The sequence below is a fragment of the Monomorium pharaonis genome, chromosome 6 (genome assembly GCF_013373865.1).
Source record: "Monomorium pharaonis isolate MP-MQ-018 chromosome 6, ASM1337386v2, whole genome shotgun sequence".
NCBI classification, from domain to species: Eukaryota; Metazoa; Arthropoda; class Insecta; order Hymenoptera; family Formicidae; genus Monomorium; species Monomorium pharaonis.
The window spans coordinates 21,321,626-21,465,804 of NC_050472.1; the positions used below are offsets into that span (position 1 = coordinate 21,321,626).

Genomic DNA, 144,179 nt, shown 5'->3' on the forward strand with positions numbered 1-144,179 from the left:
GCTATTATACTCTTGCACTTTGATTGATGTTGTTTCTCGTTCCTGCATTTATATGTCACTTATAATTTTTCCCAAAATTAATATATTATTTCTGTGCACAGACTATATGTGGCTACACATTCGTGCGGTCGGTGAGTGGACCAACACTTTGTATTCGTATTTTGAGAAAGAGCAAATAAAACTTCACAGTGATATTTTACCTGCCGAGAACTGTGACGCCGCTTTTGTCCCTCGAAGAAAATCGTAAGATTCTGCTCCAATTAAAAATTTATGCAAAGTGTTCAGTTCATACTGGACACACAAGAGATATTGGGAGTTTATTTCATTTACAAATCAAAAACATATATATACTTTTGATGTAAATGCATCAGTGACAATAGTTTTCACTCTTTTAATCGAATTTTCCCGAAATTATAATATTTTACAAATTTGTAACATAAAATAAACTTTCATGTTATAATTAGTTCTGTAACTGTAGTCTTTACTATATCTCTTACTATGTAGTTTCCTCAGTCCCAAAAGGACACCAGTTATCACGACGCAGAAAGCCTTGATGGAATCCATACCTCATACTCACAACCTGGACAATCCTTCATTCGTGTCTGATTTATCGAACACCGTGCCACCTTTGCATACATCAACTAATAACGAGTCTACATATTTAAGAACTCCCATAGAACGTAAGATTTATTTTAGAAAGAATATATAATCCTTGTAAGAGAGTTGAAAGATCAACAAATCCAAGTTTGCATTAATCATAAAATTAATCATAAATATTTCTGTAATAAATTTGTATAAACGAGTATATTTTCAAAGTTATAACATAAACAATGTTTATATTGTAAAAATTTATTTAACAGATACACCCGAGTCAAATAAGGAATGGAGAGATATGTCTGCGAGGCAAGACAGAAGACTTCATCAGTTATTCCTTGGTAAAATGCCACTTGAGAAATCATACTCGATGCCCGATATGCAGATAAGAAGCAAGAAGAAAGAGCGGCTCAGGGTGTAAGTAAATTAATATAATAATGCATATTTATTTTTAAAAAATTAATCTTTTTTTCTTGCGTATATTTGACTCGATTAATCTTCAAACATTTTATTAATAATATGTTAATGTTGCTGTAAATAATTAAAACAATATAATCTAATATAAATGTCTGTAAATATATGTAATTTGTGTTAACATATTGTATACATGTACATATAAGTATAATGAGCGATATTTTCGTAGACTTCGGGATTACATGAGATCTGAATCGGAGAGGAATTTCGATGAATGCCAGATGAAGTGCGCGCGGTTCAAGTCATTAGGTTTAGCTTACTTGAGCCCGCAGAATAAATCGTTGGCTCAGAGTTTCCGATATATGCGAATGAAACCGACCATTATCGCTTTCAAAACACCTAGTTTCGAAACGGGCGATAATGAGATCGACGCATCGTTAAACGTTGGTAAGTTATGGAACAGATGACAGATAAAAATGTATTACTTGGCTTAGAGAAAGAGGTTTTTTAAAATGTAATAGTTATACAACAATATTTATAATTATATACAATTATTTGTATATTAATTAATTTGTATATAAATAATTATATACAAATTATAATTATACAATAGTGTCGTAATTATGTCTGTAAAAAAATATTTAAGTTACTTGATTGCATTTATAAATAGTGCAAAAAATGATAAAATTAAAAAATGCAAATTTATTTGACATAACATTTTTATTTATTATGCATATGTTTGCAGCATCAAATGCAAATGCGGAGGGAAATGAAATAATGCCAGTTACACCGATATCGATACAAATTGCGGCGGAAGAAGGAAGACTGAGACAAGGATTTAGTGAAGCAATGGATAGTTCAGACAGTTTAGATGTAAAATCTAATAGTTCTTCTCAGCCACCTATAAATTACCCTGTAGGAAAACCTTTGGAGGTAAATCTTGCAACAGTTTTTATATTATTTTTCCTCAATTTTTTTTAACTTGTCACTACATTGTGTCGAGTAAATAACGTGTCGTTATCATAGATCTTTTTAGACGGTCCCTATGGAGCACCGTCAAGTCACATTTTTCGAGCGCAGCACGCTGTTCTGATTGCCACAGGAATCGGAGTTACACCCTTTGCCTCTATATTACAATCAATTATGCATCGATATTGGAAAGCGAGACACACCTGTCCAAAATGTTCATACTCTTGGGCCAGTGAAATTCCTCCTACTGTAATGAATTTACGAAAGGTGAATATAGATTTGCAATTTTCTAACTCTCATGCATCTCTTTTTTTCACTCTCTGATTTTATAAATTTTTGGTTAAAATTTATATAAATTATTGATGCTCAATATTTTCACTAATACTGTAAGTGTGAATCTTATAATAGCAGAAAATATTAATTTATAATGCAATATTAATATACACAAAATACATTTTTATTTAAATAAGTTTTATAATTTGATATACTAAAATATACCGTGGGAAATATTTGCTATGCTATATTTATTGTATTTAGATTTAATAAAGAATATTTTATAGGTGGACTTCTTCTGGATTAATCGCAACCAACGGTCGTTTGAGTGGTTTGTAAACTTACTATCTCAGCTTGAGATAGAACAGGCTGAATTAGGTACTACCATGGAACATTTCCTGGAGATGCATATGTACATCACAAGTGCATTGCAAAAGAGCGACATGAAGGCAGTTGGCTTGCAGTTAGCATTGGATCTTCTGCACGAAAAGGTCAGAAATAAATTCTTTTACAGTTATATATAATTATTTAAGTATCATCAATTATTATGCGATTAGTTTCCAAGTCTAGTAAAATCTTCTGTGCTAATAAAATTTAAATAAAAAATTTGACATCGTTAATTTTGTTTGTCGTTGTTACGTTAATCAGGAAAAACGAGATCTCATCACAGGTTTGAAAACCAGAACGAATGCAGGTCGCCCCAATTGGGATAAAATATTCAAGCAACTCCAGGATAAGAAAAAAGGAAAAATTACAGTTTTCTTTTGCGGGCCGCCACAACTCGCCAAGATTCTTCGATACAAATGCGATCAATTCGGATTTTGTTTTAGAAAAGAAACCTTCTAATATTTTAAAAAGAAATAAATTTAATAATTATTATGTTGAAAATCATATTGCGTATAAAAATATTAACATAGTAATTCATAATTTATCGTACATACATTTTTGTATTATTTCTACGAATTATAGATGTATATAATAATTGTTCTTGAATAAATTATTTATCGTAGTAATTTTAATATATACTCACGAATAATTTTTCTTTTTTTAGATATAAAATTTTAATACACATTTTATGCAATTAAACTTTCCGTAATAATTTATTTCACATTAAAAAATTTTTTAGTATATTTTAATCAATGTCTTTCATTATTCTAGCCATCTCGTGCAAAACCCAAACAGTTGTCAAGATCAATAAGAAATACATTTGACGTTCTGTCATAATTTAATAAAATTAATTTTCTGTTTCCTCTTTTTTCGAAAAGTAATTACTAAAATTTTTGTTCACATTATTTCTTCCTATTATTATAAAATAATTACAAATTCGGATTTTGACAGAAATTTTGCAACAAATAAGTTTCTAAATCATTTGAAATTAGGTACTAATAAATTGGATTTTATATCAAGAACAAAAAAAAATTTATATTGCTCTACTTATCGACTTTTCATGCGTATGTAACCAACGCTGCGTTCCATTTCACGCGTGCGCATAATGCATTGTTCATCTTTGTTTAACGTCAGACAAACAACAAAGATGCATTATGCGTGAAACGGAACGCAGCTCAAAATTTTCGTAGCACAATTTCGTCTCAATTAGCTAGACATCAATATTAGGCATGCAATAAGCAAATTGTTAGAGAAAGAAGAATTTCGTAAACATAATATTTTATTCACGTTTTATTTTATTTTATTTATATATTTCTATTATAAATATATAAGCATCAATAAATAGAATTATGAAACAGATTTCATAAAAGATATATAAAGAATATTTTTTTGTGAAATAACATTGACTAGAGTTTTTCATCTTTCCTTCTTACATCCTTTTTAATATTTTATATATCCAATTTGCCGTTATCAAGTAATTAAGTTAACAGATTTAGCAAATATTAGCTGGCATCCACATAGTAATATATAAATAAATGCAGTTGTGCAAATTCTCATAAGTTCACGCGACATACATTTAACAGTTGCTACTCATCAACATAGAAGCCTGATTACAGTATGTTACGTTGAATTCGCACGGATGTTGATACCAGGGCTCACCATCAACTTGCATAGCGCATGACCGCGATAATTTTATCTAAACAATAATGAAAAATATATGTATACGGTATCGTAGATATAAAAAAGATTTTCAAATAGATACCTTTACAGTATTAGCTTGGCCAATCCGATGTGGTTTCGAGAGACCTATTTGAAGCTGAGCCATGTGGAATGAAGAATAAAGTGCTACAACTTCCAACTTGCCATCGTTAATACTTTGGACTCCTGAATTTTTGTCGTCTGTCAAGCACAAGATGTATAACCGAGATTATTAAATTTAAATTGATTACACAACTCAACAAAGAAGTTTTTATTTAATAACTGAATAAGACCAATTATTTCCTATAATTTCTGGATGCTGATAGAAATCCGATTTTTAATTGTTCCATTACGTCATAAAAAATTTAAAAAATTTCCAAATTTGCGCGCGCATCAGCGTCCAAAAAAAAAAACAGAAAATAATTAATCCGGTGTTTTCTTTTATTGAACTGTTATTATTAAGAATTAACCTTCCATCCCCATTTTCCATAGGTCGACGCCGGCGGCCCAAGATGGAATGTTAAGTATCACTACGCTCTCAATAGAAGGTAGTTCTATCTTCTTGTCGTCTAAATAAACTTCTAAACTTTTATCGAGATCCTTACACTCCCTTTCCACAACTTGTTGCGTGCCAAAGCACAGGTACAACAGCTACCAACAAATACAGAGTGCTTGCAAACAGCTGTACTCATATCTTATAAATTTGTTTACGTGACGAAGGCATACCTTGTTAAATATTCTATGACTAAAGAGATAAAATCGACTCTCTCTTGTGCGATGAAAGTTCAAAGTCACTTGCGCGTCCACACCCACGCTTACATAATTGTACATAAATAAGTTGCGATACGATCCTCTGAATCCCAATCCGCCATGTGGTTTTATCATCACAGACCACCTAATCTCATAAACTATATATGTGTAGATCTGATCAATCGGTAATTTCAAAACCGAAATTAAACATTTCAGCGTCCAAAACAAAAAATGCACCTCTTAGTAACAAGACATATATTAATTTGATAGGGATACATTTATATCACTAGTACATTTACATATTACAAAGGAAACATTTGGCCTGTTCTCTTTTGCTGCACTACTGCACTGGTGTTAGAAGTTGCAACAAGTTAGAATAAGAAAAAATATGTTTGTCTCACTTTAATTTGTTGCATCAGTGCACCAATGCAGCTAAAAAGAATAGGCCTATTTTTAATAAAATCACAATATTACATTTATATATTAAAAGTTAAATCTTATAAAAATTCACAGAAAATGTATTTTTTTACATTTAAAGTAATATATAGATAGTCATAAAATTACTAGTTGTCATTATTTTTTCAAAATTTATATTCTTATATATTTTATTTTTAATTGAACGAATTCTCATATTTGATAACTTTTTTGACTTGGTGATAATCTTAAATAACTTTTCATTAACTTTAGTTTACTAAAACTTCTGCCATGTTAATTATCAAAGTAGGCAAAACTATTTTTAATACCACCTCTTTTTCAAATAAGATTTAGAGGTTATAGAATAATTATGAGTTAGTTTTAAAATATTTAAAATAATAACTGACTTTATATTAGAAAATATTAAAACTGTTTAAAACTAAAACTTTCAGAAGAAATTTCAATTGCATTTAGGCCATTTATATATTTACATTTTAAATTTATTGTTATTTTTAGCTCTTTTAAGTTTTTTTTACAAAAAACAGATGTCTTGTTCGCCATAATTTAGTTTCAGCTTTGAATAATTTAAAGATATACCACTTTTTAAATGTATACCTATCAAGTTTCACTTTCTCCGCTGCTTGAACTTGCCGCAGCAGTTCCATGGGGTCCAAATGCGAATCGTGTTCCTTTCCCCATCCTAATATTCTAGATAGATCGTTGCCTGTCCCCAAAGGAATGATTGCTACAGATGGAATAGGCTGTACCATATAAAAACATTTTGTTTGTACTCGAGCTTATGTGCATCTGAAAGTTCCGTATCAAAAAGAATTCACCTCCAGCTCGAGCTTGTTAATGGTATTTAATAACCAAGCGACGGTTCCATCGCCGCCGGCTACGAGTATGGTGGATGGGATTTTCTCTTTTCCCAACAAACGGCACCATTCGAGAGCAGCGACCGGATCACGTTCAGCTAAATCTACAATTTGCGCAGGATTCAATAACCTTCTAAACAAAGACAAAATCTGGCCTCCATCATTGTTTCCTGATTTCCTATTTCCTGGGCAAGGTGTGAGAATAATCAAAAAAAGATTTATCCAGTACCATAACTGTCTGATGTATTTTGAATAACTACATACTTATTGTTCCTTTCTATTCTCTTACCTACAACAATAATCGGATTCCAGTTAGGCCAGTTTGGTGGTATAACAGAACGAAGATGCAGTCTACGTCTCACTGTACTTCGTCGATTTATTACTTCTAAGCTTCCTGGTGGAATGATCATTAATTTGAACTTTCCAAAATCACATATCTGAAAAAAAAAGTTTATTTTTTACAGCTTGTTTTACTTTTTCGAAAAAATCGCGACATGAAATAAAAAGCATTGTATAACATAACAGTACTGCACTCTAAGGAATGCTTTTTTTCTTTTCTATTTAAAGTTACAATATGTAATTTTATATATTAAGACTAAGAAACTACTAAATTTATTATTAAATGACTATTATTTATATATCAAGTAAACATTTTTGGTATGACATTACGATAAGATCTCTCTTTAATTAAAAAAATTATTTAGAAAATAAAAAAAAATATATTAAAAAAGCAAAAAATTGGTAATAATTACTTCAGAGAGAGAAGATTTACATGTTTCATGAACACATCTCTGACACCAACAACACCACCAGTCTGTGAGACCAGGTTCAATGTCACATTCTTCTTCACAGATGTAACACATAGCAACAAGTGGCAAATTACCTTTAAACAAAAGTGTTTAAAGAATGTGACACATTTGAAATAATTCATGTATAATAATTACAGAGTGATAATACACCTTTAATCCAATGATGCTTCATCTGTTGATCATTATTAAGAGTTATAGCTTTGCATTTTAGCTGTTTATCAGCAAGCTTTACGCAACTTCGATCTGCGCACACACCACAAGAATCACAGAAAAGTGCATCAAGATTCAATAGTAAAGTCTCGCAAATACTGCAATAATACGCCTGTAAAACAATTTTGTATATTTAATAAATTTAATTCAATATTGCTTTTGTTTTTTGTAATCCACATTTTTTTCGTAAACTGTTATTATTTTTACTGTTATTCTTGTTTTTAATACTTGATACTAATAAATTCAATCCACATAACATAGAATTATACATTAGTACAATTAACTTTCATAATTTCATTGACATTAAAATAATTATTTTATATTTGAATTTATAAAGATAAGCGCCATATTTTTAAAAAGATACTCATTGTTAGAAAATAATAAATATTTTTATTTTATCACAAATAAGAAACATTACAAGTTTTATAAATTCTTAAAAGTACCTTGGTTGTTCCATTAATTGCCCTCCAATTATGTTCTTTTGTAACATCTCTAATCTGAATATGAGGACTACCTATGAGATATCGAAAGAAATTTATGGTAAATAAAAAAAAAATCATTGTAGACAATGTTGGTAGAACAATAGTATTCAGATCTTCGTTCCACATAACGTTGAATAATTTGTCAACAGGATTCCAGAAATTCTTGATCTTCTGAAATTAATATAATATTAAGCATAAGTATTATCATATTATTATAAAGAAACAGTACGAGACTGATGTAATTTTTAAATTTATTTGTAACCGAGAGAGAGAGAGAGAGAGAGAGAGACGAGAGAGCGGCGTAATTAATTTGCATACATGTGTAAAATGAGAACATCACGTGACAGTAGTTTAAAATTTTAAAATTAACAATTCATGATTTTTGAAATAACTAATTCTATTGTTAAAATGAAATGTAATGATACATTAACAGACAGAAAATAAATTTAATGATTTAATTAATACTTACGTTATGTGACGAACGCGAAACTACTTTTTACTTTTCAAGTCGTTTGTACATTGTATTCATGCATGTATATTGTATACATGCATTTTTTTAATGTCATCTAACCTTTACAACTGTTTTCGTCAAGATTGCTGATCATCAGGAACAGTCGACAGACAGGTTAATGTTTAATCACTGAACTCTCGAGACTCCAGATGGCGTCGTGACGGATTCAATGTTCCCCAAACCAACTGCAAAAAATATTGTAAATAAAAAAATACATTTATATAAAAAAAAAACCCATATTTTGTTGTTATTTTATATAAATTTAATATATAGATAAAATAATTAATCTAATAATATAATATTTAATGATATTATCGTTTTCATGATATATCGAATCAATTATCGATCAATGTGAGAGATCGATTTGACTCATATTTTAATTTTCACATACTTTCTATTTTTATTAGTAAAAGTAATTAGAATTTGTGAAACATAATTTAAACATAAATTAATAATAATTAGCCGTATTAGTGCAAAAAACGCAAAGTTCAAAACAGTATATATCGTAGAGGCACTCATCTTGACGTGTGAAGTTAGCGCTAGAGATGATCATCTCTGCCTCGAGCCAACTTCATAGAGTTCTCTATTATAGGGGTTCACTTTCTTTCCGGAACGGAACGGGACGCAGGACGGATCAGCTCCCGATCGAGTTTTCTTTGTCAATCATCTAATCGGTAACTATGACGCATATTTACCTTGTACTATGTTTGTTCGAACGCGTATTCCTCGTAGCGTAAATCGCGACGCGTGGAGCGGTCGCATGATTGTAACATGCGACAATAATTCCGTGCAAAAGTCGATCGCGCGGGAAAGGTACCTCCATTGCCACAGCGTTCTCTCTTTATTTCATTCGCGGAATCCGTGACAATCAATGGCAATCCCGAGGCGTATCGGCTCCGCGACGTGTAATTGATATTAAATGATGCTTACATTACGCCATATCGTAATATTTTAACGGTCGGAAAAGTATTTCGTCTATTTCTCTCCGAAAAGTAACGGACGCCGGGACAGGTCAGCTCTCGATCGAGTGACATTGCATCACTAATAATCGCTTCATCGATAATTAATCTTGCATTGTCCGAAGTGTATTCCTCATTTGACGTAGCTCGCGATGCGTAGAGCGGTCGCATGCAACCGTAACGTCTGTATATCCGTGCGAAGTTGATTACGCGGGAAAAGTATCTCCCTTTGTCATCTTAATTAACAGCGTTCTCTTTTTACTTGCAGAATCCGTAATAATTATCCTGAGACGCATTGGTCCTGGGGGCGGATATCGTTGCGACATTCGATTGGTAAGTGAAATTTACATTTAATTCGACATTGTAATAAGTAATTAAACGGTCGAATAAGTCTCACCGCGCTCCACGTCTCGACACATTTTATTTCACATTTCGGTATTTCTCGGATAATTATTCTCGCGAGCGATCGGAGCGATTGACGTGATAATCGCATTTTAACAATTGTTACAAAAAAGTGTTGTTCAAAAAAATTACGTCGGTCGATATATATATGGAAAATTCGTGTCCGCGCATAGAGTTGTATCAGGCGATAAAGAATTATTTTAATCATTTTAAATTACATTTACCTGTCATTTTCAGAACGCAACGAATGTGGTACGACCCGCCACGGATAGAACAAGTGCTATCGCAAAGTATTTAATCGGTAAGTCTTATTACGTTAAATTTGTGTCGTAATTCGCTCGAACGCGTATCTATACATCCATACTCGTTCGAACGCAAATCGCGATACGTTAATCGTGGCCCACAAAGTTGACTGTGGGCAGGAAAGAAACTTCTATCGCCATTCTTAATTTTTTTCTAATTTTTTTCTCATTTTCAGAACGCGATGAATGTGTAAAACAACCCGGCGCTATATAGAACGGCATCGCAATTCATCATAAGTGGTAAGTGTAACGTACACATCCCAGTAAGCAAGAAATCATTTAAGATTTTATAAATCATAAACTAATATTAAGATTTTATTTAATTATAACTCTATCAAAGTTTATTATAATATTAAAATAATATTAATATGTATTAAATTTGTTAATTCTTTTTATGAATTGTGATAATGATTTATTTGATGTTTTTAACATTTTTTTAATATTATACATATAGCATTTAAATGGAAAACAACTAAATTTATCCAGTAAACTAAATTTCTTTACATCTTCTGTTAAATGAATAAGATGATGAACATTATGATTTATAAATTCTTATCCATATAAATTACCAAATTCTTTTACAAAATATTATAATAATTTATTTGTTTTAATATATTTTGTTATTAAATCGTCACATGTTAGTATTCGAATAGCGCAATGTAAAGATAGAAAATGCAGATAATAATGCATTTTAAAATATGATTTTATTATCTATGGACCATAATGTAACAAAAAGTTTAAATTTAACCGCTTTTTATTAGTCATATTCTGTTATTAGTCTAAATTATCTTGCAAATTTATGACAAGTTGATTTATATATTAATTTCAGTTTTTCATTAATTGCATCGATATTTTTTTTATTAGACGAGTTTCATGAATGTCTTTAATCCACAAAATTAACAAACATTTTATAATTTCTAATATAAAATTATAGTTAAGACAATTCTAGAGAAAATTCTCGGTAGTTCTCGTATAGTTCCGTGCTTTGATATCGTTTTTAAACAGAGTTCTATTGTTTAAAATTGTGTACATAATTTTAAATGCGCGAAATCAGCACGACACTCGAATAAATGTATCGTGCTGATTAGTTATGACAATTCTGGCGACAGTTCTCGATAGATCTCGTATAGTTATGTGCTTTAACATTATTTTTAAACAGAGTTTTATCGTTTAAAATTGTGCACATAATTTTAAATGTGCGAAATCAGCACGACACTCGAAAAAATGGGTCGTGTTGAATAGTTACGACAATTCTGACGACAAATCTCGGTAGTTCTCGTATAGCTCTGTTTTGATATCGTTTTTAAACAGAGTTCTATCGTTTAAAATTGTGCACATAATTTTAAATGCGCAAAATCAGCACGACACACGAAAAAATGGGTCGTGCTGGACAGTTATGACAATTCTGGCGACAAGTAGTTTTCGTATAGTTCTGTGCTTTGATAACGTTTTTAAACAGAGTTCTGTCGTTTAAAATTGTGCACATATTTTTAAATGCCCGAAATTAGCACGACGCTCAAAAAAATATGCCGTTCACAACAGCGATTTTGTATTTAAACGTTTGCCAATAATATTTTGTGCCCGAAACCATTGTGCCTCAAACCACTTTCATATAGATTGTGCATAACATCTATACATTGATTTTCATAAACATGATAATAATCCAAATCATTGAAAATACAATTTTTTTTGTTCCGAAACGTTTGTTTTGTATATAAACATATTTATTTTTTAACCTTAGCATATTTTATTGTTCTGTAGTTAGTTTTATGTGATATATTTCTGCTAAGTAAAATCTCTAAAAATATTTTGAAGAAAACTTTGGACTAATCCAGGTATTTTAGTGCACTTCTAAATTATCATCTACTACAAAGCACAATGCAAAATAAATATGTTTTTTGTCAATTTGTATAAATAAACCATTTTTTTCCAGAATTTTTAATTCATTAATTACATGTTTTAAAACACTAATATTTCCATAGCAATATCTGTCAAAACTATAAAATAATGTAAATATAAATATATTTTCTACGCGACTGCCATATTGCGGTGAAATTTTAGCAATACTATAATATAAGCAAGCAATTTTATAATAACTAGCATGATTCCCAAGTTGATTACCAACTTAAAATTTATTTAAATATCCATAGAATTACTGATAATTACTAAATTATTTTATTTGAAGTTGTCCAACTTCCATTACGCAATATTGTATTTTATTTTTATAAGATTCTGATTAATTTCTAAATCTGTTTGATAATTTAAAATTTATTTTAAAATATTGGGAAGATTTAAAAATATCTGTAATTGTTTTTTATATAATTGGAATATAACAAGTTTTATCTTTTATCGTAAGTAATACATTATTTTGTTGTCTGGTTTTTTCAGTTGAAGTACATATAATAATCTGTGATAATAAAACATTAGGTATTTTCAAAAAAAGGTTCTTTTTTATATTTTGTATTAAACATTTAAATATTTTGAAATTACTTTAAAAGGATCAACTATTTCATTCAAACCACAATTAAAAATAATTTGTTTAAGTCCACGTAATAATTGCAAAAAAAGATTCTTAAGAGTTTCTAAAATTTTTTGTATATCACATTTGTTTAAAGATAAATTATCATATAATTGAACAATTAAATTGTTGGGTTGTTATGGCAAGTTCTTTAAGAAACGATGAAATGTTTTTATCTTCCAATGTCTTATTGTTTGACGAAAGGCACATAATATTTCCTATCGTATCCTTGTGTGAATGGATGCAGTCGTAGAGTAAAATTTTGTGTTTTGGTTAGAATCGGATATACTTATCTTTATTGTGTGTATAGTTGAAACATTTACTAATTTTTTAAAATATTTATCAAGCTCATGAGTAAAAATGTTTTTTATAAAACTACCTTTTCTGTGAAAGGTTCGAAATCATTTATTAATATAACAAATAAAATATTTTGTTTATGAATATACTTTAAATGACATATATATTTATGAATGTTTTTAAATATCATATTATCAGAATAAGGACAATTTGTTGTTAAAAATTAATAATTTGGCTGTTTATATACATCATATACATTATCATACTGTTTGTAGTGATACCTAAATAAATGTCTCGTTATAATTCACATTAATTTGTATCAAATTGATTATTCTATACACTATTTTAATTTAAATTTTATGTTTGTGTGTTACAGTATTATCGTTGCTAACTAACGATCCGCAGTTCTGAGAGGAGGAGGAAGTCTAGGAGAAGCATCAGGCTTCGGCACAACATTTGGGTAGATATAATTTCTTTTATATTTGATAAATATGTTTAATTATATTTTTAATAAATAATGTTTAAGAGCCTCATTTACTGTCAATAAAAAAGTTATTCTTTCGTGTGCGTGTTACATCCACGTTTGGCCAAAAAAATGTACATGTGTATAATTTAATTGCGTTCTGAGCTATGCACATGAAATGTTAATAACAGAATTATTTGTTTTGTATTATATGTATGTGCTATTGAAGGCAAATCATCTCGTTTACTCTTATGTAGCACGGACACGCACCAAAAAAGACTTTTTTATTAACAGTGTCGATAAATGGGTGAGGTCACGTGTAGCTTTACATCCACGTTTGGCGCTGATGCTAGCCAAATATTAGTCGCACGAAAAAAGCCGTGGCTGCCGTTCTCAGGTTTCTCTCTGATTATTAACCTCGATATGGTTCTCTTTATTTAAAATTTGACATCACTAAATGTTATTAAAATTTACTAGATTTATGTTATAATTTAACAAGCATTTGTTATTTAAAGAAATATAAAACTATAATTTTTGTTTTTGAATTTTACAACATGGCAAAATCATATTTGGTTCTGTTTTATTCTTTTCAAAGACTTGGAGACTTTTTTGTTGAATGTCTTTACTGTATAATTATTTTTACATAATTAAATTATATAATCACATATAACAAGTTTCATTGTGCATTTATTGTGCATCTGTTAATTAATTATTAGATAGAAAATTGTTTTAAGTCAAAATATATATAAAAATATAGTAATAATTTAACGCTAATTATATTCCATTAGAAGTTTTATTATAATATAATTATAATATAATTAAACTAAATTTAAAAAAGTAATTTTATATTTCATATTAAATGCTGCAATAATTAAAATAAAAAATTAAGTAGTTATAATAGGTTGAATTCCTAATATAAACGAAATATTTTTTTAGAATCGATTATATGAAGTTTATACTAATTAAACAAAACCCCATACAAGCTCCTGCTCGCTAACGCTCTCTCAGTAAGCATTGCAACTAAAGCAAATTAAAAGCTCTAAGAAAACTTGAACAAATAATAATAAGAAAATATGCTAGTTAATTATCTAATAAATTGTCTTGTTATCCCGTAATTGCATTAATAATTACAATACTAAAATAAAATATTTTTGTGCATTTATATTATTATAATATTATGTCAAATGTGTTTTTAAAAGATATGAAATTTTGGAATAATATATACTTCCTAAAATAATTAAATTATTTGCAACAGAACGTTTCTTTCTCGCGTATCGAATTCCTTGCGATCTCGTCGGTGTTTTTTATCATAGCGAGATGGCGCTCCAACGACCGCCAGAAAATTCAACTGATGAGACCGAGTCATCATCATCATGACCAGGATCACTTCCTGTGTTTGCGGTCTCGTCCGCCTCTCGTTACTGTTGACCTCCCGACCGATCTGAGGCTACTGACTTGGCTGAAAGGAAGACACGCGCTTACCGCTGCTGCCGAGAAACAACGGCTGCCGTTTGTAAATTGGTCACGGTCGTGTACCGCGGCCCGTCGGTGACTCTTTCCTAAAGTCGTCAGCCAGCCCGACGTCGGCAAACACGATCGTGAGGTCGCGAAGCGGGTGAACGAGTTGACGTGACGCGCATCCGAGCGTGCGAGACTCGCAAGATTGATCTATCATTGTCTTGTCTGGCCGCCGTCTGGACGGTTGATTGCCATCGGGGCAAATATTATTATCTTCCCAGAATTCCCGCGGCCGATTACCGATTTCGCGTTGTCTCGCGCTACATTGCACTCGTGCTGCTTTGTACGAGAACAGGGGAAATCCAAACAACTCCGTCCGATCCCCCTTAGCGTAGGAAATTACGCACGAGTTATCCGCTTATCTCGTATTACGAGGATTAATTATTGATGAAAAAAAATTAATTTTCAAACGGTTTAAAATTAATTTTAAAAATGCTGGAAGCTTTTACATTTTATTTTTTAAATACGGAAAATACAAAAAATTTAAGAAAAATAGAAAGATGTCTTTAAACAGTTTTCAGTTACATTAAAACAGTTTTTAATTGTCGCTGTTAAAAAAAAAAAGATGAGTAGAAAGTAATTCAGAAGTTTTCCTATAATATCGCTTAGTTACGTAATTAATAAAACTCACAACTTGAATTTACAATAAAGTGACGTTTTGTCAGTTTTGCAACTCGCTATAATATTTTTAGATTTTTGACGAAGTTGGAAAATGCGATCATTAAATTTGCATTTTTATTTTATTGTGATGCATTAACATTAAAACAACCGGCATTAATAAACGTACACCTATTTCTATTTTTTGTTTTTATTTTTAACTTCTTTACATATTTGTCATTATTTTTAATTTCTTTAATATTTAAATAATTAATCTGAAACTAAAAACCATCTTAATAGTTTTTGTAATTTAATCTAGAAATTTGAAACTCGTCATTTTGACAGGTTCGATTGTCTCGTGCCAACGTGTAAAATAAATAATTGTAGTTGTACTTATTTATTCCGATAATCCATCACTATTCCCCGGCCAAAAGAAAAATTGATAGGGGGAGAAGTTTAATTTACCTTCTAGCCAACTTGCAACAAAGTTTCCACTCTCTTTGTCAAACGTGGAAGGGCAAAGATCTGAAGCGCATCGCGAGGCAGAAGAGGACAGAGAAAAATGGGTGGAGAGTAGTCGAAAAATTGAAGTTCGCCCACGCGCACGAGGGAAGATTAGAAAGGGTTTGTGGCGGAAAGGGAGAGCGCGGAGGAGCGAGAGGCGGGGAAATGAAGAAAGAGAGGAGAGCGAAGTTCGCGGTGCGCGCGGCTTGATCGAATGCGGATGTGCGTGCAGCCGGTGGCCGGTGGTCGACAGCCCACGAATCGGGGGAAAATTATGGGTAGGTCCTCTTTCGTACATGTCGGTGGTTCGATGTTATCTGCCTTCACCTTCCGGGAATTTCGCGTTATAAATAGGAGGGCCGGCGATAGGTCGTGCGTGCTTGCGCGTGTGTATGTGTGCGTGCGCGTGTGTGTGTGTGCGTGCGTGTATGTGTGTGTGTATATGTCCCGGGTACTACTGCACCCGGAGTTGCAGCGAGTTTCCCTCTCTGATGAAGAGAAACCGTGAAAGCGGGGCGAGGGATATTACCCGAATATTCGGCAGCCGCGCGATTTATGCACCCCCACGCCTTTTTGTTTTTTTGGCGCCGTCGCCTGCGCCGCGCCCGCCGTCCTGCAGGACTGCAAAATGGAATTCCAGCCGGCGCGCACGAAACCCGACCGCCGAAAGGGCCGCTGGCTGTTTTTAATTGCCAGCAACGCGGCGATTCGTACGGTACCGCCCCGTGCGGAACCTCCGCTCGTTTCACTCGTCCTCCCCCTCCCCCCCTCCACCCTACATTCAGCCCCTGTAGCTCTCACCATGTCTCACGATTGTGCGATCTCTAGACCCCGCACTCTGAAATTACGGGATAATTATGTAGCGTCGTTATCCGATCGTGGTTTATTCACTAGACCCGGAATCTTTACGCGATAATAAATCCCGCTGTGGCTGTAGCGAGTGTGCACGAGTACATACGTTTGACAGCTCACGGACTCTGAAATTATCAGTACATACACTACGTAGTATCATGACTTTTAGTCCAAATAAAAGCATGCATTTATCGAGAAGATAAAACGCATAAGTATCGCACGAGGCGAACTTTTACAAGATCTGTCTGTCTACAACGTTTGTTTGTACTAACGTCGCGTACACAAATGATACGACTATCATTGTAGACTGTGATTTGAGATTCAATATGAAATGTTTAATTTACATAGTTTTAATGCACGTAAGGTAGTCCTTTGATTAAAAAAATATTGTACGTTAAACAAAAGGATTTTCAACGGAAAATTGATATTTGGCATTCCTGAAATTGTTGCTTGTTTCTTTACCAAATCTAATATTATAATATCTTCTCTAAAACATATAGAAAATAATGCAGATTAACTTTAGAGATTCTATATAAAAAATAACATTTACTGTTACTCTCGTTTGAATTATCTCTTTGTGAATATCATTGTCAATATCGTTTCTAGAAGAAATTTTGTTCTGTAAACTTAATATTATGTTGTAATAACAAAATAATCGGGTTAATATGTATTGAGCAGAACTATTTAGTTGGCATAAACAAATATTTCTTTTCATTTACATAAACAACTGCACCTTTTTTGTTATACAAAACAAAATATTTGACTGCTATTAAAAAGTGTCTCGTACATAATAGTTTTGCTGAAGGTGCTAAATTTGTTTTCCAGTCCATGTTCACGTTTATCGTAATAAATTAGATTCAACATGTCCGACACATTAAGGAAGTAATCGAATTCCTTGTAGCGAAGGAAGCGAGAAGCCATCCACCCCTCCCGGTATCGGTGGCGCTTAATAAATTGGCACACAAACGTGAGATACCGCCATCCCTCTCGCCAACCCTTTAATCCCGATGTACACGATGACGTACGCCGGTGGAGAAGAGAGGAGGCGCAGCGGTTGGCTACTTTATACACGGAGGCTCTATCTGCCTGCCTTACCTTGCCTTGCCTTGCTCGGCTACCCACCTGCCTGCGTGAAAGGGGAGGTATTACGGGGTTACTAAAGTATTGTATGGCCTCCCCAAGCCCCATAAGGATAGCCCTCAGGCACGCACCCCCGTTATCGTATGCGTATGCATTTTTTTCGCTGGTGCGTGCGCGGGGGCTGGTGCTCGCAGCCCTTATATGTGCACTGAAGGTGAAGGGGGCATCGGGTAACACGGGCAGGCAGGCAGCCACCCAAACGACCGAAACCTGAATGCTCACCCGAGGACACCGGCTTGTTCACGTAAGCGTGTCTTCTTCTCTTTCCTCATTTGCGTGCATTCCTCTCGTGCCACCCTTTCACTATTTCTCTTCTCCCCCTCCCTCTGCTTCCTTTATTCTACTCGATCACCCAAGAACACACCTGTATTTACGATCGATAAGGGCCAACGCTCGGAAACAGGTGATTCCGATATCGCGTAAATGAGGCGCCGCGGTCCTCTTACATCATCGACGGCGCGGAGACAGTTTCCCTTATCTTCCGCGGTTATCGCCCGTATTCTCGAGAGATTCAATTGCGATTGCGCGGACATATTCTCGACCGATCTCGGCGATCTCAATTCGCGAATGCGAATGCTATTTATTACTGTTCCACGAAAATCGACAAATTGCACACAAACAGTTGAATATCAGTCGGATTGATCGACTCGATCGATGAGAGAGAGACGCATCCCCCCCCGCTGTGTCGTTGGAAGTCGCAATAGCGCTATGGATCCACGAAGAGAAAGGAGTCGCGCGCGGGGTCTTCTGCCAGCATATAACATACCGCGAGTGTTCCGGAGCTAAACCTAGAGTGCTAGAAATACACTCTAAGTTAATTCAAGTGCATCGCCTTCGCGCTGTCGCTACGTACATTCCCCTCCACCCGTTCTTGTTCCCGCGAACTTTTTCCCACCACAAAGACATCTCATTTCGAGATCTCGCTCTTAAAAACTCGTCCGTCATCCGCCCGCCGCTGTAACAACAATTTATAATCGCGAGTATCCAACGTAAATAGCGCAGGCATTCGGAAAATATTGACTCTGGTGGATTTTACACCGGGAAGACGCACCGACGTGCGCTCGCCCGCGTCCCCGCGTATTTTCCGAATAAAAGTAGATTTTTTCTAAACGTGACGTACGTGAGCAGTTGTTAGCTAGATGCACCGTAGCATGCACTACACTTGACGAGAAGAAGTAGCATTCAACCCTCGCCGATTCGAACTCAACTTCCTCTTTGGATATCTTCATCGTTTCGACCCTTCCGATGAAAGACAGCCAGCAGGTTCCGCGTCCCCCAAGTGAAAGGAGGACCACTTCATCCGCGCTCTCTCGAAGTAGGCAGATGCTGTGGCAGGTACTGTGTATGCCATTATTCCGATCGTCATCACTTTCCTTATCCGTACTAATCACTTCGAGTTACGGGCGTGCGCCAAGCCGACGAAACGCAGCGCGAGAATTTCATTTCAGCACAGCGCCGCTAAATAAACTTCATAACCTCCTTCGATCCGTCGATAGATTTAAAGAGACACCATTCGTTTCGATAAAGTTATACGGAAAGAACGCTTTTGTTAAAGTATCTAGAAAATTTGTGTATAGATTTAAAAATAATAATTTTTAGTCAAGATAATCATGTGGAACGTTCAAACTGATTGCCGAAATATTAAAACTTTTGCATAATTGTTTGAATGCTTCTTTATAATTATTTTAACGGTCTAACAAAATTATTTTCAGACCTCTATTTAGCTACATTTTTAGGTATTTCAGTATAAAATCTTTCTGTGCATTCTTCTCCATAAGCTATTGCGTTTAGGAAATAAAATTATTTAATTTAATATACAATTAAATATTTAAATGTCGATAAAATGAAGAAATACAATGAAGTTGATAAATGTAGTCAAGTTAATGATTTTATTTTCTAGATGTAATAACAATTGCATCTCAAATGGCCCACTCAAATTTTTGTACTAATTTAATACAAGCTGAATATATTAGAAAGTAACATAAATATTAAGACAAAAAGCGTAAGACTTAACACAATTTGGAAATTGCAATAAGAATAAAAATTAAATATGAATAAGAATTACATATTCCTAAAAATTCTCGTGAAACCGTAACGGGAAATAGCGGAAAGGACATGAAATAAATGCGCTCACGGGCGGGTCAATAAGATACGGTGTTAATTAATGTTACGGTGGGCATTAGCGTTACACGACACCCGGCCAATGGTGGTTGACGAAGAAATTACACTATCGGAAAGAATATGAATGCATAAGCAGCATGTACGCGCGCCGTCTCCCTCGGGTTCTCTTTACCTCTGGCCCTCTTTCTCCGTTCCATCGTAGTTCGCCTCTGCCCGTTCACTCGTAAAATGCAAATCCGAGTAACGGCCATAAGCCGGATCGTTGAATGGATCATAAAACGCAGCTAAAGACTACCAACGGCACCACGCTATGACAATTATGTCAAAGAGCCCATGCTTCGAATAATATTATTGTTTCCTACCCCTATATCGCACCCCCAAGGTGATTCCCGTTTAACGGCCGTGTGTAAGAAACGCGCCCTAATGTCGGCCTACATCCGCTTTTCACTCCTACGAAATGGCGAAAGCTCGCTCGTTCGCGGGACGAAACACTTCTTGTTCCGGCAAGTGGATTCCTCGTCGATTATTAAAGCCATGTTGCACAGCGAGTCATTGAGCTTTGAGTAAACCCGCAGTTATTCGATACGATTGCATGTAAGAACTGATAAGAATTTATCGTCCAAAGCTATGACTTCGTAAACTTTTAAAATTAGGAATTTATTTTTGAATCGCGATAAGCTAACTCTATGATATATATATATTTATCGTAATGTTTGTTAGACACTGATTAAATATATTTCCGATAAAACCTCAATTTCGCGTGGCCGGACGATGTTGTCACAAGAATTGGAAATGAGAAGAGGAATTATTGCTTAAACGCACACTATTATACTGCTTTCCTTATAAAAATAATATTGAGCAGTTTTAAATTGACTAGTACTTAATACTTATTTTAAATAACTAAAAGTATTGCTATTAGTATTTTTAATATTTAAAATAAGTAATAATTATTGACCAATTTAATAATGCCCAGTATTACATTTTTATACAAGTTTCATCATAATAAACTTTATTTTTTAGTCATTTTTCTTGTTTCTAATACTTTTATATTGTTTTATAATACCAAATTATTTCTTTACTCAAAGTTTATTCATAATGATTGCTCTTATTCCGATTATCTCATCTGTCGATCGATCTGCGTGTATATTAAGTATAAGCCAACATATGTGAGAGATATATGAGAGATTTCACTTTGCCATTTTTTAATACAACATTTTGCATTGACAGATCTGTCGCGAGCCTGGTTTCTTGCGTTTTTTAAGTGGAAGGAGGAAAGTTAGGCGAGAGTGTTTCAAACTACCAATTTAAATGCCGATCCGATGAGCCGACCAATACGCCTCGCAGAGTGCAAGGTTATTAAGGCATAGTCTGGTCGGCGAGTTTAGGTAGATTGGCCCATGGGGGCCAGTGCATTCGAGAGGCTCGTTGCCCATCGACGGCAGGCAAAGCTTGACCTCGGATTACTCAATGATTTCTTCTCGTAATGGAAACACGACCTGCTCTCATTACAGAAGTGACTTCGCACTTCGATTGTGGAGAACAAACTCTCTGTAGCTCACCTGTTTGTACAGAGAGAAAGAGAGAGAGAGAGAGAGAGAGAGAGAGAAAAAGAAAGATATCATGTGTGCGACAAGATGTAATATATATCACGAATACAAATCTTTGCGGGAAGTGTCAAGAAAGATTAAGAAAATTATTTGTCGATATGATAAAAATAATTTTGTCGTATAAAATTTTGTAAAAAAGAAATATGTATGTGACACAATCAGGATAAAGGTGTTATAAATATTTAATACAAGATCTTTTTTGTATTATTAGTTTATTGTAACTAATATATTACTAATTATTTTACTCATTACTGTATTATTATATCACTATTAAAGTTGATATATTTTTTAACTAAATTAAATTAAAAATAATGACTAATAAAATCAATTTACAGTTATGTTAAATGTTACATAAACCAAAAACTAACTCAGTTAAAAGTCGCGTTAAGATCAAAAAGCTTGTGTTTTAAATATAACTAATTAAAATTTAAAATAATTAATTTTTATGAAATTGCTAAGTTAATAATTAAAGTTATTCATTTTTAACTTTATTATTCAACTTTTAACTTTTTAATTAATTACTACATAACTCTGCTAATTATTTATATTATTTATACACTATTATTACATTATTAATTATGTATGTACATGTATTCTTCAATACACATGATTTGACATATTTTTATACGTGCCATTTTCGTATATTGTATTCAAAATTTTACTAATAACTAACGCACAACATTAAAGTTTTGTGCCAATCATCTTCTCTTGAAAAAATTTTGATTGAATATTCACACTTGCTTACAATAAAATTTAGAATAAAAACCCCCGTCTTGCCCAATCTGGTGACTTTTAATTTCCGTAAAAATCACCTTTGTGCCTTTTATTTAATTTTGTCTTGATATTCTTGGCATTCTTAATATTCTTGGCATGTGTGTGCCACGTCGACTATTTCTGTCTCAATAAATTCTCCGCGGTGTTTTCGGGTTAATGTCGATTTTGGCATTTCTGTTTCGGCGAAAGGGGAGCACTAACCCGACTGTCGGCAAGGACGAGTGCTCGAGGCGCCGAAGAAAAACAATAAAACGAGAATTGGCACGTCTGGCGAAACGGTTGACTGCCGTCAATTCAACTGGCCGACTTGCCAGGACGTGCATCTGACTATCGCATTATATGCGCAAATTATCGCCGCATGTCTCTGGACTCTCTGGGCAGCGGAGCAGTCGTGGGGTAGCGCTGAGAGAACTATCATGTGGAACAAGGGATTCCGAGTTCGAATCCATCCAGCGCTTTTTTAATTTTTCAGTCGCTTTTAACTTCAGAAGCATGGATCATGTCACTGACATATACCGTGCCGCCGAAAATGTTTAAAGTAACAATACATATAAAAAATAATTTTTTTTAATACGCCTCTAGTTCAAAAATTTGAAAACTACACCACTTCGTTAAATTAACTCGTGTAGAATTATTAATGATTATTTTTAAAAGAATATATTGTATTTTTAACTATAGCTAAAAATTTAATTAATTAAAACAAATTTAATTAAATACTTTTAGTTATTAAATTAATACGCTCAAATTTCTCTTGATGTAGTGCAGATGTTAGAATGCGGTTTTTTTTTCAAATATGCGAAAACTTTCGGAAACAAATAAGCTTCACGCGTATTCATCGCGGAAGCGGAATGTTTCGTTAAGAGTTTCATAGCGAATTTATTATTTACTTGCATTCTCGATAAAACATATCCTACTAACTGAAGCAACGGCGTCATTAAATAAAATTTTCCTTGGCATCCTTTCGACCCAGCTGGCGACAAATAAGATAACCCTTTCTTCAGTTCCATGCTACAATTGTTTCGGTTATCGCAATCGACATTAAAGCCGTGACACAGTTATAATGACCTATACAAGAACGAACTACGTAAAAAAAAGTATCGATATATAAAACAAATTTTATACGCTGCGATTATTTGGTATTATGAGACATTATGGTATTATGAGACATTGATAAATATATCCATGAATATATTTTCGGTAAACATGTTTTTAAAATGCGCACTTTACTTTATTGTCAATAGTAAAACTGCAGACGCAATATTTTTATGCTAAACGGTGCATTATATAAACAAGCACAAATTAGTATGTGTTTAATAAAATCTAAATAATATGTAGCTAAGATAAATATCATATTAGCGTATGCGACGAAAATTTAACAAGCATCCTGTTAAAAAGTCTATCGAATCGATCTTATCGTGTCGACGCACGTAACAAATGATTAATATCCATTTCTACAAACGCAGTAAATTAAATTTAATCTCAATTTAATCAATTTTTATCTTTCTTTAGTTCTAAGAATTTTAAAAAGATGAAGAATAAATTAAACCAAGATTAAAGTTAATCTATTACATTAATGGAAATGGACACATTTGATTTACAACTTACATAGACTGTGATATCAATATTGACAATGTTGAACAAATCTATAAATGGCAGACTATGTATACACTTTAATCTGGTACAAACGATAAGAGTGCATATATGACAAATTCTATTTTCACTAATGTATTTGTCGATCATTAATCATTAACGATAAGTAAATGATAATTATATTTACAGATCCGCTCTGGTTCATAACATGGACGGCGTGAAATTTTAGTCAAAATTTTTGGCATTATCAGCGACATGCTGTGTCTGCATGCACTCTAGATATATTTTAAATATTGCATATTCATGTTACTCGCATAATAATTATTATTATTCACTACCTTTTTTATCTTTATTATCTCTATCACTCTCTTTCATCTTTCACTTTTACTAAGTAATGTTTATTATATTTTTCCAGTAAAGAGTTCTATCTATAGAAATCTATTTTTAAAAATTACTAAATTTTAATACAATTTACTTTTATCTTTGCTGTATTCCTCATCTTTGTCTCACGAATATGTTACAAATTGTATAAGAAAACATTCTGTAAATTACTGATAATCATACTTACCTCTTTTTTTCAAATATTTAGAAGAATGTGTTATCTTGCGATAGAGAAAGCGTATATTTTCTTCATCTTTTCCATCATTTATATAGTGGCAGTATTATTATTATATATTCTAATTGCGCGCAAATTATTCTAAAATTACATCAAAGATATTATATTATATTATAATAAAAAAAAATACCGTAATAAAAATTTGGTAATACGAACTTTGCTAAGACATGTAATGTATTAAAATATTTGCCTTTACAACTTATTTTTAACATACATCTATTTATTTATTTATAGAAAAAGTAATTAAATTTTAAAGTCATTTCTATAGATAATTATACGAAATATAAAAACTTTCGAAGTAAATATTTAGAGAATCAATATTTAAAGTATTTGAAATGTAATACATAAAAAAATGTTTTTTACATTTAAATAGCAAAGACTTTCCAGGTAGAAAAATAATTTAAAGAATATTATTCAAGATCTTCTGGTTAATATCCATTAATGAAGATACAGATGAATTTTGCGGTAAGATTATTAGATTGACAAAGTTCTTTGAGGGTAGGAACTTTGCACCTTCGATTCGGAAAAGTAATATGATATGATTAATAGCGCGTGTATTGCGAAAAATATTTTTCTTTACCCTCGGAGTACCAGAAATCGACGAAAACATGATCGGTTTTTAATTGGCAGGCGAAAAGTAATCGCAAAACAATAATCTGCCCCGAAAGTTTATCGTCGCCGGTCACCATAAATCTCTCTCTCTCTCTCTCTCTCTCTCTCCCCCTCTTTCTCTCTCTTCTTCTCTTTTAAATTGATTAAGAAGAAAGAGTCAAATTCCCAACATGATTTAATAAAATCCTGCAAGATTGATTACTGCGAGAAAGTATATGATATTGCCAAATTTATCACAAAACAGACTTTAAAAATAAATTTGACGTACGATGTGTAACATATGCAGTTTCTTTTTTTACATACGTATCATATATTTGTAGAATAAAAAATCAAATAACGATTAAAGTAATTAAATTTATCGAAATAAGTTTACAAATTGTGGCAAAGTAGCTTGATTTGATAGACTTTATGTAGCCGACATTAAACTTTTTGTCGTTAATTGGAGGAGAGAGTAAGAACCTGGTGTATCTCTTATTCTATTTTTTAAATAAAAAATATATAACCAGTGCAATATTAATCGCACTATTAAAATTATTTTATTATTTATTTAAATTATTTGATGGTAAAGGAGGAAAAATGAAATGTTATTCCGTGCTCATCGAAAAACCATTTATTTTATGGAATAAATATTTTTCTATCTATGCGGTGTGCCTACCTAGGAGAGAAGTACACATTATATATATAAGTATGCATTTTTTTGCCGTCCTCGTTAGCTATTTGGGGAGCGGGGAAGGAGGAGGATAAGCAAATCCGTTATCTTTTTAATTATTAATACACTGAGACAAACAAACGGAAAATGGGAAGTGTAATAGATATAAAAGAAAAAAAAGTACAATTGAAAGATGAAATAGAAAGACAAGGACAGCTTGGTGGGAGGAGGAGGGGAGAGATGAATTATAAAAGAATCGATTTTTCAAGGAGCTTTCTCTTACGTTCTAAATGATTGCTTTATAAAAATCGCAAAGTTTTCTTTATAAATTCGTGTGTGTGTGTGTGCGCGCGCGCGCGCGCGTGTGCGTGTGTATGTGTATTATGTGTGTGACGTTTTTTCCTTTACAATCACATGAAGTTCAGGGACGGTGCACGCAAGTCCATCGTATACTATTTTACAAAATGTAGCTACACAGTGCACTTGACTCGAAGCCGAGGGGAAAACGTGGAGTTAAGTGTTAGCTCTGATAGCATGAGAAGTTTCAAGTATGTTCCCGGATTTTGAAGATCGCTATACAACGGGGGATTGAAACCGGTAGAATCTCGACGAGTTCGATTCTCGATGTCACATGGGGCTTTCAGGGAAATCGTATCTCATTTTGTTAAACGTGTTTTTTTTTTCACCGATTGACTTCTATCTGAATTCATCGAAATTGTATTGGTTTCAATCGCTACACATAATTGGAATTGTTCAAGCGTCAGGGGGGGGGGGAGATACGTCTATACATAATTGCGGCACTGATCCTCTCTGTCACCGTAATAATTAATAGGGATTATACCCGGAGGATCAGGGACGGATCCTAATAAGTCCTAATAAAAACTAATAAGAGCGCTTGTCGAGGTACCCCTAGAAAAATTTTGCCTAAAAAAAAAACCGCATGCCAATCTCTCTTTTAGATTGCGCAACGCGTGGAATAAGAAGGGACACATTCCAAAAAAAAGGTCGTCCCTTCTTGGACGAATGCGCGTCATACCCGATGCGCTAAAATGCAGCTATTAATACCGTAGGTTACGAAGAAAGCTACGAAAATCAGGCGCGCGTCGCGCACGATTTAATTGTTCATTTTAATCTAGAAATAAACGCTCGACACTCGTTCTGCAACCAACGTGACGAATGACGCGGGAACGTCGATATGAAATTGCTAATTTTCTTTGCCGCGATATATAAAAAGTTTCCGAGCGCGATTAGCCGGACATTGGCGCCGCGTATAATTACAACTTAGAGCCGTACTCGCGTTTAAAAAAAAAAAAAAAGAGCTAAGAGGGCTGAGGTTCTCCGCCAGTTTACATCCGAGTGTAACATCCTCGGTCGGATCCTCCCAGGACGTGGGAGCGTCAGCGAGTACCCACATTTTTGCCTGCTTACGATTTATTTACATAATTCGACACGCTCTCTCGCACACGCACTCTCACAATTCGCTAAAAAAAAAAAAAAAAAAACGATCATAGTGACAGAAACGTTTCTATATATATATAATAAAATTGTAGAAAGACGAGGGAGAAAGGAAAAAAAACCATTAGAAAAAAAACAACGATTTTTTACTGTACACCGAGATCTGTTGGCCAACACGTTTCCACCGATCGTCGACGACCTCTGTTTTAGCGGCAACGCACTTTATACTTGTACAACACGAGGAAATCGCAGGGGGGGGGGGCCGCAAGAATTACGCATATCCCGTGAACACGATTAGGCACACCACCTGTGTTAGGCCGCGCGCTGTTACCCTTCGCAATTTGTCTAAGTCCCGCGGCGCAGTAAAATGAAAATTTCAACAAAGTTTCGCGCCGTTTCCCGATGACGGAAACCACCGTTAGAGCTCTGCGAATACAACGCTTGCGCAATAACTCTGCAAGCGTTATAAATATCTCACTCTGTACTTGGCTTACAAGAAATTCGCGCGTCGGGGAAGGAGGTGAGGGGGATAGGGAGAGGGGATAGGGGGAGGGGGGAGTGAATTCCGCGGAGCGCCGTAATCAGGATCGTGGATCAAGTGCAAACGTATCGGCGTCTTAAAAATAATACCGTGACTCTAGGAACTATCCGCCTTGCCATGGACCGTGGACCACCGTCTCTCGAGGCGTGCCTGCCGCTGACACGGCGCGAGTCCCTCTTTGGACTTCCCTTGGTATCCAGCACAGTCTTCGAGGGTGAGGGGAGGGGGGTAGAGGGTGGGAGACTCTCTTGCGAATCACCAATACACCGCCCGCACCCGCGCACTTTGTATCTCTTCCTCCAAAGAGATCCGCATCACGCAATCACTCTCTCCGAACAAGGCACTTTCAGTCTATCGGATGAGGAGTCGCCGAGAACACACGACGACGATAGTCGACGACGATTGACAATTGAGGACGATGACGATGATCATCGAGATCGATCAGCGGGAGAGCAACGCGGTATCCGTGCGGAATCCTCGGCGTCGCTCATGTCACTTTCGCCCTGCCGGAAGCGAAGGTGGACTATGAGCACCCGCATTTCTCGACGACCATGCCCGGCAACCGCGAGAACACGATCTGGTACTCGTTGTCAAAATACAACATTGTGATTTCGGACAGCTTCCTAGGTGCGCAGCACGGCCCGGTGTTGTTCGGCGGCTCCGCCAGGCTGACGATATGCGTGTTCGGATAGGCCGGAAGGAAAGCCATCGGACAGTCGCCCGAGCAGTAATTGGCATCGTATCTGCGACAAAGATCCAGGAGACCGATTGTTAAATGGCGTTGACGATGATCCTTCCATCATCAATTAATACTGATCCATCAAATTAAAATTTATCTCGCTATTAATCTTCCAAATCTTTTATACTAATTTTAAAAGATAAACATATATAATTGAAAATTCATAAAAATTTAAGTGACTAACGTTTGTGAAATATATTCCTTGTTTTGAAAGAATGCGGTAACGTAGATATCAATTATAATTGAAAATTTTAAAATGTATCTCATTCGCTTGCGTTACTTTAAATCTCGTATAAAGATTTGCGATTGAACTTCGTCATGCATCGTATTCAATAAGTCGTTAAATACTGCCATGGCAAATTAAAATGCACACACTGATACTGCACACAACGAAAAGTATTTATAGACCGAACGTGCGCAAATAACAGTTTAGTGCTTGTGCAGAACTGTTCTACGTGCCAACAAGAAAGCCGCAGTTTCTTCATTGAAACCCATTTTGGTTCAAAATGTTTTCCTTCGCCGGATAAATCTTTACGAGTACGTGCTTAACTGGCGACGCTTAAATCATTCCGCGCGAGTTGCAAATACATTCTCACCAAAGTAAACACGTTTGTAGTATTTTGTTAAATAGACGTGAAATATATTGCGCTAATGATTCGCACAAACAAAGAGAATTCTACTGTCAATTTTAACGGGTGAGAAGTATTTTCTCACAATTATTAAGATATCTTAAGTTTAAAATGTTTTGCTCCTGATCTACGTGATTTTTTTAACATTTTCAAAGATTTATAATATTATAATACCGAATAGAATTTAAAATAACGTCATTTCCAATTGGCAAACGCAAACCTGCTTTTCACGATTATAAAAGAAAAAAAAAAAGAAAGAAATGTAAGACTCATGCACTCACTTTTTGGGTGCGATTATCCAATCCCAGCCGAACTTTTCAAAGTCCACCGTCAGCTTGTACCGGCAACACCTGGTCTCCTGGCTGGCCTCGTCGCAATTGAGTCCCACGTTCCTCTTGATCCTGGAGCCCCTTCGCGAGTCGAGCTCCTGCATCTGCACCTCGAGATAAGGGGCGTATTCCGCGCCGGGATTGGTCTCGACCAGTCGGACGGAGTTCCTGCGATGATTGCCGCCCGGTCCGGTGATCTTCAGGGCGACCCCCAGATTGTCCCTCGGATGCTTGAACCACTCCGCCACCATTCGTCTGAGCTCGATCGTAATCCAGCCACCCCGCCTGCCGTACGGTCGAGGGTGTTTCGTGGTCAGAGGTGGACCCAGCAAGGGCCCGCCCGTCTCGGTCGCGCCCCGTAGGATCCTCTGCAACGTGATCGTCACCGGACCGGTGTCCTGACCGTCCAGATTGAGCGGCTCGCCGAGCTCCGCCGCTTCCTGATTCACGCCCCATACCCACAGGGACAGTTCTGCCCTGGTGACGCGATGCTGTACGACCTTATCGGAGAATTTGAAGTACAACACGTCCAAGCTGCCCTTCGAGTGCCTTAGCCTCTGATCTGTAAGCATCGAGTTTACCCTAACATCAGTCGCGACATAAGACTTGAACAAATCTTTAAGACGAATAAAAGAAACGTTGTGTGATTTTGGGAATGTTTTCTAAAAAGATCTTAAGTATCTCCTTCAGAATACTGATGTGCGCAATGCGATCGACGCAATTCGATCTTCATTTTTAATTTCGTTACTTCTAAATACAGTTGCAACGATCATTTAGTGTTGCGCAGTAATAAATGCACTGGGATACACGATGCGCGTCAACAATGTCGGAAAATTCCAAACAGGAGAGATATAGTCACGTCAATAGTCTCGTCGGCGAGCTAAACATGCAGCGAGAACGGCGATAATGTCTCTTCCTTAATAGTCAGCGGCAGCAGCAGCAGCAGCACGTAAACGCGAATTTTTCGAAAAGCGGGGTCCGACGCGGATCGCTTCGCCATTGCGTCATTCATCATCCATGAATGAAAAGATTCTCGCTGGTCGATACTACACGATATGCTGCACGATGCTGCACGAATGAAGTATCGCTGCTTGTCGTTTAATTGCCACTGTGCTATCTACGTATAAATATTGGATAGCGAACGAAGAAAAAAGTAAGGCAGAATTAATCGAAAATATATTTGTTACAGGCGCGTTATTTGTTTGCCACGAGCAACGATTGCGCTCTTGATATTACTTGTATACAAATTTCTGTTTACGCGTGTATTCTCGCGAGATATTTGACCGTTCCCTCACGAACGCGCGTCAAATTCCAGGAATGTTGCGCGAGACGACGGGGAAAAAAAAAAAGAAATTTCGAAACGCGCGAATAATACACACGCCTGAGGCGCGAGCGAAATCAAAAGACTTTTGCGCTATAAACGTTACACGAGCACCCGCGGCGGCCTTCGTGAAGCCCCCGGCAAGATAAAGACGTAAAAAAGTGCGTGCGCGCTCGCGAAAGCATTAGGTATAATTGACGAGAGAAATGCGCTGGAAGTAGTGTAACAGTTTCGCATTAAGTCCGTGCGAGGTTATCGGGATGGAAAATGAGCGCGATAATAATTTACGTATCGTGCTATTTGGAGCAATGTGGATACAAAGTTTGAATTACTTGAAAACCGCGGCTTATCTTCCCACTAATCGCGCCAATTAACGCAATTACTGTTGCAAGTCGCGCCGGTCCGATCGCATCGGCGGATCATCCGTTGAGGCTGCGCACCATGCGTACGTGTCCCGTCGAATAATTATTTCTAATCGACCGATAGCGGAATGGACGACGACGACGACGATAGGGCGCGATCGCGTTAGAGAAACGCCGTTTCGAAATTGCGGATGCAAGCGCCGACTTTCTATCTTATACATCGATGCCATGTAACGGCACGGAGCATCGTTATCCTTTCCCGCGCGATTTGCTCCTTTTTTTTTGTTCTTCCTTGCGAATGAGTTAGCCGCGGCTTCTTAAAATAAGTTTATCGGGGAGCAGCTTTTGCGACACTTCCTCCCCGGCCGGCGCGACGTCTCGCGTAAGCCTCTTTGGTTTATCGGCGGCGATTTAATACGCGCGCGCTGCTTTGAAAATTGTAATTTTCGTTAACGACATGAAATTTCCGCGTGCCGCGGTCGCGCTTATCGGCGATAGCGTTAAGCTCGCGCGCGATTATCCACGCCCCGCGTTCGTTTCTTTTTTTTGCTCCGCGAAGACACACAGCTCGTGTCCGGTGTAGAGAGAGAGAAAGAGAGAGAGAGAGAGAGAGAGAGAAAGCCGGTTCTCATCACCCCGCGGTATCGGCGCGTATAATCGTTGACAGGAGGGAGTCAAAGAGTTAAGTCTTTCGGGTCTCCGGGTCGCTTTCTCCGATGATTGCAAATATACATGCGCTCGCAGATAAAACGGCGGCGGCGGCGGCGTAAGACGGGGGCAGCGGCGCTTTTAGGTATCGCGATTTAATCGACAAAAACGTCAATCCTCTCGCGGCTTCCTCAGGCTCGTTCGACTTCGTACTTGGACGATAGGTCGATCTGCCGGACTTCGCGAGCCGCCACCGCTTCTCGGTATATTAATTATCGATATATCGTTTTGCTCGTTTCTCGCTCATTACGGCGGATCCTGAGGATCGCGCGGAACCGCCGGCAAAACCACGAAGACGCGCGCGACGTGGCCGGTTTTCAAAATAAGAAGATCCACCGCGGACTTAGAAGAAAATCCTCCTCGCTGCGACGGGGAGTCCGAGAGTCGCTGCGCCCGCAAAAACGCTTCACAAACGCCCGCGCAGGGCTTCCTCGCGGCTGCTCTCGCGATCGGGGGAGAAGGAGGGATAAGGGGGAGGAGGGGGGGGGAGGAGGATCGGCAATAAATCAAGAGGAGAACTCCGCGCGGAGATGCGTGCTCGGATTTCTTGCCGATCGAACGCAGCGCTCACGCACGTGCGTCCGACATTTACCCTGATGACCGACGTTCAAACACGACCCCGGCCTGATCGCGGACGGATCGATCGATCGATCGCTCGATCATCGAGGACGGGGACAAATGCGCGCGCGCGCAAGAGAGAGAGAGAGAGAGAGAGAAAGAGGAAAAAAGGGCGGCAAGAAAGAGGAGCAGCAGGAGGCAGAGATTTATATACACGACAGGGGCCAGGAGACTCTATTCAGGCCATCGTCGCTCGGCAAGAGCAAGACCGCTCTTCCACGAAGGGTAAAGCCACCTCAAATCGTACCGTTATACGTACGCGAGCAGCGTTTTTCACCCGACCGATTCCCCGATCAATCGGCCGGCGACTCTCACCGCGCATCGGATATTGACGCGCCGCGACGGACGTTTGTGCGTATCTTCTAAGCCTGCGGGCTGCGCCCGTCCTGGTATTCGACTGGTTCCCCCGGCGCGGCGTGTCGTAGCACCGTAAGAAGTTTTCCGTGAAGCTTATGAATCTCAGACGGCAGGCGTTTCCCGAGCGCGCCTGCCTCGGCTGAAAGGCACCCGTGGTTTCCATCGACGCCGAGGATTATTTTAGATGACCGTATCGAGAAAATTAATCGCTTCGGAGGAAATCAACTTTTTATATAATTGATGATCACTTGACGATTAATTAATATTACGATATTAATTAATTTCCCACGATAGTTTTTCTAGTAGTCGCAATAAACGTCAGTTACTCGATTATCGTAAACCTTGAAATTAATTCGTTAATAATAGTAATTACAAATTTGTGTGTGTGCGTGTGTTAATGAGTAAGTGGCCATTTGCTGCAAATTTGCCATCGATGGGTTCGCGTTTATTCACCTTGTATTTATTGTATCACTTGCATCTAATTAATCGATGAAATCAACGAAACAGTCGCATTGGCCGAGATGTACTGATGCAAAAAAAAAGAATAAAACGGAACATAAACGGATGTTCCTCATGAAATGTTTACTTATTTACAATTGTAGCAGCAAAATCTCTCGGTTGGAACATCGTACAATGTGCCATTCGGCCAACCCTAACTGGACAAATGTATTTCTTCTACAATCAGTTATACGTAAATATTCTATATCATTTTTTAATTTAACGTCGTTCAACAACGCACATCTATAGTGAGACAAAATTCTCCCCGATCACCCGCAAATTATAGTTTTTTAGTTATTCATATCATCATATATTAAATCCCAATTGCAGATTTTGGCCAAGAGGTACAAAGTATTATATAAAATTTAAAAAATGAAATTTATTACGCGTACATACATGATGAAAAACGTATGTAACATAAACAATCGTAAAACTAAATAATATTCGTACACAGCCGCTTTTATCCAGCTGGATTGGGCAAATGACACATTGTGCGTCGTCGATGTCTCTCGCGATGCGCGAGGCGACGTGGGGTGGTGGGAGGGGGAGGTCTACGCGCGGCTACGACTTTCCTCAATTTTGCATGGAAATTCGACGAGATTTGCGTGACGCCACCCGGGACGTGTGGTGGTTTATTTTCGTTAACGTTTTATGATTAATCTTGCCGAACGTGCGCACAGGCTCTCCGTTTTCGAGCACTCGAATAATTCGATTATCATCCCCCACCCGTCCTGCCACCATCCCTCCCCAACCCCTCTTCTACCCTCCCGCCGCGTTCTACCCTCGTCTCGCTTTTATTCACCGTCACTGTCACTGTCACCCGTCAGCTGTCCCGTCCTCCGCAACGATCGTCTGACGCGCGCGCGGACTCGCATCTACCATGTACCCATAGACATCTACTCGCGATGCTACCGTCTACCCGTCACGCCCGTCTACTCGATTCACTCCCCCCCTACCGCCCCCTCCTCCCCGAGGGAGTAATTATTATTAATCACGTCAACTTTACGATTACGGACGCGCCCGTCCCACCGCGCCTTTCCCGCGGCTTTTGAAGCGACTGAAAGTTCAGCGAGAGAAAGTTTGACAGCCGAAACCTTCTATCACACGCCGACTGCGTGGACGATCCACAAATGGGAATCGAGGGGGAGGAGGAAGGGGATGCGAATGTAAATTGACGAATTGTTTTAGCTGGCCAAAAAGTAAAAGCTGAAGCGCGCGGTAATTCACGTAATAGGTAATGATGAATTCTCCATTTTTCTGAGCTAATAATAGATAACTAACTTATTGAAGACGTCATATAATAATTAACAAACAAGGCTCCATGGAATTGAAAAATAAATATTTTATATAAAAAATTGTTAACAAGAAAATTTACAAACGCAAACGTTTAGACTTACTGCAGCAGTGGTTTCCAAAATCGCTTATTTTGCATCGTTATTATCGTTGTAACATTATTTCTTTAAAAATTTCGTGTATTTTATGGACAAGAGAACGTACGAGTGATATAGTTAGAGAAGCAGCCGCGGGTAAATTATTCGCAAATAGGGTTGATCTCGCCGAAACTCGGGCTGATCGTTCAAAGTGCACCCGGGCGAACACGCGGCCGATGTCGCGACGATGGACGATTTGCCGTGCGATATTTTTAAACGTCGTCGCCGCCCTCACGTACCGCTGCAGCTCGGAGTAAGAGAGGAAGAGAGAGAGAGAGAGAGAGAGAGAGAAGCGGCGATAACGGCGAAAAGTGCATCAGGGATGCGTCCAGGGATGGAGAGGGGATCATGGTGCGGTTGGCGTGCGAGAGGTCGTTCCATATCACAATTATTACTTCGCTTTATTTATAGGCAGGGCCACGACACCACGGTATCATCGTTGTTTTCCATGATTTCCATTCCACCCGTTTGAGCGGGCTCTCCTGTCTTATTTTCCCGCTTATTACGACGCGCTTCTACGACGCGACCAGCCTTCCGTCGACAAAGCACGATCGCGGTTCCGCATTTAGCGACCATTACGTGGAAAGAGAGGAAGAGGGGAAGAGAGAAAGAGAGAAAGAGACATCTCTCTCTCTCTCTCTCTCTGCGATACACTGATAGACACTAAACGAGTGATGAGTCGTATTTGGCGAAAATTCGATTAGACATCTCCTATTCTTTCAAACGATTTAATAAAACTATAGATGTCGAATGAAATAGAAATAAATATTGTAGAGGAAAAACATTAACCCTTAAGACTCAATTATGGACATTCCGTATTCAACCGAGTGTTATCCATGGAAGCTTCTCGAAATTTTAATTAACGTATACTACATCTTTTTCCAAGAAATACAGACGTTTTTAGAAACTTCAAACTTACGTTCATAAATTTTTATAGATTTTTGGATCACATTAAACAGATAAAAAAATAGCTAAACGCGAAATATCTACGCTGAGGAAAAGATACTTAAACAAATGTATATTTGTGGAGTAATAAATTTATTTTTCACTAAAATAAATATTTATTTAAATAAGAAAAAATTAAAATTTAATGTCTAATAGATAAATCAATTAATATGAAGAATGACATGTATTTCATAGAAAAGTATACTTTATTATCGTAATCATTTTTTTTGCAACCAATAAATATTATAAAAAATGTTCCAACATTAACTTTACTAATATTTTGACTTTTTTTCCAACACAAGATTGGGTCAATAAATTTTTTTACATTACAGCGAAATGCTGTGACTGATCACATGAACAGTCACAGCAACACATAAACTGATCACCGAGAAAAAAATGTTATTAACTTGATTAAATTTCTTCAGTTCAAGTATTTATGCATTTAATTTAAATACATAAAATACTTGAACTTTAATTATTAATATATTTGACTGAAATACAAAAAATAGTTGAATTAAAGAAATTTAATCAAATTGAAAAAAGTCAAACTAACAATTTTTTTTTCTCAATGAAGATATACCAATATTTTTGATATCAAATCAGCAGTACCGTCAAAAGTATCTTGCAATTTTATTCTACTTTACATTACGCATTAACTTCTCTCGCTAATGGCGCACGAGTCACCCCAGTCGCAGTGGAGCAACCAACTTGGACTTTATTCGTCCCACGAATTTCGAGGTGTATATCACGCGGGCGAGAAAGTCTTTCTACGTTTGTTCCGCCATGCGTGCAATGTGAGTGTGTGACCTCCGTTCGCTAAAATCTATATTTATCTCAAGCGCTGAAGCACGATGTACTTAATGCTTTGGCTTTATTGTCTTCACCGCGCGCCCTTCCTTCTTTTTGTCGTTTACCTTTCCCACCCCTTGTCTACTGCCCGCGCCGCCAACAGTCACATTCACGACGTGCATTTATTTGTGTCTGCCGCGTGACACCGTGCACCGGCCTGAAAATCCGCGTCGCGTTTCGTCACGTGCAGCGAGTTTCGAACGCGTATGCTCTCTCTCTCTCTCTCTCTCTCTCTCTCTCTCTCTCTCTCTCTCTCTCTCTCTCTCTCTCTCTCTCTCGAAAGAGAGAGGAGTGACGATTAACCAGAGTCATCAGACCCCGCGAGAGATTTTATCGAACGTCAAGTCGTGAAAAGTAGAAGAAATTAAAGAAGTCACAGTTAATAAACGAAACGTCTACACCCTTCGACCCTTCGTTTGTTTCTCCAAGCGAAACGATTGGTCCATTAGAAAGATCGTTGGTTTGCCGATTCGATCGCACTACTTCGCTCTCGTTTTTTTTGCGCTCGAAAAGAAAAAAAAAAGAAGGTCTCCCCCGCGTCAACTGGAGCGCCAAAGCTGTATGACATTACGGCGAAGACGCGCGTCATCTCCTCGCGACTTTTTGGCGGCGAGCGCTTCTTTTTTTCCTCTGTGCCCGCGACTTTAAATATAGTCCGAAATCTCTCGCGCCAGACGGTCTGTAGCCTCGTCTGGACGAAAATAAGCCACCATCTTTCCCGTCCTAACGGTCTTTCTTTCCGTTTTTTCCGGCCGATGCCGGCGTAGTGGCACGTTACGGTGCCTCCCCTTGTCCGACCTTCAAGCACGAAGACGAGCAACAGGAAGGAACGGAGAGGGATCGGTGGAAAGCGGCGGCGGCGGCGGCAGCGGCATCGCGAGGATGGATGCAAGAGTGGTGTGTGGCTTCGGCCTTGAGACGAAACCGAAAAATATGATCGAGAGGATCCGAATTTTTGCGCGCAAAACACGAGTCTCTCGAATTATAATAATCCTCTCGCTCGCGGAGACACTGGGGATGCTGCCTGGCGCGGCAAGAGCTGCGTGTCCGAAGGAAAAAAAAAGGGGGGGGGGAATGCACGTGTTAGGCGTAAGAGTGCTAAATCTCGCTAATTCATCACGCGACTCGGCGCACTTTTCCGCCCTCCAATTGATTTAATCTCGCGACGGGATCGCGTTTGTGTGCGCCCGAGGCGTTGAAAGGAGAGCGCGGGTTTTCGCAAACGAGAAACGTCGGCCTAAGCAGCCGAGGGCAGCGCCGAGAGGAGAGAGACAGAAAGAGAGAGAGAGAGAGAGAGAGAGAGAGAGAGAGAGAGAGAGAGAGAGAGAGAGGGGGCTCTTGCGTGTGTCTGTACACGAAAACGTCTGTGTACGCACACTCATTCGCCCGGGCCAGGAGCGTTGAACCCCGAAATTAATGTTGTAACGCAATGTCGTATCCACGTCCCGTCTCATCCCACCCCCGTAATGCCGTCTCGTTGCGCCTAAAGCCTCGCTCGATAACGTGCCCTCTAACTTCGACTTGGGAATACCTAATTGCACTAATGATCCTGCGAGCCCCGTAGGGCGCGGGGGTGAACGACCCCTCGCGGATTTGTCGCGTGGAGAACGCATTCGCGTTCGATAGAGAGACGCAACGTGTGCAGAAGTGACTCGGGGGGGATGGGGGGAGGTCTCCTAAAAGCGCGGATATCGGGGAGCTTTGTCACAGTGTTTGACAGGGACGTAACGGATAGTTAACTGCATCGCCGAGATCCGTGAGATCCGAATGTGACAGTGAGTGACAGCTGACCCGCTGTATCCGTACTTTGCGCGTGGAAGAAGAATTATCCGTGTGATTCCGCTTGATGCTGAAGCGCAAGTATGACAAAACTTATTGAAACATTAAAATTCAAACTCAAAGTCAAATGTGTGACTCTAACGCGTCTTTGTTTTAATTAGCATTCTCTAAAACGATGCAATATTTCGAGAGATCAGGTATCTAATTGAGTTCGAACTCTGTCAAAATATGTAAAGCAGGTGGTCACCCTTTGCATCAATTTGATTTTGATCTGATTATCCCCTTAAAAATCCCTTTTTTTTATATAACAGAGGAAGATGCCACGTAAGAATCGCTCGACTTCCGTCGTCTCAAAATTATTACCGGAGAGACTCGAATCCTCGATAATAATTCTAATTTCCCCGTGCACGCGTGAGGGGTTGGGGGAGGGGGAGGGGAAAGGGTGGAATCGGCGCCGCGCGCTACCTATCTACAAGAGGCACTTATCGTTTCTTTCCGGTGGCGCGCTCGCAAACGCGTTCGTTTCGCCCGCCCGCTCGCCCAACACACCCCGTAAAACACGCCTCACCGTAGGATCACCTTCCGGGGCCCGCCGGCCGGGCGAAACCGGACGTAAAAACTGCCGTCTCCGAGTAATCTGCATCGCGTGACGCAGGCGGCCCGCAATTGCGACTGCACTTCGACAGTATAACAGCGTAACTCGATAAAATTCGCATTTGGGTCACGCGTACTCGTTCCCTCTCCCCCTCCCTCACCCCGGCTCGTTCTCTCGTACGTCCCCTCCCCCTCCTCCCTCCCCCCCTGTCCGATTCCCCGCTACTTCTTTCGCTCGCTTTTATTTCTCCCCCTCGAAAGGGCCTGCCTTATGCGCTTTACGGCATCGCGTGCGTTTATGCGCCCGCGCCCCTTCTCACGGGTGGCGAGGGGGGTCTAGGGGGGCTGCTAGCGCGCCGGGAGGCGAAAAAAAGTTTTGAAATGCCTCTTCTTCTTGCACCCTGAAATTGTCTTCTTGCTCGAGGTGAAATCTGTCGAATAATGGATACCAAGTTCCCAGAGAAAATCGCACGTAAGAGTCCGCGAGCTGTTGTCGAAAATTTTAATCAGGCTCATCTAGACTTGCCGACCATCCTCTGATAGGATTTTTCAAGGGTACCCTGGATATCTAACGCGGTCTCAATTGATATTAAAATGTAATTCTTTTACTGATTCATGATACAATGGCCAAGGAAAAGCCGGTAAGCAATGCACTATCTTTTTATTCATATAAATTCTTTAAGCGGAGGAGGGGGATATGAGTAGCACTCCAGGCGTTAACTTCAATGCAAAGAATAAAAATACTTAATCTTCGATATTAACGTTTAATGCCGGATCACGTTGCATGACTCATAACACTAGATCCTAATCCGTATCTATGTTTCCAATATATTTCCTGGTGATCTAATTCAATCCGATATTATATACGAGCGACACATATCGGGCTTTATGTAACAGTAGCAGCCCTTAAATGCTCTCGCCGTGAGATATTTGGACTTTTAATACTCTTGCACATAGTCTGGAACACGACAAACTGGTTTTCTCCGCGAGAGTTACTCATAGATCACTCCTAGCGCTTCTCCACGCGAGTTTAACGGCGCTGACAAATCTATTAAACTCTCAGTCACAAAATCAGTTTAATTCCCAACTATATATAAACTGATTATGAAATTTTGCAAAACCGATGAAGTGCAGAAGCGTCGCGGAAAAGGATCGACCGGCAGAAAAAGACCAGCATAATTTCTCTGAATACAACTTTGCGAATACAATGTTGCTGTAGATAAAAAAGAAAGAGATAAAACCTTGCTCCAATTGTCCTGACAGCATAAAGATCATCTTCGCGCATCATCCCCGTAACATCGGGATACAAAATCATCGAAATTATACACCAGTCACTAACTAACCGGAGTCGAGGATCTCTAGTTCCGAGAAATCGGGATCCGTGCGATCGATATCGGCCGAAAGAGGCCGAGGCGCGAATGAGAACCGTCCACGGCACGGCGCCTGTCTGGGAGTAGGCCGACCGCAGTAGCATTATCTGGACTATCATTATTCACCGGATATATATCTATTACAAATTTGCTAATTTCGTTGGAACAGGTTTGAGCGCAATGCAGAACGACAGCCGGGGGGCGGAGAACGGCGGAGGGTTGCGCGGGGATTGATATGATTTGTGAAGTGAGAAAGAAGAATGGACGACCGGGATTAATTGCAGCGAAAACTATGATCGCGTAAAAGATAGCCTGCGTAAACGAGGCTTGCATGCCAACAACATTAGAAATACAGTTCTCCGTCTATTGTAAGATTCCTTTGGATTTGCTCCCGTTTTTATGGAGGTCTACCACAATTAATTAAAGAAAATCCGAATAATTTCATTTCCGTCACATATACGTCAAATACTTGTAGCAGAAACCGCAGGGTCATACGTTCTTTTTATTCCCGAGTGTATTAAAAAACAGAAACAGATGAGAACTTGCAGATAAAGTTAATTAAGAAGATTATAATTTATCGACTATATTTTTTTCGCTTTGGGCCATGATATTAGTTTGGACTGTTTACTGAAAACAAATAAAAAGTCGGCCATAAGAAGATACAAAATAAAATATTGTACACCGAAAGGGAGATTGCATTGCACCGACATATCGATATAACGTCAACAGTTGTCAATACAATTCACGGAAATGTTCCGCGATAGCGGATATGCCTCGTAAACGCATACGAAGGAAAAAGAGCCTTTTTTTTTTTAAAGTTTTAATTATCGCTTGCAACGATATATTTAGTAATTCTTAATTACGTTAAGGTCATACCCCCGATTAATTATCGAATTACGAGTTGTTATATACTTAAATATTTAAGTAACAATAAGAATAGAAAATACAATAACATCGATAAACCCGGCTTATATAAGCGTTCTGTCACATACATATCTCTATATTTCTCTATGTGATAATTACAATAAAAAGCTGCAAGTATTCGACTTTTGAATCCACGTGGAGAATTGGTGGAAAGATCCGGCAATCACGCCGAAATATAATTAATTAGATATGTATTATCTTTTTTTTTTTTTGGTAATTAAATTCGGTACACGTGTATGATCGAATCTCTTTTTATAAAAGATACTATTACGCCTAAATTAATTCCCACTATCGCGTCGTTCCGCGACAAATTGATTTCTTTAGAAAATAATATGTCGACAATAAACATTATTAAGCATTAAGAAATCATTAATTTGCTTGATGGAAATAATATACGAAGAAAATATTTCTTCATGGGCGGCTCAATAAAATCTAATTCTGTAATCTTCCTCCCTTGCAGCGATCGTTCGCGACGTCTCTACCTCGGTGTGAATTTCGTGCTGCCCGGCCGCTTTCAACAATCGTCGCTCCAGCTGGCTAGAGCAAATTGCCTAGAGTAGCTCCGGGCGCTAAGTCATGGACTAGGCTCCTAACGTAATGTGGTCCTAACCGCCGCCGGCCACCTACAGACAGTTTTAACGCGATAATGGGCGATGGGCCTGACCTAGGCTGTGCACCGGCCGTGACCTTCGTTGCGGATGGAGGCCGGTTCGTCGTTCGCACACGTATGCATTTGCGAGTCTTGGTGATCCAGTCGCGTCTAGGTATTCGGCAGGCCTATACTTAATGCCGATACTTAATTCTAAGGAGCACTAGACGGAGACTGACGGGTCTCCGTCTCGCGAAATTGCGAAGCCTACCGATCCGCGTTTTCTCTTTCCTCCTCTCCTCATCACTCCTCGAGAATAATATTTGATTTAAAACACTGTAAGATAATAATCTTTTCAATTGGAGCGTTGAAAAAGATTTCCGATTCTTTATAAAAAAAAATAATAATTAAGTTTGGTCCTTCGTGTACGCAGATTCACGCGTAATTGCGGTATTTTTATTGTATTGGCTCATTTCGGCTCTTTACGGTTAAATTGCGACGACGCTAATACGTTTAACGTGTGATTTAAAATATTTCTCACCTTTCCGAGCCACAATATACGGAATGTAATGCCATTTCGATTCGAAGTTTTACAGTAAACCCTTTTTCTAAAAATAGTCCCGGAAAGAATTTGTTCGATACTAATTATGACATTAAAGCCTATCAATTTCATTTGCACAGGACGACGTATTCGTCATTGAACATTTTTATGCACTTAATTGGTCCCCTATCTGTATTGAGTGAATATGCGCCAGCGATACATGCGAGAAAAACATTTAAAAGGCAGTTAATCAATCGCGTCTGCAGCGACTATCGGACCGACGTGCGCGCTATATTTCCTGCAGGAGTAATTTTGGTCGGTGTCATCGGAGTTACGCGGCGGTGACTACAAAGAGACGCCGCGAGTCTTTATCATAATGAATTTTTAATACCCGCTATGTGATCTGTCATTTGAAGCTTTAATGTCGAAGATTATTAATCAGGTGTAATAGATTTTGACAAACCTACGCGCTATGCGATTTAAAAGCCTTTAGCTTATTTTTTCCATCACAGATTTTCAATTTAAAGTTGACGTTTTCGACCATAGTTTTTTTTTTATTTAATTATATTTTAATTTTTTAATTTAATAATTGATGTAAATCGAATACAATTGGACCCTAAATTAAAATTTCTTTAAGTTAAGCTCGATCAAAATTGCAAAACGGAAAATAATATTATAAATTAGAAGTAATTGCCTGTATAATAAATGATAATTTTTTTCTTAGAAGAGATCTTAGGAGAAACTTCTCAAACTATTACGAACTTCTTACATTGTCTGATTCACTTTGGCCATCGGCGGGCAACTTATCATGCTTCATGTGCTACATTTATAAAGATACATATGCTTATAAGCTGATCATGCAACAAGAGGCAATCGAGAGATCGGGCGACATGTCGAGGACATCGGATAAAAAATCACTGGGCGTTTCGCCAAAGAAGATATATATCAAGATACCGAAAGAGAAACGACACGTAAAAAAATTAAAGAAAAGTTTCAATAAAAGAGATATTTTGACCGAAAAGTGTAAAAAGAAGAATTTAGAGCGATTGAGGATAAATTAAAAATGATATAAAAATTAAAGAGGGCGATAGAATAACTTCGGTATTTAATTACGCCGATATTATTTAATATATTAAAATTAATGTTTTAATGTTTTTATAGTAATAAATTGTATAAAGTTTCTATTAGTATAGTCCATCTTTAAACATAGTAAACAGTATTTGATAAATTAAGTTTTCGTTAGGTGTGGCGTATGTACCAGAGTTATCCTAATCGAAAATATAAAAGGAAGTTCATATATTGTTCGATACATAAAAAAAGTCACATTGCATGGCAGACAAGAAAATAAACAGCTATTGGAGAAAAATATACCACGGATAAGAAACGTTCGAAAAGTAAAATAAGAAAAGAAAAAGATTAAGCAGAAAAGAGAAAATTGAATAAAGCAATGATAGGCGAGTGCAACGAATGCAATGCACACGCATAATAACCGATATGCAAGTGCATTTGTGTGCAAACATGAAAACAGTAAGATATAACATCACAAATGTAACAAAAAATCGAAGATTAAAATGCTAAAAATAAGATAAAATACATACGCATACGAACGATAAGCAAGGTGTAAATTAGATATAAACGACCATATAAAAAAATGTCAACTATATGTAGATTTTTATCTACCAGAGAGATCCTATCTATCAGTTTTCAAGAACAAATAATATTTTTTAAATAAAATGTTTCCTAACTTTCTCCAAATTACTGTCACATATTTGATTTATTATATATTGTTATAATTAATATCAATTTTTTCGGCAGAAGGAATCTTAAAAGATGCTTCTGAGCATCGGTCAACATTTATCAGTCGAATAATTAACTTACTATTATTGTAATATTAATCAAATATTATTCGGTATTTATAAATTAAATGATATAATAAAATTGTAATTTCGAACTTACAGATTTATTTGGACATAAAGAAAAGAGATAAAAGGTAGACAAAAAAAGAAATAAAAATTGATAAAAAATTAAAAAAGGGAGAAAACAAATAAAAGAAGATACAAAAAATAAATTTAAAAGAATTTTACAAATCAGTTCCTGTATCGACTACGAATCAGACGAAGTTTTTTTTGCAACGAAAACGAAAGGCTAGAATACACGCGCAAGAAAATTCGCACGTACGGATTTTCAAAAATTGTTCCCCGCAGCGGGGACTGAGATGATCGGACGAAGAGACAAAAGGTCGTCCCCGATAACCCATCGTGAATGCGATACCAGTTAGACATTCTTTCTTTCGGTTCACTTTCGACGCTATTTTCTATTCCAAATTCTATTGCAAGTAGCAAGTGACAGCGACAGCGATTATAATCAACGGAGGCGCTTTTGAGTGCAGGTCGCGTATTTTACGCACTCGCTGCGTACTCACTGTACGTTACAAAAAAAAATGCCGCATAATATCTCAGCTATATACATACGTACACGTATTTTTTTTCGCCTTTTTCCCCCCTTTTTTTTTTATTAAATCGTTCCGGCTATTAATCTCACCGATATTGCGCGGACAGTGGGCGTAACTTTTGAACTCTCGTTCGCGCTTCGTTATCTGCGCGATGCTAAATATATGCACACTTATTTTCGAGTGCTGCAAGACCACGGCAAGATCAGTTTAGGAAGCAAATCGCACGACGTCGATTGCCACGCTTTAACGTGTACAGTAGAAGGATGCGGTGACTTGTGAAAGAGCTTGGAACGTTTAGACCAGCTCGTAGAAGCTAGTTACAAATGAATGCGATCTATAAATAGTACAGCACGGTCACATTTTTTGAGACGGGCAACTTAAGTCATATATATCTTCCCCTTTTTGTCTCTTTAATAAAATAATCTCATTAAAGTATTCTGTTAAAGTATTCTACACGGTCGTAACAAAATTTCTTGCGTATTACAAGGTGTTAATATTTTCACGCCTCGTAACGCGATTATTTATGCGCTGGTAAAAGAAGCGGGAATAACGGTGATGCAAGAAAAGGCTTTCACCGCCATTTCAATCTATATTAATAACAAATCGCCCGGCACTTATTCGCTCGTCTGCGGTTTATCTTTCGCGCGAAGAAACGCGCGAGTAATGCCTCATCATCGTTACAAGCTAACACGCCTTCGACACTCGTAATTAGTAATCCGCGCGACGTGACGTACAATATTAACGTGAATCCGCTGCAGGAATTTCGATCTCGCGTATCCCGATTGCGCCGCTGGAAAATGAAGCTATCGACGCGATACAGATAATAATAAGTTAACGCTTTATCAGAATGCTGAAGTGTCTCTCTCTCTCTCTCTCTCTCTCTCTCTCTCTCTCTCTCTCTCTCTCTCTCTCTCTCTCTCTCTCTCTCTCTCTCTATATATATATATATATATATATATATATATATATATATATATATATATATATATGTGTGTGTGTGTGTGTAAAATTTTTCGATAATTACCCACAATGCGGCCGCTGCCGCACCGCGTTTCTCTGGTGAACTCGCCGTGTTCAGGGCATATTGCGCTTATAAAAAAATTTAGATTCACCCAGAAAGAAAGCACGCCAGTCTCGCGGTTAGCGAGATCACGATCGGGGTCTCCCTCGCCGATCTGAGTTCCTAAGCAGGTCGTTGATCTTATTTTGTTTCTTCCCCTTTCTCTTTTTTCCTTTTTTCGTTTCTCTCTCTCTCTCTCTCTCTCTCTCTCTCTCTCTGTGTGTGTGTCCCTCCCTCGCTCTTTTTTTTTCGCGAACACGGGGGCCTTAATAACAGGTTGCGGTTCTACCGCCACTATTACGTGCTTAGCGGCAAGTGGCTCGAAGACAGTTTCGCCCGAGGAACTCGTGCGGCGGCGGACCGTTTGGAGCTCCTTCTGCTCCTTAACAAGTGTATATTATGCACGGACCGCATACAGGGTGTCCCCGAAAACACACGATATCCTTGACCTCCTCCTCCTCCTCCTTCTTGGTCTTCGATTGCCGTCGCGATATTTCTAATTTTTTATGGTAGAAATCGATAATGAATTACGTAATCTGTCAATTACATTGCACCCTATATCATCGGATTATTCACTCGTTTATTCTTCCTATGCCGGCAACGATAGCCCTTATAAAAATGTGGTACCAAACAGTATTAAATTGACCAGTAATTAATTAATACTTATTTCAAGTATTAAAAACACTATTATCAGTATTTTTAATACCTAAGAATAAGTAATAATTACTGGCCAATTTAATACTGTCCAATATTGCATTTTTATGAGAGAGGTGGCTGTGGGCATATATACATTTTTGCAACTTACGCGGACGCAATGCTGGGATTAATTATCGAAATATTTGTCGTAAAATCTGAGAAGAACTTTCAAAAGATTCGGAAACTGCGAGTTCTAGAACCTCTCTAGTATTTTTTTAAATAGATCCTAAAGTTTCAAAAATTGTACTCTATTCATCATACGGTTGAAAAGGGGAGGAAGTGCAAACCTTTTTTTAGAATTTTGTTTTCTTATCGTTCCATTCTTCAATGCACGGATTAAGCAGTTTTAAATTTAAAAGAACACGAATACAGAGAGATATGCGTACAGCAGGCGAGTTATACGGTACACGTCGGTCAAATCGTAGAGTTAACAGCAACGGATGTCGGATGTGAGAGCCAGTTATATAATTGTTACTTCGACTCTATTAAGTTACAAGATGCTCATCAGCGGCGATGATACGATGCAATTCAGTGTATATACAATGTTGCATGCGTGTATATACGCGAGTTACGCCGGACGGATCGCTGAGTCGCTGAGGTTAATTTACTTGACGTTGCCAAGGAAAACATGATCGGTGTCGTGTATGAAATATTACCACTCGCGGTAATTAATTCTGAGCGAGCCGTGGCGCCTGGCTGGCATGATCTTTGGGATAACGCTACCTTTTGCTGAGATATGCACAGCGAGTTTTTGCAATCGTGCATCTGACTAAACGTCTCGCCGAAAAAAAAAAAAAGAAATCGCAACACACGGCAATCACACGTTGCGTTTGATTAATTTTAAATTATTGCGAAAGATTCTCATAATGCGCTCTGCATTGCGAGAGCGCAATTAATTAAACCGTGCAGAATGATACTTCTCATTTCAAAACTTAAGCCTTCCGATATTTAGTTTTAGAACATTTTTGTTTTAGTTATTTGCCGTAAAAATTCAAACTATATAAATTAGAATTTTATAAACAAATAATTTTTTAATATTTTACAGTTAATAGACCAATATTGGAAATAAAGTCAAAATTTCTAATAAAAAATTGTTTGAAGTATTGTTTAAAATACTGTGAAGTCGATTTTAAAAAGTTTAAATCATCAAACTTTCATCGAACTTATAAAAAAATCAATTAGAAAAAGTCGAATCAATACTAATATAATTTTTCACAGCAATAAATAAGAATTGATTTCTGATCAGTATGACAAACTATAAAAATATGCACGATTTCTATAAAACTATTAAACTTAACAATACGGAGTGTTCCACGGACAAATTATATCTCAGAAATAACATCGTAGGAAAATGTTTTCTTTACGAGACGAAATTAAATAACACGGTGAATTTTGTTTCTTCTCTCCACCCCGTGAAACACTCTGTATGTAGAAGAAAGGCAACGGAAGGAAAACTTACGAGGCTGTGCCAAGGCAAAGACACTTTCCGTCTTTGCGGCGTATTCGTCGACCTCCTCGTGATGTGTGATACCAGGCTCGAGAGGCTGCGGCTGGTCGGACTGCATCCCGTACATGTCCATCAGCTTTGAGATCGGCGGGATCCTCGGCAGAGCCCGGCCCGTCATATTCGGCGCCTGCTTCAGGCCGAGTTTGTTTAGAATCTGCTCCTTGATGGCTTCCAAACTAAGCGCGCGGAGCTCCTCGTGCATCCTGCATGCGTTGCAGGCGTTACCGGCCATCGCCAAGTGCCGGACGTGGGTTCTCTCGATGCCGGGCGCGTCGAAGGCACCGAGGAGGACCAGCGAGAGTAGTAGCAGCGCCCTCGTGACCATCTTGCTCAAGGTCGCCCTTGGTTGAATCAAGCTCTACGATCGGCCTTCGTTGCGAGAGGAACGATCAGATGATCAATGGCATCGTCGTTCCCGCCAAGTTCTTGTCTTTCCTCGAGATAAGACTTTAGAATTTCCCTTAATTTCCTTCTATAACGAAATTCGTTGCTCGTTTGACAACTGTCTACACTATAGTATTCTTTCCTTTCCGTTCCTATTACTTCTCCCCTCTACGTTGGACGGTCTTCCTCGCAGTGTTGCAAAAAGTCTTCTTCTTTCTTCTACTCACTATTCTCCGATGCGCTTCACTTCTACTTCTTTTCGTGCAGCTCCGATTTTATCCGCGAAAAGAGTCTCTTTCTTCGTCGTTTATCTCGCAGCGCCGGCTTCTTCCTGAACTTACGCAACCATACGTTCTCCACTTCCAATAGTCGCGTAGTGGTCCCCTTATCGTGTCCTGAAGTCGGTACTCCGCCGGAACTAGGCGACCGGCCTCGATCACGATCGCAATCTGCACGATCCAGTTTCGCTTTCTTCCTTCTTATGTCACGAATTTATTAACTCCATGAAGAGTTCCCGAGCCTCGAAGATACGAAGATTAAATCGAGAAAAAAAAGAGGAGAGAAAAAGAGAGAGGGGGGGAGGGGGAGAAAGGAAGAAAGAGAGAATATTTCCCGAGCGGTCCGCTCCACTTTATGGGGTTCACCAAAACCGTTCTCACGCACACCAATCACTGCGAGAGAAAGAGAGAGAGAGAGAGAGAGAGAGAATCACAAGGCACTTCAGTGTCTCGGCGGGGCTTGAGGCGAAGTGTCCTGGACAATCATGCGGCCGTCTGCATCCTCGAGATCTTCGGTCTTTAGCGCCAGTTCGAGACGCGCTACTGTACTTTACTCAGTGATAAATCCTGTTCCCCATCAAACGCGCTCCAGACGTCATGGCGCGAAATCCGAATTGGTTACCTCGACCTTCGCGGGCAGGATCGACCCGGTCCTTCCTTCTTTCGGCTCGTACCGCGTGATTCCTCCTCCGTCCTTCCTGTCCACTTCCGGTACTCTCCGACTCGGCCGGCACCACCGGGTTATTACTACTGCGGGGGGTACCAGTCTCTCGCGCCAAACGACTTCGTCCTCGCTCGAGGACGCCGATCATGAAAATTCGGCGGGTTCTCGTGGAGAACAATTGTGGAGGACGACGTGCAGGATGTCGTGTGGGCAGCGACGGTTTCCAGATGACGGACTGGTAGAACCCCGATGGATCTTAAAAGCTTGCCGGCCTGTCAAGCACTGAGACAGGAGGCGCGAATTCTCACCGCATATATGTCCGAGGTGGAGGCCTCCTCCTCTCTTCTTCTTCTTCTTTCTTCTTCTCTTTTCCCCCCCCCTCTCTCTCTCTCTCTCTCTTTCTCTCTCTCTCTCTCCCTCTATCCTCTCCTCTGCCTCGCTGTCTCCCTCCTTCGAGCGAACGCCGCGACGACGTCTTTCTCCGTCTCGGTGTTCTCTCCCGTAGTATCTTACGCACTCGCGTCGTAGGGGCCGAACGTATACCTATACCCGCCGCCAACGAATGCCCCCCTGCGCGCTCCTCCTCCCTCGCTATCCCCCGCTCCCAACCCTTTCTGCCACCGCCGTCGCCGTCGCCGTCGCCGCCGCCGCCGCTGCCACCGCCGCCGCCGTCACCGCGAGTGCCGCCCCCCTCTGCCGCCCTCTCACGAACCCGCACTCCCGACCGTCGCACCCGACCGGCGGCGCGACCCACCATACCCCTCCGTTCCTCATGTACGAACTCTTCCTCTCCCCCTGGTCGCTCGCCTCCGCGATTCCCTCGCGTAGAGAGTGATGACGCTTAGCTTTGTTCTCCTCTACGCGCCGGTTTGCAAATCGCCGGCCGGCCGGCCGGCCGGCGCGCGGCGCGGCGCGGCGAGTTCGTCAAAGCACCGGCTTTACATCAGTCGAAAGGGTCCGGGCACCAGGCGGCCGGCCAGCCTACCGTCGATCGCTTCTGCGTCGATGTGTAGCGACGGCGGCGGTGTCAGCGGGTTAAATCGGCACGATGAGGAATATCGCGATCACGTTACGCCCGTTCGGCACTCCCCAATTAGCGCAAGGCTGAAGAAGGTCACGCGCTACTCGTCGAGAAAAAAAAAAAAAGAATACCCGGGGACACTCTAGTTCACAGTTCACCCCCCTCAACCCCTCTGATTGCTTCCCAAGATGGAGGAATGCCATGCAGACGGAATCAGCAAATCAATTTGATTAATATCTTATACTGATGGAAAAATATTATTAAAGCCATTGTTCTACCGCGTAACGCAATTGCTACAGTTGCACTCTTCTCAACGTCGATTTAAGGTCCTCACGAAGCATCGAGCTCGCTATAGCAAAGGATCATGAAAGTGAAAAAAGTTGCGAAAGTGCGTTCCCTGTCGGTCGCTGGCCGACAGAAATGTTTTATGTATTGCTCCCGTGTCACGCCGTTAAACGAGAAACGATCACCCTCTGTTATGTGCAATACGCAATGTAATATTTTAAAGTGTTGAGAAGCTAAGAACGCTGTCTCCTGATCAAGCTTTATTCAGACGATACAAACAAGCAAGATTACAATATTACACTGACAATGAGCCAAAAGTGTTCATCGTGAGTACTGATAAGAACCTAAGCTACAAGCTCAAGGTTTTCGTTTAAATACATTTGAAAAAAGAGAGCTTAGTATAATAACAATAATAATCAGTAGATAAAATCAAAATGTCTGATTAATATAATTAAATATCTAATTGAAATTATTTCATCGAGGCTTGATTATTATTAGCAAATTCTTTTGTCGATATTAGAAGAGTCTTTGTTAGAATAATCATAACACCAAATAGAGCGATCTAGATTGCCTGAAAAAAAAAGGAATAATAATTGAATAAGAGGCAGTAATTAAAAAAAAGAACGGGATTAGATAAGAATAAGTTCTAATTCGACGCAGCAACCAAGAGACTCCTTTGATACTGGGCATCAATCACTAATTGGAATCTTCTCGAAGAAGTCTCACGAATATTAGTAATCTCGAAATTCCACGACGGCAGAGTTGTGCGCGACGCGTGACATCGAAATCTTTTCTTTATTTTTTTTTTTTAAGCCACGCGCCCGCGACCGAACGGCAAAAGATATCGCTCGGTACTCTCTCGTCGCTCTTATCTCTCTCTCTCTCTCTTTCTCTTTCTCCCTCTCTCGTGCTGTATAAAACTTTCAAATCGCCGCGCCGATCTGGTTGCACGGTCGCGTACGATCACGTGCAATTTGTGCACGAATCTTGACCGTGCAGATCGATCGATCGGATCTTTTTTATGCCTATCCCGAAATCGAGGGCACGGTGAGACGCGGGAGCTCACCGACCGACCGACCGACCGACCGACCGTTCGGCAGGGCTCACGTCGTCGATGCACGATAGCGCAATATGACAGCGGCTGGGGGAGAAGGAGGAGGGGGATACCGGGCGAGGGGGAGGGAGGGGAGAAGATCGGGTCCGGTGAATACGAGATAGCCGCGCGAGAGCGACCGAGGCCCGTGGCCCACCACGGCATTTGAAATCCAAATGGGATCTCGAAAAAGAAAAAAAAGAAGAAAGGATTCAAATCTCAAATGCGCGCAAATCGAAGATGCACCGCGCGCGGCCCGCGTCCTGTATTCTAAACGCTCTTTTCGAATCCTTTCGCATTCCGCATACATCTCTCCGTCGCGAGCGAAACCGAAGCGAGATATTTCGGATAGGCGCGGCCGATTGCATCTTCGGGGGCACGGAGCGTCGCGTTATACCGGAGTAAGGTACTTTTATACCGCGAAGACGGAGGGCGACGAGAGACATATTTCGAGCAGCTCGATAGAGTCGAGATAGATATCGAGATTTCTTCTTCTCTTTCCGAGAAGAAGAACTCCCGAGGAGCTCTTCTGTTTTTCGAGACGGGGAGCGCGTATCCAAAAATATCCCGGAGGACGTGAGTTCGTCGTCGGCGATAACGATTGTTTGAGAAATGGCTGGTCCATTTTGTCCGGCCGATCAGACGTTTGGGGAAGGAAGGGTACGAAGGGAGGCTGACAGGGTGCATCTTCTAACGGTAACATGATTTATCGCGGTTAAAACTGACATCGATGGGAGATTTGTCCGCGGACGCGGACCGCCGGAAGGTGAAAAGCGAAGAGCACTCGGCTCATCGAAATCTCCGCGATATCTGTGCCCGTGTCCGCTAACGCATCGAAGTAATGAGTACCTTGATCGGCAACGGACTCTTTCATCATATCCGGTTAAAGTTGAACGACGGATCGCCCTTTACATTGTAACTGCACTACTGGAGGTGCATTATGTCGTTCAATAAAATTTTATAGGCGCCTGATCACACACCAATCTCCATATCTCTCCTACTTTTTTCCCCATCGTTTCTTCTTTGGAATCAATTATAATAATTTGCATCCTCGCGGAGATCGGGAACGGAATTGCTTATAGCTTCGGCGAAGATATCTCACTTTGATCTTTGCGATCGCGCGATCCTCCTTTTTTGATGAGATTCCATCCGATCGCCGTTATAGATACGCGCCATCCGCGTGTTTTCTCCCTCTTTGGTTTCTTACTCTGCGAAAGGAACCAAGTAAACTAACATACGTTCCCTTTCTATAAAAACTAAAACGTATGTATAGGGTACAAAGTAGAAAAATAAAAAATAATACACTTGTATTCTGGCAGAAAAATTGTGCTATAAATTAACATGAATAAAACAATATGATTACTACGTAGGGGAAAAAAATAATAAATCAACATTATTGCTAATAATATTGTAATATTGATCAATCAAAACGGAAGCTCGGCTACCGAGATTGATTAGCAGGAAATTGCTTTAATCACAATGTTGACGACAAGGAGTGTTAAAAATAAATTATGAACGCACGTGAATTAATAATATTCAGATTTACGATCAACAAGTATACGTAAGTATCCTACACAACAAATTACACAATTATAGAAACTTCGTCTTACTTGTGCAAAATAACTTGTTCTTTTTCGCATATAAAATTACAAATTAAACTGCAAGAGATCTTAATTATTATACAAACAAGACTATTATTATGATTCAGTGTGATTCAGCACGATGATGTCGAGTTACGTAAGAAACTGTTGCTTCTCAACACAAGTTCGCATTGAGAAGTAAAAGTACAGTAAACTTATGAATAACTAATTTAAAGTTCAATTGTCACAATATTCTTTATATTAGAAATTAAAAATTTCCAAGAAATAATTATCTTCTGTATAATATTCAATAAAGAAAAATTGATTCTTTATTTAGCATATCAAGGCTCAAAGTATGTTTGCTAGATTTAAAACATTCGATATGCAAAAATAAAAATATAAGGGCAAAGATGTCATCCGCATTATTTGAAGAAACTTATTATTTGCGTTACAGTGTTCGCCAAGCATTGAAGTCTTCCTCAGGCGCGGCGTTAGTTTATAATCGCTCTTTTTAACTGACGATAAGAAGTGGTGTATTTAAAGTAGTGACGACATTTACATAGTAAATCTAAATTAGGACATTTATTGTTATTCTCACAAATAATTGGACTTATTGTTTAGAATGAATAAAATTGATATATGTTATCTGAAATAAAATCTTCTTATCAAATCAATAATGATGCAGGAAGGAGGAGCTTAATAATTACTTAATTTATCTGGAAGATTGATTTATTGGAAATTCCCAGTTACGCATGCATAATTTTTTTAAAAATAACTTAACATTAAACATTAATTAAAAAGTTAAACATTAATTAAAAAACATTTTTTGTTACAACTGGCTCTTGTAAAATTTTTTAGCTGAATTTTTAATCGAATATGTGCTGTGATTTACAATTGTATTATTTAAATATTTTATTAAATTAATATATTCAGCATTTCTTCTGAACGTTAAATCACACAATTTATGAGTAAATAAATAACATAAAAATAATGTAGTTTTGAAACATAAAATGAAAGAATGCAATATAAGGATCTTTCTCTCACTATATTGTAAATGTTAATTATATTAAAGAGATATGCTTCCGTAATTTGTTCCTACATTGTACCAATGTTATATTTTCTTTATGTTAACTTTTTTCCCTACTTTCTGACACATTCATTTTGTGTTAAATTAATACAAAAAGTTAGGTGGATCGTTCAACACACGTAAAATGTGTTAATACATTTAACGTAAAGTTTTCTATTATGTATATAGTGAGGAGCAATATATCGACGTTGTATTTCTTGAACAATAATATATTACCAATTCATGTCACAATAATTCTAAAAAAAAATTACAAGCGTAGTTCCACATTTGTATACATGGTACATTGATTTTTCCTCATGCTTACAGATCGATAATTGACATAGCACAGTCGCAACAAAGGCTTTTCGCTTCTCATGTCAAACTTGTCAATTATTACTCTACATTCAGGCGACAAAAGGCGAATTTATGTGAACGATTTCCATTTTATTCGCGCAGTAGAATTGGAACAGTTCGCCAGAAATACTTGGGACTAAATACTGGAATCGCTACGATGAAACATCTTTTACTATCGGTACTGTAGATAACAATCGTTATTAATATTTAGTTCAAACAACACTCTTGAATCCATATTTTTTATTCACAAGTGTCATTTCGATCGTGACGATCGATTAATGATCGTTACAGATGATACTTCCGTACGTCGCGGCGGAAATGTGCATCGGACTCCTGCGGAACAGGGCGGAAACCAGGAAAATACGGAGGAGACCGGGACACATTTCGCTTTGGAACGCGATCACGGGGGAATTCGAGCAGCTCGAGGCGTTAAAATCGAACAACACCGCTTTCTGTAGTGTAAACGCGGTGAACGACTTGCGCGGGAAGACCCTCGTCGTAGCCACGGATTCCGTGAGTACTGGTTCCTTTCGGAAATACGCGATTCCGTAAGATCGGATCAATTGTCCGCCGGGGGGGACGCATAACGACGCAAGGGCCGGTTCATCTTTCAGATGCATCCGTACGTCATCATAAACGGGAACGAAGTCACGGGAATCATAGGGGACATTTGGACGATCTTGGAGGAAACGTTAAAATTCAAGTCAGTATTCACCCGAGTATGCAAATCGATAAGGAAAGTACGATTGTCTCAGGTATTCATAATTTCCCTCGGAAGCTCGAACGGTAACATTTTGCTCCCCCGGTTTAATTAAAGGAAAGCCTTGCTTTAAATATCTATTTCGCACGGTGACAGCGGAGTGAAATAGATTTTCCCCGCGTTCCGCTATGTAGAATGATTTATGTGCCGGTGTGAGTAACCTTGGCAGCGGATTCGCCAAGTATTTCGGCGAGCTACCCGTGTAAATATAGATTTCTGATAGCCATTGAGATACTCAGGTACCCACGTCGATGCGCGGGCACCACTTCGCGCGCGAAATTATCTCTAAAAGCCACTGCCTCCCTCTCGTCAACCGGCCCGTGTCGTGCGGCCAAAGCGACCGACCGTAATACGACGTCCTGGCGGCGAATTTATACGTACAATTTTCATGGCGACGCTTCTTCAAAGGGGTATGTGTGACGAAGCCGTACGTAGAACCTGCCCAATTTTCCACGTACCACCCACACCCACGCCGCCGGTGTGGGTCAAAATACTCGCATGATTCATTCGTCTAGACAGGTATAAGTATAGTATCAGGATGGGTAGATGGGCAGCGGGTAGGGGGAGGGACAAGGGATACGTTGCGGCGGCGGCGGCGGCGGCGACGGTGGTGGCGAGAGGGCATGGGGGTGTGTTGGACGATTGCGAGTTGTACGGCACCCGTAATAAAGGCGTCTCTTCGACGAAAATGCAGGACGATTTACCGAAGAGCGAGACGTACGATCGTCGCAACGCTGATGAATGGAGATACTCACGCACTGCTGATCGCCACGGCGATGTACATATACCCCTCGAGCCATTACGCCTACAGCGTGCCGTTCACGACCAACTCGTAAGTCGAACTCGTTATTACCTTTTGGCATCCCCCATCCTTCATCCCTCCCGGGGGGCCTCCCCCTCCCCCCTTTTATCGCGAGCTTTCGCCCCTTCTCCCTCGCGAGTGCGAAAGCTTTTTCGATGAAAGCCTTTTCTTTCAGCTGGTAAGTTTTAACGCCGGTCATTAACCCGTTCCGGTTAGGCACCGGGCCTATACGCCTCCCGCGCGATCGTATCTCACGGCTAATAACTTTCTGATTTCGTTTTCGCAATTTCTCCAGCCGTGCCGGCTGCTCCGCGGCCCTCGCGCGGGGGAGGAAAGAAGTGGAAGGGGGAGGGCGAAGATAAGTCTTCCGATCGATCGTTATCGGGAGGAAACTTCTTTATCACGCACGCGGCAGGGCATATACGATAGGTACATACATACATACGATTGCGACCGAGGTAACTATCGCCAAGCGCAACGCGATCTCGTTCCATTTAAATGTGAGGAAGTCTCATTCATATCCGTCTCGGATTAATTCTCGAGAGCCAGAAATCTCCATTTACAAATTTTTGTTCAGATAACGCGATAACGATCGATCAAGTTGCCTTCATTCGAGATATATCATTGCAAGTTGTATTTTTCCCCCCCGACTCTAGATACGCCCTATTTGTTCAATCTGACGGTGCGATCGACACAAAGTGGTGGTACGTTAATATCTTCAGCCGCGGCTTATGGCTGGCGTTTTTCGCATCCATTATATGTATCGCATGCAGCATCGTGGGAATATACCGTATAAAGAAATTCGTGTATGCTGACTACGGGGAGTGCGACGACGAGCTCTCCTCGCTGTCTTTCAATCTTCTTTACGTTCTGGGTGGTCAAGGTAACGCGCGCATAGATAAGATAAGATAAGAAAAACAGATAAGATAATAATTTTTAATGAAAATAAAAGTTAAAAATAACATGTAAGATAATAATGTACACAATGTGCCCCCCTTTCGGCGAAACTTATTTTACGTACACTTATCGTATTCATGCAAGTGATTTTAATTTGAATTTATGGGTGTATTCAAGAGGAGAGTTAAACTCCCCAAAAATTTATTTCTTTTTAATTATAACTTTGATCGTCAATAAATTTTTTGTTAGCATATTTTTATATAATAACCGAAGATGTGTTAAATCGCTTTGAAAGGAATTCTTTGACAAAGATTCTTTAATATTGTAAATTTTATTAAATAATCTTTGCCTTATTCATCATTCTAAAGTTTCTTTTTATTTAATTTTAATTTAATATCACATTTTTGATAATACTTAACAATGTTTCTCTCTGCGGAAAGCTTTTTCACTGGTGTTCTTGTTCTTTTTTGAAAAAAAAAAAAAAATTTTTTTTACCTAAGAAAATGATACGAATATTTTGTATGTAATAATAACAACATTACTAGAAAACTAAACATTTTGTTTTTAATTATTATAATTTATAAACAAAATCTAATATTTTTTTATTAAAAATCAAAAATAAGATTCTGAACAACATTCTAAACTTTAAAATATTCAAAAGAAGCAATTTATTAATATAAAAAAATACTGTTCATGTACAAACAGAATTGATATTCCTTCCTCTAAAAAAAAAAAAAAAAACCGAGTTGGATACGTTCAAGTGTATGTACATTGTATAGAAAGAGAAAGTCTTCCTTCGAAAGAAGAATTTAAATAACGCTAAATATTTATTACCTAGGATTTCAGAAAGTGCCGAAAAGCTTCTCCCTCCGATTAATAATTTTGTCTTCTTTGGTAATGGGAATGTTGGTATCATGCGGATTCAGCAGCACTCTTACTTCTTGCCTGGCAAATAAAGGAAACTCCGTTTCCCTGACTAATCTCAACGACGTGGTGCTGAAAAGGACACACTCGCTTTGTATTAGGAACGACAGCACCGCATATGTCCACTTTACAGTGGTAAAAATAGAAACAAAGAAAATGTATAAATACAACGCAAACTGCTGCGTTCTCACAGTTTCTGCATTTAGGAAATGTGTTCTCTCCAGGAAAATACGCTTTCTCATATTGAAACTAGAACAAAAGTAATGCTTCTTCAAATAATCTTACAAATCTATTTTAATAAGAGATTATCTGTGCAACACAAAAGGATGTGCAGAATAACAATCTTAAATTTTAGAAAATCTAGAATAATTGGCAAAATTAGTTTGTAAAATAGTTCGAGAACACATACGAATATCCGAATATCTGTCGTTCTTGTTTCTTTTATTCGAACGGCCTGCAGTTTCAAGGATTATTACAATGCGACCTTTGCATCAATCGCATGGTTTAATATTCCATTACTAATAAATAAAATATCATGTGTCAAAAGAATTAATTAAAATATTAATGAATTAAAATAATATTTAATAGGATGGTTTGCCGGAGGGCGACCTTCAGGATGATTGGAAAGAATTGCTGAACCATGACTGTCCCGACATGAGGGACAGCGAGGCTGTCGCTGCAAAATTATGCAGTCCGGGTTTCGCCTACTTCGAGGCACCGGCCGTATTTCTACCGGTCTATCGTAAAGTTGAGCACGAGTGTGACATCGTACAGTTGCCTGACAATTATTGGAGCGTCAGATTGGCGTTTCTTCACGCCAGAGCGTCGCAACACCGTAAACTCATTGACAATTAGTAAGTATTATTTTTTTGATCATTTCAAACGCGAGACACATAGTTAATTGCAAATTGACTTACATGTTAAAATAAAAAATTTATTTGCGTAAAGAGGTGATACTTCGAAAATATCTGAAAAATATCTAAAAAATTATTAATCATTATATTAAATTAATTTAATTAATGCTTACCATTAATTTGTTATTTATTATCTAATAATTTGACAGCTTGCGTAATAATCGGAACAAAAGAATATGCAAACTGCATGACTCAATGTAGCCTAATCTATTAATTATATAATTCCTTAGTTTCATTTTTAATTTAATTAGAAGATATTTGCAACTTTTGTACAGCTTAATGCGTATGCGTTCGGCTGGAATATTGAGTTATCTTGAAAAGAAGTGGATCTCACAGCAAACTTATAGCCAGTCCAGTTATCTTCAATCAAACAGCTTCCAGCCGGTAGAATACATGCATGTTCGCTTAACTACCGGGTTATTCTACATAATGGTGACCATTAGTATATTCATTTGCATTTTGGAAAACATATGGTACAAACATGCGCAAAAACTCAAGAGGAATTCTAATTCCATATTACTGGGAACGCGTGATAATAGTGTAATGAAGGCGCGTTATAAAATAAGATCACGGCTCGAACGACGTCGGAGGCTCAGCTTGATATTCCTATCTGAAAGTATAAAGAATCCAGAATTTCTTCAGAACGTCAAAGTACGAATTAACTGATGGTAAATATAACGCAATGCAAATAATATAAATTTGAGAGAATAATGTCAGTAACGAAGAGACCTTGCTCCGTTTCTTTAATTTTGATTTAATAGTAATAATAATAATAATATGTATATAAGCATAGTACATAATATACAATACAGAAAAATAATCATGGCGAACATCGTTATTGACCGATACACTTTCTGCGTTACGCAAAACCGCACGCGAGGTCGTATTTTCGAATACAACGCGCAACAATTATAATCGCAGAAACGATGTTCCTCTCATTGTTACAAGACGTTATTCACAATTATAAACAACGGACATTTACAAATGCATTATGCATCGGCGTCATATATTTAAGGCCTATATGGATCTTACATTATAATTAAAGAAACTTTGGCTTCTTTTTACGTGGTACTTCGCCAACTATGACTCTCAAAAAAGGGAATGCGAGAGAGCGAGAGAGCGAGAACGGCAGTCCCGGCGAGAAATCGTAGATTTAAATGCACCGCGACACTTCTCAGAGTTTTCCTGCTTCCGCATTATCGTCGATTTCTTAAATCTGACGAGCTTAACGCTAATATCCTAAAGATTTAATCCTAGATATCCAACGGACCTTAGTATTTCTTTATCTTGCGGGATACCACACTCTTCTGAGCATAAAAATGTTATATATTAATGTATTTGATTAGTTTCTGTCTTAAGATGCATTTCTTAGAGAGTCCAACAAATCAAATTTCATGTTTCTTTGTTAAATAGGACATTAAAAAGAAATGTATGACGATTGTGATTTCAGTACGTAATGATTGTATGGGATTGTGTACAGGATTCTCTAGGATTAACATTATAACATTTCAACAAAAATAATGCATTTCATTCAATGTTTAACGGCGCAACTTAAAACGAAGTTAAGCGTAATCATGTTAGTGACTGATATCTTCTTTCCATCTCTGTCGCAGCTCATACGAACGTCGTGGTAATTACCGGGCTCGTAAAACTTTAAATAAATTACGTGCCTGGATAATAAGTGTATCTTATTCAATATATAATGAAAGATTTGGCTATTTATAATACTTTGTTCTTCATACGCGCTGCATGAATTCATATACATATTTATTTTCATTCCAAGAAGATGTGAGATTTTGATTGGCATCTCTTTTGAAACATGCAAAACTCACTCGAGCTGCAATAATCAGAATTTTTAACACAATGACTGCGAGAATATTAACAAGAATAAAATAAATTATTATAGATACGCATTTTGTGTAAAAGAGTAGTGATCGTTATGTAAATCATTAACAAAATATCGTATTTTCCTTGACTTTTTTTGAAACTTATTTCTTATAATTTTTTTTTTAATACACCAAGGATAATCAATTTTAATAATATACTAAGGATAAAGAATAAAATTGCATATCGTCCGCAAATTGTAAATCGGAGATAGGAGAAAATTTATTTCTGCAAAATTAAATAAAATTTAAATAATTTGTAACTTCGTAAAACAAATTTTTACCAATTTTTCAACACATGAATTTTGCAGTGATATTTTTAAGTCCATTTTGCATTAAAAGATATAGTATACACAATTTTTTCATTTCAACGGTCTTTTTTCCACATGAGAAATCTAAATTTATAGTTCCCATATTGTTTACATTAATATCCGCTATTGATTTTGTTTTCATCCAGCAATGCAACTTTAGTTGATTCCATTGCGGCCGGTTATTAAACTGAAATTTTCATTTCCTATTAATTACAACTGTAAAATTAACGCTAACAAGTAAAGATTTAACTTGTGACATAAGCTTCTCGATCTAGAAAACACATTATTTACAAATACGCTGTTCAATCTTCATCAACAAAACGTTGTAAACCCCTGCTGCATACACAATTATACAATATTTTACTAATATAATATAATACAACTCGTAACAAAGTACGTAGAATTATACCGTGTCAATCCTGTAGGCGTGAGATCAAACAACGTCTCGCAACATATTTATGCTATCACTGCCGATAACATAATATCTTATAAGAATATATAATACTCAAATTAAAATGAAGACTATTAGTTTCCATAAAATAAAATATTCAATCTGTGTAATCAGAAACCACATGTACGATGTATTTTAATTTCTTCAATGTGGACAAGAATTGTAAAGAAAGAGAAAGAAAAAGAATTTCGATTTTAAAATTTAAGAATACACAGAGAATGGGATTTAAAAAATCTTGTTAAATTTAAAGAAAAACATTTCTTTCTGCATATTCGTTGCTATGTGAAATTTTTAATTCTTTTTTCTTTTTAACCAAGTCATTTTTTCTGAAGGTATTTTTCCATCAAATGAAAAAATCTCTGATTCTCTAGGATAACATGGGAGAAAAATATTTAGCACACTCTCTTAAGCATATTTAAAAATATTTTTCTTGACGTCAAGAATATCGCGTCGCGCATTACCGTGATCGAATTCCATCTAACTAGTAAAGTAAGTAATTTTTTTAAAATAAACTTCTAAGTCTAAAACACGCTAGTGTATTCTATCTGTGAAACTTATAACATTAGAAATCCGTATGATATTTCTCATAATCTAAGTAACTCGTGTAAGTTTTGACTTGCTGACAGAGAATTCAATGCAAATTGTTAATTCCAAAGTTTAGAAAAGAAAATAATAAACAAGACTCGAAAAGTAATCATTGTTAATAAGAAAAAGAATCGATATAAAATTAGCCAATAATCAATGATCCCGCGTAGCTGAAAGAAGGTGCATGCCAACTATTTATTTCCCTGACTATTTTCGATACCGTACATTTAAAAGCTATGACAAAATCATACGCCGACAGAAAGACCCGCTAAAATTTGAAGTAGCTATCCTCACGGTAAGTGGTGATATGTGGAAGGAATTAAGAAGTGCACAGTCCGATGTCCGGAGTAAGTCCCATATTCCATGACGCGCGTCGCCCGTTACGCACGTGGAAGCCTCGACGATATCACCGTGACGACGTCGAAAATAAAGTTAAACCGAACTGTTTCCGGAATAAACAGGAGACGTTACCACACTTCGCACTTATGTGCCGGGTTCATTTTTGAGTCCTTAGGGCAGGTAAATTCCGCCGAAAATTCTGGCAAATTCGAAAGTGGTCCTATCACCCTGTACTTTGGCGGACTGTGAGTATCCTTCTCGACTTGGAGAATCACCGACTCGGACGTTATGGAGGAGCACCAAATCTATGGACATTTTTCTCGTGTAATTAAAACAATCATCACCAAATTAACGCGCTTACCTTCGTAAAAATATTTTAAAAATATCATTAATATTATTAAATTAAATATAAAAAAGTTTTAAAAAACAGGTGGAGATGGGGAGAGACGGGGAGAGACCGGGAAAGACGGGGAGAGACCGGGAGAGACGCAGAGAAACGGGGAGAGACCCGGAGAGACGGGGAGAGACTGGGAAAGACGGGGAGAGACTGGGAAAGACGGGAAGAGACCGGGAGAGACGGGGAGAGACGGGGAGAAACCGGGAGAGACGGGGAGAGACCAGGAGAGATGGGGAAAGACCGGGAGAGACGGGGAGAGACGGGTAGAGACCGGGAGAGACGGGAAGAGACCGGGAGAGACCGGGAAAGACGGGGAGAGACGGGAGAGACCGGGAGAGACCGGGAGAGACGCAGAGAAACGGGGAGAGACCCGGAGAGACGGGGAGAGACTGGGAAAGACGGGGAAAGACCGAGAGAGACGGGGAGAAACCGGGAGAGACGGGGAGAGACCAGGAGAGATGGGGAGAGACCGGGAGAGACCGGGAGAGACGGGTAGAGACCGGGAGAGACGGGGAGAGACGGGGAGAGACCGGGAAAGACGGGGAGAGACGGGAGAGACCGGGAGAGGCAAAGAATGTTTCTATTGTGTTTAAATTAAGGTAATAAGAAAAATAAAGATGACTGTTATTTTATTGAAGAAAAGGAACTTATTTAAAACAGTCTTTTGAATGGATTTCTAAATCCATGGCAGCTTTTAGAAAAAAAAGTTAGAAGTACATGAATGAATGAATATTAGATTTATTAAAGATAGATAAATGCTTATTCAAAAATAAAATAAAAAGAGCAACAGTAAAGCAAGGCTCTTGAAAGTTAAACAACGAAAGCAAAGAAAATTTGAAAAAAACGTAGCATAAGAATAGAGAGCCACAGCAACGCGTGGCAGGGCATAGCTAGTTAAATATAAAAAAGTTTCTCCGGCAATTTAATGTACAATTATTTTTTTATAATAACCTGTGCAAAATTCAGGAAAAATAGTTGACGATGCGTCAGATTGAGACCGGGTAGCGACAGTTGATCCTTGGGGCTTTTAGGCATCGAAAGATAAGCGTGATATGCTGCCTTGAGGCCCCCGTTGTCGGCGATATTCTCCCCTGTATATTAACAATCGATCGGTCTAAATTCTGATACTACCATTATCGGTAAACAATTATTTGTAATCAATAAAATTACCCAGCGTCTGTCGGCCATTTATATTTCGACCTTGTACTTGGTACTGGTTATATTGTTCCACGAAGCATTCGGTCCTATTTTTAAATCGCTCTATCGTAGCGTCGTTCCACCAGTGGTGCAGATTTCCATGCAAGTCATACTCGCGACCTACCCGATATTAAGTAAATACGTAATTAGCGTAAAAATCAAAATTAGATAAAACAGATATATACGGAGTGCAAAGAGAAAATCAATAAAAAATTAAGATACATATAAATTTTTATATACGTATAATTTTTGTAATATTTTACCACACAAGCGTAAAAATCTTTTTACATAACATATAAATATAAAATATTCAAAGAACTCTGTTCAGATGGTAATACATCTAGACAGGTCAAAACGAGACATAACTTGTCAATTTTTTGTGGAAAAAAATAGAGAAGTTACGTTTATTCCATTGTAAAAATACTTTTCATGTCATTTTATATTATCTAAATATTTACTAAGATTGTAAAGAATGTAGCGTTCAATTTTATCTTTAAAGTCATACCTTGATCATCGAAGGCGTGTGTTAATTCGTGTCCCATGACAACGCCTATGCCGCCGAGATTCAAACTATTGGGATTCTTCATGTCGTAGAACGGACTCTGAAGGATACCAGCGGGGAAGACCATCTGATTTTTGGTAGGTGTGTAATAAGCATTCACGGCCGGCGGTGTCATTATCCAAGTGGTCTTATTTACCACTTGATTAAGCTTCTCGAGATTTTTACGGAAATTATATTTGTTCACGCGCAAAGTATTCTGGAAATATTCGTACTGTTTGATCAGCAAGTCCCTGTAACGCTCGTCGAGTTCGCTGGGCTGCAAAATAAAGTCCGGGAAACCGATCATGTCGGTGATTGCGTTTGCTTTCTCCTCCGCAGCTTTCCTCGTCTCCGCGTCCATCCAGTCTAAATTTTTCAAGTTCTTCGTGAACGCCTTGCGAATTTGATTGATCATCTCCTCCGCCTAAAAGCAACGATCAAAATGAATCAAAATATTATTTTACAAATTAAAATGAAAAATTTTAAAAGTGAAATTATTAATTTCTATTTTATTTTGAAAGTTGGTGACTTCTCTGTAGTTTATTTAAAAAATAGCAAAATAAGAAGTAATTATTGAAAGTTATTTCTTTTTTATATCGAGACAATGCGAGCTAACCATGGGTTTACTCTTGCCATGAAAAACTTCTCTGACGAACATTGCGCCAATGGCGAAACCCATGGCATTATTAACATCGCTGACGCAATAACGCCACTGCTCCTCGTGGCCTTCTGAGCCGAACAGAGCTTTCCGCAAGCCTTTGTAAGCATCGCGAAACGGCTTCGAGAGAAACGCCGTCAAGGACCTCACGGTCTGCCAAACCAGATAATTATTCAGTGTTCTGCGGAAAGAAAAAAAAACAGAGGAAAAAGTTGATACTTTTTTCAACGGGATCGATTCAGAAATCGCGCACTTTGTCTCGAAATCGTCAAAACGCTGATTCTTAAAACTTCGACATTTTATGTCTATAAGAATTATAGACATTTGTAACAATTTAATAGTTTAAACAGCTTATTCTAATTTTAAAAGTTTAATCATTTAAAAATTATTTTAGTCAATTAGATTATTATAAATAAAAAAGATTATTATACAAGTCAGTTTGGTTTCTCCAACATCCGTTCGAAACAAGTGCGCCAAGTCAAATGCATCTTGCTGGTATACATACATCTTTCCGGTAGTAGTTTTGTTATATTCCTGCACGATATTTGTCAATTTTACAAAATACTCTGGTGCAAAATTTACGATCGTCATTTTACTGTTGATCTTCATGTTTACGACACGCGTGGCGTTTTGGAAGAATTCTATCCACGACATCTAAACACATAAGGAAATTGCGTCCATTATATTTTATCGACATTATTTGCTTAAAAGTTATATCACTTGAGTAACCGTTTTTGGAAAATCAATGCACAAATGTTTTATGTTAATCAAGAAGATATGATGTAGGATTTAATAAAAATATAATTGAACATGACGTGATATGGTAGAAAATAGGACATGATGATAGGGCGTAATAAAATATGAGGATTTGATTGAGATGGATAACTATCATATATCACATCAAAACGTGATATTATTATATTCTGGAATCACGATATCACGATACTAAATAATATATCATTAAAGGAAACGTTGCAACAACGGAAAATTATAGGTTGCAATAATTAAATATATCGCAATTGTAATATTACACGAAAAGAACGGTTTTGCTGAAGTGTCCAAAAATGTGTCCAACTAATAGATACAGATTCAAAGATAATTTTGTTAAATTAAAATAATTATGTAGGGCACTCAACAAAACCGTTCTTTTCATGTGCACAATCAAAACGTATGATGATAAATAGAATAAAGGATGGCGAACATACGAAAGGTGCTTTACGTTGCAATTCATTTAACGACATTGAATTGTAAATCTTCTCCTCATCCCTGCGATCTTCGGGCGGTATAGTAATCTCCGCGAGTCTCGTCTCGAACTCGATTACGTCCTGCATCTGCTTTTTCGTGGAATTCTCATCGCCACCTAAGAGTACGCCGATCTGAAAACGTGCACGAGTACCTGTACTCTACTCGCCCTAAAGAAAATAATTTATACCGCGAAGTAAAATGTGTGTAAATACTATTATTTTGGTACCTTCGTCATGTAGTCCAAATAGGCGGTTAGGACTTTGCCATGCTCGGTTACGTTGAGATAATTGTCCGCAGTTGGTAATGTTAAACCCCCTTGATCGATCTTAAAAACAACAAAGGTAATGTATTACATATAATATGTATATAATGATAAACATATGTATATATAAATGTATGTTAATCTCGGCATTATGATACCAAAAAATCTTATCAAACAAAATAATTGTTCTGTTATATAATTTTATTTTTCTTAGGTAAAATAAATTAATTTTTATGATAACTCAATTTTTATGAAAAAATATAATTTTATTATAAAATATAAAAAGAATATTAAAATTTATTATAAATTTAATATAAGAAACTACAATTTTTATAAAAATCTGTTATATAAGTGTGAAAAATAAGATACGACGATATATTTTCTTTGAGAGATTTCACATTAACTTAATTCGCACCATTCAGTTCTAATTACAGTCACTACTACAACGATAATAGCAGGAGCAAAAATTGTGGTTATCACTATCATTATAATTAAAATCAATTTTGCACAGGTAGAATGCAATAATAATCAAATATTTATCTAATACTTATTTAGACGATCTATAATCCGTATCATAATTTAAAAGAGAATTATGCGCTTTAATATTTCTTTTACACACACAGACATCATTAGTTTAATGTAATCTGCTTATACCTGAATTATGTATCTAGTACTGTTTCGATCGTCCTCATTCACGCCCCAGGAGAATAAACCACCCATATTATAAACATTTTGCATAATGTGCATGCTGTTTTGCAGGGACCACGCGCTGATATTGAATTTGCCCGAGATGTTCCAGCCACCGATCTTTTCCAACAATTCCAACATCGGCTTCGCTCCTAGCGCCTCGATCGTCTCATTCGCATCCATACAGGACAGATAATAATACTTGGCCTTCTTCTCAGCCTTTGATTTCATCTCGCTGAGCGGTTTCTCTGCGCGGGAAATGAAAGGACAACTTACATAACGTACATAAAGATTCATTTAGGCTTGACAGTTACGCGCATTTACGAATGATTACCGAGAACATTCTTGACGACTAGTTGATTATCCTGCTCGAGCTTGCCGAACGTGCCCCAAACGCTCTTCCCATCCGGAATGGGATTTTTCTTTCTCCAGCCGCCGCACGCGTATTCATAGAAATCATCACATGGATCGACGGAAAAATCTATACTATTGATTAAGGAAGCCGCCACCGTTACGCATTGTTCCGTAAGGCAATGCGTGCTTTCTGTAACAATTTATAAAGCAGGATTGTTCTAAAAGTTCTATTTTGACAATTTGATTCAGCATAATAAAAAAAAAATCTTAATTTGCACATCTCTTTTGTTTATATTTCATAGATATAAAATCGTAATCGTAATAATCGAAAATAAGTAACGCCAAACTTTATTCGACCTTAATTCAAATTGTTGCCGTGACCTAGTTAAACTAAAATGTCTTATGTTTTTTACCTTCTTCGTGAGAGGCGACGTGAAGAATCTGGGCCTCGTCCCAACCATTTTTACTGCTGATAACAATGCCGAGTACCACAATCGTCAGCAGCAAAACAGCGCAAATTATGAGGAGGCATCTCTCCAAAATACTTCTCGCCTTCCACATCGTTGTACCCTGCAACAAAATCGTATGGATCAGGCATCTCAAAATTGTCACATCTCATTGATTTAAAATTAAATAACGTCCAAACGATAATTTTCGTGAAACATTTAATTCTCGAAGGATATAAAAATGTTCCAGGAACATTGAATCGGGAAATACTCACCGTATGATATCTTATATGTGTGGCGGATGTACTGATGCCTTCGCTATTTAGGGCGACGGAGCCGATGCTGCTGCTGTCTTCGTCCTCGAATTCGGCCTGTTTGTACCTCGTCATCTGAACAACAATCATGTGAAAATAAATTCGCAGAAACCTTGACGTCAGTTTAAAGCAATTAAAGCAATATTTAAACCAAATATACGAGCCGCTACAGTGCACACACACGCCGCTCATATACGCCGCGTCGAGTAGACTTTACAATAACACATTGAATCGTTTGAGTTTTACGATTTGCACGTCGAAAAATCTGGCACACCGCGATTTATGCGAAAAAAATATCGATGAAATCGCAATAGATTTTGAAAAAGTTTTGAAAAGGTATATTTCTTACAACAGTGGGAGATATTCTCGCAAACAAAGATAAAAGTAAGTAAGGTATGCCGCTCGTGTATGTTTAAGATAAGGCAATTAGTCATAAATAACTATGTTGTTTATATCACATGCTACCACATACTTCCGTTAATTTACAATTGTGTTACATTTAAAAGCATTCGCGTATTATATTATTTTAGACATTGTCGTTATTATGTTTAAATTATTTTTTTCAATGAGAGATGTATGTTTTATCTTTCATCTTCAAAATAATTAATAACATTTGTGTAAAAAATATTCATTTGTGTGTGTGTGTGTGTGTGTGTGTGTGTGTGTGTGTGTGTGTGTGTGTGTGTGTGTCAGCATTCCGTATAAAATATTCATTCATTGTATAATGCATTTTTTTATACGATGCAAAATAATCACTGTGAAATATTAACATAGTAGAAATTATATAATAGTAGATTTTTTTAAATTTGTAAGCATTTATTTCTAGTACATTTCGTGGAAAACTATTGCTTTGTATAATAAATATGTAAATTGAAAAAAAGTTTAATTTAATTAAAACAAAAAATAATTTTCAATAATTACTTTTTATTATTATATATATGTAACATCAAAAAGATAAAAATGAATTTAATAGAAAAGTATAATAGTTTTCATAATTATTAGTCTGTTTTAAAAGAAAAAATTCATCGAATCGATTAAAGAATCTGTTATAAAAAATCGAAAATACACGATATTTCAATTTTAAATTCGGAACTTTAATTCAAATATTTCCAAAAGCTTTTCTTTATGCAATGAACTGAAAATGTGTGTCAATCACAATAATAAAACTCACCGCAAAAAAATTATCGTAGCTGACAGAGCTTTCGCGAAAGAGACTTTATTGCATTTGTATTTCGTTGATCCCTATCTGCATAGCAGATGTTTGTTTTTTGTGGCACAGTTTGTCGAGTGGAAGTACAATAGGCGCAATGGTCGCAATTCAAACGCAGTTAAAACGCAGTATCAACACTCATATGTAACACGATACTCGTGCGCCACTCTGCGATCACGCGGAAATGAAATTTATGAAATGTCAATTGCATCGTGATTAAATACTCTAGAGTATTAGCAGACTACCGTTCTCTAATTTAGTCCCGAATCATCCCGAATCACTGTAAAACATAATTCTGATTATCGTCACAAGTTTCAATGCGTGTTTCCTCGTTTGCTTTAATTTTTCTTCACTTTGCAGTTAACTTGTTGCTCGCGCCTCGGGTGAAATCGGATTTTTCAAGAAACCAAGAGGTCTAAACTAATTAGAACCAATTAGCTCGAAGCTCATAGTCGCATGGGTGTCGCGAGTCGCGGATAACGTTTGGTTAATATATAAAAAGAAAAAGGATCGCTCTTTGACGATCGTCGACGACGCGACGTACGGTCCCCGTGGTAGCTTCGACGAAGATGCAAAATTCACTCGCGAACTTCTCGCGCAGCAACGCTACGATTTTAGCTACGACTAAAAATACGACTCGTCCTCGGCTCTACAAGCTAGAATGTTGATGTTCCGAAGGCGCGCTCGAATGATATCGGGACCGGTTTATTTGGCTTGACAGGCCGTTTATCGTTTTAATGCCGAGAGCGAGAGAGAAAGAGAGAGAGAGAGAGAGAGAGAGAGAGAGAGAGTTCTCGCGCCGTTAAATTCATCGATTGTAATTCGCACGAATTCAAATTACTCGACATTCAGCGGACAGAACGCAGAGAGAATCGCATTGTCCACTGTGACACACAGCCTGACGGATATACCACTGTGGTATAAGCGAGAAACGAACGAACGCGAGTCTCAGTCCTCGTCCGTCAAGTAGGTATAGGTATTGACCCGCAGCCTCCGTTCAAGATGAGATAGCCTGATACCATTTACGTCATCCCGTAAGCGAAAGCAGACGACAGATTGACAAACACGTTGCACGTGCTCCGATCGCTAGCGTCATACTATAGTTATCTCTCTTTTTTTCCTTTCCACGAAAGAGAAAACGTCTCGGGCAAACATTTTATACTTTGTGTACAAACGCTTCAATTGGGAGAACGCGCTCCGAAATATCGATGTGCGGCAAGCGTTCGATTTATAAGATTTATTTCTGACACGCAGTCACGTATTTAAAGTGAATCTCGTGGATCGTGAGCTTGCTGCACTTGCTTGGACTTCGTTTTTATTATTTGAAAGCGTTGAAAATAAATGATCATATTTCGACGGTTTTTAAACCCCATTATAAAATATATGTGATATTCTAAGATATGTTTGGAAATTAATTATTATGTTGTTACTTGCAAGTCTGCGCGATTTATGCATTATATCATACATTAACGTTATCAATCTTCCGGTTCCCCAGAGAGTTTACTCCTTCTTTTTTCTTCTATATTATAAGTCCTTGAAACAATTTAGAGAAAGAGAGAGAGAGAGAGAGAGAGAGAGAGAGAGAGAGAGAGAATTAATTTCTTACTAATATAAATACGATAACAATTATTTTTGAATTCTAAGCAATTGATTAAGTTTCAACTAAATAGATTTAAAGAGTCCATAGAATATAATTACCTTAATCTTCTAATTTTTGTATTAATTGAGTATTAAAAGTTAGATATTAAGAAATTACAAGAAGCGAAAGGCCGCAATCAAAGTTTCACCAAAAATCGTCGTCTTCATCGACAGTTCCGTGGAAGAAAACGCTAGAGAGCCCCAATATCCATGCACAATGATGCACAAGAACAGTCACTTCAAATTTGTTCGCAATTAATAACAATGATAACTGAAATTAATTTATTGTTCGATAAATAATTCGACAAGTGTTAAAGGAAGGGGGAGTCACGCATTGCTTTCGAAAGCTTCGAAATGACGAACGATGTACTTTCGCGAGCACTCTAAATTAGCATTTCCTCGCTTTTCCGGAGGCCCCCGCGAAGAGAGCAAGAGCGGAAAAGAACAAGCGTGCCGGTGGTTACGGGCCGACTACGGTCGCCCGCACGCGCTGCACTGGCGACGGCGACGGCGGCGCGGGTGCGGGTGCGGGTGCGGGTGAGTGCGTTTATGCGTTGCGTGCGTGAATGCGTGCCGAAAAGCGCGCGCGTCCCGAGCACGCACGCGCCGCGTGCGCGCGCTCGCGTCTGCGTGCGCCGGGCAGTGCTGCCAGACCCCCCGCCATGGGTCAAGCCGCGCATGTGTAATGGATGGCAAATACAGTTATGTGTATTATGGGCGCTTAATTTTGGCGGGCCCAGTACTCTCAGTACAGAGGATATCTCAGTAGTATTTTTGCCAAATAAAATATTTTTCTTAATTACAGAAAAATGTGTATTTTTTATCATTATGTGAACATTCTACTCTCTACTTATCCACGCACACCTGAGTGTGTAGTCACAAGAGTCTACAGATTTGTGATACGTTACTGTATTTCAACTCGTAAGCGCATGCGTCGGCCTACCGTGCCGGGCAACCCGGCAAAATCTGGCAGCTCTGGCGCCGGGCACCCTCGGATTATCTTCGCCTTCCACGAAGGGCCACCTCGCTCCAGCAGGAAGCGGACACTTGTGACGCCGTTATTGTCATTAAAATATTTCGCGGCGGTCGACACCGCGCGCGCGGGCATTAATAAAATCAACAAATCGTTGCCGATTCTAAGACCGGTATTATAGTCTTCAATTTCAAGCTGATCTTAAGTAGATCTTAAGATACTAACACGGCTCCGTAATTGGTTTAACAAAATTGGTTTAATTAACACAATTAAGACGGTTTTAAATGTAATAATTGGCTATGAATACTGGGCTACAATGCACAAAAGTTACATAAAATTAGGGAATAAAATTAGACTGCGCGGTGCCAAACAGAACGTTCACGTCATCACTTATACTTGTAATAAAAAAAAAAGACAATGTTCTAATGAATAAGAAAAGTCGATTAAAGAATGTTTTGCTGATGTACAGTTTTCTTGATATCACAACCAAAATGTATCGCTAATTTTTGCATCTGCCAGAATTTTGGCTGTCACGTATAAAATTTGAACGTTCTTTTTCTATCAACTAGATTGATTAAATGCAATACATATACTTATTTGCTAATTATTTATCTATCTGAATTAATTTTACACATAATTTTTGTTAAAGTTGCAAGATCATTTTTTTTAGTTCGGCAGTTGGATAAAAGCATGCGACTTAATTGCAAACTTGATAATTTCGCGATTAAAAGTTTTGCTTCTTCAGACTTCAAATAATCATGCTACGCACGCAAACGCAACGCGAAAATCACGTCTGTTTGTGCGTTGCGTGTATTTAGGCGCGAAGCAGCAGCAGAAGATACGTTACATCATCGCGCGAATATAATCACACTCGCATCTACGCACTAAAAACGCGTCTTAGGCCCGGCCTAAAGATAAACGCTGCACTTTAGTTTCGCGTGAGTACGTGCGTGATAAGCCATGACCTACCATGATCATTAATTTGTTTATCAACGATAATGAGGCGTCGTGAAGAATACGATATAAGCTTCACTAAACTTTTCGACCTCTCTCTCTCTCTCTCTCTCTCTCTCTTTTCCTTCCTCTCTTTGTCTTTCTCTCTATCTCCTCCTCTCTCCCTTTCTATCGCTATATGTCATTCGATATCAATATTCGAAATATCGTACGCGTTACGTAATAACAGCACTCCCAGAAAAGGCAGGGAGAACCGTCGCTTCGTCGGCGGCCTCGGCTCATTGCCAGCCGCGGCTATTCCGCTGACGAGTCAGCCGGGTGAATCCGACGTCAGGGAACCGGAACCGCCATATACGCTCGCATCGCGTACGCGGATGCACGTACGAGGACTCACCTTCACCGACATCTTGACCCGGCACACGATCGCGCAACCACTGGCACTGTCACCTTAATTATTGATTCACCATTGAGGGTGTGGAATACGCGCGCCCACACGCGAGTCGGGGGCAGCGATCGCGATGAAAAGAGCAGAAACGAGGGTGGTGGCCGGACAACAGTGGAGACGGAGGGCAGGGGAGAGTAGGCGTGATGGTCCTCACTGGGTGTTTCCGGTCCTGCCACCTGGATCTACGGCATTTTCCGCGTCGTCTTTGCCAGCGTGACCGGTAAAATTGTGCTGCAATCGGCTTTCGGCAGCCACCTCTCTCGACAGGAAGATGCCCCTTACCACCCTCCCTCGCGCAACCCCGTTCACCCCTTCGTACGCCTCGCAAATCCCGTTTATATTGATTTCTCGCTCGTCCGGTTCTACCTGCCATCTCTTATCGTCGCCTTGCGACAAGTATCGCCTTATCATCGTGATACTGATACATCATCGGATCATTAGTCGATTTTTTCAGATAATGACCGTGCAAGAAACAAATTGCCAGAAAATGCAGCGACTAAACGAGACTGCCGGCCTCCATTTAGTCTCTTTAGAGGGAAAAAAAAAATAATTGCAATATCACTATTGCAAAATTGAAAATTTTTTTCTCTTGAAAACAAAATGGAAATTGGAAATTCTCTATTTTTCATTTTTTCATATTTGTATAATTTCTATAATTTTAGTTCGAACTATAATTCTGATTTATACTCATCACTTACTACTGGCCGATATACGAGTATCATCTACTACTGAAAAAATGTCGAAAGCGGAATAGAAAGAGATTCGTTTTAACTTATCGTTTTTATTTTATCTTCTAATATAAATTTTTAACTATCATTGCTTCGTAAAAATCAAAATAAATCAGTTAAGCTTAGCATTAAAAGTTTAATATCTTTGAGTTATATTTTCTTTTTTCGAAAATTTACAACTTTACTTATATAATTTCATAAAATAAATTCATTAAAAAATATCCAATTAATTATTTCATTGCTAGTCCGCAAATATCATTATCTTATCGCAGTTGCGTTTCTACACAATAAATTTGAAAAGAATTTTAATCAATTTTAATCTTTGAAGAATCTAAAAAAATTCAATGTGGAATTTTCCAAAATTTTTTACTCTATAAACTTTTTTTTTTTTTAGTTTAATACGATTTATCTCACATTGTGTACTTTTTATTTCTTCAAAAAATTTCTAAAACTACAGAAATAATCTTGTAGGCATATAGATCATCTTGGTTTTACGTGAATAAATATTTGGTGTCTTTATTTCGGATAGACATTCTTTCACATTAGATACGGTATCTTACAATGCCATTGATACCGCGCGGATACATTATTGCACATTACGGTGAGAAGATCATTCAAAGACTAGAGCTTGTTAAAGCTATACGATATAACGCGTAGGTTACGTACGCACACAAAATATAGTGACATCTGACTAGAAATTATTGTAGATCCGTGGTGGCATATGTATAGGTATATATACGATATACAATATATATGATACAAGCTTATTATATAATCACGCGGACTCTCATTAAATAGCCCATTTATATATTAGTTAGAGTCACTTACAAAAAATAAGTGTGTACATATATATATATATATCTCTCTCTTTTATTTTGCTTTGCATTTTAAGGTAAGACCTCCTTGGCTGCGAGACCGCGTCTCGCTTATCCAGTTATTTGCTTATCTAACGGACTTGTCGCTATTGGCACGTATTACATTTTCTTGGACCGCTATTATGCTCAAGAACCTAAATCGAAGGACTGGCGATGTAGTATTCCGTGATCTTAAAATTTAATACACATTGTTTGTATGTACAATGTGTACCTATCGTAAAAAAATAATGGCCAGAAGTACAGCGCGTATATAAATCGAGTTTTTATTTAATGCAATTTATCTAAAAAATGTGATTCGCAATTGATGTTCCCACATTGATAAGAATGCAGTAAATTAAAATTGTTCATGTTCATTCACAGCACAAAGACGCAGTCTTTCTCCTTGCATAATATGTAGATACAAGGGGATTTTTAAGTAAAAATGTTAAAATTGTAATATTACGCGAGAAAATTAATGTTTTCATGCAACTATAATCAAATTTGTAATCAAGTTTACTTTAATTATATTTTCGTATGTATTTCTTCACGTTCGTATTTTATCTTATGTTCAATTGAATGAACTTTTTCTATTTCTTTTGCATGATCGCATTTTTACAAGAGTATTGCTGCTTTGATCATAAATTTTTTTTCGTAATAAACTAGAATTTTTTGCTGTAGCTTAATGTCAAGTATGTGTGCAATGCGTAATTTACGCGTTCTTTAATATAGAGATAATATTAGTGTGCATATATTTATATATATATGTAATAGAGGCTTAAATATATAAAGAAGACTGGCTTAATAGAAATATATCGGACGAAGAGCGAGACCATTTCGGCATTGTCAAGTTCAATATACCAACATTACTGTTTAGAAAAAATACGTCAAAATTTACGATATTTCAAATAAATCTTATTCATTACGAATTTTTTTTATTGAAGATCTTAGCCACGTCTATGATCTTTCATAAGTAATTTGTAAGTACGTTTTCCCTCTTGACAATTGAAAAAAATGTGCGATTTACTTATCATTACTTTATAGAGTAATGATTGATATTTTTCTTTGTGCGTAGGTGGATTTAAATTGGGCCGCGCTTTTGAAACATTATTTTCATCTTAATCTTACTTAATCATGTTAAGTATAGTGAAAAAAAAATTGGTGTCTGATACACGACATTTAGAAAGATCTTCCCCTGGCAGTATTTGTCATAGCTATCAGAAATAAGGATGTTTCACTGATATATGGAACTATCGCCTATCACACTTAGAGATAATATTTAGTATCTCAGTAAGTAATCAAAATATTTTTGCTTCGAAATGTAGTATTGCAAAAAATATTACGAAAGTGCAATTTAAATCTAACGTCTAGTATTAGGTTTGCTAATTCTGCGTGAGATAATAATGAACGACATATACACATTCCAATCATCAAATCAAACGTGAAACATTATTATGGAATTGGGAAATGCGAGATAGTCACTGAAAAATGTGCCATACACACGTATGTCAATAAAAGTAACATCGCATAGTTTCTGATAAAATAGAATCGTTATTTCATTGTAACGCTCGAAGACTTCATTAAAGAATAATCTTTAATGGATGCAATGTTATCTTCACTGGCATATGTATCTTGATAACGAACGATTAAGTTTGTATTGCTAAAGTTACGCACGAATAATAGAGACATACAAGAATAAACATCGCGTGACACGCGCATTGATAAGAATTTCGATTTACATTCAGTCTAGCGACTTCGATCTGTCTAATTTATGTTTACTTTCAAGATCAAAGTTTGCACTTGCACGATTCATCGCATAAAGACCGCGAGCCTCCTCAACACTTTCACTCGGAGGCAATTGCACATTTTCAAAAATAAAGGATTCTAATATCACATTATTGGATGGATTTGATTGAGAAGAATTCGCATCTAGTTCCAGAGAATTCGCACCATCGGAATTGAAAGTGTTCCGTTGAGAAGCGCTCGACGAATCTCCGGGAAGAACCTTTTGGAAGCTGTCGCTTTGATAAACGACACTGCCAGCGTGTCTACGCGGTAATCGGAGGGAACCGCCGTAATTCGTACGCTCTCTCGAGAAGTTTCTCTGCGTCTCAGGAACGTTGAATGTACGCTTGAATTTGTTCTCTTTGCTTCCACTCTCCGACTTAGGCGAGAGAGTACACGTATCCGTGGTCACGCATCTCTTTTGAGACGCTCGATTTTCATCCTGCACGGTGCTTTTACCGTGGACTCGTAACAAAGACTGATCATTTCCGTGCCAAGGACTGTGCTCTCCGAAGCCGCTAGTCGCAGCATCAATATTGAGCATCGTATGTTCCTCCGTACTCGGAATCTCGTAGCCGCGAGCCACATTTTCCGCATCCGACGTGTGGTCAGATGGTCTGTCCATTGAATATCCTGGCAACCGATGCGGGCTGTTCTGGTAACTGCAAGTGAAACTACTTCCCCCGGATGCGGCCGATTCTTCCGGATAAATGCACATACCTTGACCAACCGCATTTGTGGCGCAATATTGGGAAAAATGCGCGAACGGAACACCCTCGTGACCGTCTAGCTGATGGGCATTTATGTTGTCGTTCTGACATTGACTCACATTACCATCCACCAATCTCGCCGGGGAATTGCAGCTATAGAAAAAACACTGTGGTACACTCGGATTCGGTATCACGTTCGCAGTCTGTAGATTTAACCGCGCGCCCGAGGACTCTGGTGATGCCGGATTCGAGAGCTTGCCACGCGTTTGCGCTATCACTGTTTCGTAGCTAGGCGGAGGCCCATATAATTGATAATAAGGACAATTAGTGTCGTTCAACACGACGTTCATATTCTGATAGTGTGTCGACGTGGTCGCATTGCCGTTATATGCTGGCGCCGCTGTATTTCTCTGAGGACCTGTTAAAAAAAAATGTTATGATAATTCTTTACTTATTTACATAAATAATTTCTATTGCGCTTTGTCTTCCATATTTTTATAAAGTTAATCAATAAATATTTTCTAATAAGAAAAGAATACAAACCTTTCCACATGCGATGCAATAGGACGGTATTTCTTGCTGAATTGTACGTGATGCGAGCCTGCTGCGCTTGGCAAGGTGTATTACGGAGAGAATTTTGCGATCTATTGGAAGATCGAGTTGGAATAGCCGAAGCTGCCGCTCTGTATCTACCCTGCAACCAATATCGATACCACCAACCACCACCGGAGCAGACCAAGAACATGATTATAACCAGGATCCTAAAAATATTATTTGTTACATTCATCATTGTTGTAATAATTAAAAAAAACTTATTAAAAAAAAACATTTTTAAGAACTTACCAGTAGTACCACAAGTGATGGAAATGAAATCCTGGAGACACACAACAACCAAAAGCACAACAATACTCTGTTCTTGAACATCTGCAAGTATTTAATTATAAAGTTTATTTTTTATAATATAATAAACAATACAATTAATAATCGTTTAAGTATGTTTGATATAAATGTATAAAGTTAGGTAGTGGAATTAGAGAATATCAATTCCTGTTAAAGAGACTTTCTTAACTGCTTTATCAACTAATTATTTCTTATTATTTATGATAAAATTCAAAAATTTTGCTTTTATTATATTTATTCAAATTAAATATATGTTTTTGAATTTCAAATATCACCAGGAATTTTTCATTTACTGATAGATATTAATGACTCTAAACCAATTTTGGATTCAGAAAATTATATACATTTTTATTCAAATTTTATGTAAATTTTTCTTCCATGGATTTAGAACCTTAGTAAGTGCTTTGACTTCAGTTAAGAATATAGAAATTATGCGTAGCGTAGCTGATAGATCAAATATAATCAATTAAATCTAGTTTAACACATATAGTTGAAAGAGATAACATACTCATAGTATTTTATTTCTCCAGGCATATCAGAGGCACAATACTTTGCTTCTGCCTGAAAAAGAAAAAGAATCGCAGTATCTTTAATAAGGATTCATAAAAACAGCTTTACAAACTCATTTTTCAGCAGTTTCTTTATACACAATAAAATTATTATATTTTAGCTTTTATTACTTTTACAAGTGTAAAATAATTCTCCTAGAAAATATATGTATGGTTTTTATTTAAAAAATTATGTTTAAAGGAAATTGCAAGTGTAATTGTAAAGAAAAATAATAACAAATGCACAGAATACGAATAATCATATCATGTACACAAAGAATCAATCTAACGAAATCCAGCAAAATTTAAACGACATTATTTATTATTATAAGAAATATTATAAGAAAATCTGATAACTTTTTATACTTGAATGTTCTATTATGATGCTCTATTATTCGATTTTATCCAGAGGTGATGAAATCAAATGTAATTGAGCAAAGACGTAGAACTTTAACAAAGTGTTTGTAGAATGTAAACCGATAAATGCCGAATCTGCGAGTGCACGCAACTCTTTGAGTCGTGAAAGAGAAACTGGGAGAGAAACGAGCATCGTTTGAAGGACGTGAAGGACGAGAGGCAAACTCACGTAGATGAGACACTTCGATGTACCCACGAATATCGCGAGTTTCTTCTTGCCGTTACGAGCCATCTCGGCCAATGGATGCTCGCGCCGTCGATTCCGAGTCAAACGCAATGGGATCTAGAGCGATGTTTTGACATAATCGCCATTTCTCACCATCCGCGATGTACACACAACATTGCACATTGCACTTATTGATTTCAATTTCGGAACTCAACAATGACGTCAGTTCGCTACCAGCGCTACCACCATGACAGAAGCCAACAGAACGGGAGAGAACGAATGTGGACATGTCACTGAAAAGCGAATCCCCATCCACCAGCGCCCCGATATAGAAACGTGCACGTTGAACTACGTAGCAACATCTCCGAGTATTTCCAGTGGATAACATAGACATTTGTAATAATTTTCATGTCGATAATACTAAAAGTAAATTAAATTATAAAAAGATATATCTGTACAATCAAAATATTATATAATATAAAAAAAAAACATTACTCTTTCTGATGAAATCTAAATCTTCTATATGCATTAATGATTAATTCGATTATAATAGATACTACATTTATAATTATATTATAGATTAATTGTATATATAAAACATTAATTGTTTACATGCATTGTATACACGTAATGTAAATTATTTATATTTCATACCTAATGCCCAACGATCTTGAATCATCAAAATGATTTCTTATCCAATATAATAATAATATAATATTATATATAATACAGCACAAAACATTTTTCATAAATCTGCAGCTTAAATAAATAATTGCAATTATCATCATAATGCGATATGAAAATTACTTGTGACAGATATAACAGATTTGTATATAGAGATTTCCTGAAGAAAGTTTCCAAAAATTTTGTTATTAAAAAACATCTTTGAATTAGCTATAACCGGAACTCCAGTAATGCTTTTACACAATCAGATTAATACACACAAAAGAAAAGATGACAAGGCAATTATATAATATTATTATTATTAATAACAAATAAACTTTTTATTATTAACGTAAAAGAGAAAGAGGAAAAGAGAAGAAAAAAGAAAGAGCGATTATATTGCAGTCTATTTTATCAATTAAAATTAATACTAATATATTATAATTAATCTATAAATTTTAATATCACAAAACATTATCGTTAATAATTCCTTCACGTTACTCTCACGTAACGATGTATGCACATGTATACGTACATCCTCAGCACACATATGAGTATCAGAGAAGTAGCCTAACGCATACACACGCATTCTGCAGCACGGAGCACGCTCTCTCTCGTACGCTCGTAGCGGCAGGGAAGGAAGAGTGTCGCGGACCGGCGGCGATGTGACATCGAGATACTTGCACGTCTGGAGGCCCGGATGTTTTCGTCGAGACGGAGTGATCCACGATGAATCTCACCGCGGGCAACGCGCACGGCAACGGCCTGCTTTACGCCGGCTTCAATCAGGACCAAGGTATGACGTCCGCGCGCGGCGCCTGACAGCGCGCCGACCCGCGTATCTGTCAGATTTGCGCCTCGCTTCCGCGTTCTAACCTAAAAACCGCGCCGTCCGCATTCACGACCACGACGACGACGCAATGAATGTAATTCGGTCCCGCGGCCTTCGTCGGCGTCCTAACGTCGCGTCGTGTTCCGGAGCGTTGGGGCCATCTCGCCGATTGATCAACCGCAAGTCTCTTCGCCGAGAAATATCCGTGCGATTCTGCTTTAAATACGGTTTGCTCTCGTCAAAGGTGCGATTCTCTCTCGAAAATAAAAGGGCTCGGTCTTGTTCGCGTCTTCTCTTAGTTTTTCCTTCCCGAGAGCGATATAAAAGTTGCGCATTACGTGATTCCGCGCTCAACGTGAGGCTGCGGCGATAGCGCGTTTTCATGTGTGAGTCCATTTATATCAGGTCCAGTAATCTTCTGCGCTTGTGTCGGTGCGTCATATGCATCGTAAATATACTTGCGCGATTAATATTGCTAAGGAAAGGGATGTATGTACGTACGTAAGTCAGAGAGATAAGACTGTAATATCGCTGTGCCGTTCACGCGTTTGCAGGATGCTTCGCCTGTGGCATGGAGAACGGGTTCCGTGTGTACAATTGCGATCCGCTGAAGGAGAAGGAGAGGCATGATTTCAGCGACGGGGGCCTCGGATACGTAGAGATGCTCTTCAGATGTAATTATCTGGCGTTGGTCGGGGGTGGAGCCAAGCCAATGTATCCGACGAACAAAGGTTTCTTTTATTTTTCATACCCCACGGTATAAATATCGTTATAAATAGAAATCACACTTACACTTTGCAATTGCAGTCATGATATGGGACGATATAAAGAAATTGCCAGCGATCACGTTAGAATTCAACGCACCCGTGAAAGGGGTGAAATTGCGAAGGGACAGGATAGTCGTGGTGCTGGAAGGTGTCATAAAGGTTTACACGTTTACACAAAATCCTCAACAGTTGCACGTATTCGAAACTAATCCTAATCCGCGAGGGTTGTGCGTTCTATGCCCAAACAGCAACAACTCGTTACTCGCCTTCCCCGGACGAAAAAACGGTCATGTTCAAGGTAATAATGGGATCGCAGTGCAGGATCTTACGCATTGGACGTATTGTCATGTAATACTGACGACTTGTATTTTAGTTATAGATCTGGCTAATACAGAGAAGCAACCTTTAAATATAGAAGCACATGAAACGCCTTTATCTTGCATAGCTTTAAATCTGCAGGGCACCAGATTGGCCACTGCCTCGGAGAAGGGCACTTTGATAAGAGTATTTGACACACAAAACGGTAACATGATTAACGAATTAAGAAGAGGAGCGAATCATGCAAATATCTATTGGTAAGCATAGTAAAGGAAAATACAAGTAATATAGTGGTAAAGATACAGGTGATATACGGAATGAAAATGACGGTTGTTTTATCCCAGCATAAACTTCAATCACGATTCTACATGGCTGTGCGTTGCCAGCGATCATGGCACCGTACACGTATTCGCCGTCGAGGATCAAAAGCTGAATCGCCAATCTAGTTTAGCGTCCGCCACGTTCCTGCCAAAGTACTTCAGCTCGAGCTGGAGTTTCTGCAAATTTCAAGTCCCGGGCGGCCCTCAGTGCATGTGCGCGTTCGGTCAAGATAATAATAGCATTATAGGTAAGCGATGCCTAAATTAAAGAAATACAATTTAACAAATAAAAAGAAACTACCTTCGTTCAATTTCTCACTTTTATGATTCCCTTATGCAGTGATATGCGCAGATGGTAGTTATTACAAGTTCGTATTTAACAACAAGGGTGAGTGCACGAGGGACTTTTACGCACAGTTTCTCGAGTTGACCGATGACAAAGCATGATTGGAGGATATATAAAGGCAGTGAATTCCTGACTGCGCGACGAGAGGATAACTTTCGCGTGTTCCTTCGTTGTCCTCACTTATTTTGGCTGAGTAAAAGAACGAGCGGGTACGGCTCGCAGAGTATATCGCATTCGTGGAGATTGCAACACATTCGAGTTGTTTATAGAAAAATAACGTTCGTACCACACGTTACGATAAAGGACCAAAGGAAGAATTCTATTAACTGTTGGTGATATCGTTCGTTGGTGCATTATGTGCGAGTTTTTGGAAAACGAAAACAAAAAAGATATCGACAAATTAAAGAGACGAAAAATATCTTGACAGAGATTGTGTCGTACACTTGTTACACGAGCCTATTCGCTGACGCCTATTGACAAAAGAGCAAATTTTTAAATATAAATAAAATACTTCTCCCCAGGTGATAATGGGGAACATCGCAAGTTACTTGTTGGCGTGATACTCACGATTTCTTACATTTTAAATAAGAATATTGCAGCAGCTAATTAAAAGCGAACGTTGGCCATAAATCGTCGTTGTGGCAAAAAGTAAATAATCATTTTTGGCTTTGCGATAAAGCGCTTTGCAATGCAATGGTGTATCTATCGATCATGTGTTTCGTAGCTCCACAAAGAAATCTTTTCGTTATGAATGCATCATTATAAAAATACATCCCTACTCTTCGACGATTTTAAATAGATTGTTGTTATAATCGCATCCGCGTTTTTGGCGATTCATTGAACATACTCTTGTTTTGTAATTGAATCATATCATGTACGTCACATCATATACATATATATCATATTGAAGTATTGTAATTTTTATTTTTACGTTTTTTTTCATACATTTAATATACATATACACAAGAGAGATTCTACACTTTATATCACACGATTATTGCCGCAAATAACAAGGTTGTAATTTCACAAACAAGTTGAGTTTAATAACGAAATAAAACTGATTATGCCACGATTCGGAGTCCTGTCCTTTTCCGCTATTTCTCTAGAAAATTAATCTATGATACAGTTTCATAGCGTTTTTTTTTCGACGTCAATCTATGGAGCGCATGTCTTCCGGGATCTCGCTCGTTTATACTAAAAATTAAATTCAGTCTTGCGCGTGAAAGGAAATGCGCCTTTGTACATTAGAAGAGAAAGAAATTACTTTTGGAATCGTAACGGATAAAAATCCAGAATGATGTGTATCGCATGTAAGCGTATAATGAATATGCGGTTTTTATTTTCAACAGGGTATTTATCAAAAAAATCCAGAAAATATGCAATTTTCAGAGAATTATTTTTAATCCTTAAAAATTGAATTTTTATATAGTATTTCATTGGTACTCTGACAAAATTATTTTTCGATCATTTTTTTCTTGATAATGCAAATTAATTAGTGATAAATATGGGTATGCACATCCATATATATTTTCTAGTGTACGATTTGTACTTATTTAAAAAATTAGTGACATTTTTCTAAATTGGCATTGTGCGTTTAATCACCCCTTCCGAATTTTGTATTTTATTTATAGTGAGTTAAAAACTTATATTCATACATTATTGTATGCCATTTTGTTGATTTTTTTAAGTATTTTTTCAAAAATATTCAAAATTTAAGTTTCTTCATATGATTATATACTTAAAGAACATTAAAAGATATAACAAAATTAATTAATTTCACACACAAAATTGTATTGAAAAATTATTTTATTTTATTTGGAATTTTGAACAAAATTCCCCCAAAAATCCGGGAATTCTTAGGACACTTTTTTTATGAAACTTCAGCAAACACCCTGTTGAATGGCCTAAACACTAGTATCTGTGCGTCGCATTAAAAAATCTCTTAGCGCACAAACGTAAAAGAGCAACTTTAACAAAGCAGAATAAAGGAGAAACATTTAAATATGAGAAGCGTGTTCTTTGCAAGGTCTTTTTGAGCTTTTATGGAACAGAATCTTTTCGTTTATTCCCTACGCAAGCGGTACACTTTTTATTACTCTTTCAGCCAGCTTGCAATCGGTTTTTCATTTTTAAAATAATGCATTTTTGTTTCATGATTTTGTAATCACCTTTAAATATCCATCCTTGACTTCCGAAAGCATGTTTTTTCATGAATTGCTCTATTCTCATCGACGATTAAATTCTCCATCACTATCTCATAATATCTTTAAAGTTCGTAGGGTTTGTTCACCGAGACCTGGATCGCCTTTGGTACCTCCAGTTGTACGGGCACTGCGTACTTTTTTTTCATGCTGTGCACTTCGTGCATGAGTCCCTTCTTCGTCTCGAGGCTCTTATAAGTACTATACACCACGAACCAGACGTAAAAACTCATGATTATCAGGAAAAAGGCAATTAGGCCTGAAAATATTAATTATTCTTTAGTAAAAATCACAACAAAACATTTCATATCGTTAATTTGCAACAATAACGTAACTTAAACAATTTTAAGTTGTTGCAAAAAAAATGAGAACTTTGATAGGTGATAAGAATTTAATTCATTGAATAAAGAGCTAATGATATTTCTATCCCTTTGCAATCCTTTATTATTATTAGTAGACCAAATCGTTGCATCAAAATAATAAAAAAATATTACAAAATTTTTATAGTTTATAATATTCAAACTCTGTTAAACTTTGTTTTCTGAGTTGTCATTAATAGCATATGAGCAATATGCAATGTTTTACATAAAATAAAATCAATATATAAGATTCTTCAGTGAGAAATAATATATTGTTTTAACATTTTGGTTTCATGTGTTTTACATTATGTCATTACTCTATAATTGTGAAAAAAGCAAGTGAAATTTTCCTTGAAATAGAATATTTAACTGAAAATACATTTAATACGAATGCAAATTTTTAGACATTTCATATAATTTTAAAATTTATACGTACGTTCACAAATACCAGCTCTTCCACCTAGAATCGCGAGGAAAGGACAATCCTCCTCTACCAGGAACAATGAGATTGCTAGGGCTGATATGATAGTGATCTTGACCATCATCCAGGGCGCCATAAAATGACGATTGTTCTAAAAATCGAACACATAGAAAAAAGAAGTCTTGATTTTCAATTACACAGCTCAATAAATTAACATTAGAAAAAGGTTACTTATTTTCTATAGGTTTTTGAATATTAGAACATAAATTCGGTTTCAAAATTACTTCATTACGTTGCAATTTTGAGAAATTTACAGTAAAAGTTGCAAAAAAGGTTTTCGCATACTATATAATTACAATATGTAAAGTGCTGAAGAAGTTTCATTGCAATTAAAATTAAGTATGTTGTTAGGAAAGTAATTTTTTTCATCGATTATGATTAATAAGATCTTCATGATTTAATATAGAGACTATTGCAGAAAAGCACCCACAAAAAAGATTTTGGTTAATATGTTATCACTCTTCTATTTATCATAAAATAAGATTGATATACAACCAAGTATTCTTGGGAGAAGAATATTCTTAAATGGAAAAATTTTTTAATTTATAACAAAATAATTTTGATTCTAAGAATCTGCTTAGGCCCGTTTCTACGAACGTAGATTAACTTTAATCTGGGTTTAACTTGCTTGTTATCTCATTCTAATTCCAAAAATTAGGAAAAGATAAAGGTCAAGTTGAATCGAGATTAAAGTTAATCTACGTTGATAGAATGGGCCTTAGACAGATTTAGATTAGACAATAAAAATTTGTGATAAATTTCATAACATTCTTAATAATAGTTCTAAAGAATTTTTTCTAATGAAATATCACAAAGAAATCATAAAAGAAACGAATATCGAAAATATCTCGTTCCACAATTTAAGACAATTTTTGGCGATCGTTTGATCATGTACCAAACGATCGCAAAGCGTATCAAACTATACCAGAACCAATGAGATATAAATAAATTTTTATCTTATTGGTTCTGGTACAATTTGATACAAACGTACCAAACGATCGCCAAAAATCGCCTTTAAATATCCATACTGATTCGCTTTATGTGTAGGTAAACATGTAGGTAAACGCTACAAGCTTTTCGCGAATGCGTTAATTATAATAGATCGCATTTGCGAATTTTTGATAGAAAGCGCTTGTCCGCACTCCTGTCAGTGGTGTCCCGAACTGCATGGCAATTAATTATTGTGAGTTATCAAGCAAATTTTTACTCTAAATAAAAAGAATATGTAAGCTAAAATTTATGTGTGTTACTTTTGTTTCCAAGCAATAAATTAATCTTATTTCGATGAAGGAGAATAGGAATTATAGGCCTCATCTTAATATTATTTTATTTTTAATGCATAAGTGATTGCAATGAGTATATGAATTAAGTATATGAAGGATATTTTTAGTCTTATAAATTATTCGAAATCCTTTTTAAGAGAATGTGAATCAGCTCAATGACCATTTAGTTGTTAGCATATGTCAACTGTCAACTGAGATGATGGATTATTTAAGATTTTAAAATAATTTTTATTAATTTACCACACACACACACACACACACACATCTTTTCAACGAAACAAATTCGCCTTTTCCATCTATTTTTCTTTTCCCATAAAAAATGTGCAAAGTTAAGTTTTGTTTAAGCGTCTAGGTGTATATGACTCCCAAAAAGTTTCTTAGGTTGTTGAATATGAATCCGATATGAAAATTGATAAAATTGATAGATAGATTCAATATGGCAGATATCAAAATTTAAAAAATGTCTGAATTTTTGCAAAAATGTATGCGTGGAAGTCCTTTATGATCCTGAATACAAATTTAATTCTATAATTGACGAATTTAAAGTGATGGAATGAGTATAATCAATGAAAATTATGTTTGAATTTGAGCAAAAAGTCATATATAAGTATTTTTCACAAACATAGTTCACATTTAATCATAAATATTAATCATACCCGATATAAAAAATTCCTTTAAACGGCTGAAAAATTTAACATTTAATTTTTGTTCCAATAAAACTTCTTCAGCACATCCCATATTGTAGCTATAGTATGCCCAAGTGAAAATAGTTCCTTTTTGCAACTTTATTTGCAAACTTTTAAAAATTGTGACGTGATGAAGCAATTAAAAAAACCGGATCCGTATTCGGCATCCAAAAAACTGTAAGAAATAAGTCTTAATTTGGTGCTTAAAAAAATCTCTTTTTTTTCGTCCAAGTGACAGCCAAGTAAGTTCGCTAAAGAAGACTTCGAGCATTACCGTCAGAGCCCCATAAAGAAGTAACATGGTGGAGGTGAAGTGGACAACTGTGATAGCGAGGCCGCAGTACATCGCGTATAGCATTTCTGCAAATAAAATTGTGGTAACAGGAAGGATGATTCTTTTTTTTTTTTCGTGCATAATTTTTGTGCTTCTCGTGAATGCAAGTACTAATAACCGGTTGCGTTGTGATGTGCCAGGTCCATTTTTTTCGTGTTGAGATTTTTCTCGTGTTGGCTCGATGAAATCTCCTCCAATGCCTCCCTTTCGAGGGCATCTTCGGTGTCCCTCGCCACCAGTTCCTGAATCCCCATTGCGTGTGCCAGAGCGAGAATGAAGAATATCAAACTAAATCCGGACGAAAACTGCGGGGGTGACATTTTTATTAAAATTGTGCTCAGCGTAAGAGAGATGAATTGCTCGTAACAGATTCCATAGAGATTGCTATTACCAATTGGAATATGGCTATTAATATTGTGCCCTGCCTCAGGTTGAAACAGTGTAAAAAACTCTTCAGCAATCCGATCTTCATCTTGGCTCCTGTGATTTAACGTAGATTACAAACGCTTGTGATACTCCTGAAAGAGTCAATTATTTTCTCTACATAATTCACAAATATCTACTTATTCTCAATATACACATTGTATTTTAGTGAATCATTCAAATCTTCTAGGGAAAATGTAATTTTATTACAATGAAAGTAGATTAGTGAGCTCTTTACGAGCAGTTTGTCGCAAATTACATTAACAAACGACTTTTTTAATAAATAAACAGCGAGATCACGTCGCCATGCCTATCTCGATAATTTATTACCAATAGGCAGTCCATCGCGAGCCCACCACCCCTTGGCAACCAACGTATAATTACGTCGCGACGTACCTCAAAGCAATCGAAGTCGTGGTGGCCGCGGCGGCGACTAAAGTAGGTGAAACGCACGTTGAGGCTTACCTTCGCAGGCAGGTGTGTTGCCCGAGTGTGTATGCCCGACGAACCAGCAGTGGTCCGCTCGCGATGGGAATCAATAACTTTTCGTGTACACACCGCGACGACGGGATCCACTCGCGGCGCGGTGGCCTCGCTGTCGCGGGGTGTCGGCGACGAGTTCTCCCTCGCGTGCAATCGCGGGACAATCGCGAGGAATGCAGGAGAAAGAACAGCGCGTCCCGAGGTCGGTCTCTCGCCGGGGCGTTTGCGACGCGCAGAACGCGAGGGTGGCTTCGCGGTTCGAGAGAGGGTGGGGGAGAAGGTTGAAAATAGCAATCCCCTGCCAGCAGACCGCTCGGCGGACGCGCATGCGCCACGGCACGCATCGCATCCCTTGACGTGCGTCTACTTTGGATTGATCATTGTTTATTTACGCGCGTCGCGTTGGCGTTAATTAATTGTATGTGTGACTTGTCGAGTTAGAATTCTTTTTTAAATCAAACCTGATGGATTTAATTACGCTCGATTAGCGCGGCTGATTAGAATTAAGCTTTGATGACGAGAAATGTTTCATTTTTCATAACCGTTCTTCATAGATAGATGATTAATTGAATATGGGGGATGTCTAATTAAAGAATTAATTATTATGAAAGGAGTAATAATTCGAAAGGTGTTATATAATTTTAGTTAATTGTATATTGCCAAAAATAAAATTTAAAAATACAAAGCAAACTTACTTGCGACATTAAATGTCTTAGATTCTAAGACAAATAAAGCCCAGCTCTAAATAAAGCCCTTTTAAATTTATCAGTTAGTCGCCTCGTTCCAATTTCTTTCAAAATTCAAAAAGCATACAAATTCGAGCGAATTTTACGAATGGGCAGATTTGCGAACCGCTGCAGAAATTATTAGACCCACTCGTGAATAACAACCGGTAATTTCGAATTCTAATCTGAAAGTTAGTTCGATCGAGTTGAATCATCCTTTCCAAGTAGTCATAGAAACGCGATGCGCGCCCCGCGAATGGTAGATTACGAGGTCGAGGGGGATGAATGCGTGATTGTCAGTTCGGTGAGCCGCAAGGGCCGCGAGCCGCGAGCTCGTGACTCGTAACAATCCATTCTGCAATTAGTGTGACTGCGCGCTCGGGAATATTTGATTTTGAAATCGATGGAGCGAAATTATCAGAGAGTCGGTTTGGGGGTGGGCGCGTTTCATAACCCCGCGAGAGCGAAATACAGCGAGGAAACGAAAAATCTTATTAAGCGTAAGTAAATGTTAACCAAGATTTCTGACGTGTTGTTAGATGTTATCAAACTTTACGTAGAAAGCCCAACTTATTTTTCTATACAATTCGACCGCGTCTCCTCTTAACGTCTGACGACAAATGTTTAATGTTAGTGTTAATGGAGGAGTCCAAGCTAACAATGCTGCAAAGGAAGACGATCCAAGAAGCGATAGACAAGGGTGAGTCCTTACCGCCTTCCATCGACAGAACGAAAAAAGTAAAAGACAAGGCCGAAGATTATCAAGTAAATATCGCGACGTAGAGAAATCTCTAGAAAACGATTTTGAAGATAATATCTTTAAGCATTTGCCACCTAGGTTATTTTTCCTAGCGCTTGGAGGAGACGGTCGCAGGATACGATTGTAAGCAGCGGTGCTTACGAGAGGGAGCAATACAGGAGGACAGCGCCCTTACGTAATGATTAGAAATAATATTTTCTTTCTTGATAACCAAAAATATATATAATACACACGTATTTTGAATGACGTGAATTTTACGCAATTAGCCAATAAGGAGAAACAAAAACGTCACTTGGCATGCATGATGGCTTACGGGAAGGACATGCCGGAAACTCCACAGGGTCCTAAGATTCTTCACAGGGCTAAACGAGAGCCGGAGATACCTGAGAATGTGGATTTCCTGAATGACTGTAAGTTACCGCAGTCTCTCATATGGAATAATATACGAAATTTTAAGAAGAGTACCTATCAAAAGCACTCTTTTCCTCTCGAAGTTATAATTACTTGCAATTGTATAAGCAGCAAAGCTTCCAAAATAAAAAAAAAGATTTTTATAACGTACGTGTTTGAAAGCTGATGGTGTCGTGACGACAAATCGCGTCTGTTTTTCACAGTGACTCAAGGGGTTCGCGAGAGAATGGATTTCTTGCACGATATGGAGTGTCTCGGAATGGGGAAAAAATATCGACCCATAATACAGCAGGAGATAGCGCAGAAAATACGGCTGATCAAGTCGCTGGACCGTCAAACGTCCGATGAGCTGCGAAAAGAGATTTGTGAACTCGAGCACGAAAGATCGTCGCCAAAACTGTTCCCGCTGACTGAGCTAGGGGAAAATTGATTTTCTTCTTTCTGTAATCCTCACGTAATGCGCGGATTATGTAGGGTAGATCGGATTATACATGTGTCATATATGTATATGTCGATCGTATTTTTTGTCGTATTTCAATCGTCTGTTAAATGAATTTTACAGATAAAAATATGAAAGGTAAAAGTTTGAAGAAATTAGATAAAATTCTCCAAATATACACACACATATATATATATTATAATAATCGCGCACGTGCGTGTGTGTGTGCTTTTAAAGTATAAATATATATGGAATTTTTTCTCATTTTTAAACTTAACGTTTTATAAAAGAAACAAGCAAAAATTATCCTCTTAATTATTATTTTGTTTTATCATTTTTACTTATTATTTTTCTTTTATTAAACACAAATTTTACAAAAGAAAGAAACTACGATAATAATATGAACACATATGTATATAAATTTCGTTATATAATTATATATGTATTTATACACAGAAAAAAAAATATAGCTAATAACATATGTAATTGCGGGCTGCCAACTACATAAAATACTCAATACAATAATATTTACTGTTAATGCTAGTATAATGTTAATATTGCAAAGTATAATGTTAATATTGCAATAGTATATATTATTGTATTGAATATATTTGTAGTTGGCAGCCCGCAACTACATATCTTATTGGATATCTTACTTTTTTTTCAGTGTATATATATTTATATATTTTTACAAGAAAAATTGTGCATCGATGAAAAATTTTGAAATTTTATTACAGGTAACATTTTGTTTTCTTTCTTAAATATCATCTTTCAATAATGATTAAAAAATGTTATTATATTGCAATAATTACGGACAAATAAAAGAACGCAAAAAATGTAACTTTATTAATATAAGTGTATCTAATAAATCAAATAAATTTGCAAATTTGCTTCGTAATTTGAATTGCCACTCCAAATTGAAATTGTGGCACATATTACATTCTTAAAAACAATTAAAAAAAAAAAGGGGAAGACAAACCGAGTGCACGCGTTTCTCTCTCGCGACTCCGATGCATAACGTAAACACCGTGGCACGCGTTCTGGCTCCGGTTTCGTCGCTTCACGTGGACTCCGCGGCGAGACGCCGCGATCGCACGAGAGCCAGGAGCACGAGGATCGGCGTCCGGACTCCCGTCACCAGTCCATCGCCGCGCGGCGACAGCGTGTATCGTGCCGGTGTTTCGCGCGTGTCGTTGTCGCCGTTGTCATTGTTGACGTGTCGCGTAACGTCGCCGCGAGTGCGAGCAGCCGGGGCCGCGTCACGAGGTCATTGGTGTTCGCGCGACCGGAACCCGGAACTCCGGCCTCTCGACGACGGCTGATTCTATTTCTTTTTTTTTCCCCCCTCCGTCTCTCCGCCGCACTCCGATCCCCGGCGCTACGAATGATTCATGACGAATGATCCACGGATGATCCACGGATGATCCAACATGGCGTCGACCGATCTGTCGTTCGGTAAATGATGAACCCCTCTCGGAGAAGTCTGTAACAGCCTCCGCGACAAGGTCCCTCGCGAGGTCAACCGGTTCTCTCGTCTACTGACCGATCATCGCGAAAACGCAGTCGCCGTGTTCCCATCTTTCTCTTTCTCTCTCTCTCTCTCTCTCTCTCTCTCTCTCTCTCTCGTTCCTTCCCTCCCCTCCCGGATGTCCAGATCTCCTTATCAATGCGAGCGCAATGAGAATACGGGACGCATACGGGCCGGACGTCTCTCTCGTTCGCCTTCCTTCCGCTCGTCGAGAGCGAGACAACCTCGCGACCGGGAGATGCAGCTTTTTCTCTTTCGTTTTTTCTCCCGCTCTCTTTCCCGCGCGCTCCTCCTAGCGATCGGCGCGTCCGGGATGCGAGGTAATCAGCTGATCCTCCGAACGCCTTGACGTCCGCGATGTAATCGCGTGGACGACCCGACGACGACGACGATGACAATGACGGTAACGGTCCGTAAACGACGGCCCGCGTGTTCGGTGCCCCCGTTTGATTTCCATACCGTTAGAGTAAACTTTTTACGCGCGCAGCCAAGATTTTTACCGCGTTCGAATTTCGTATGCGCGCGTTCCCGCGAACACGCGCTGAATCGACTGAACAATCAATCGAATCGTATTGATGGCAATATCGTTGAAATGTTAAAGAAAAGTCGAAGTATGATCTTAGCATGTCCATATTAATGCGGCGCTAATGACGCATGAGATGTTTCATCGTCGTTCTGCAGATGATTTCACCGTTTCAGTGGAATTTCTTTGGACGCCGTTTTCCTTTTGCGTGGCATAAAATTTTCTTGAAAAATAACAAGTTTATTTTAACCGCATCTTATCATACTTGAAATTGAATTTATAAAAATTGTTTGCCCTGAAAGATTAAAATACTTCCATAAATCTAATTATACTGATTATAATCTAATTATAATAAATGTATTTATTATAATTTAATTATATGTATTTATGTATCTAATTTTATATATATATATATATACGAAGATGCATTTGTGGCGCGACGATGAATCGCTTTTGAAGTTTCACGCGAATGTTGCGAAAGATCTCGTGAAGTTGCACCGACCTTAAGGTAATCCTATCTCATAGGATCGGATATTGCGGGTGCCTGAGAGAGAGGGACCCAGTTAAATTTATGAAGAAAATGTTATTATTTATGACAAAGAATATAATGAACAATTAGAGGAAATAAATCATTTTTAAATATACTTTTGACAAATAAAAAATATATAAATGGCAATAATTATACTGTGTAAAAATTTCCCGATTTAACTTTGATTAATTTTTTGCGTCTTATATATGTCAGTGTTTAACAACTTGTACTTTTCTTACAAAAATAGTCAACACACCTTTTACTCTTTATTTTTTACAATAAATACTAGTTCGGACAGTATTATGTTAAAAAAAAACTGTAATTTATTCCACGACTTTTGTTTGACGACAGTACCACCTTGACGTACTCGCGCATTAACTTGGAACAATCCGTCGGGATGTTCCGCGGAAAATCCGGTGAAGTGGATTTTCGCGAGAAGCTGTTCCTTGCGAAGAAAGGCGAAGAAAGTCACCCGGGGTTCCCCTTAACAAAAGCACGCTCTCGTTCGCGGGACGAGCGACCGATACGAATGCATGCATGTACTCTCGGGGTTTCGTCACGCGCGACCGACGAGAGCGGTCGCGGATAGATAGACCGTGCGGACCGTCGCGCTAGGAATGCCGCTCTCGAAGACCTCGTTATAGCCGTCGAGTGAGCGAGTGAGCGAGCGAGGGGACTTCGTCGGGGAGACCTGTCTCTTTCAGTCTCTCTCTCTCTCTCTCTCTCTCTCCGTATCTCTCATACACGTTTCTCTCCCGCACGAATCCCAGGCTCTATACCAGCGTTCTACAGAGAAGTCTACGAGAAGGTATGCTCGCCCACCAGCGGAAACGTGAAGCTCGAGGTGTTCAGGTCCCTGCTCGTCAAGTCGCAACTAAGCGGTTCCATCGTCAATCAGGTAGGATCCTTACATGTCTAATTTACACGTTTATCTCTCATTTCGTTTTGTTCCTTTTTAATGTACGATAGGTCTGATAGGAGAAACCACTTCCGTACTTCCGATTATTATCGAAATGGTTGAATGCAGTACGAATGATCGAAAGAATTCTCGGATGCAGTCTAGTAATTTGAATTATTATTTATAAATCACGGATGATTAAAGAAAAAGTAAGAACAAAAGTTTGAAAATACATTAGAAAGTGTATTAGATAGCAATTCTTATAACATCATTTTGAATAATTAAGTTTTTTGTAAGCAAAAATGAGCGTCTGACAAAATAATTCTCAAAACCGACATAGGTGATGTTAAATTTTTCTTTTTCTTCTTTAGAACACAAATAGCATTTTATTCTTGCTGTTGAAGATTTGTTTCTAATAAATTTTTTATTGAAGAAAAAGAATATAAATGTATGGACTATTATTTCTTTAATTATTCAAACAAATCATGTTTTTATCAAAATCAATAGTTAATAAAGTGCAATGTTTAGTTTTCGAAAAATAAGAGGATCCTTTTTAAGAAATCTACGTCGGTATTTTGGAGATTTTCTTCTATATAATTCTCTCAGAAGTCAAACTAATTAACTCCTTATAAAGTTTTTGATCTTAGTAATATAAAACAATTTTTAGCTTCATAAATTTTCTCTAGTTTTCATTTTATGAAGTTGGTCAACTTGACTTCCGAGGAACTCACATGAGACTAGGTCCTTTATCGTTTGCGATGAAGACGTCATTTATTTTCTTATCTCGCGAGTCCATCGAGAAATAAATGGGGAAGAAGAGATTGAAGAAGAGAGAGAAAGAGAGAGAGAGAGAAAGCGTTCCGTTGGACTGTTACGAAGAAATACATTACGCCGTGGAGTAAATCCGATAGCGAGTTTACGCGACGTGCGTACTCTAACGGGTTTCAGTTTCTAACGTAAAGCGCGCGACCTTCCCCAAGAGAAATTTACTCGCGTTATATTTGTATCTTTATTTCGACCGAGAACGAAACATTTGTATACACAAAAATCACATACCACAGAATATGAAGAATCTATCCTTCATATCCACCTGTATTTAAGCTTATCTGTCGATTTCGATCGCCGTTTGAATAAACGAATAATAAATGTTTTGTTGATTAATTTGACGGGCATTGTTTTAATTTTTTAACATTATCTCATTGCCAATGTAATTGGCAATCTATTAATAGATTTTTGCTATCAGTGCTCATTGATTGCCTATCGCTTAAAAATCTATCAATCGGCGAACATTTTATTATTTTTATCATTCTATTATTTAATTATCAAAATATATGTATTGATTATCAAATAGCTGGCTGTCGTATTAAATTAACAATCTTAATTAATTTGAGACGGGCATTGTTCCAACTCCTTAATACCCTAAAACTATCGAGACAACTAATTTCGACTGCCGTTATTAAATAACCAGTTTTAATTGTTTAATTTAATTTTGAGCATTTTATCTTATTGTTAATTCCTTGACATTCCAGAACCATCGAAATACTCAACGCTTTACTTTAAACGATCATACAATTGTCGCTCACTCTCGCATAAGGAAGATTTTCTCTGGCGTTTTTTTCATGCGTCCTTAAAATCATCGCGCGCGACGAACGAGAAAATTCAATCCGCTCATCCTTATTCGACTTTCTACTCGGAGATAATCGGCCAATTTAATCAGATATATGCGCGTCAGAATTTCCGTTTCCGCATGACAAAAAGCATGATAAAGCGCATACTTGTCAATTACGGATAAGGTAATCGCAAAATAGGGAAACGTCATTTGTACCACAAATTATGTACATACGTATGCTGGAAACGCGATGCTTACATCAACTCCGAGCGCGACGTGAAGCTTATCCGAGTGAAGAGATTCGCGCGAATGATTGTCGCTTATTCGAGCAGACGGGCAGGATAATTAGAATCAATTTGCATAATCCGGTCCTCTGTAATCCCCATTAAAGCGCCTAACGTTTTCCTCCCCTTTTCGTGATTTACGCATCGCCGAGAAAATCGTTTAAGAACCATGTGTGGAGCTCGTTTGCGACTGACGGGATAATTTGCTGGATCTACGACTCGCGCGCTACTCGTGTTACCGATGCTGTGTGTTTAACGCGTTCACTCTTTCGAGGAAAATCTCCACGTGCGTGTCGCATTTAACGAAGATAACGACGAGACAACTGCTATTTCTAGGCATTATTGGTGTTACGGGTATTTTACTCTTATCTAATGTACGCGCGCGCGCATATTGCTGAATCTGCTGCCTCGACGCGTCGTGGGAAAACTCCGGCAGAATCGATTAGTTTTTTCTAAACATTTTTTTCTTATCATATACACACACACGCACTACATACAATATTCATATTCGCATTGTGCAGTTACCGGTACTTATTTCCAGTTTTTCTGGTTTCGATTAACAATACATCATATTCATACCGTAGGAATGTTTTAATATTCGTTACAATTAAAAGAAATATTTTTCAGATTAGTTAATTTGTCTAATTTTACATTATGTAATTCCGATGACGCAAACCGATTTTGCCGCACCGATGCGGGACGCTCGTCTCGCCGTTTTCATTCGCGCGAAATTATCAGCGACAATTATGCGACGCGTAGCGCGCGAGCGTGTCCCTAAAAACAGATTAAAATATTCCAGGCGCTGTATCAACGGAGGCTTATCTTTAACAACACGCCCGTGCCGATGATAGCGCGCATGGACGCCCCTTCGTAATGATGCAAGATTACGTGGCAGGGTCAACCGCGTACCGTCGTCGTGTGCAGCGTCGGTCGCTCGCTCAACAATGTCATAAAACGCATTTTCCAGCGTGTTCGCAAATGACCTACTCACGTTTTATCTGTCTATTTGCATCGATTAGAATTTACGCGGAAAAATGATTAGCTGCGGTTAGTTGCGATAGCAAAAAGCTGTAGATGACAACTAAATTTTAGTTATAAAAGAGTACGGCCACTCATTTACATTTTACACAATTATTAATATTTAATATTTCAAATTAAAAACTTAACGATTATCTATATGCATCAAAGTGTTCAATAGAATCTAGAATGTTATGACATGTTTATTACAGTGAATATCATTTATGGAAATGTAGCAATATTACATAATAAATTGACGAGGAACAAGGGTGATAATACTCACAAGAATAAATGTAAAATATTGTTTTTAATTTAACAAACACAACGTTTTGTTATAAAATTATATATATTTAAAAGTATATAATGTCTGTACATTCAACTTATCAAATAATTACTTCAATATAAAACTTCAAAAACAAAGCCATTGAGACTAAATTGCTATTTGCATAAGTTGAAATGTGTACAGTCGAATAAAAAGTTGAATAACAAAAAACACTCAAGTGTACAATACAGTCGCGTAATAATACACTCAAGTTTAAAAAAAAAAGGAAGTATGTGTAATTAAATGTACGTTTTGAAATCCTCGCGACAATAAAAATGCCTTATAATAAATGCCGACTATTACATATTAGCATATTTGCATTATTACATAACAGCAAATGAGCCCATCAAAATAATTACTAAAATTTCTTATTTCTGTCTTTAATAATAAAGATATTACGAGTGGCTATAGTGACTATATAGACTTATATTCACAATATCACTTTCTCTTCTATATAATTAAAATTTAGCTGTCACATAGATACAGATTTTTCTTTTCCTGCAACTATATATTTTAATAGAGTATTAAGAAGATTAAAATTTTGTTTTATTGATCAGCCTGTGATCAGATGATGCATGCAAGAAATTACAGATTACTATTATAATTTTAGTAGCCACTTATATCTCCCCAAAAGTTTATATATTATATTTTTAAATGTTGCTACGTAAAATTTCACCGAATTAAAGTTTCATGAGATGTTCTACTGAAATGTTAATTTATGGTGTAGACATATGGTAGCTTCAATAAATTTTATAACACAAGTTAAAAACCTGTTTTCACGAAAAGATTTCGCGAAAAAGTTAGTGTGACAGAAATGTTACGTCGCATCGCGGTGTCATACGCCGTGTCCGTCTCTCGTTCATTGTGCTAACAACACAATCAAAATAGCATTACGCAGGGCCGCGCCGAGGTGTTCCGCTGTCGCGAGTGGAATAGCAATTCTTCTAACTACAGGATGTCTCAAGATTTATTTACAATACACATTTTTGATGCAATATAATGCATCATTAAAATTAAAATAGTAAATGTTAAAATGTCAACCTCTCTAGGCAAAGGAAATTAATTTCAAAAAAAGACAAATATATTTCATTTTATAATAATAATTTGAGACCGTTATTATTGTTAAGTTTTGTTAGCAGTTGAATTTTTCCTTATAGAATAGACGTTATATTTTGTTTTTATTATTTTATAAATTTTAACGTAATGCGAATCTTTATTACATTGAATATTTTATTAAATTTTTGAAATTATTATATTATAAATAATACGTTAAAATAAATAGAATAATGTATATTATTATGTGTTTATTGAAATTTCATCGAATCAAAAAATTAAGTTTTGTAAGAGATATAGATATTAATCTATATAGATATAAAACTTAATTTTTTGATTCGATGAAATTTCAATAAAAACACACACACACACACACGTATATAGTAACTTAAAAAAAATATACTAGATTATTCTACAACTTTACTTAAAAAATGTCAAAATCGAGCGGCATATATGTGTGAAGAATCTTTGTGATATTTTTCCATTTTTATACCGGAAAAAGAGGGAAATGAGAAAACAAGATAAAGCCTTATCTCGTTCCAGGCCTTTGCAGAGATGATTTACTTCGAAGCTATATAATTTTACGCTGCCTCTCAATTAAGTGCGATGGATTAACGTACGCTTGATACTTCCGCACGCATGCTTTAATATCCATTCCCAGCGTTGAACGCGCGGTGGAAACAAGTGCAGCACACAACAGCAGCCGGTGCGCGTTTTAACGCGGGTCGTCTTCCTGCTAGGTGAAATCGTTTGATTACCGTCTTCCGCATTGGCATACAATGTACGGGCACTTTTATATCGAAAATCGCTCTCCGTTAAAACCGCCGAAACGAACATTTCTCTTTCTATCTCTACAATGCGTGTAATTTTGATTAACACATCTTTCGTGTTCTGCTTGTCAATCTTACAATTATCGTAAATAATTTGCGAGGGATTGCTGACAAATTGATAAACAATTTTTCACGATATCTCAAAGTCTGTAATACGATACGCTATCGCTCAAATGTATTTGCTCACCTCGATTTTTTATGTATTCTCTTTTATATAAATCCTGTCTATAAATCCTGATTTAATTCTATTATATAAGTCTCTACTTTTTTTTAACAATATATATAATATATTTTGTTTGCAAGTGAGTTTGTTCTTGCAAATTAATAAATTACTTAATATGGATAGAGAAATACTTACAGAAAAGGTTATTTTAATTGACTACAAATTATAATGATTTATAGTAATGACATAGTTATTTTCTGTGCAACTATTTTTTTTCTCTCGGTGCAGCACTCTCTACGGTCTGCGAAGGGCAAATACTTTTGAACGATAGTGTAATTGTCTCCCTTATGCCGAGCAGTCTTGCGAGAATAAACATTTAAGTCAGACGCGTGTCGGGCATGTGTGCGGTTTCGATTGCATTGCCATTGTATTACAACTTGCGACGGGATGTTTGAGCATCGTCTTTTCAGATTACATGCCTCGGGTACGCAAATGGGAGATGATGATGAGTTGCGTCGGTCGATTCCAGTGGCTGCGCATAATTATCTCGCGTAGAGATGTTGCGTGACGGCGGGGACACACACGGGCTCTCGTTACACAGGTCCTCCTTCTCCACGTGCGTCCTTAAACAGATATCACATCCGCTGTTGTATTCGTGCGCTCACGTCGAACTGTATTGACACGAATGTCAACACACCCTCACGTCTTCCCGGGAACACTCTCTCGGCTCCTTTTCTAAAAATATCCTCCGGAGGAAAGCACGCGGAGCATTTTTAAATATATTACATTGCATTAGAGGGACTGGAATGTCGCTTTTATAAATAAACATTATGTAGGTTTAATAACATAATTAATTATTTATTCAACAATCTAATCGCCATCATCTACGACGGTTGTCTACTTTTTAAATTTTTTTAAATTTTCTTCTCAAGGAGAACCTACTTAAGCGGTTTTGATACTGAAATATAAGAGAATATGTACTTCCTATTCTAATTCTCTTTTTTGTTGTTCTGTTTTTGCCATATGCAATCAGGCATGTTATTATGTTACAAAGAAAAGAACTAAAAAATATCTTTTCGATCCTTGGAGCACTTTTACGAAGAAAAAGTTTTGTAAGAACAGATAATGTTCGGATCGTTTTAGTCATTTTTTGCATCAAAATCGATTAGCTTCCTCGAGAAAGAAATTAAAAAGTCATTTAATAAATGAACGAGAATTATGGAGATTATTGAATAATTGTATTAATAATAAATAAATTGTATTAATAAAACAACATACTGTTCATTTATAAAAACAACTTTATTATCCGAGCCCCTTGATATCAAATTAATTGGCATTGATTAGACATCCGCAAACGCTTCTCGGATTTGTAACGAATTGCTCAATCCACTAATTACGCAAAAATATTCGATATTATATGATCGCTGTTATTCTTTTCTTCCTCTTAACACTCTTATCAGATCACGATTATGATATCAAGTCGTTCTCGAACATTTAACATTCCAAGGCACGGATATAATGTCTGGTACGCGAGATAAGGCCCTTTTAGTGCGATATTGCTGTTTCACCTCTTTCACCATTTTCTATCACACCTGTTGACGCGACGTATTATTAAATTAGCGTACATTCTGCACATCAGTACAGATACAGCAAATAAGTGATCCTTATATATGGAATACATTGAAAAAAGAGATAATAATTTAGCAGTAATAATCAAGCTTTAATGACAATTTCAATTAAATGTTCGATTAATATGTAATCAAATATTTAGTAACCGTTTGGTAATCAATATTATTATATATTTATTTACTATTATAATATAATTACTATGTACTGCTAAGTATTTAATAAAAAAATTGACTAAACATTTAATAAAATAATTTTAAGGCTTAATTATCATTACTAATCTTTTTTCTTTGGTGCATTATGTTCTTTTTTTTCTTCTTTCTCTTTTTTCTGCCTATGAATTCTCCGCCGCTCGTGCCTCTTCTCTCCTTCATTATTTATGAGTTCTGTCATATTCTTCCGACGAACGGAACATGCATGCATTGCAACCCATGCGACGCAAGACGATTCGCCGATTCCCGTTGTTTATTCGCGCGATTCGCACGTAGCGAGAATGAGGAATTTACTATTGTCTCAGGCTTTCCTCCCGACTTGAACTTGATTGGCGATTAAGGTTTAACGACACTCGAGAGAGCAACGAGAAAGCGAGGGTGCCCGCAGTGGCGTAGACGACGGCATGCTCTTTTCGACTGTACTTTCTATGCCTGTAACATTTTTTTTTCCCTTTTGCAAAGTGCCAGCCGTTTCGCCATAAATGTATCTCCCGTTTAAAACACGAGCGATATAAACTCACGTCTGTTTACATTGATTCAATGTTGTTAATAATAAATTTAATCTGTGATTAATGAAAAAGATCTGTAATTCATTATTTAATTAATTTATTATGTTTGCCTACTTCTCAAACTGTAAGATGATAAAATTGCAAGAGAAGAAAAGGGAGGGGCCGGCTTTTTCTTTCTCTACATTTTACGCCTATGGGTGTACTTTTGTATTCAGCGTGAGTTCACATGCACTCGCGTCCTCCGTTCCATTGCGGTTTCTTTGAGCACAGGCGGGCGAAGAAGCGAAGGGGAGCCGGGATGATAAAGGAGGGAAGAGATAAAACGGGGTGGAAGGGGGAGACATACCGAAGAGAAGAGGCGCGTGAGTGAAGATGGAAGTAAAGGCGGAATGGTAGTGTGCAAGGTATACAGAAAAATCCCCGGAATGCAGTTACTTTCATTTATGGCCTAATCCTTAGGCTTCCTTCACAGAGTGTTCGCCGTACTGCCGTTACTCGGGCACGAAGTCCACCGTGTATACGCTTTCTTTTTCCCGTGCCAATCTTCCCTTTTCGTCGCCACACATTACACATTGTGACTTTTGAAACGACAAATTGCTCGCCCATCCTGACGAAACGTTTCGTTTATTTATATCTAACGCTATAATAAAAATCATATTCAAAGCGATCCTTTAAAAACATTTCTCCTCTATTCTTCCGTAGATATGGAAGCTGATAGACAGCAAGGCGGATTATCTTACGAGAAGCGGACTGTACAAGGGTCTCGCTCTCGTCGCCTTTGCTCAACAAGGAAAGCAACCGAGCGATAAGCTACTGGAAAACTCCGAGTCGCAAGGTTAGTTGAATCCAAATTGTTGTCCCTTCATTTTAAATATCAGGCGCGTAAGTCACCAGAAGAACATTAAAATGTTTAATTCGGTACAACATCAGCCAAGGAGGTTTAAATTTATGAAGACAAGTTTAACATCCGGAATTTCTACTTTGCGTAATAAATTTTTTTTTATTATAAAGATATAATTTATAAAATAAGACAGAATTGATTATTCTCATTATACTTTTATGTGATAAAAACATGTGAAGGACAATAATTGTGATCGATGAAATTATCAAATCGCAGATAATCGCAGAACGTGTCACCGAGCGATAAGCGGATAAGAATTGAGCATTCCCGTCGAACTCGCCTCCGTACTTTTTTTTTACAGCGGTTCTCTCTTACGGTATCTTTTTTATAGCTTAAGTAATTTGCTTCACAAACAAGAGAAGCCATATATACATACAAACAGTTTTCCGTGCCGTTAACACAGTCCGCATCTAGACTGCAATGAAAGTAGGTCTTGAATAAGTCTATTATCGGACAGGTGTTTAGATAATGCGCGAACGTGCTTCAGCATATCAACATATCAAAGAAACCTGTAAGCGTTACACCCAGAGTCATTGACCAGCAAAATCATTGCCATTTTGCTTATCGATAGAAAGTCGCGTAGGTACTATCGAGAAAATTATGCTGCAACTTTCCGTTAGAATGTTACAACATGTATAACAAATATTATATTTATCATGCCACGTAACATATAGATTTATTATTATTTTATATATATTTTTTCACGCGTTTCCCTGTATTAATAAAATAATGTTATAATAATTATATAATATTTTTCCTCTATAGTAAAAAAATTAAAAAATTTTAACACAAAATTAACATTTTTATTACAGATCAGGCTTTTTTGCTAGAGTCGTGTATTCACGCTGTCGAGAAATTCCTATACTTTTCGCTCGATATAGGATTATAATAAAATTTAAAAGCTGTAAAAGCTTAGTCGCGGAAACTTGTAACTTGTACCAACTTTATAACTTGTTCTTGTCTTGAAGCCGCAGAACACGATCACTAATTATAGAACGTTATAAATGTGCGGGACGAAGGCGACTTTATGAAAGTCGAGTCGTAAATGGTAAAACTGTGAGAAGATAATAAGCTGTACGTAGCCAAGGTATCGCGGGGTCAGGAGACTCGTTCGTTATCGAGGTTGCGACGACGCAATAATAATTATTTGCCAAGACGTATAGGAATAACAATGCCGCGAAATCTCGCTCGCGTGTCGGAGTAAAATCGGTGAAGTAGAACACGTCGGAAAAGCTAAGGAAAGAGAAGACGCGCTCTTCCTTTGCCTGTCTCGAATGATTGTCGGATTCATTGCCGCAATTTCATTTTTATATCGGCTGAAGTAGTAACGGTAGTAGCACCGCGTGAAAATAGACGGATCTGACTCGGCGCGGCGGTATCGAGGGCACAGGTTGAATTACCGGGTCTAGATTAGTGTTTTATACCCCCAAAAATTGTATTCTCTTGTTATATTTTCTTGTTTTATTTTAATATAATGTTTGATTTTCAAAGCATTAAACATCGTGATATTTAAATAATGGATATGAGCTATTTGTTAAAAAAAAAAACACAAAATACGTTGAAACGAGAGAAAGAGCAAGATATTTATGACATGAAACAAATACTCCTGAAAGAGTGCACTTTTAAACTTATGCTTAATTAAATATTTATAGTCAATTCCATTTCTACAAAGGTAGTAATGTACAGTTAAAATGAGAAGAACAAAAATATTGACAAGAGACGAAATATAAATACTCTTTTAAAAGAGTACGCTTTCTGATTTATTTTACATATTAAACTTTTGCTTAATTAAACCACTTTCAATTAATAAAGAAAATATAATCAATACGAGAGGAACAATAACATCGATGAAACGAAATATAAATATTCCTAAAAAAGCTCCCTTTTATTTGTTTCAAATTTCTATTGATTAAATCACTTTTAATAAATTTCATTGAAATTGTGAACACACATGAAGTGAAATATATTTCATTTATACGTTTAATCGTGGATTATGAATGCAAAATCAGCATTCAAAAAAGATTTAAAAAAATATGTAAAGACGTCAAAGAGAGCATGTCCTCGAAACCCAGAAACGTTCGCCTTGTCGTACCCGAGAGTAGCTTAATTCGTTGAACTTAATGTATATCAATCAAATTCTATTGCTATTAAGTAATTGTGCAACTGTCGTCTCCGCTAAATGCGACCGGGTCGGCAGCTGTCCAAAAGTGCGTCCTTCGCTCGAGAGGATCTTCTTATTCGCAGAATTACCCGTTCCCGCTCTGGGAGATCTGTCGGAAGTGACGCTTCTGGCGCAGAGGCTGCACCGGGGCAATCCCACAAAGCTAAATCACACCTACTCGGACATCTGTAATCTGGACACTATCGAGGTCAACCTCGTTCCCGAGAAGAAGGGCATCTTCCTGAAGCACGTGGAGTATCAAGTCACTAGCAAGGTATTACCGGGTCTCACATTTCTCCTCCTCTACGGACGGAATGATATTATCTGGAGATGACTTTAATAAAATTTTAACTACACGGAGAGAACGCGATTTTGCAAAAGTACCTAAAAAATTTTGCTGAATACAAATCTGAAAAGAATTTTATTAGACAATCGATGTAATTATATTAATATTCAAATTGATTATTAGAATGATAAAACTCTTTATAGCAGACTTTAATAATGGAAATTATTTAGAGATATTTATCTAAATTTCTAAATACTTCAGTAAAACTTTTTTCCGTGTACAGATTCTATCGCAACGAATACGAGATTTACGCTGTGACATAGACTCACACGGAATTTTATGCTTTCAGAGATTCAATTCTATGGTCTACAGGCGTTACAATGATTTCGTGTCATTGTACGACCTCCTCCTGGCCCGGTTTCCCTACAGATTGATCCCCAAGTTACCACCGAAGAAAATTGTAGGAGGTAAACATACGCACGCATATACATACACAATTGTTAATCTAAACTCTTAAAAAGTTACATAATTAATTTCACAGTTAATTAGGAATTTATAAATAATCGTATGTCAATGAAGAGAATAATCTCGTTACGTTTGAACATAAATAAATATTATAAAATATTAGCGATAAATATTCTCAAGAAACTCTTTTTTTTTTCGTCTCATCCCTTTACAGCGGACTCGCAATTCCTCGAAGAGAGGCGGCGCTCTCTCCTGCGGTTTCTCACGCTGATCGCTCGCCATCCAGTGATGAGCAAGGACCCGATCGTGCAGTTCTTCTTCACGTATACCGGCGACGAGACGCAGCACAAGATCCGCGAGGTATTCAGGCGCGTGCCGGATGAATTTGCCACGTCCGAACTGTCGTCGAAGGCGAAAGAGCTGATGCCACCCGAGACACTGACCGAGTTCGCGAACAGCCGCGATCAGATACGCGTGATACTCCTCGGGATCTCTCGGCTGAAACACATCGCCGACAGCCTGGCAATCAGGTCGCACAATTACGCGGTGGACATGGCCGAGCTCGGCAATCAGCTGAGCACCCTGGCCGCGGAACAGCACGGCACTAGTACCTGGCTCACCGGCGCCTCCAGCCTTTGGCAAGACATGAAGAAGGGTTTCCACGTAATCTCGAAGTAAGAATCTCGACAAGAAATGTGCGATTCAGATTTCACGTTGTCGCCACGTGACATAATCGTGGTCTTTTGCGTTTTGTGAATTAGATAACGATAACAAAGACGCCCGAAATTCCGTGACGCGCGATAAAATCGTTTTCTTCGTTCACGAATTTTATACTTTAGAGTAATTTAATTTCCGGGATTCCGCGATTGCCTTTAAATGTAGGATAAACGGCAAATTTTCAGAGAGTTCAACCTACTGTCGACCAGAGCGCTCCAGCAAGCGGTTAGGGAGGAGACCATGGTCTGCGAGAGGCTTAATCTCCTGCTGGACATTTTAGTGGCGCACAGAATGTTGTGCGAGAGACACGAACGAGGTGTCAGCGCCGATCACCACCGTGCACTGTCCACGATGCTGTCCCTCAAGAAGCGGCAGATGCAAGGCGTTATTCGCGGCACCGACGTACGTGCCTACTTAAGATTTATTAGCCAGTAAACCCGTGACTCCCGCGGCTATCATCATGCCAGACTATACAATCGACACACAGCGGTAACTTAATCCGGCAATCGCGTTGTCGCAATTGTGTTATTACTCGGTCGAGTTTGAGGCACTATAATCAGAGAAATCGCGGAGATTCCCCTCGCGTTGTAAGGAGCAAGCGTAACTTCCTGCGACCTTACGCAATCCGTCATAGTTGGCGCGCACACGCTCATTTCGAGAAGAGTGCAGCACGAGAGAGATTTTTATCGCATGCCCACAGGCCGACACCGTCGAGAGCCTCGAGAACAGGATGGTCTCCCAGGAATCCGTAATCGCCAACGTCGAGCTGAGAAATTGTTTCTCACTGCTCTGCCTGCACATGGAGACCCAGCTCGTTCACGCGCACCTAGAGATACTCGCGACCGTGCTGCAGAGCCTCGTGAACGTGCAGATCCGCGGGCATTCCGAGGTAAATATCCACCGGTAAACATGGTATTTTCGGTAACTCGAGCGTTACATTAGATATTTGCTGATTAATGAACGTGTTCACTTTGCAAACGAACGCAAACGAACCGAAGAGGCCTCGGTGAGTTGTTGCATAATATTCTTTAATATTGATCCGAGAAACTTTCCTCTATATTTCCTCATTATATTTCCTCAGTTCCTAATAACTTATTTATTGTTTTTGTTACAACTTTATAATACATAATTGAGGTGTTTATCCTTAAACTTTTAGTTTGTTGGTAGGACTCTTTTTTTTCTTAAATAGAACACGTACGTATACATGGTTGAATTTGCGACGGGAATTGCTGACGCAAACGTTTGCTTACAGTTGGCTGAAGTATGGAAACTAATCGAACCGACAATTACAAAATGTTTGCCCGAGAAGTTAGCGAGCGGGTCCAATGGAGGATAGCACAGGAGCAGCAAAGTTCCATGTGGGTCCCGACAGATCATGCGTTGCCAAATAACACTGATAACCGAAACTTGTACACCTATTCCTAGCAAACATAACCACTGATGACAGTACGATTCTGCCAAAAAAGAATGAAGATAGAAGAATGAAGATAGAAGAAAGAAGAAAGAAAGTCTCTGTTTTATATTATAACATAGATTCTATATTGATCTACATATAGATTCTATGTCTGCCCGATTATTAGATAGATTCTTGCATTTGTGTATCCTTTGATTATCACAATTAGCATGATATTTAACCGGCGAAATTTATACCTTTCATTAAATAATGATAGAAAGGAATCTCGAATGTGTATAGCGCGTAAAACGTTTTAAATATTCTCTGTTGTGTACTTAATATATTTTATGAACCAACGAATGATATTTCTAATTAAATAATTGTTAAATCGCTCTATGTGTACATAAGAACTTATAGGTTGTATACACACACACACACACATACACACACACATACACACGTCGTATCGATGCGTGAAAAGAGTGCCTAAGCGATTGTAAATATATACATATGTAACTCAAAACCTTTGCAAGAGAATTTATATTTCATATCGTGCGTACACGTGAATAATCTGAGAATCGTTAATGTACGCTACGTTAACCGTGGATACATTAACTCTTACATATATTAAAGAGTGTCTCAGAATTATCGTCATTTCAAGTGAATTTAATCTAAGTTTACAATTCAGTCGCCGAAAGTTGAACGAAGAATATTTCAGATAAAGAGGGAAAAATTTATTTTCCAAGTGATCAGAATATTCATAAATACGCAAATCGATGATAGTTTGGAGACGTTTTGCATGATACTCATGTTTATAACATAACAGCGAAGAAATATATTGTTATTATATCAAAAACGGATTTTCATTTTTCTTCCAGATCGATTTTAGCGTAATGATTATCTCGATGAATATATTTAACGCGTAAATATTTATTAATGGCGAAACATCGAAAGTAATAACGCTCAATGTTATCGACGTAGTCATGTTCTCGTGGTGGTCCGCTATAATAAATTCATGATACTCAAGCGCTCGAGGGCAAACAGCATATTTTTCCATAGTTTATTTATGGAAATACACAATCGCTACAACGTTACATCGCTTGAATTCGAAATAGCGGATTTTTGCAAGAGGCATTTCGTTTTCGGAGGTAACGTAGCCCGGTGTATTAACTTGAACCGCAGCGACACAGATGTCGACACGAGAAACTTTTGTCTCGAAATTTTGATGAATATCATTTAAAGATAAACTTTTGATTAACTAATACGTATTTCACATTAATTGACGTGACATTCGATAATTCAGATAATAATTTTAAAATTAAAAAAGGAAAAAACAAAATTTCGTACAATTTTAATGTAATCCCTGGTGTTCTTCACCCTCGATTTATATCACGGAAGAGGCACGTGTTACGTTAGGGCACCGCGAAACGTTAATTATTGCTAGGTCGTCAGAGTGGCAATTTGTAAGGACCGACGACGCACAGAGCCGGCGGCATTGTCCCCCGTAAATGGAGCCGGCCGAGTGAGTTGTATCTGCGCGCACATCAATTCAAAATAAGGTCCTTAAAAGCTTCATCGAGCATCCTCGCTCCTCGTCTAACAGGGCGGACGGCTGCGTAATACTCTTTGAACGTCCAGCATTTTAGATTAAAGGCGGTTAACCGACCCTTTCTCCACCCACGTACGCCGGACTATCGAGAGAACAACGCGTTTCACTCTGGCGGGTAGAAGTAACGTTCACCTCCGGCATTCCTTCGTGAAAAGACTTGTGTCGGAAGCTTTGCGTAATACAAATTAATTTACAACGATACTCGGGTATCTCGAATTGTCTTTCAAGAAAAACGACGAGAGATATATCGAATTAAATTAATAAAGTTATTGAAGTAACGTTTCTTTTCTTAACGACGAGTAGAACTGTACAGATTAATATTATGTAATAATATTAATAATTCATTTATGTTGTCTCTATTTTGAAAAAAAAAAAGATTCTCTAATTATATTTTACTAACCTTCCTCTATGTAACAATGATCTATATATTCTATATAATTCTTCAATAGTACGCCCACTGAAAAAGATCATTCGCGTTAACAAGCGCGAATAGCAAATACTTTCTTTCCTTCAAAATAGAGACATTGGTTCAAATTTTAAGATGACGCTATAAGAACGAAAAATTAATATTATTGTAACAATTCGTATAAACGACAGTAATTTTACGGGGCCATAAAATCAGTTCATGACAGAAACGTATGTTTGAAATTCTGAAAAACGTAACGCAACACGAACGAATAATTATTATTATTACATAACAATAATGTACATAATTGTTCGATAACAACTCTACTGCTCCACGAAAATCATTTACATCAAACAGAACGTAATTAGCGTTGCGATTCGACATTGATTGGCAGCCGCAACGCGATCCTCGACCGGTCCTCCGCCGTGCTCGGAAAAAAGGTCCCCCGACCCTCGCGGGAGAACTCTTCCGTCGCACTTGAATGTCAACATCATCAGATAACGCTCCGTCCTCGGCAAGCAATTGAGAACTTGAGAATAAACGAATTCTCTTCTCCCCCCCGCGAACGCCCACGTCGTCGTCTTCGTCGTCGCCGAGAAATCGTCGAGGGGTGGTATAGGGTGCTCGCGCGCACAGGTGGGGTTCCGAGAGGGGGCGCAGAAAGGGCGGGCTACTAAACATTGCAGAGGCAATTTTCCCTTGACAATACCGGCCACTTTGTTTCGTGCGTGCATGCGCGCTTTGTTGTGAATCACGCGTGACTCGGATGCATTCCGCTTCTTCCGCCGGCACCGAAGGAGTTTCCGGCGCCGGAAGGGCGCCGGCGCAGGCAGTTTTCAGGAGCGACGTGGAGAAACGCGAAGGTGCCGTGGCAACGCGGCGCGTTAATTAGATGCCTTAGGCTATACCGACTAATTTACCTCCTTTGTGCGCTCCATCGTTCTCGACGGCGCTGTCCGTCCGCGTTACTTCCTCGCGCTGGCCCATCTGCACGTCGCTCGTAATTCGATTGCCTAAACAGAATTTAAACTCTTTCCAAAGACTCCGGGGAGAAAGAGAAAGAGAGAGAGAGAGAGAGAGAGAGAGAGACTCGCTTTTGTTTCACGATTTTTACGACTCGCGCGTCTACTTAGATTTATATTATATCATCCCCGCCCCGTAAACGCTGAATTAAAAATTGAAACCCCCCATTGGAGAATATCGCAGTTGCACGCGAGCTATCGTATATAATCCTTCTTACTAATCTATTTATCTTCATATCGTTATCTCCAGGTTGACATAATGACACGGGTATGAAAAGTTAATCTAACAATTCTGCTAATTCCCGCTGTAATTATAAATGTTTATTCCCCCTTCTAATTATAATGCTGTTTTCCCTGACAGTTTCGTACGCGAAATACATAAATACATAATCATTAAATGCGACAATGTGCGGCTTGCGCGACTGGCATGGATTTTTTTTTCCCCTTTTTAATTGCAACGCCGAGAGTAAAAACGGAATTTTGCAACCGGACGTCGCGTTTCGCAAGCGTTGCACGCAAAATTGTCAAAAAGAGCATAATTAAAAAGAGTAAAATTTCTTCAAAAAGTCCATCCTTATTCCGCATGTCTCCCAGCCGCGTTCCTGCATTAAAGAGTGACTTTTGCAAGCCGGCCCCGGTCACTCGGCGTGGCTCTGGAATTATAGGCTCGCCAGTTGCAACGACCGCGACGCTGCACCGAAATGCAGCGGGGTATAGAATCGTCTCGTTACCCGCGGCCGGTGCAAGTGCGGCTCGTTAAGAGGATTCCCTTTGACGAGCTCTACTTTTTTTTTTCCCTATCCTCCCGCGCTCGCTGCTCTTACTCGCGCATCTCATTTGCAGGATTTCGCGCTGCAGCATAAGGAGATGATACGATTAAAGTTGCGCATTCACAATTGGACGTGTGCGCGTAGCGTAGAGGGGGCGCACAATTAGATGTAAGCCTGTTTATACTCGGAACAAAAGATATTTCGAATTCTGTTGAAAGCGGTGCGCTACACGCGAGGCATTACGCGCGCGGTCGTCGGCGCGATTAAACGCGATCAGAATCCTCCGTTCGCCGAAATTTACTTAGAAGGCTTTCTTGTTTCCGGTAGAACGACAGAGCGGTAAGGTCGGCGGATGAAATCGCGCCAGCCGCGGCGGAATGGTTGTTTCACTCGCGCGATTTGTCGTCAAACGTCAGCTGCAATTCGATGCAGATAAATTTGTCACCTCCCCTCCCCTCCGTGCGGGCACGTTAAATAAAGTTTGCAAATTGAAATTGCCGCGATAACGGGCCGCGGAAGAATTAGCTTAATCCCGAGCGGCATATTCGACAGCCGGATAATCGAAACTCTCGCGCGCACGAAGGAGACGCACACGCAAATACGTCAAGTACCACGCCGGATTCCATTCGTTTCATTTTGCCGGATTTTACGGACGGTCGAATCGGCGACGACGACGACAACGGCGAAATTTTGCCGGCTGCGTACTTCTGTATATTGCGCGTGTGAAATTTGCTGGCGAGAGTCACGACGGTGGCTGGCGCGTTGGGAAAGAGCGGCTGCGGAAGTTTTACAAAACGGCGAGCGATAATTTAAGCCGAATTTGCACGGCTCGCCGTGGTGCCAGGGAGATCCGAGAGAGGCGAGAGTGAATCGCGTAAGCAAAGCGGGCTTGCATTCAGCAGAGGCAATTATTTCCTTTATGGATTTCCTTTGCGGATTTCCTTTATGGATTAAATTTTGCTTATTTTACGTTGCCGCAATAATAATTGAAGGAGCCTCTATCAGCAGCAGCACCGTGAATAATTTTGTTCCGCGTAAGAATCAAACGGAAAACGGAAAATGTAAATAAGGAGATAGTAGGTAAAATATATATAATTTTATCTTCTTTTAAACGAACTTTCAAAATATTAATCAAAATCTAAAACTTTTGATATTACAAGACTATTATATGTTTAATTAAATTTCTCCAATTCAAATATTTGTGTATTTCAGTCAAATATATAAATACTTAAATTAAAGTTCAAGTATTTTATGTATTTAAGTTAATTGCACAAATACTTGAACTAGAAATTGAAAAAGAAATTTAATCTGGTTAAAAAATTTAGTCAAATTAACATTTTTTTCTCAGTGTATAATACAAATAATTTTTTTTTTCTTTCTCTTTGATCCATGATTATTAATGTGATAAAAAAATAGTACAATATTGTAGGATAAATAGGTAGAAAATATAAAAATTTTCACAAAAGAACTGAACAAGTATGAATCTTTTTGTTTTTTTTTTCTTTTGAGTAAGTCCTTAAAATTCAATCGAAGGCTATAAAAGTTTTATTCTTACATCTGTTACATATCAGGAGAAAAATTATCATATTCATACAATGAAGTTTAAAGAGGTTTGAAGATAAGAAGTTTTCCCTAAAATTTAACTTTTTATACTTGTTTGATTTCATAGAAAATCCTTGAATTTTAAAAATTCCAATAACAATCAAGCTATATATATAGGAATGTGTGTCCCCGTATTAACGACGAATTTATCTAATCGATTTTTATCTTGTCGAATAAATCATCCGGAGTAGCCGACGAGAGAAATACGCTAGTGAAGACATCCTCTATATCATTTCGCTTGACCTTACATAATCTCGTGCAGGAATGAAAAAGGTTTGTCTCGAATATTAAAACTGTAATAAGATTTATGTAGATTTGTAGATTATATGGGATATAATACGTTATACGCGCGGCAATTAATGCAATTATTTATATGGACTAGAGCATGCGGATAGCTACGAGTTCCATAATCTATCTCATATATCTTCATTTTGAAATGTTTAAACGATATCTCTAACAGCACTAATATCGCGGTAGAATATCTGCATTGCGTTGAATAAATTTGTTCCCGACAATGTGTCCGAAACGAGAATTCATTCTATGCAGCGAATCCTGCATAATTCGCACGGGATGATCATCAAAATCGTGCAAAATTCGCTTTTGAGGGGGAGGGGAGAGATCTGCCGAGGGTCCGTTGCACCGCGAGGGGAAAAAGGGATGACGGAGGGTTATGCTCTTTTCGAGTTCGGACGATTTCGCCCGGTTTTACATTCGGTGCGCCGGATTTTTATTGTCGACCTGTTTCACCGGAAGGATGTTGCTGCCTCCGGAGGATTTAAAGCGCCATCCCGGCATTCTCTATTCTGTGTTGCGGGAATAAACCCTGCTGGCCGCGTCGCCTGTAAAACGCAGTGGTTTTTCGGTGGTTAGGTCTAACGCGCACCTCAAGGGAGACGGGGTCGCGTTTCATGACGAGAGAACAAGTAATAAGGAATACACAAAAAAATATTAATAAAAGAATGGATTAAATTCCGGATATTTATGCTTTATTGATACTCTGATTGCCATGTCACTCATATATCGATGTGAGTTTCTGTAACAATAATTTCCGTTATATTTGTGGAACAATTTTATTTATCCAATTATAAATAATTTCAGTAAATAATTGTTTGAAATATCTAAAAAAATATTTATTATTTAAGATATCAAAGAAACAATAAAATATTAAAATTATATGTTATATATACGTTAGAAATATTAAAAATAAAATCTGTTCTTTATTTCTCGGCTTATGTCCGATTAATTCGAGTGCTATCTTTTGGGAGTGCTAATTTTATTTATTCCACCTGAAATCGTATTATATTGTATATATTAACATAACATATTTCTATTTTTTTATATTTATTAATTCTTTTAATTAATTTATTGGTAATTTATTTTTTGTAATTCGAATCTGTCTATGTGTGTTAAAAATAACCGTGCATTTCTCGGCTTTGAGCTTCCTCGAGCTTAATACTGATTTATACCAATTTAATTGACAAAGTATTAGTCAATTAAAAAAAACATAATTTGCATCAAACATATGTAACATATATATAACGCTAAATAATTTCATGAGAAAAAAAAACTGTAGATATCTTGTAAAGAAAAGCCTATGAAATATGACACACTATGGCGTCTAAAGGCTAAATAAAACACGCTATCAACGGGTTACAAAGGCCATAATCTAAATATCATAGCCCCTAAAAATACCTTCACACGGTTTCACGTGTCGAAAGGTTACTATCCACGTAATGCACAGTGTAAAAGGTGTTGCATGTCCAGAGAGTGAGAATTTTCCTTGATTCCGAAACTATTAATCAGGCTATTCGTAAGATACGATTTCGATTCGAGGCTGGCTCATGCGAGGAATTTGAATGTGAAGGAGCAGCAGTGCCTTAGAAATATAACGTACGAATCATTTTTCATGGGACGGCACAATATACCAGTGTATCGGCTTAAAGGAAGTACGTACGATCGCGAAACTGGAGACTGGTAAATTCGCGTCAATGCGAAAATAAATGGAGAAAGCGCGCGTCTCAACGTCGAAAGCCAATGCTGCATATTTATCATCATACCCCACTTCGCTCTCATAGTTAAACAGACATATATCCAATATTATTGAATAATCTATCTGCGCTATCAAGCTGACAGCACACTTCACGTTTACCGTAATCGCTTGTTAAAGTACGCCTCTTGAACAGAGGCGAAGGGCATAGGGTATAGATTGCGACAAATATAGACTATAACCGACAGTATTATCGCTGGCAGTATTATCGAAAAGTAATATTATAAAGTGCAATCAAGCAAAATTGCGTCTTCAATGTAATAAATGCTACGAATAATCCCTTTTCCTTTCGCAAAATGCTAGAGAACTGTGCTAATCGGAGTTTTTCAATGTCGAATCGAATCGAATCGAATCAAATTTTATTTTTGTTCGAATTTGAATCGAATTGAGTCATTGATGCATAACTTTTAATTAGAAATTTAATTATTATGAGATCGAACATTAATATGTAGATAAAAGGTTTCTACATTGCAAGAAAAATGATATTGATTTTATAATATCAAGACATTTTAATGACAGACCCATTAATTTTATTTTAAAAACTTTGTTAAGTAGAAAATAAATAAAGAAAGCCTTATTTTATTTTTCAACCACATATGCGTTTACAACTGACATAAACTTTAGAACCTGCGAATTTTAGACTTTTTTCATTTAATAGGGCAATAATTTTTCTAAAAATGGAAATTTTCGGCGTATATTTCTAAATTTTTTTTTTAATATATAAAAAGTAGTCCTCCAAGATGAATTCCGGATAATAAAAGGAAATGCAGGTATACTCTGATATTGCATTTTCGAAATGAATTATTGTACGAAGTTTGCGACGTTGTTTAATCAAGCAAGTCGGAAGATGCACGCGTTTGCCAAGATCACATACAGGCTAATACTTCATGCAGAAATTGTCTACGTTGCGTCTCTATCTCGAAACTCCGTTTTGTTCTTCGTTAGAACACGTGTATTTGATATCATTGAATAATCCCTCACCGCTGACGGCGCTTAAAATTTCCTTCAGCTCGACGCAGCGCGCTTAGTTCGTCCAGACACGGGAGATAAAGGACGTGGTTCTCGCTCGCGATAGATCGCATTTAATACAATGCATTGTGGAAATCGCAAATGAAAAATGGAGATTTTACGGGGCTGAAAAACGAAAGGCGAAAGACGTTAAAGCGGAAGAGCAGCGAGGGAAAGCGCCGCGTAAGAGACGCGTGAGTATATACTTATGCCTGAATGGACGATTGGCATAATCGCCCGGCTCATAAATTACTCAGACATCGATCATTATTATACGGCTTGTAGCATCATTACCGCCAAGATATCTTGCGTTATCGGGTAACGGCGGATTTGCATATCAGATTTCCGGAGCCGTCTTAGCCGACGCTCTCGACATTGATTTCCGCAACAAATTCCACCGAGAAGATGTAGCAGAAGCGAGAATGGGAATGAGATCCGGAGTGGTTTAAGATGTTTCCTCGAGGCCTCCTTTCCCAGCGGCCTCCTTTTTTCCTCCTTCGATAAATGCAAGTCAAGCGAATTTTCTAATGATATGCGCACCCTCAGATCATGTCGCTCCAAAGTAAAATGTAATCAACGGTCACGGAATAAATTAAATAATAAAAATGAAAAGAAGATACCTCCCTTTTGGAAGGAAAAATTAGAAAAAGAAGGAACGAGAGAAGATGACTCCTCGGTTCCTCCTCCTTCTCTCTCTCGCTTTCGCTTCTTTTCTTCGCTTTTCATTGCTTCGCATGCATACGGAGTGGAAAAAGATGGACGAGCGCACGGAAAAACGGCGAGTGCGAAAGGGAGACGCGACGGGCAATGGGGGGAAAGACAGCGGGGAAGGCCGGGATCGATAAGCATTAGCGACTATTTCACAAGCACAGAATCCATCCCGGACCATGGACCATGCACAGCTCAGCCCTCTTTTTCGTGCTTTCTACTACTGAGCTCTCTCTCTCTCTTCTCGGCTGACTTCGTCTTCTCCGTTTCGCTCCGCCTTCGCAGTACGTCAGCATTGTGCTGGGAAGAGCACCTTGTTGCAAAACACGATGCCCTTCCTCCGTCTTCGCGGCGGGAGAGAATGACGGGGAGAAAGAAACAGAGAGAATGCACGCATCTGAAGAGCGCACGGGCGTAAGTCGTGTATACACACGTTGCATCGGCAGAGGTGTGCTATAAACTCGCGGCGGAAAGCGCGAGTCACGTCTCGTAAACGCGAGTATGTAGGATACGCCAGACCTACCTACCTACCTACCTATCTCGAGGAAACCTTTCAGTCGCAGACAGTGGAATTTGAACTAAGACAAATAGCCGTTTCCGAAGTCAATGCGTCGAGTAGTTTTTCGTTACGCTTGACGGGAAATTACAATTTAAATGAATGAGGGCCTCTCACAAAGCTAGGAATAAGTAACAAGACTCCTATTTTCCTCGCTTCAATCTTGCGTTAACAGATGCGTTTTTAATTTAACATGGAACGTTTAATGTCAAAACTTTGCAGACGCCATGAATTTATGATTAAAAAAAAAAAAAAAAATAGTCACAGACTTTCCGAAGAATCCGCAGCTTGCAATTTCGACACGCGGCAACAAACTCGTGATTACGTCTTATACGAGAAATGACACGTCGTGTAGCGATAACGACATTGGTTCCGATGTCTAAACTAATCACTTTAAATTCGCCCGGCAAGTGACAGCGATAACGTGTTCCGATGTCAGGCTCGATTTTCGAATCCCGAATTGTCACTCGTTTAAAATAAATACGGTAGCTTCCGCCATTTAACTGTTGCAAATTCAATCGAAGGCGGAGCTAATGGAGTTCAGTTTGATCACTTCGATATGTTCACCCTTGGCGTGGAAATCACTCTCACAGTGACCTGATTTTGGGGAGCTGCGAGGAGCTAGTTTATCTGTAACATCCGCGCTAAAAATCCGCGCGACCTATATTACCTTTGTTCCCAACTCGTCAGAATATTTTATTATCCCACCTATCGATAACTCGCCCATGAGACTTATCGCTCACAAAAAGTGTGTCAATAGTAGAAAGAGAGAAGCAGGAAGAAAGCGGTGTCATGTGAAAAAAGGATTAGTATGTAAATGTGTACTTTGTAACACTAGAACTAGATGATAAATTTCTACTATGATATATCTTCATAAAAAAAGGACATAAAGTAAATTGATTATATATATATATATATATATATATATATATATATATAATATAATTTAATCATTTATATATTGTAACCAAATAGGCATGGAAAAATCTCTGCTGCACAAAATGCACTGTTATAAATTTAAGTAATTTTTTAAAAATACGGAAAATAACGCGTTGCAAAATAGCTTTGACATCAAACGTCATACATAATTATTTGGATGAATTGACAAAATTATCAATTATATTCAAACTTGTATCGGGCAAAATTTTTAAATATTTTTCGTGTATAAATTATTTTAACTCTGTTTAAGGGAACTTTAAAAATTTAAATATATATAGTTTATATATAAAAGAGAGAGACAGAGAGAGAGAGAGAGAGAGAGAGAGAGAGAGAGAGAGAGAGAGAGAGAGAGAAAGAGAGAGAGAGAGAGTAATACAGAAACCAGAAAAATACAAGCTATATGCTTTCGATTAATATAACATATTGCCCTCTTCGTACATATGTAAAAGATTAATAAAAGCAAAAGTAATTAAGATAGTATTTTGGGATCCAAGTGCACACAGATTCGCGCCGGATTGCAGCATGCGCAAAAGTCGGAGGGGATGATACTCGGGACTCTTCCCTCGTCCCACAGAGGACGGACGGGGTTGGTCAGACGTTCTGGATAATTTAATACGGTGAACGAATAAAACTTGCAATATGTACGACGCGATGCATTCTTCAAAAAACCGTGCGAAACGTTTTGCAGCAGCGGCACGCGCAGTAAGAAATTGAGGTGACATGCCCTTCATATTAATGCACAAGCGGCGCTTAGTGCGACCTGATTTCGCCGTCGGCGGCGCCGCAGTCCGGTAAGAAGCCGGTTAATCAAAAGTAATATTCCGTCGTTATATATATGCGCGAACTCGAACAAGGCCGGCGATAGGAACAGCATAATACGCAACGCTTAATTGCGGTACATTTATCGTCAGCCGTATTTCGTGAATTACGATGTTCTAAGTTCACCGCTAAGGCCATCGTGCAAATTAACACGAGGCATTACGGCCCACCTATCTCCCCAGCCTCCTTGAGAGAAAGAGTAAGAGAGAGAGAGAGAGAGAGAGAACGTGCGATACACCACGTACACGTGCAGAAACGCATACACGTGTTTACGCGCATCTAGTGACACGGCCCGTGCAAGAGGGTAGATATTATGCTATCTTGAGAGCGTCTTGCGCAGCCGCGCGTAAAATGTTCGACTAGTGAACTCCTTTACATCACCGTACCCCGCTGTAAAGGCGAAGGAGCACGACGCGCGATCCATTCAGAACGTAATTAGTTTCGTTCAACGAAATATTCGAGTGAAATTTCAGAGTGTGAAAATTTCAATGAATGATTCAAATGTAAAATACGCGAATTTATGGATTAAAGAATGCGCCAATCAGCGATCCCGAGGCGCCCCGTCCAGAGTCGAAGAGGGATTCGAGAGCGATTAATTTATAAGATTCAAGAATCAAGGCATATCACACGAACGTTTCGAGGATCATGAGAAAAATAACTATATTTTCGTGCGTTTAATGCTTAAATTGTCAAAAACGCATGAAAGAAAACTTTATATATAAAAAGTTATATTTATATTTAATAATTTTGTTTTACATATATATTTTAGTCCGAAGGATTTTAATCCGAAAGTTTATATAAAAGTAAAAACGCGAAGTTGAGAAGCCATTACAGTGGAGAGAAGATGCCAACAGGACTGAAATTTTGCGATTGTGTAAAGTTGACGTAAATCTTGTTCCGTTCTGTCCTGCAGTTCTTTCTGTCTTAAGGTTTCTTTACCGTGGTAATTATACTTGCGATTTCGCTCGCAGTTAATGAAGGCGGTGGACAGGCAAAGTATGCAAAGGGCAAAGTACCAATTTACCATATTCCTGTCCGCTATGCGGGGATTATGCGAATAATGCGCGAAAGTTACGGGCAATTAAGGGGAGGTTAAACGTCTTTGAGCTTTTGTGCCATTTAAATGCAATCCGTAAGCCTTAATTCGTGCACCGTTAATTAGATGTCACGTTGTTGCGCGTAAATTGTATCAAGCAATTTATATACGCGGGAGAAAATAAACTGTATTTATTGATGAGAGTGCTTGATTAACGACGTGCTTTAATCGCGCGATAGCGTCTCTCCTATTACCGTAAATCCATATTGTACGATACTTCGATTACATCGTCGCAATTTATATGCTTGATTAAGCACCGCGCGAAATTTTCCTAGGATAGCGCGCGAACGTCTATACTGCGTCCAAACTTTTCCATTTACGCGGAACGCGACAGCAAACTGCATATTACGGCTAACTACAACGAAACGAAATGAAGCCTTTATTATTAACGTTTCCCACTTTAAATGTTCGCGTTTGACGAGTTTATTCTCCAGAGCCAACGAAAAACTTGAAACCGAATTAGCGATTTCTCCCCCTCCCCTCTTTTCTCTCTTTCTCTCTCTAACGAGAGTTTATTTAAATATTTTACGTTCAACGCAGTGTATTGTCATTCACGCGGATTAAATTTAGCGGAAGTTTCACCGGACGTCATCTCCTTTCACCCCCTGCTTTAATTGTCAACGTGCAAGTCTTATGAATTAAGCTCCAAAGTGAAACTAGTAAATTTAACTGAGCAGACTTGAGCCACCGTTTTCTTCATTTTACGCAAAACCTTACGCGTGAAAAAAATCCCTTTCGGTTTTTTTTCCCCCCCGACACTTTTATTTCCTCTTTTATTTCCTCTATAAACAAACACGAGGATCATTCGTCCGTGTTCGAAACAACAGTAATTTTAGTTTCTATCGTCCGTGGTTTGCAGGTAGCGCGCAACTTCTGAGGTACTCTACATGACATTTTACTTTATCGCTTTGCATTTGCAAGCGACACGTTCGGTTTTGTGCGCCGCGGTGCGCCGCGCGATTCCAAACGCATTCTGGGAGACCGGGGGAGTTTCCAGTTTCGCGAAAAGCAATGGGAATATCTAAATTCCCACGCGAGGCGTCGTTAACGAAAGTAATGTGTCCTCGTGGCGCAATGGCGTGTTAAATACCGCAACTTTCAGTTAGATACCGCGCTTGCAGCCGACAATGGCAAGTAACAACCTATCCCAAATGCATCGCGCTCCTATCCGGCCTAGACAATCTCGCGATTCATCGAAATTTCCAATTTATCTGAATAGTTAATCATCAATTGTTAATGTGCAGCTAGCACGACGTAATCACGGAAGCGCATCAAGTTTGGTACAATGAATAGCATTAATATATATATATATATATATATATATATATATCTATCTATATATATACACGGTAATCTTTGTCATATCTCTATCGAAATGGATATGCAACGGCGAACAGGAAATTTTAGGTATATTCTAAAATATACATATCGAGTAAATAGAAATTTCCACACACATATAAAAATACTTATATAGCGAATTATATACAGGTAGAAAATAATTTACAAATATACTTTAAAAAATATGTATCTCCTATTCGCTGTTTCAAATTTAGTTTGACAGAGGTAAAACATTATCGCATACATATTCTTAATTGCTTTTTTCTTAAAAAAATATAAATTTCTATAAACATTTACAGACGATTTAAGATTATCATATATTTTTTTAAATTTATGTGTGCAAAAATAGATAAGCACATAAACCACGTTTGAATTTTGCGCAAAATTATTATCAGTTATAGACACGTTTCAATTTTATTTCTAGTCTCTAATTATAGATATACTTCATTAAACATTAAGACATTAATCGTGATACATTGGGAGGACAGTCATCAATCGAGTTTAAGCGAAGGGAAACCCTATTGCATACGCTTCCGAAAAATCGTTCGCGAATTCCAACGAACCGATTCACACGGCGGTCTGTTTCACTCACCGCCGCGTGTGTAAATAATTATCTCGTGCGGGCGCAACGATTCTGAAAAATGAGTGGTGCGAAAAAACGGGCCGTCAAAACTGTAGGCGGACGAGCGAGCGTCGCGCGGGTCGTAAAAACGCGACAGCGCGATCGTTCGGACGTGTCGATGTTTTTCCCCCTCTATCTCTCTCTCTCTCTTTTTTTAACCAAGTTTCGCACCGTAAAAAAGCTCACACGCAAGAGCGCGTCGCTTTTCGACGGGCGGCGGCGCCTCACGCCCGTCGCCGATCGCGATCGGCGGAAGTCGTTTCGCAGCGTACGACCGCGTAATATCGAATATATATAACGCGCTCTCGTTCGCGGTATCCGGCGCGTAAGAATGCAGTGAGTTATTCGAGTCGTATATCGAACGAGCTCGTATCGGCTCCGGACGCGCGTTGGGGATGCAAACCCCCTCCGAAATCATCTCCGATCTCTCCGCGCCCTCAGCGGCGTAATGTCTCCGACGGGCAACCTGGCTACGTACACGAAAGGAAAAACTGTGTCCGAGGAGGGCGGCGCGGCGAAGATGAAGAGGAGGAGAAAGGCACGCTTTTGAAAGCACGGACCAATTCCATCGGACAGTAATAGTGGCTTGTATCTCTTTTTATAATTACGCACGCGTGCACGTCGGCTTTGGGATTTTTTTCCTTATTATCGCGTCACCGTCACTGCAGTAATTATTACACTGAGAAAAAAGATATTGTTGATTTGACGAAATTTTCCAACCAAGTTAAAATTCTGTCAGTTCAAGAACTTGGGCATTTAACTTAAATGCACAAACTTTAATTGAAGTATTTATATAGTTAATTGAAATATATAAGTACTTGAGTAGACAAAATTTAATTTAGTTGGAAAATTTAATCAAATTAACAACATTTTTTTCTCAGTGTAGAATAATCGATATTCTGATATATTCCTGCCAATACCCCGGTGTATTTGGATAGCACACAACTATCGCAAGGATGGCTAATCCATTTGGGTTTAGCGTATCCATGAACCTGAGCTAAGGAGAGCAACGGTGCCAAAGACGGCTAAAATCCGTTGGGAATGGTGTCGCGAGAGGAGTGTGGCTGAAGAGAAGATCGTGAAGATTGCCTAATGTGGTATACCGGGATCCTCTCCTCTCAAAAAAAAAAAAACTTAAAGCCCATATCAGACTACGGTTACAGTTCTCGATTGACGACTGAAGGATAAATAGACGGGCTAAATCAATTCTCATTTCACAATTGATATGTCGACACATCGCCACTTTATTCCCAGTAGAATACTATAAATATTATTTAAAAATTAAGTTTAAACAAAGATTAAGCCTTGGGCACAATAAAGAAATATTAGATATTAGAATTTTAGAATCAATTTCATCAAACACTACAGATAAATTATACAAGTTATGTTGTATCTGGCATGACATATTTTTTTATACGTTTAATGTTCATGAGGAAATTGATTAGTAATTTCTATTCCTATTTATTTATACATAATATATTCATTTCGCTAGCAACCAAATTTGTTGTACATAAGGATATTTTTATAATAATAAATTTTTAATATATCTTTTTATCTGTACAACATTATTATTGTAGATTATCAGATTAACTATCGTTCACTAAATGTGAGCTTCTGGTGTCAACAAAAGAGAAAAGATCGTATGCAATATATTAATCTAACAATTTATAAGCAAGATGTAATATACCCACGCCATCGTTTATGACATTTACGTCAAGAAAAAAATCGTGCGTTTATTTTGAACAGGACTTATGTATATGTTCACATTTCTGTCATGTATATCGTTGACTTTTACTACTGGACACTAATTCCGGGTAAACGTAATCTACGAAAAGTCACTTTAAAAAAAAAGCCTAGTGTTAGATAGCAAGTTAAATACAGCTTTTTTTTCATTCCTGGCGATAGACATATTTGCCATTGAGAGTTCGATATAATTTTGGGGGAAAAAAACAATGCAAGTAAGTGCACCGAACTCATTCGTTTAGAATTCACTATTTCCGTAGTCTCGATAGCTGAAGTTTAAAAACCGCGTTAAAGAACCGCGGACGCGCGCCACCAAAGTAAATTCAATGTTTGCGAGATATATTCGATGTAACATACGCGTAACATTAGCAAAAATGTTGCGAGGAACACGGAGAAAAAGAGAGAGATCGATCGGCACGCGATGACGTTAGTTTCTCACTCAATACGGCGTTATTCCTCTGATACACGGGCGGAAGCCCGTGGCGGGATAACGCGGCGCGTGATTCACGAATCACAAACTCGCACGCATTCGTGCCTATCCATCAGAATTAACGGCGCCGTACGCATTATACCCGCGGTCAAATTTATCCATCTGCTCGCGGCATATTGGTAGCCGAGCGCAGAAATGCACGCGACTGCATTATCGGAATCATTTTGACGCGCTGCGTCGGCACCGTCGGTTGCATAATGTATGAATATTTTGTGTTAATATCCTTTCTGCGATTCCCCTAATAACATTATCAAGAGTTACTGACAACTTCACGGCAACCAATACATATGTTTAACAGTGCAAGTGGGAAGCTTTTCCGAGTAACGGGGTGAAAAAGATTATATATCTTTGGCGGGAGTGTGCGAAATATTAGGAAGAGAGGAAAATCTTTACGTCCACAAAATTCGTATTGATATTACGGTAATGATAATCTCTCGTGAAATACGCGTTTTGCCTCAGGTGGAAAACACTTTTTAAATCTGATGTAATAATTAGCCTTTCTTTATTACTAGAAGATATTAAAAATCTGGAGAGAGAAGATTATAAAATCCGTACGGCATAAGATTCTCATATTTACACCTAAACCAGTTTGCCCGCTTCTCATTTTACGTTGATATTAAACGCGATATCTTTGCGTTAGAAGAGTTAAATATTCATTTTCCCTCAGCTTTAATATCACAGAATTTTTATTTGAGGCTTAATACCCGGGGAAATAATGAAAATAAAGTACTCGTAAGAGGCGCACACGCGTGAAATTTTCCCTAAGGTCAAAGATTGATCTATATATAATACAACAAAGTAACTCGGATATGAAAAAAATAGATAAAGATCACCAATACTGGTACTTTGTCGTTGGATAATATTTCTGAAATAAAAAAGCTCTAAAAATAAAACTTTAAAAACATAAATGTAAATTAGAAAGACGCTCTTCTAAGATGCTGCAGTTTTTATAATATCGTTTCATATTGTATAAATAAATTTTTATAATTTATAATAATTAATGTTACATCACACGTTAAATTATCTTGTCTCAATTGGCGGATTCCGAGTATAATAATACCGACATAAGAGTTTGTGCATCTCGATTGTATATTACGTATCCCACGTAGACCCGATTGTTGTATCGACAAGGATCTCGGGGCCCGCAAAATCGACTTCGCCACGCTGTGTTGTTGCCGGTGAGGACGGGAGGAAGGCAGGCAATCGGTAGTGCGCCGTTAAATGGTTTTTGCACGCAAAACAGCGCGTATAATGCTGATATAAATTGCGCGGAGGCTTAATTAATTGCGGCGTTCGGTCGCTCGCTCGCTCGCAAGCGACCGACAAAACGACTTGGCCGAGAGAGGGATGTATGCACGCGGAGGTTGCATGTGCATTGCAACTGCACACGGGCAAAATCAATGGCCGCGGACCGGTACCGGACGGTTCTCTCTGCCATTCTACCTACCCCTCAACCCCTCGCTCTCCCCGGCCGCGTCTCCACTGTCCCGCAGCCTCTGTCTTTCTCCCGTGAACGACGGGACATATCGCGAAACGTATGTCACCCATTCAACGGCTGACAGCCGAGCGGCGCACTCCAATTAAGGCTAATGACTTTACGCGCCCGTGCACGTCCCCTTACCTTTAATTGTCACCTCTTGTCCGCGTTTCTGCTTTACTCTTCCGGTCTCTTTCGCACATTTCCTCCCGTCCCCTCTTATTTTTCTCTCTTCCCCCCCTCCCCCCCTCTCTCTCTCTGTTTTATTTTTTTATATCTTCGATTGCGTCGCAATTGCGGCTGTTTCGTCGGCGTACGACGGTCAAGTCGTCAACAGAGGTGTCTGGGGAGTTAGTGGGCGGAAACGCGGGAGTGAATTAGCTCGAACCAATGAGGTCCATCGCGACGAAATGAAATTGGGTACGTGAGCGTAATACGACGGGCAATACCGAAAGTAGTTCCTTTGGCGTGCGCTCGTGACGGGAGCGAAACCGAAAGCCGAAATTATCACACCACAACGCGTCCGGGGTGGAGGACGGGTGGCGCGAGGCGCCTGGATTCGGATTGCCCCAGGAGGAAGGGGCTTCCCCTAAAGACTCGCAAAAAAAGTATCGGCAAAATTTTACGAAATAATCCGTCATCAACGTAAATCCGTGAACGACGAAGTCTATATACTCTTAAATCTACGACAGCGGAAAAAAAACGTTTTTTTTTTTCGACAGTTTTAGAACGCTGAGGAGGAGGAGCAAGTCGATCAGCCCTCACGGCGCGCGCGGAGGTCAGAATTTAGTGTGATCGCGTGTCGTAATGACACGGGAAAAGGAGAATAGGTATAGGCTGAACATTCCCCTTTCGGATTTCCCAAAAGGGCGACTTACACAGCGGGCAAGATACGGGAATGGGCGGCCCGCTGGTATTCGTCAGAGACACGTGAGGCGTTTGCGAGATTTACAAGGGTAACGGAAAACGCGATTACTATCACCTCCGAGGCTTACGCGGCTGGATGGTCAATAAATGTTGTTCCTCGCACATATACATCCGCCGGAGGTTTTACTTACTTATTACCGTGGAACGGGGAGGAGGTATTCCTTTACCCGCGCTACGGTGAGATAGTTGCAGCGTGCACGGGCGCGTTCTTCTTCCTCCTCTCTTTCGCCGTATCTCCATACCTATCTGTCTACCCATCTACTTCGCGCCATTAATAATTCCGTTCGCGGTCGTTTCCTTTGATTACGAAACGAAGCGAGGACCGCGGCGCCCGGTTTGTCTGCCCGCTCGACCCCCGATGTGTGTTGTACGACACCCAGCGGCATTGCTCCATCCCGCCGCGGCGGGATTGCGCGGTACAATGGCCCATTACATAATGGAATACGGACGTGCGATGTACCGGGGGAGGCCGTCGCCGCGATGCTGCACACGACACGGGGGTCGCGCGAAGGAGCCCCGCTCCTCCTTCCCCTCTCCCCTCCCGCCCTTGCTCGATTCGGGAACTTCGGGGGCTGGATCACGCGGAATTTCTCTATGTATGTGACGCGTTTCTCGTGCAACGGGGCTCTTGTTCCCTCCTCCCGTTGCAACCGCAACGAGCTGCAGCATCGAAAACGAGAAATCGTGTAAATTCCTTCCTCGCAATGTATACGCTGTAATTAACTTTTTCGTTTTAACGCTAACCACTCGCGTCCGACGGTGCGAGTTGGTAAAAATACATCAAGGTGGATTTGCGCGGGTGGGATGGTACAAACGAAAAGCGTTTGTCTTTTTCCCTCCCTGCGAATTTTTAGCATTTCTCTCGTTCCAATATAATTCTGGACTCCGCTTCCTTACTCTCGCGAAGTTTAGGCTTGAGAGAGAGGAGAAAGTTTATAAAGTTTCAGATGCTAATACCAATCGTCTGTTGCTCGCACGTGGACTATTCATCGCTTTGAAGACGGACTAAACGAAAGTTTGGTTTGTGCGCGCTGTTTTATTCAACCCGGTGGAAAAGTTTTCGAAGCCTCCGCATGATGGAAGGAATACGAGAGTAGATACGCATTCATTCTCAGACTTTATACACGTATGAAAACATTAACGATATTATATTGTACCGTGATATATGTACATTGTTTCCCCTTCTGTTGTTACTGACCACTGTACGAGCGACTTTTTCAACAAAAGTTTGAGAGTAACATCTCTTATATTAACGTAAAAGGAATTTGTGTAATGTAAAATAAAAATAAAAGACTAACAATTTAATATTCTATCGGTAGCCTAATAATATCAAAAAATAATAAATACTTTGAAGGTAGAAATGTTTCATATATACATAGAAAAATGTTTTAATAAGCTATTTTAAAATTTATAAATTCTTTTGAAGTAAATTAGAATATATAAAATTGTTTCTTCTAATTGTTCTCAGATGTGGATTTCATTAAAATAAAATGCACAATTTGCGCATCGAGTATTAAATTACATATATTTGCGTAAAATATTTATTTATAAAAGTAACAAGGACAAAACCGTCATGATAAATCGTTTTAACAGTCGACGAAATTATATTAAAAACTCAATATATTAAAAGCTCATTCAATCAACAAATGTGTATCCAATGATTACAGTTATTTAAATTAAGTATATTTCTTTTCGAGATTCCGGATTCCCGGATGCGAAGTATCCTTCGCGTGGTTTTCCGATGTAAATCTTTACTAACCAACTCCTAGGCACGAGTTGATCTGCGGATACTCTGCAAACCAGCTGCCAGTGAACTCCGGAATTTAATGTATCCAGCGCATTCCGGAGGTCGTTGCGCGGTACGGGTGAATCCCCGTCGGAATTACAAGGCGTAGTTAATGTCCGCATGCGGCGCGAGGGTGTAACGCGTGCAAACAAGACTTTGTTGAATATTCGATGCCCCCTCCCCCCCTCACAACTCGATACAATTTCAATTCGATCACTACGTGCACTCATTCTATTTCCTCCCGCTCGGCTGTATTAGTTTGCTTCTCTGTTTGTTCGTATGTTTCCTCATAAAGATGTATCCACTTGATTTCTATTGGCAGATTTGAGATACTTCGAATTTTGTCTTTAATAAAAAGAACAAATTTTATAAAAACTTTTGTAGAAATACATATATATTATTCCGGCTATAGTTCTAATTAAGATTATAATATCTCTTCAACATTTATGTATTTAAACGACTAAAATAGATCTTAAATTGTTTAAATTCTAAGCTGAAATATTTTATGTTAGAGCAAGATAATTTATGTTCTTTATAAATCATTCATAGTTTATTCTAGGTAAATTAAAACAGAAAACTGGTTTGCTTCTTTTGCTAATCGTAACTTTTCATATATATATTTCGTCTTTTTTCTTTTTCAAAAACAATACTTATCCATCCTCCATTGCGTACAGCTTATCCGAATGATCAACGGAAATGAACTGCAAATTCGCTTTAAACACCACGGGATGTGGGCAGCGATTCGGTAAACCGGTATAATCTCGGATTATTGTTTGCGATGTGAGCTTTACATCCAGTGCCTGGTATGCGTTCTTGCATGCGAGTTCGTAGTAAGAACCTCGTAATGGATATCGGAACATATATCTCACAATATTCTCCCGTATATCGTCCCATATTACCGCACTTAATGAAAGCATATTATATTTTCTGTACAGTAACGTAATATTACTCAATCGGGTTATCGATGATTGGCAAATATCGGATTATTGACAAATATGGCATCGCATATTTGCTAGTAATTAATTAAGTACAGAAATAAGGTGACGATTTCAATTATACGCATCGGCATAATTAAATACGTAAATGTACATTAATGTAAGTTTTTTAATGTATTGTACTTTGAGTGTAGATCTATTGAGAGTTATCGTAACTTCAAAGAATTATTTAAAAAGCTTATTAGAAAGAAAGAGAGAGAGAGAGAAAGGGAGAAGAGAGGGAAGGGAGATTATTAAAAATAACTGTTCGCTTTTTCCTAAATATTAACAATAACTGAGAAAATAATTTCATATTACAATAATTACAAGAAATTAAGGAATGCAAAAGTCCATAATTTTATTAATATTCTACATTATGCCTTAAAATATTAATTTTGTAAATTTGATTCATAATTACTCAACCTATAATTGGGACTGTCATTTTAATTTTGAAATTTTAATATTATTTAAAAATAATGTTTCGGTAATCGTTAAATAAGCTCTTGTCCTATTAATTTTTCAAGTTGATATTGTACAATATGTTTTGCGTGATTATAATTACATCGATTGATCCTGACAGTTTCTCACGCGAAAATTGTCTCCGCGTCGCAACTCGAATACTCGACGTCGCATTGTCTGCAGTCAGTCGGTCGACAAGTAAAGGTAAAAACAGTGAAGGAGGGTGCTACCTACTCATCGAGTGTGCGACGGGCGAGAAAGAGAAAGAAAGAGAGAGAGAGAGAGAGAGAGAGAGAGAGAGAGAGAGAGAGAGAGAGAGAGGAGGGTTGCGCGCGGCCCTCGAGCTTTCGTCGGCGTCTATCGCGAGAGCTGCTCCTCGCCCTCTCGAAGCGCGACAGGAACCCGGGGAAAAAAAGCACTCGCGTGCGGCTGACAAATTGGAGTATCTCCCCGTCGACGTCTTGAGGAGTGCGGAATGTCGACGCGGGTCGATAGTTTTCCCGCAGGTAAACACAGGGTGGTGCGGCGTATATATACTTGCGAGGGACAGACAGACAGACAGACGGACGGCGGCGGCGAGCTCTCTCTTTCCCCCGAAAAAGGAAACAGAAGGAGGACGAGATGGGCGCTTTATTTACGTGTCTCTTCTCCTCACGACGGAAAGGAAAAACACGCCCACCCGCGGCGAGATTAATTTCTCTAATTCTAGCGTCTGGAGCGAGGAGTCTAAAAAAAAATAAGTCCGACATTCGGGACGCGCATCTCGCGAAAAATGGAGATCGCGATTCAAGGATATTCCCTGAAAGAAGAAATTAACTTCAGTTTTCTCCGATGCGTTTTTCTCCGATGTCGTTGCGTCCATTGGTTTCTTTCTTACGAAATATTAGTTTTTATTACGTTTGTAGAGGACACACAAAGATATATCTTTGACATAATATATTCATCTTTTTTTTCTAGCAACCCCATTCTATCTTTGCTGAGAAATATTAAGTGATATCAAAGTAATCTGATTTTAATGCATCTTGAAAGATTACACGTGCGAACTAACCTTTGCCCTTCGCTCGTTATCGATTCGCTTACCGTTTAACTTTTATTTTGTTATCGTATTTTTAAATGTACCGAGGAATGGTGGGGAGCCGCCTCGGGGATTTGTTTATCGAACAAACTTATCGAACGGAATAAGGAAATGCATCGAGAATAGGCCGGTGGGACCAAACGCCTTAATTATTAATGATCATAAAGCAAAGTACCGTTTCGTTGCTTATATATAATCCCTAATTAAGTCTACCTCCCGGGAGATATCTCGACTTACGACCCTCCTGCAATATAGACGAGTCGTGACTATGTATCGGAACGTAATGGAAACGTTTAACCGCGTCAAGAGACGTAAGCTTTAAAAGCCCCAGCCGAATTCAAGCAATCGGGAGTCGTCGCTGCGAAACTCGCAGGAACGAATATTCCGTTGAAGAAGCACGACGCACGCGACGAATAACAAATGAGCCTCCCCCTCCAACTTCTAATCGAATTTGACACTCTACGATATATCAAATGTCGTCGAGCGCTCCGGAGTTCTCAAAGAAGACCTCGAAACTGTGACGTGACGTCTGCCCTTTCGACAAATGTGAGTTATATGTGGCAATTAGTAAAACCGAATCGACGTCATAAATCGTTGCGATTCTCAATTTAGCGCAATCGCTTGTATTACACTCGAGAACGGAAATATCTCCAAATATACTTCACTTCTTACACATCGTGTATTATCGTTGTCTCTTCACGCGGGAAAATATTTTCGCGTTGAAGAGATGCGAACACTCAATATTTTTTCCTTCGACTTAAATGACTGTTATTTTTACACAGAATATATTTTTCTGGCGGCAAAATAGATTTATCATTTATCTGAAACGAATGTGTAGTACACACAGAAATTATATACTTTAATTATCATTAAATAATCTCGCTTATGGGTGTCACTGCATAATGGCGAGCTATTAAACAAATAATTCCATGGTAATTACTACAATTTGTCTTGCAATATTAGGAGTGGTCGTTCTGTCTACGAGGGTTATACAGTATCATCTTCTTCTTTACCCAGATAATATTTATTTCGGGAATTGTGTGGTGAGAAAAAATAATAATTCACTTTGGAAAAGCGTCAGTTGGTCATTGGCGTCATTGCAAATACGAGGCCGTCCCGTCGATGTACGACAGTTCGAGCATTAAGAAATATATCGAAAGAACTCGTGCGGGGCAAACAAAACTCCAACGAAAACTACGAAATTCCTCTCTCCCTCCCCAAAATTTGACACTTTAAATTTCATAAAATTTTAGATGCAAAACTTTTTTTCAGAATTTTGAATTTTTCGTTGGAGTGCAGTTTGTCCTTGCACGAGTTCTTTCAATGTCTCTTAATGCTCGAAGTTACAACGTGCCGTTACGGTGAAACGGGGATGGCGTTTAAAGAGACGGCCGCTCCGGGTTTCTGGCAGGAAAATTCACGCGCCGACATTATCTCGTCGCGATCAAATTTATTCGACGTAGTGTCCTCGCGGAATTTACATTCGACGCGGAGCCAGGAGCAGGTCGTGCATCATCGGCTTAAGTCAACGAGGCGATTGCAAACAAAAGCCGACTCGGCTACGCGCGCTTCGAGTCTATGCACGCCGTGCGTGCGTACGTAGTTATATACTCGTGTGTATTTATGCGAATGGGTGCGCGATGCAGATGCTCGAAATTTCTGCCGAACGTGCGTGAGTCGCGAATCGTGATGAATGAACAGATTCGTGTAAATTTTTAGTTGCTAATTTCAAATGGACGTTTTCTCTTTTTATCGTATTTATTGATCTTTGGACCTGCGCGTATAATCTTGGCCAAAAATGGGCACTTATTTTTTTTTCATTTAAAATTATAATAAAAGTATAAGTTAAATTTTGAGATAATAAATTTAAACTCTTTTCGAGAAAGACAAATCTGTCTTTCTTTAAATTTAAACCAATTTCTTGAGTTAAGTAACATTTTACTTTTAACTTTCGTGTGCATCAAAATTTATTTTAATGCACAATGTATAGTTAAAAGAACAATCTCATCTAATCAATCCACCTCTACGATAAAGTTGTTTATAACGAATTCGATTGGACTCTATTGAGACACAATAAAGCTATACATTAATCTAAGCATAAAAAAGACATATCACATATCTTTACATTATCTTGTGCATGATAGCTTTAATGCGCACTGAGGCATTCACTAATTGACTGTTAATTTCAAAGTAAGCAGTGTTTATATTAACGTATGCACCTAACAAAGATACTTTCGATAGTTTGTCATTGCTTTCTGAGAAGTCATCAATTAAAAATATTACTGATATTGTTTTCAATAGATTTTCAAATCCGGATCTTTGGCATAGAAAGCAAACGCGCAACTTTTACGCCACGAACAGCACAATAGTTCCGTATAGATGTACGGATGTTTTTAAACACGCATTTATTTTTATATATGTATCGCAAAATGGAAAAAGAAAAAAAAGAAAAAAAAGAGAAAAAGAAAGAGAAAGGAGAAGAAGGAGAAAGAAAAGGAAAAAAATTTTTATGCGATCGTTCATTTACAATATGAAAAAGAATGTAATATAAAAAAAATATATATATATATATATATATATATATATATACAACAGAACTTAAATTAATATTATAAAGAAAAATATATAAAATGTCGCAGAAAATTAAAATTCATTAACAATTCATTATCCTAATTACATCAAATAGATAATGTACTGGTGGATTTTTGTCAAAATAAAGTGAAGCTCTCGTCTTATCTTTTATTACGAACGACATTTTTCACACACATTTCACGTAAATGGACGAACTTATCCACCCATAAAAAGTTAAACGAAATTTTTTGAGTGAAACTTGGATCGTAAAGTGTATATACATATACTTGAAATATATATATATGGAATTTAATATCAGCTGCTGAGTATATAGGGTGTCCAAGACTTTCATCCTATCATCTTTCAAACGTAGATAAAACAGAAAGTACACGTAGCAGCTTAAACTATTAAAAATTATATTCTTTTAAATGAATAAATTGTCACGTCGCTTTTAATTAATTTTCATTAAACTTCACCATAGAGATTTAATCCTTAACAACGTGTAGAATTTCACAAACCGCAAAGCTTAAATATTATCTTTCAGCTCTCATTCGCATGAGAAGGTTTTAACGTCGAATGTTTTACTTTTTCCTCCCATTTTTCTTTGAAATTTTAAATAAGTCAATAAACATTACTTCTGAAAAGTGTATAAAAGTCTGCTCAACATCAATACAATCTTTTTCACGTCAATATGTGGAAAGAAAAATTTTGTTAAAAAAGATTTTGCTATTTATTAATTGAATACAAATTTGAACATAACTTCTGTTAGACTCTAATAGAAGAGCATAAAAATAATTATATAGGACATTCAAATTGATTACTAAAATATCAAAATCTTATTCAGCATTGCTTATCATGCTTGAATCTTCCTTCGTAATTACTTTCAGAATTAATATGTTGGGACAAAGAATGATCATTCGAGTGTCGCTGAAAAAATCAAGCTCAAAATAATGAATGGGCTGGCAAATATGATCAGGAACACTCAGCATTCGTCGGATACATGTATTATATGTATGTGTGTATATATATATTGTATATATATATACAACGCGTGCGCCAGACCACACGTGGCCTTTTCTACTCACCGTACTCGTTCTCGAGAGTCTCGCGTGTCACCGTCTCGTGTACCGCGTATTATTGTATTGTGTAGCCAGTAGAAAACCTTATGGAAGCTCCATGGGAATCGGCCAAATGCTTTCCACTTCGAATACTCGCGCTTCCACAAAGGAACAATACTCGCGCGGCAACGGTAAAAGGTTGACTCTGTTAATTTTCCCTGCCCACGCAGTAAAAGTGCAGTAATTTTTGCGGAAATAATCTACAAGACGAAAAACACATTGGACGAATGCGGGCGTTGGACTTTGTAATCCGCCATTCTCACAGTAACATTTCGCAGTTTGTGTCGAGGCGCATTATTTAATTACGTTGCAACGCATTAACATTAACATGATAAGTATAAAGAATTCTCTAATATTTTAACAAATCCATTATGAGATATTTTTGTAATGTGTGTGTTTTTTAATGCATAATCGCCTTATTTAACACATTTAAAATTTAAAACACTATTGTTTAAATTATTTTGTTTTCAATGTGCTCTTTTTTGTGTAATTTATAATATACATTTTCCGTATATTATATTTAATTTATTTGCTAACGTAAACCAATATGATTTTACATATATAAAATATTATACATGTAAAATAAAATTCGAGAAAACTTCAATCATTCGAGATATAAATGCTTTAAAAAATTTGTTTAATGTTAGATTATACGGATTTTCGCTACGCGGTTCAACATTCAATGTATTTAAAGGTATTTTTAATTTTGCAATTTGTTCCGCAATTATTTCATAATAAATTCATAAATTAAACGATTTATATAAATAAGAGTTTACTTACGCAAAAGATAATCAAGCTTCAATCCCGCTTTTTTCCCTGATTGACTAACATATTGATTATCTCGTTTGGGATTAATTTGCTTCATTGATGCCATTGGTGTTTCCGTCGAAACGTCGATAACATCAAAGTGAGTGCATCTAGTTTAACTTGAGCAAGTCAACGAGCCGATCGCATGTCGCGCGCGTTCTCGCGAAGCGTTGCTAAATAGATTGCTTGACTCGCGTGCACTATATTGTGTTACGCACGAAAAAACCTCCCGTGAGAACGCAGTTGCATCAGTTGATCGCGTATTCTTAATTGCCCTCGTTATTTTCAGCACGCGACGCCAATGAGAATCTAATGCTTCCGCCCGAAGAATCGGACCTCTTGTCCGTATTTCGTGTTACGCGTTTCGAAATGAAATTTCGCGTTTCGCTCTGCCTTTCGTTCTGTAAGAAATTTGCAAGAAATTTAGAGTCAATTAAGTTAATTGTACCGCCAACGTGACATACAGCGTGATTAACAGTGTAATGTAATTAACACTCGTAAATGTTATTAACACTTTTCAGCTGTGTGATGAATATTAATTTAATATACTCAAGATAATAATCGATATCATTAAACAACGATAACTATTAATTTTATTGGTGCGTAAATATCGAAGTGTCACATACAGTTCACTGTTACACGATTATTCCGATTGACCCTAATGCCTGTTTATTAATCTGCAAATAACACTCTGCGAGGACCAATTGTTACAAATCACTAATCATTTTAATTTAGTCGGAATAACTGAACGTTATGTAAATTTACATATGCAATTTACACATGTAATTTTACGTACATATTTCTTGTAAATATTTCGTAGAAAAAGATATTACGCGTGTGTACGTTCTCGTACAAATATTTATTTTAAAAAATTGAAAAAAGAGAAGAGTTTGATAACATCACTTTACAGTGTTTTCCTCAATTAGTTTCATTAGCAGAAAAATTGCTACCGAGATTGTTGCTTTTACAAAATTCACTAACAAAATAATTAATTTCAATTTGTTCGACGATTCAAAATTGCTGCGTTTTGTTTATTAGAAACAATAAATTTTTATTAATTCAGAAACTTTTGTTTCATAATAAACGCATAAGTATCGTACCTACAATGCTTCGATGATTACGATTACATAAGAAAAAAATCGATAAATAACCTTCATTTCTAATGAGAAACGGACGAGAGAGAGAAAGAGAGAGAGAGAGAGAGAGAGAGAGAGAGAGAGAGAGAGAGAGAGAGAAAGAGAGAGCTGAACTTTCATTCTTAATGATGTACTTCAAACGGTTGGCAATTATTTTCGCTCTTATTCAGAATAAACTTACTTCATTTAATTTTACACGTTGCTGGATAATGGAACGTTTCTGCAATTGCGACTGAAAAGAACACAAAGGAGAAAAATGTAAATTTATGAAGACGTATTATCACATCTCGCGCGTTGTACCATTTCGCATCTATCAATTTTCAGTCTATCATCTGTAAATTATGGAGTATTGGCATTCATTTATGCACAGACAACTTTCTAGAATTTCCAAAATAAAAATAAAGCCAGAAATTGCATATTGTTTCGTCCTTAAATTTACATCATGACTGCGCAACAAGGATCTTCTTAATCAGGCTTACTTGATGTTTAAAAACGTAAATTAATATATAATTACGTAAAGGAAAGACATTTTAATATATCTATATCTATCACTTCATTTTTGGATTATATTTCTTAAAACTAAGAATAAAACTTTAAAAACATAAGTATAAATTACAAAGTGTGTCAGTTACGGTCGAATTTTATGTTTAAAATCACATTATGAGAAAAATAAGAAAGAGAAAAATGTAAGTAAAACAGTTTTAGAGCGCTATAAACATGTAACATAATCTAATATCATTAATAATAAACTCATTATTGTTTAAACTGTGCAAAAAAATTGTAAAAATTTTACTTCTGCAAAAAAAAAATTTGTTTTTAATTGATAAAAAAAATCAAATATATGAATTAGGAATACTTCTTTAATTATCTAGCTAGCTCATATTTTTAACAATATTAATAAAGCGCAGTGGAGTTAATTGGAGTTGTCGATTTAGGAGATCTATGCCAGTATTGACGATTTTCCTCTAAATAAATAATAAAAAAAGAAAAATCAACGCGTTTACAGATCTAAAATTTAAATATCGTCTCTTTTTAACTGCAAAATGAGCTTTTTCTTGTGCTCACAATGTCTGCGAGCGTTCTCGAATTAATAGACTCGCGTTGTACGTCGTTATACAGCACACGCGTGGCGACACCGATTTTCTTCCAATCCTCCCAACCCCCTGAAATCGAAAACACCGGTAACGTCGCGACACCATTTGCCGAGTCTCTCCGTTCGTGTTCGGGCTTTTTTAGGATCGCATAATTGAATTTCACCGGGAGAGTCCGAGCTCGGGGGTTCGCTATCAATGATATACGACGAATGCAGTCGTTTCCTCCCGCTTCCCTACCCCCCCCCCCTCCTTGTCCGCCCACCTATTCTCCCGTGCGAACGAGGGTCTCGACGCAGGAGCCTATTTTCCGTAGCCATTGTTTAGTCGGCTACACGACCTCGCGAGACTTTCCTTTTTTCCCTCGCTTGCGTCCGTTTTCCCATTCACCTTTTTGTTAAGCCATCCCCAACCCCTTCCTAACTATTGCTCTCTCTTTTCGTTGACCCTGTCGTCGTCGTCGTTGTCGTCGTCGTCGTCGTCGTCGTCGTCCTCGTGTCGTTACACCCCCACATCTTTTCCTCTTATTTCGTTCTACACTGTCGGATACATCGCGACATTCGCATACCGTTTTATTGGCAACGCCAACTTCCTTCCCGTTCATCCCTCAAATAGAACGACACGAGCTACCCTTCCCTTCCCCCAGCTCTCTCGCAGTTTCGGGTGCTATCCTTGACTTTTCTGCACGGAAGCAGATAAATTGCAAAAACAAGTACGAATAACCGCTTGGATTTCCACTACGTTAAATCTGTAATAGCCGACTAAAGAAGTATAACAACGTAACGCTGTTCTTCCGTCAAGTGAAAACAATTCACGTAATAAATAAATTGTTTTCACTTGACAAAATAAAAACACAATATTTTTAAAATATAATTTTTTTGCATTGTATACGCATATGTTTCTGTATAAAATTTTTTTTTGCTAAAAATAAATTTTTATATTGTTTCAATTTTTTAGAATTCATAGAATTTAATTATTTCCATTAAAATTTGTTTGTTTCACATAAATGATTTCTTCAAATAATTCTTTTAGCAGGTTCAATTATTTTACTCAATAACAACTTTCTTGTTATTATTAAACATTTTCTAGAATCAAAGAATTATCTTTAAAAATAATATTTTGGAACAAAAAATATTATTGAAAGCAATTATTTCTTTTAATTAAAAAAATATAACTTAAGAAAATTTATTTATATACTTAAAACAAATAAATTTTTTCGCGCCTCACATTATGTTATAATTTACACCTTTCTCGTTTAAATATTCATGTAAAAAAATCTTTTTTTACAATTTTATAATTATTTAATATAAATTTCAAGCTTCTCTATGTGTATAAATATCTATATTAAATTATGCGTGATATTAATATATCATTTCGATGTCATATTAAAAATTAAAATTACATGTAATATTCAGCTGTCTGTCGTATCAAAAACCATGCAAGTTTTAGTCGCGCGAATTAATCCAATTGACATAATTGTCAGCGAAATATATTAATTAATCTCGGTCAGAGTAGTTGCGGTACCTACAATGTAGCCACAAATTCACGTACATGCGTTGAAATTTACGTAGATTTGAAATACCTCGATCAATTTAGTGTCTACCTATGCTTAACAAAATTTTGATTGGATACCAACATTTTTTTCACAATATTTCGATATCCGGGTATTAATATCTCAATAACTGACTTCCCCATTAAAGTCCAAATTGAATTTGCATGAAAATATCAGCAGATTGATGGTTTGTTAAACGTTAAATCACAAAAAAAAAACTGTATTTTAATTGATTGAATACAATTTTACCACAATGTTTTAAAGATCACCGATACCTGCATTGAAAAAAAATTATTTCTTTTTTAATTACTGAAAGATTTTTACGTCAATTATGCCTGTGTGTTTATAGACACCCTGTAGGCGCGCGCGTTATATTGTTTACAGGTTTGCCCGAACGTTTGAGATTTTCGTGGAAAGCCGCGATTTTTCGATGAACCACGCGGTGTATTTATTCGCCAATTACATGCCCATGCAATCTGCATATTTATTTTGCGGCCGGGACAATTCAAATCGAACCGAAGTCAGATTCGTGAAAGTGACGACAAAACGTTATAAATCCGATGAATTCAAATCACGATAATTACGCAGTGGGTGTGCCCGAGAATAGTTTCCAAATTCACAAAAAGGATTATTCTCCACGCGTTGTTATCACAGAACAAACTGATTGCACCGATCGTTCTGCTTGGCTTTCTGTCACAGCGTGAACGATACATGACACCGTAAGGTAAGTAAACGCGGCTACTATGTCAATCGGACGCATGCATGTACATACATTTGGCATTGTCACCCTTGTAAGATCAAAGATCAGTTTACTTGTTAAAAATTTTCATTTACCTTACACCTTTAGAAACAGGACAATTACGGTGTATTACGGATACAACATCCATGAAACGTAACAAACATCGCTTTTTGGCGCAGTTTGCCTTAAAGAACTCGTAATTTCGCCACCGCGCGAAGCCACGCAATGCGGTCTTTATGATCATAGATACGATAAATACTTTCTTGTACGATGCTTTTACACGTTACGGATTTAACGACGTGTTTACGATGTTGTGTGAATTAGCGCGCAAATGCGAGATCGGCATTAGTCGCATTTTATTATTACGGACGACGTCCATAACAGTAAACTATCCTTGCTATTCAGAATTATAGCAGAGTGGTTTTATTATTTTACATAGCCCTCTAAAAAAAAGGTAAGTAAGGATGAACGTAGTTATGACATTAAAATTAAAACTACATAAATCTGAAACTTATCGCAATGCTCATTAAACAATAAAGAACAGCAAACCTCTAAAATATAACAACTTATATCAACTCCTTGATGTGATAAGTGATCAAAAATACCAATGTTTACTTGTTCTATATTAAATATATTTTATTTTTACAGAGACAAAATTTGTCATCTACGTTAAATATCTTCTTCACAGGATAGATTCTGTCGGTATTACATCAGTTATACGTCATGGCTTGCCAAAGGCTGGACTAAAGGATAGCATTTAATCCGCGAGATGTACCCCCGTAACTTTGCGAGGTGGACTCGTTCAATAATCTCTTAACCTAGTGTTACGCCTGACGTTGGAGAGAACGGAAAGGAGCAATATAAAGATCCCTAGATAAACCCCGTGCTCGTTCCGTGGGGTCATTAAACGCCGACGATAAAGACCTTAAACCCGTTTCCGTTTCTCTCGCCTTGTCCTGCTCATTCTTTTTTCTCCTCTTTCCACCGTTACACGACAGATTCCTAAGTACGCTGCCCATTTAGGTACATGTTGCACGTGCACGCCGCTGTGTCGGCAGCTCCCGAAGTTTATACCGTTTTAGATATTTACCGTATAATAAATCGCGACGGGGGGGGGAGGACCGTGCGGAAGTGGATTTTTGCGAAGGAAGAAAAAAAAAAGAAGGTAGGATCAATATAGTCGGCTCCGAGAAAGGCGTGACAAACCACCGAGGAATTTCGGAGTACAAGGCCGGCGTAAACGGTTCCTCTCGCCGTTCGTTTCCTCGCCGCGGACGTAAACGTGAGGAAAGTGTATTTCAGATCTGAGGATAAGTGAAATTTATAGCGGCAGTAACATAAAGGCTTCAGAGTTCCGTTCTTTCGACTTACGGCAGTTTCGTTTGTAGGTACTGATATTGGAAACGTGGTACCCGTTTGGTGGTAGCCCGTTTGCCACGGCTATTTTGCCCGTGGTGTTATTAGAAATAGGATAGTAAGTGATGAGAGAGAGAGAGAGAGAGAGAGAAAGGAAACATCATATCACGAGAGTCTAACTTCCTGGTAGCCGCGCACCCGCTGAATTGCACAGCGGGCATAATTCTGCGGCCGCGAAAAACGGTCGAACTTGCGCGCGGCGCGAGATTAATATTAAGAAAAACAATTGCCGCGTTCATGCATCACGCAAAACGAGGCAATATCAATTTAAACTTTGCGCACGGATAGCGGTGAATCGGAGGTCGCGTAAAACGCCAGGTTCGGTGATCAAGCGCGGGGTCGATTCCCTTCTCCCCCGTCCCTTTGCCATCCAATACGCGATGCAATTTAGTTTTAACCGATTTGGAGGATGAGGGGGAGGGGTTGATAAGTGCGAAAACGACGCGAAAGCGTATCGGAGTGAAAAAAGTTTACAAATTGGTATAAATCGACAATGAATTCAATGCAATAATCGCCCGCGAGGCAGAAACGGCAGTTAAACGCTTTTTTACTTGTACGACACAGAAGAAGATTGCAGCAACGGGAAGATCATCTCACGAGAAGGCACAAAGCGTTGCTGCAATATTGCTGCGACATTCCGGCAATAATGAAACGTCCACTTTTAGAAATATTGCGAGAAAACTTTTACTATCAAAATATGCATTTCATTTCATCAAAACTATTTCATTAAAATGCGAGTGAAGAGTGTCGCAGAGTTGCACTTTTCATTCCATCCTGCGTGGTTTTCTTTCTTAATCGCAAATGTTGCCGCAAGCTTCCGCGCCGTGCGCGGATCAGGTAGAGAAACCCGCCGGGCGCTTTGAAATATCAACGCGATATAACCATCTCGGCCTTTCTTAAAACGGCGTACATTTCCTCTCCTCGCGCGAGATATCTTTTATATTAAAATACAACGCGTGGTTTATTATACGGGGGGACCGCGGTATTAATATCCCTATCCATGGCGCGCGGAGCGTATTCGTTACCGCTACCACCAGCGCTACGCGCGTTTCGTATTACCTCACGCGCACCTACACGCGCCCCGTGTATATAGAATATAAGTCGACACCGGATATTATTCAATTTGTTGCCGCAAAAGGGATGTACTGCCTCGCGGAAAAGGTAGGAGCGTAACGAATGGCGCTCGAAAACACCACCGGCTG

At 38.1% G+C, this 144,179-nt stretch overlaps 10 protein-coding genes and 1 long non-coding RNA gene across 21 annotated transcripts in view; 6 read left to right on the forward strand and 5 right to left on the reverse strand.

Annotated features, from left to right (window-relative positions):
- Positions 1-3,162, forward strand: part of LOC105833684 (NADPH oxidase 5) — an 11,119-nt gene extending 7,957 nt beyond the window's left edge. The window contains exons 12-19 of the mRNA XM_028190855.2: positions 102-243; positions 505-680; positions 861-1,011; positions 1,238-1,455; positions 1,754-1,941; positions 2,035-2,244; positions 2,538-2,741; positions 2,899-3,162. Of these exons, the coding sequence (XP_028046656.1) occupies positions 102-243; positions 505-680; positions 861-1,011; positions 1,238-1,455; positions 1,754-1,941; positions 2,035-2,244; positions 2,538-2,741; positions 2,899-3,096 (1,487 nt within the window). The 3' untranslated portion in view covers positions 3,097-3,162. The remainder of the gene's footprint in view (positions 1-101; positions 244-504; positions 681-860; positions 1,012-1,237; positions 1,456-1,753; positions 1,942-2,034; positions 2,245-2,537; positions 2,742-2,898) is intronic.
- Positions 3,163-3,914: 752 nt separating this feature from the next.
- Positions 3,915-8,522, reverse strand: LOC105833701 (diacylglycerol kinase epsilon). 2 transcript variants are annotated; one of them, XM_012675649.3, is made up of 11 exons: positions 8,345-8,522; positions 7,837-8,043; positions 7,334-7,505; positions 7,127-7,257; positions 6,664-6,811; positions 6,336-6,559; positions 6,115-6,260; positions 5,062-5,230; positions 4,806-4,986; positions 4,400-4,536; positions 3,915-4,333 (listed from the first exon to the last, which is right to left on the reverse strand). In XM_012675649.3, exons 2-11 carry the CDS (start codon positions 7,999-8,001, stop codon positions 4,214-4,216), a joined length of 1,593 nt encoding a protein of 530 aa, XP_012531103.1. In that variant the 5' UTR covers positions 8,002-8,043; positions 8,345-8,522; the 3' UTR covers positions 3,915-4,213. The 2 variants fall into 2 exon arrangements, with proteins under 2 accessions (XP_012531103.1, XP_012531096.1); XM_012675642.3 differs by having other exon boundaries at positions 7,837-8,046.
- Positions 8,523-9,627: 1,105 nt separating this feature from the next.
- Positions 9,628-15,276, forward strand: LOC118646259. Its single transcript, XR_004963791.1, has 4 exons — positions 9,628-9,678; positions 9,985-10,048; positions 10,226-10,289; positions 13,241-15,276. It is a non-coding gene; the product is annotated as an uncharacterized LOC118646259 (long non-coding RNA).
- Positions 15,277-28,408: 13,132 nt separating this feature from the next.
- Positions 28,409-48,551, reverse strand: LOC105834661 (growth/differentiation factor 8). Its single transcript, XM_012677322.2, has 3 exons — positions 48,153-48,551; positions 29,553-30,162; positions 28,409-28,646 (listed from the first exon to the last, which is right to left on the reverse strand). Exons 1-3 carry the CDS (start codon positions 48,523-48,525, stop codon positions 28,427-28,429), a joined length of 1,203 nt encoding a protein of 400 aa, XP_012532776.1. The 5' UTR covers positions 48,526-48,551; the 3' UTR covers positions 28,409-28,426.
- A 6,219-nt stretch (positions 48,552-54,770) lies between these two features.
- Positions 54,771-60,549, forward strand: LOC105835450. Its single transcript, XM_028193713.2, has 8 exons — positions 54,771-55,103; positions 55,217-55,438; positions 55,540-55,628; positions 56,380-56,517; positions 57,144-57,370; positions 58,223-58,443; positions 58,897-59,162; positions 59,498-60,549. Exons 1-8 carry the CDS (start codon positions 55,083-55,085, stop codon positions 59,886-59,888), a joined length of 1,575 nt encoding a protein of 524 aa, XP_028049514.1. The 5' UTR covers positions 54,771-55,082; the 3' UTR covers positions 59,889-60,549.
- On the reverse strand, positions 59,959-74,403 carry LOC105835451 (endothelin-converting enzyme homolog). Of its 7 annotated transcripts, none has more exons than XM_036288042.1 (14): positions 74,062-74,394; positions 70,064-70,382; positions 68,854-68,967; positions 68,546-68,702; positions 68,113-68,322; positions 67,746-68,026; positions 67,056-67,154; positions 66,790-66,960; positions 66,090-66,238; positions 65,543-65,765; positions 64,891-65,350; positions 64,359-64,505; positions 64,140-64,279; positions 62,920-63,096 (listed from the first exon to the last, which is right to left on the reverse strand). In XM_036288042.1, the coding sequence occupies exons 3-14, from the start codon at positions 68,965-68,967 to the stop codon at positions 62,920-62,922; spliced, it is 2,328 nt and encodes a 775-aa protein (XP_036143935.1). In that variant the 5' UTR covers positions 70,064-70,382; positions 74,062-74,394. The 7 variants fall into 7 exon arrangements, with proteins under 7 accessions (XP_036143930.1, XP_036143935.1, XP_036143932.1 ...); XM_036288039.1 differs by lacking the exon at positions 74,062-74,394 and adding an exon at positions 71,801-72,233; XM_036288037.1 differs by lacking the exon at positions 70,064-70,382 and having other exon boundaries at positions 59,959-63,096; positions 74,267-74,403.
- A 922-nt stretch (positions 74,404-75,325) lies between these two features.
- On the reverse strand, positions 75,326-80,591 carry LOC105834717. The gene is made up of 5 exons (XM_012677391.3): positions 80,221-80,591; positions 79,595-79,647; positions 79,030-79,110; positions 78,730-78,947; positions 75,326-78,604 (listed from the first exon to the last, which is right to left on the reverse strand). Exons 1-5 carry the CDS (start codon positions 80,281-80,283, stop codon positions 77,433-77,435), a joined length of 1,587 nt encoding a protein of 528 aa, XP_012532845.1. The 5' UTR covers positions 80,284-80,591; the 3' UTR covers positions 75,326-77,432.
- A 754-nt stretch (positions 80,592-81,345) lies between these two features.
- LOC105834718 (WD repeat domain phosphoinositide-interacting protein 3) lies at positions 81,346-84,535 on the forward strand. 2 transcript variants are annotated; one of them, XM_012677392.3, is made up of 6 exons: positions 81,346-81,676; positions 82,267-82,443; positions 82,520-82,777; positions 82,853-83,054; positions 83,142-83,365; positions 83,458-84,535. In XM_012677392.3, the coding sequence occupies exons 1-6, from the start codon at positions 81,610-81,612 to the stop codon at positions 83,562-83,564; spliced, it is 1,035 nt and encodes a 344-aa protein (XP_012532846.1). In that variant the 5' UTR covers positions 81,346-81,609; the 3' UTR covers positions 83,565-84,535. The 2 variants fall into 2 exon arrangements, with proteins under 2 accessions (XP_012532846.1, XP_036143938.1); XM_036288045.1 differs by lacking the exon at positions 81,346-81,676 and adding an exon at positions 81,719-82,098.
- A 1,194-nt stretch (positions 84,536-85,729) lies between these two features.
- On the reverse strand, positions 85,730-89,965 carry LOC105834715. 2 transcript variants are annotated; one of them, XM_012677390.3, is made up of 6 exons: positions 89,696-89,965; positions 89,199-89,287; positions 88,926-89,112; positions 88,748-88,833; positions 86,460-86,595; positions 85,730-85,923 (listed from the first exon to the last, which is right to left on the reverse strand). In XM_012677390.3, exons 2-6 carry the CDS (start codon positions 89,277-89,279, stop codon positions 85,730-85,732), a joined length of 684 nt encoding a protein of 227 aa, XP_012532844.1. In that variant the 5' UTR covers positions 89,280-89,287; positions 89,696-89,965. The 2 variants fall into 2 exon arrangements, with proteins under 2 accessions (XP_012532844.1, XP_012532842.1); XM_012677388.3 differs by having other exon boundaries at positions 89,199-89,325; positions 89,696-89,962.
- An 876-nt stretch (positions 89,966-90,841) lies between these two features.
- LOC105834714 (UPF0193 protein EVG1 homolog) lies at positions 90,842-92,039 on the forward strand. Its single transcript, XM_012677387.2, has 5 exons — positions 90,842-90,938; positions 91,073-91,203; positions 91,277-91,373; positions 91,465-91,608; positions 91,813-92,039. Exons 1-5 carry the CDS (start codon positions 90,842-90,844, stop codon positions 92,037-92,039), a joined length of 696 nt encoding a protein of 231 aa, XP_012532841.1.
- Positions 92,040-93,173: 1,134 nt separating this feature from the next.
- Positions 93,174-109,930, forward strand: LOC105834713 (sorting nexin-8). 2 transcript variants are annotated; one of them, XM_028190883.1, is made up of 10 exons: positions 93,174-93,503; positions 95,399-95,526; positions 103,854-103,986; positions 106,297-106,487; positions 106,849-106,966; positions 107,179-107,638; positions 107,867-108,083; positions 108,382-108,570; positions 108,680-108,687; positions 108,934-109,930. In XM_028190883.1, exons 1-10 carry the CDS (start codon positions 93,479-93,481, stop codon positions 108,953-108,955), a joined length of 1,491 nt encoding a protein of 496 aa, XP_028046684.1. In that variant the 5' UTR covers positions 93,174-93,478; the 3' UTR covers positions 108,956-109,930. The 2 variants fall into 2 exon arrangements, with proteins under 2 accessions (XP_028046684.1, XP_012532840.1); XM_012677386.2 differs by lacking the exon at positions 108,680-108,687 and having other exon boundaries at positions 93,176-93,503.
- Positions 109,931-144,179: the final 34,249 nt, after the last annotated feature.

What these genes read in the sequence shown, in the direction of transcription:
- LOC105833701 (XM_012675649.3), bottom strand. Translation starts at nt 8,001, where the DNA reads ATGTGGAACGAAGATCTGAATACTATTGTTCTACCAACATTGTCTACA. An exon ending in CAATTAATGGAACAACCAAG is followed by an intron (nt 7,506 to 7,836) that starts GTACTTTTAAGA and finishes ATTGTTTTACAG; the next exon opens with GCGTATTATTGCAGTATTTG. An exon ending in GAAGCATCATTGGATTAAAG is followed by an intron (nt 7,258 to 7,333) that starts GTGTATTATCAC and finishes TTTTGTTTAAAG; the next exon opens with GTAATTTGCCACTTGTTGCT.
- LOC105834661 (XM_012677322.2), bottom strand. Translation starts at nt 48,525, where the DNA reads ATGGTCACGAGGGCGCTGCTACTACTCTCGCTGGTCCTCCTCGGTGCC. An exon ending in CTTTGCCTTGGCACAGCCTC is followed by an intron (nt 30,163 to 48,152) that starts GTAAGTTTTCCT and finishes CGATGCTTACAG; the next exon opens with ATCAGAGGCTAAGGCACTCG. An exon ending in TGGATAATCGCACCCAAAAA is followed by an intron (nt 28,647 to 29,552) that starts GTGAGTGCATGA and finishes TCTTTGTCGCAG; the next exon opens with ATACGATGCCAATTACTGCT.
- LOC105835450 (XM_028193713.2), top strand. Translation starts at nt 55,083, where the DNA reads ATGAAACATCTTTTACTATCG. An exon ending in TCGTCGTAGCCACGGATTCC is followed by an intron (nt 55,439 to 55,539) that starts GTGAGTACTGGT and finishes TTCATCTTTCAG; the next exon opens with ATGCATCCGTACGTCATCAT. An exon ending in CGTAAACTCATTGACAATTA is followed by an intron (nt 59,163 to 59,497) that starts GTAAGTATTATT and finishes ACTTTTGTACAG; the next exon opens with CTTAATGCGTATGCGTTCGG.
- LOC105835451 (XM_036288038.1), bottom strand. An exon ending in CGTCGCCTCTCACGAAGAAG is followed by an intron (nt 68,323 to 68,545) that starts GTAAAAAACATA and finishes AAATTGTTACAG; the next exon opens with AAAGCACGCATTGCCTTACG. An exon ending in ATTTGGACTACATGACGAAG is followed by an intron (nt 66,961 to 67,055) that starts GTACCAAAATAA and finishes GCACGTTTTCAG; the next exon opens with ATCGGCGTACTCTTAGGTGG.
- LOC105834717 (XM_012677391.3), bottom strand. Translation starts at nt 80,283, where the DNA reads ATGGCTCGTAACGGCAAGAAGAAACTCGCGATATTCGTGGGTACATCG. An exon ending in CATCGAAGTGTCTCATCTAC is followed by an intron (nt 79,648 to 80,220) that starts GTGAGTTTGCCT and finishes TTTCTTTTTCAG; the next exon opens with GCAGAAGCAAAGTATTGTGC. An exon ending in ATTGCATCGCATGTGGAAAG is followed by an intron (nt 78,605 to 78,729) that starts GTTTGTATTCTT and finishes TTTTTTTAACAG; the next exon opens with GTCCTCAGAGAAATACAGCG.
- LOC105834718 (XM_012677392.3), top strand. Translation starts at nt 81,610, where the DNA reads ATGAATCTCACCGCGGGCAACGCGCACGGCAACGGCCTGCTTTACGCC. An exon ending in CGGCTTCAATCAGGACCAAG is followed by an intron (nt 81,677 to 82,266) that starts GTATGACGTCCG and finishes ACGCGTTTGCAG; the next exon opens with GATGCTTCGCCTGTGGCATG. An exon ending in AGATAATAATAGCATTATAG is followed by an intron (nt 83,366 to 83,457) that starts GTAAGCGATGCC and finishes TCCCTTATGCAG; the next exon opens with TGATATGCGCAGATGGTAGT.
- LOC105834715 (XM_012677390.3), bottom strand. Translation starts at nt 89,279, where the DNA reads ATGAAGATCGGATTGCTGAAGAGTTTTTTACACTGTTTCAACCTGAGG. An exon ending in TAATAGCCATATTCCAATTG is followed by an intron (nt 89,113 to 89,198) that starts GTAATAGCAATC and finishes TCACCCCCGCAG; the next exon opens with TTTTCGTCCGGATTTAGTTT. An exon ending in GGCACATCACAACGCAACCG is followed by an intron (nt 88,834 to 88,925) that starts GTTATTAGTACT and finishes TTTTATTTGCAG; the next exon opens with AAATGCTATACGCGATGTAC.
- LOC105834714 (XM_012677387.2), top strand. Translation starts at nt 90,842, where the DNA reads ATGGAGCGAAATTATCAGAGAGTCGGTTTGGGGGTGGGCGCGTTTCAT. An exon ending in AACGAAAAATCTTATTAAGC is followed by an intron (nt 90,939 to 91,072) that starts GTAAGTAAATGT and finishes GTTTAATGTTAG; the next exon opens with TGTTAATGGAGGAGTCCAAG. An exon ending in CAGGAGGACAGCGCCCTTAC is followed by an intron (nt 91,374 to 91,464) that starts GTAATGATTAGA and finishes TTACGCAATTAG; the next exon opens with CCAATAAGGAGAAACAAAAA.
- LOC105834713 (XM_012677386.2), top strand. Translation starts at nt 93,479, where the DNA reads ATGGCGTCGACCGATCTGTCGTTCG. An exon ending in GTCGACCGATCTGTCGTTCG is followed by an intron (nt 93,504 to 95,398) that starts GTAAATGATGAA and finishes CACGAATCCCAG; the next exon opens with GCTCTATACCAGCGTTCTAC. An exon ending in GCGTTATTCGCGGCACCGAC is followed by an intron (nt 108,084 to 108,381) that starts GTACGTGCCTAC and finishes GCATGCCCACAG; the next exon opens with GCCGACACCGTCGAGAGCCT.